This window comes from Grampus griseus (assembly GCF_964374135.1).
Source record: "Grampus griseus genome assembly, chromosome: 15".
Classification (NCBI taxonomy): domain Eukaryota; kingdom Metazoa; phylum Chordata; class Mammalia; order Artiodactyla; family Delphinidae; genus Grampus; species Grampus griseus.
The window spans coordinates 84,133,428-84,254,802 of NC_139009.1; the positions used below are offsets into that span (position 1 = coordinate 84,133,428).

General features: G+C 43.0%; 2 protein-coding genes across 2 annotated transcripts; both read left to right on the forward strand.

The window, feature by feature from the left end:
• The first annotated feature begins 4,279 nt into the window (after positions 1–4,279).
• On the forward strand, positions 4,280–28,406 carry IL18RAP (interleukin 18 receptor accessory protein). The gene is made up of 10 exons (XM_082672182.1): positions 4,280–4,383; positions 4,852–5,173; positions 5,270–5,453; positions 12,682–12,832; positions 17,377–17,442; positions 19,041–19,164; positions 21,883–22,034; positions 23,147–23,284; positions 26,349–26,522; positions 27,731–28,406. The coding sequence occupies exons 1-10, from the start codon at positions 4,314–4,316 to the stop codon at positions 28,102–28,104; spliced, it is 1,755 nt and encodes a 584-aa protein (XP_082528308.1). The 5' UTR covers positions 4,280–4,313; the 3' UTR covers positions 28,105–28,406.
• Positions 28,407–47,186: 18,780 nt separating this feature from the next.
• Positions 47,187–104,614, forward strand: SLC9A4 (solute carrier family 9 member A4; the record flags this gene model as incomplete). Its single annotated transcript, XM_082672467.1, has 12 exons — positions 47,187–47,442; positions 52,502–52,965; positions 76,511–76,770; positions 78,002–78,219; positions 81,017–81,219; positions 81,786–81,872; positions 85,782–85,852; positions 88,401–88,562; positions 93,879–93,975; positions 97,254–97,385; positions 98,138–98,225; positions 104,254–104,614. The coding sequence occupies 12 exons, from the start codon at positions 47,187–47,189 to the stop codon at positions 104,607–104,609; spliced, it is 2,394 nt and encodes a 797-aa protein (XP_082528593.1). The 3' UTR covers positions 104,610–104,614.
• Positions 104,615–121,375: the final 16,761 nt, after the last annotated feature.

Consider the following 121,375-nt stretch of genomic DNA (forward strand, 5'->3'; position numbering starts at 1 on the left):
AACTGTGGGATTCTCCTACCTGAGCCTCAGATTCCCTGTTGACACCTGCCTTCTCCACCTGCCTTTCCTCTTTTGCTCCTCCCACCAAAAGCTTTGGTCAGAAAAAATTTTAGTTCATCATCAACCAAAGATAGTTGAAGGTGTAGTCTGGACCAACTGATTGGGGGAATCTTCAACCACTAACAAAAAAAATATGGCTCTCAAAAAGCAGGTATGGATGCTGTTTTGGATAAGAGACCCTTCAGATACTTGAAGTCACCCTTTTGAGCTCTTATCTCTTTTTGTGAGGTGACGGCATGTGATGATAGGAAAATCAGAGTCTCTGAGACCCTCTTCACATGGACATGAATTCCTCTTCTAATACTTATAAAATGTGCAATTATCATTAATAGTGGGGACCACTCTCCAAGCAATGTGAGCCTTGGTGGTCCATCAGTGAAACAAGGACAACAACCATCTTCCCGAGTGCAACAGAAAGTATGTAAGAGAGCAGGACACCATTATGTTCAGTGCCACCTGCCCCTTGATTTACTGCCAAGAACAGACCTGCTGCCTGGTTTGGTTAAGTTTCCCAATGCTTGAAAAATGCTCAATAAATGCACCTTGTGTGATTCCTTATGATTCTTGGAAGTGTTTTGGTGATGGTGGAATGAAAGGCATCACACGGACATCAAAAGATCTTAAAAAGGTAGATGTTGACAAACAATATCAGTTGTGTTATCCCACATTGATGGGGTTTCCAGAGTGGGCTTGCTCTTGTGTTGCTCAGTTGCCAACAGTGTTGGTAATAACTGCTGTAACTTAGCACAGACCCAGCTCCCCAAGGTCTATTCTTGTCCCTGAGCAGGGCTTCCCAGAGATGATCCCTAAATCACAGTGATTTCCCTGACACTTGTTTATAATATAGAGTCCAATGTTCTTCTCCTTGAGAATATGATTTAATATGATTTGGAGAGCCCAGATATCTGAATTTATAAAAAGCATTCTGGGTGATTCTTGTTATGGAGATAATTTGAGAAACACAATCCCAGAGACAAAGCTGTAGCCTAGAAACAGCCCCAGGCAGCCTGAGGTCCTACGCCAGTAGGTGAGGGTATCATGGACAGAACATCTGACCACTCAAGGTTGGGACAGGAATTCCTGAGGGCTGGAGACTTCTGGGTGTCATGGTAAAAAATTTTCTATAGGCTTGGTAATTCAAACATGGAATCACAGAATGTTAGAGCTGAGATGATCTTAGAAATATTAAAGTCCCATGATTCTCAAGTCAAGGAGCTTTAAAATAAAATGCAGATTTTCCAGTTTAATCCCCAGAAGTTAGGACCCCCTAGCCCTAAGGTGGAGGAACAACTGATACAGTCCAGATAATTTATTTTGCAAATGAAAAAACTGAAGTGCAGAGAGGGGCTAACTAGAGTCACACAGCAAGTTAATGGTTAAACTTAGGTTGCTATGCATTTATTTTGACTTCTCCTGAATTCTTTTGCATTTATTTGGACAACAGAATTGATTACAATTTATGCATGAAGCCTTTTCCTAGGATTTGGAGATAAGATTTCTGAAACAGGATCCCTGCTCTTAAGGAGCTCCCAACCTAGTGAGAGGACATGGTATATGAAATAACAATTTCACTGTGGTGTGGATAAATTCTGAACAAGGACTTACCGAACTCCTGTGTGAGTCACGCCCTATTCCTTGAGAGAGTGTGCAGGCTGCAAGACAGGCTCAGTTCTGCCGGCAGGGAGCTTTGGTTCTAGTTAGGGGAGAAGTTTATAAAACAAGATATTTTCCAGACAGTAGTGTGTGCTAAGACAGAGTAATATAACATGAGTAATAAGAGAGATAGTTGCTGGCTGGTGCAGTGGTGAATAGAGAGGAGGAATGTCATTATGCGCATGGTCAGTGGTGGTCTCTCTGGGGACGAAACACAAGATAAATCATGAGAGAGCCATATCGAGTCATACGGGGCTTTGCATCTGATGCTTTGGAATGGACTTTTTATTTAGTGGGCAGTGGGGCTGGTGAGGTTATCAGCACAGAAATGACATCCTCAGGCTTGATTTTTAGGAAGATGCTTCCAGTGGCCGGAGATGGGGAGATTGTCCCTTCAGGGGCTTTGTGGGCAAAGAAAGGGTAAGCAGGGGGTGGGGGGAGGTAGACCACATCTGAAAGGCAGTTGCTTATCCTAGGTCCTTGTTCCTAGACCACAGTCTTGGAAAGAAGAGCTACCCATTGTCACCAATGGGGATAAGTGATGCAGTGACTCTGGTCCCCGTCCGTGGCACTCTAGGTCCTCCATCATCTCATGAAGCCCTTTCGTGGCTGAGCACACCCTCCTCTCAGCAGGTCAGCAGCCAAGTGGAAACGTCCTGTACTTCTGGCCCCACCTGGGTACCCCGGTCTGGAGAGACCTCGCAGAGTGTATGACTCTGTCCGCCTCCGTCCAAGACAATGACTCTGTGGTTTTGGGGGTTTGTCTTTTCCCGCCTCCTCAGAGAAGTTGGGCCACACACCCTCTTCTCACTCTCACTTGCATTTGGCCTGCTACCCTGCCAGCTCATTCCCCTTGATTCGCTTATGGAATCAAGGCAGCACAGGAGGAAACACCTCCCCGTCTTGTCTTCCATGTGCAGTGTAGCCTGGGGAGGGTGTGGCTCTTCCCCACTCCCCACCTTCCTTCCCGAATTGCTCGTCTCCATCACCTTAAACCCTCTGCACGTGCTGGTCTGATCTATCAGTGGCCAGACCTGATGGAAACTAAGTCCTTCTTGTGCCCGACTTCTCTGCTTAGTGTCAGGGTGGTCTCTCTGTTCCGTTTCTTCTCTTCCCTTTGGGTTTATCCTTTTGAATTTTCCCTTGGCCCTGACTCACCCTTGCGGGCTGGTGTTCCTCCGGGAAGTCTATCTGCTGCCTCCTCGCAGCCTCCTGACTTCTCTCGCTGGAACTCTCCCCTGTGGATCCCCAAAGGCACATCAAGCTCAATGTTTCTGTTAGAGAAACATACTTGTTGATCATTTATAAATATTAAAATTACTCCTTTCTGCATCTGAAGATGTTGGAGACATGGAGTGCTGTGTGTGTGTGTGTGTGTGTGTGTGTGTGTGTGTGTAAATGTTTGGAAATGAAGAATTTTATAAGTTGAGGACAGTATTTATTTATGGTAAAAGATGGAGGTTCCTGAAGAGAATGGTCCTGGGAAAGTCTGGGTGGAAGGAGTGGTTGCAGGAATGGCCAGTGAGCACAGGGGGCAGTGAAGAGAGGGATGTGCATGATGGTTAGATTGTGTGTGTGGGCGTTGAGAGAGAGAGAGACAGGCAGACAGAGACAGAGACAGAAGCAGAGGTTGAGAGAGAGAGAGGGAGAGATAGAGAGAGAGAGATTGATTTTTGTCAGCTGCCCAAGAAACAGAGATGTTCTGGGAAGAAGACTTTTAAGGAGAACGTTTAGAGGGACCATATGATAGTAAAATTTCTTTTTCTTTCTTTCTTTCTTTCTTTTGCTTTTTCTTTCTTTCTCTTTCTTTCTTTCTTTTTTCTTTCTTTCTTTCTTTTTTCTTTCTCTTTCTTCCCCTTCCTTTCTTTCCTTCTCCCTCCCTCCCTCCCTCTCTTTCTCTTTTTTCCTTGAACCACCATGAACACAGTCCAGGGTGACCTTCCCTCCCTTTTATACTTCAGAGAATTGGTAGAAACGCCATCCAGTGACAACTTTTCCTGTCTTATTTGGGGGCACAAAGAGTAAAGCATCCTCTATTCTCTAACAGTTACTACAAGTTAGCAACGTGCAGACATTCTCAAGTTTACACACCAGCTACCGCACTGGTTTCCCTAATTGGGGAGAACCTGACATTTTCCTTCAACTTGGATGATCTTTTCAGGAAAACTTTCACTTAACTCTTTCCAAATTACCCATGAAAATATACGTACTAGGTCAGAAACTTAGGAAAAGAAAAAGGATTCCATAAAGAAATGGCATCAAAAGACCACACCGTACGGAGTGTAGGTACAAGCAGTACCGTGAGTCTGAGATGTCCTTCCTCCTTTAGTTGTGTAAGAAGTGACATATGGAGAACCTGCCACACGCTGTTGAAAATACCACTCTAGTGTGGGAATGTGAAGGCTTGCTGGGTAGGACCTGCCCTTTCAAAACTTCCTGTGTGACTTGCGTTTTGATCACTGGTTACCGATTTCTTCATTTCCCATTTCTTGATTTACAGAAATGAAGATGATTCTCAGGGTGGAGCCCTGAATTACAATGTCCTCCACTCTGGCAACAGAACAGATGTCCTGAAGCAATGACAAGACCCAGAGAGAACAATGCTTTACTTGAGCTGGGTATTTCTTTGGCTTATCGCAGGAGGGAAAATTAAAGGATTTAACACTTCAGGTAGGGGTTTTTCACTTTTCATGCTAACCTTATGAGTTTTATGGTCCAAGTTTAAAGTGACAGGTATTCTGGGATACATCGGCAGCATGGCATAATAATATAGAACATTTCCTTTCTACTTTTAAGATGGGGGTAGGAGGAGAAATTATTGGGGTGAACAACTTTCAGTTGATACCAAGCACATCCATGTGGAACCCAGTTACTATATCTGGGTGTTCAGTGGAAGCAGCTGAAGAGGAATTAAAGGTGGGTTGGCAGCTCTAACAGGAAACCTCCGTTGCTACGGGTGATGCTGAAGACGAGTGGGAGGGAATTAGAACAGGAACTTCTTTTCCCCACAGAATGGGAACCGTGAAGGAGAAAGACACCCAAGGGAGCTTAATCCCTTGTGAAACCAAGTACTCTTTGTAAATATGTTAGAATTCCTCTAATGTGTTTCTGTGCTCCTTTGTTTATTGTGGTTTTCAGATTGCTCCACTGGAAAGCTTCTTAGGACATACTCTGCAAGGTGTGGGGAGGAGTTTGTCTTATTTTGTGATTTTCCAGAGCCACAGAAATCCCATTTCTACCACAGAAGTCAACTCTCACCAACGCAAAGCTCTGAACACCTGCCCTGCAGTGGTAGTAAGAACCTATCTGATGTCCAATGGTACCTACAACCTCCAAACAGAGATCCACTAGTAGAAATTACACAAAACTATCCTCACGTGATCCAGGACAAGAGCACCCTTCATTTCTTGACCACAGAGATGAATCATGCTGGGTCATATATTTGTAGACCTAGGATTAGGTAAGTCCCAAGTACATTTCTATCTGAAAACATTACCAAATCCTTTACTATCTGGATATAACATCTGTGTTCACAGGACCTTGTTAACTTTCCTAGGAGCCCCAAGGATGAGGCCTGTTGTGTCAAGATGATCTTAGAAGTTAAACCCAAGACAAATATGTCCTGTGGGAGCTCCATACCGCATGAAAAACTCCTTCTTCTTGGTAGCATGGACTCCATTTATTGCCCCAGTCTCAGCCACCAAAGTGATACACAAAGTCCAGAGGTGACCTGGTACCAGGTAAGAATGACTTCACTGAAACTGATGCCAGAGCTTAGTTGTTATGGTAGCATCTCCTTATGTAATTTATAGAAATGTGAGTCTGAACCTGAGCTCTAGAGCTTCCCAAAGACTGGCCTCACGCCTACAGAGAAGACCTGACTTTCTAAAGCAGTTTTCCCCTAGGTAGCCACAGAGTCCAATGTTCCAATTATTAGAACCATCCTTTTGATCAGTGTCAGTAAATTTTCTAAAATTCAAGTCCATTACATGTGAGGTTAAGATATAAACTTATGAACACCCACTCATTCAGAAGACCAGATTTGTTCAATTTTACTGCCTTTGGAAAGCAAAGGGCATTGCTAGGGTGAAAGGAACACCCAACAAGCATGTCTTGAAGGGTTTCTGAAAGAAGTAGGAGACTGGAATACTTTCCAAAGAGGACACCTCTGGGAAGACAGTTAAGGCAAGCACCTGGTAGCCTGGGTGACACGTGTATTGCACAGGTGAGTCAGTGGGGAGGGAGGGCAGTGCTAAGAGAAAAAGGGAACAGGAATCAGGAAAAGACAAGTTTCAGAATGATTCTGAGTTATGAACCACATGTGAGTAAACTTCATAACAAAAACATTTCCATTGTATTTTATAGTTTTTCTAAGTCCTAACAGATATATAAATGCCGCGTAAGCATCTCTTCCAAAGTCTGGGAATGTCAGTTGACCCAGGGTGGTGGAATCTGGGAACAGAATTTAAATCACCTCCTACATTTGTAATAATTGGCTTTTTAAATATTTATTTATTTATTTGGTAGTGTCGGGTCTTTGTTGCGGCAGGTGGGCTCCTTAGGCAGGCTCACGGGCTCCTCAGTTGTGGCTCACCCCCTCCTTAGTTGTGGCATGTGAACTGTTAGTTGCGACATGCATGTGGGATCTAGTTCCTGGACCAGGGATTGAACCCAGGCCCACTGTATTGGGAGCATGGAGTCTTAACCACTGCGCCACCAGGGAAGTCCTATGATAATTGTTTGAAGTTCAATACTTTGCTTTAAGAAATCATGCAAAATTTTAAATTTGACTTCCAAAGATATCGGTTTGTTAATATAAAAATATCATTTTAAATTGTCCCTGATCAAAGTCCAGAAAGTGGCCCATGTTTATCTGTCGGCTTTTTGTACCCCCAAACTTAGCAATCAGAGTCTCCTGGAGGTAAAATTACCATTGGGTGAGACAATATTTCCTCACTTGATTCTCTTGAGATTCAGTGACAACTGGTGTTATTATGTCCCTCCTAGAAAGAACTGTACAGGGAGGGTGAGTGTGTGCTTAAGGTCTCAATTTTATATTTTAAAATGACACAGAAAATGTGCTGCCCTCAATAAAATCCTAATTTAAGAAGCACCTCACTAATTATTAGAGAAGTGCAATCAAAACTACCATGAGGTCCCACCTCACACTGGTCAGAATGGCCGTCATCAAAACGTCTACAAATAGCAAATGCTGGAGAGGTGTGGAGAAAAGGGAACCCTCCACCCTGTGGATGGGAATGTAAATTGGTGCAGCCACTATGGAGAGCAGTATGGAGGTTCCTTAAAAAACTAAAAATAGAGTTGCCATGTGATCCAGCCATCCCACTCTTGGGAAAGTTGGAAAAACCTCTAATTTGAAAAGACACATGCGCCCCAATGTTCATTGCAGCACTATTTACAATAGCCAGGATATGGGAGCAACCTAAATGCCCATCAACAGATGAATGGATAAAGAAGGTGTGGTACATATACACACAATGGAATATTACTGAGCCATAAAAAGAATGAAATCATGCCATTTGCAGCAACATGGATGGACCTAGAGATTACCACACTAAGTGAAGTAAGTCAGACAAAGACAAATACCATAGGATATCACTTATATGTGGAAGCTAAAATATGACAAAAATGAACTTATTTACAAAAAAGAAACAGACTCGCAGACATAGAAAACAAACTTATGACTACCAAAGGGGAAAAGAGGGGAGGGATAAATTAGGAGTTTGGGATTAGCAGATACACACTACTATATATAAAATAGATGAACGGCAAGGTCCTACTGTATAGCATAGGGAACTCTATTCAATATCCTGTAATAAACTATGATGGAAAAGAATATGAAAAAGGACATATATATATGTAACGTGAATCATTGTGCTGTATAGTAGAAACGAACACAACATAGTAAGTCAACATACTTCAATTAAAAGAAAAGAAACACGTTAATTTCATAACCTCTAAAATGAGGTTGGTAAGAATAGCCGATGGTTCTGTTCATTATTTTCAGTTCACTCTTAAGAACAAAACTTCCCATGGTTCAAAAGTATTTGTAATCTGGGATGACAGATGACTTCCTACATCAAGGTAGGCTGTTCCCAAACCAGGCTTGCCCCGTTATTTAAAATGAAAATGCATTTGAATTTTCAACGATGGTATCCCTGAAATGAAAGCTATTTTCACTTTCTGGTAAAGCAGAAGCCACACGGTAGTTGCCAGCTTTCTGCATATGCTGCTCTTAGGAACGAAACCCCCATGTTCTATGACATTCACAAAAGGAAACTTTATTTCTCTTCTCTGGGGCCTCGACTGCAAGTGTCAGGATGTGTTTAATGGTGACTAGGCATCTGTCTTAAAAGTAGGCAAAGCATAGCTGTTGTTAAAATTGTATCTTCTGACGGAGATTTGGACAGGTCATTATTTAGGTTATGTTTCATGGATTGCATGAAATTCATGAGTTGCACGTGTGTGGACATGTGCTTACACACACACATGCACACACACACAGACAGTATCCTGGAAAGTCACAGACCTCATGGAAGTATCACTACAAGTGATGCCATAGGCAGGAAATAATACCCAATGTTCCTTTTCTTCATGCTAAACCACAGATACTCAGGTGAAGGGTGGCTCACACTTAAGAGTATCTCAAAACCGACAACACTAACACTGGCTGAGAGGATGAAAACACGGTGGCACTGAATTCACATGAAACTGCCGACCAGGGATGAACCTGCCGGTTGTATAGAACAACCACGCGAAATAAATCCATGTGCTGTAGTCTCTGGGGGGGTTCCAAAATATTTTTAATAGACACCTCAAAAAATTTAGACTTGGAGATTCGTAACTGAAATATTGAACGATGAAGAAGTCAGCATAAAGGGAATTATCTGTTTTTCATTCTAATACTATTTTCCTAATTCATAAAAATATAATGGGAATTCCCTGGTGGTCCGGTGGTTAGGACTCTGTGCTTCCACTGCAGGGGGCCCGGGTTCGATCCCTGGTCGGGGAACTAAGATCTCGCAGCGCAGCCAAAAATAAATAAATTAATTAATTAATTACAATAAAAATATAATGAAAAATAGCTTTAGCGTAAGCAGACTTCGTCTTAGATGATATTACATTAATGGGAGGGCGTTTTCGGTTCTTTAGCTAAATGAATCTTTGACACCAGGCAGAATTCTAACATAGGGCAGTGCGAGAGGCTCTTCTGCAAGGGTCTGGGGCACCGAGACATGGGTGCCTGTGACATGGCTGTGACATCCTGGCGGTAAGACTGTGCCTGAGTGACTTTTCCATTGGTGGTTTAAGTCAACCTCATTCACATGCCACTGTGCTGACATGGCTGCTGGGTCATCTCTGAACCCTGAGTTCTATGGAATTTTCGCACGTAGACCTGCCACTTCTCATTTCCTTTGGCCTCGTTCTCCTTGTCCCTGGCACCTGGTGGCATCCCGCGAGCCCAGGGACGTGGAGAGCTGGTAAGTATGGTGAGACTTGCCAGACCAAAGGTTGATGCAATTCCTGCTGGGAAGAGGTAAAAGTCATTTAGATTCGATGTTTGGAAGCTGTTTCCAAGGTCCATACATTGGCCCATTCGATTGTTCTCACTGCGAAATTTCAGAATCCTGGGCAACTTCCTACGGTGTGTACAATGCTACAATCCGCAGGCTGTCACATGTGTCAGTCCTCTCTGGGACTCACTGATGCTCTTTATACAGGATCACACTGACTGATGCTCCTGCTGCTGTATTTTGCTCTTGACCGTTTCCCATCTGAGCAAAACAAAGAATTTCCTGTGTGGCCTCATTAGCACGTCTCTCTCCTACTAGGATCATTTGTGATTATGTTATTAGATCAGCTTCCCATCATTCTTGACACAAATTTCTTGCCCCTTATCTCTTCGATGTTTTGTTTGAGTTCCATCCCATAAAGTCTTGATGATACACACTAAGCCATACTTATCTTTTTATTAAAAAAAGTCAGGCCCACTTTGTAATCACTCATCCTCCCTATGGCCCAGCTGCAGCCTGGTTCCAACTCTGCATCCCCTCCTCTGCATTCATTTCTCATGTGATTTACGACACACCTCCACGCCAGTTTCTGTTCTCTGTATGTTATTACCATGTTCTCTAGAAATTTCATCTCTGAATTTTACCCCGTGCCCTGAAGCTTCCTTTTAAACTGTTCTTGATAGATATCTAACCTTGTCAGTCCCACCTCTTGGCCTTGTTTTACTTCCTACCTGCAGCGGCCCGGCTCTGACCAGTTCTGACCCTCTTCTCAGCTCCTTGACAACCTACTGGAAATTCTTTCTTGGGCCACAGGAACCACACCAGAGACTTGGGGGAGGGGAATTTCTGCTTCTACGAGTCATCAAGCAAAGGGGAAGGGAAATTCCTCAATCAGAACATGAAACTCAGAATCAGAAGAACGTAGATACATTCTCAGGCCTCTCACGAGCTATATGGTATAGAACAAAACACAAACTTCAGAACCTCGGTTTTCTCATCTATAAAATGGAAGACATAGAATCTGTGCAAGTCAGAGAATCCTTCTTTTTTTTTTTTAATTTGTTTTAAAGGGCAGTTATTTCCTTCTGCCTCATTTATCTATTTATTTATTTTTATTTTTGCTGTGCTGGGTCTTTGTTTCTCTGCGAGGGCTTTCTCCAGTTGCGGCGAGCGGGGGCCACTCTTCATCGCGGTGCACGGGCCTCTCACTGTCCCGGCCTCTCTTGTTGCGGAGCACAGGCTCCAGACACGCAGGCTCAGTAGTTGTGGCTCACAGGCCCAGCTGCTCAGCGGCATGGGGGATCCTCCCAGACCAGGACTCGAACCCGCGTCCCCTGCATTAGCAGGCAGATTCTCAACCACTGCGCCACCAGGGAAGCCCCGCAGAGAATCCTTTGAATGTTCATACGAGATACACATGAGAAATAACTTTGTAGTCTACATAGGTAATGAGTTCTTACTATTGATATTTTGTTATTTTTGTTGTTTATCTCTTTTCTTTTGACTGCAGTGGTGAAAGATATATTGCTAGTACTCTTAGTAGGAAATTGGAAAGCCAGGTGCTGTACAGAGGTTAGAGGATTAATGATTATAAGATTAATGATACACTGATACCCCATCATACAATAAATACTACTGTGCCCCTACCACTTCCTAGCCCCTAAAGATACAATGGTGATTATGATAGTCTTTGCTTAAATTTACAAGAGTTTCCACAGTCAAAAAAGAGCTGCCAGTCATTTTTCTAAAAATGTCCGATCATCTGACTCTTATACTTCCAAACCTTTCTTCCAACTGACTTGCATTTATTCACCCCTTATTCACAAAGACCTTGTTCTTGCTGGCCTGCTTGCTGTATCCTGGAGACACAAAGATCAAACACATCTACTTGCATCAGCCCTTCCACCTTGGCCTTGTTTCCTACATGCAGGCTTTGCTTCAGGTGTTCCTAAAATGTCAATTGCGTTCTTCTTTCTTTTTCAAATTCTTTTCCCATGTAGTTGCCACATAATAGTCAGCAGAGGTCGCTGTGCTATGCAGTAGGTCCTTGTTGGCATTGACTGATTCCTGCATACCCTTCAAGTCTCGGATTACACTGGGGGGAGAGTCCCTACTTTTCCTATGAGGCAGAGCCACCTGAGTGTGCTATACTCTGGCTTACTGCTCAGACGCGCATCCTTAGGCTGAGAGCTCGCTCAGAGGAGGGATCTGTGTTTATTCCTCCCAGTGTGTCCAGGACCAGCTAAATGTCTTGGCACAAAGGCTGCCCTCGACAACTCACAGGAGGAGACACCCAAATGCATCATTACTATAAAAGGGCTATCGTGGGCTTCCCTGGTGGCGCAGTGGTTGAGAGTCCGCCTGCCGATGCAGGGGACATGGGTTCGTGCCCCGGTCCGGGAGGATCCCACGTGCCGTAAGCGGCTGGGTCCATGAGCCATGGCCGCTGAGCCTGCGCGTCCGGAGCCTGTGCTCCGCAACGGAAGAGGCCACAACAATGAGAGGCCCGCGTACCTCAAAAAAAAAAAAAAAAAAAAAGGCTACCGTGATGATGGAGCAGAGGTCACTGAGCCTGCTCGGGGAGACTTGATAACTTCTCTCCGTGAGAGCCACCCCTTCAGTTGGATTTGAAAAATGAGCAACAGCCTTCCCAGTGGGGAAAGGTGGTGGGAGACATGCTGATTAAGAAAGAACGTGGTTATGTAGGGAATGACAGATGGGTAGAGGGGCAGAAGCAGGAAATGAGTCGGGGAAGGAATGCCAAGATCAGGCTGTGAAGAATTTTAACCTTTACCCTCAAGGCAAAGGAGTGTCAATGAGAGATTCTAAGTAGGAGAGAGAAATGTTCATAATTGAATTTTAGTTCTCGCTCAACTTTGAGTCCACTAGGAGTTAAATAATTGTTCCTGAATCCCAGTCCTTCTTTGTCAAAGTTAGATACATCTGTTTAGTTACTTACTTAATGTTTTCAATTTAACATTTTTTCTTTTATTCGAGTGAAATTTATTTAAAGAAGAAACTTTATGTAAGCCCAATACACAGAAAATCTATATCAATTTCCAGAAATATAAATACACGTGTTTTTAAAAAATTCATTTAGGTATCGACCACTTAGACCACTATGACTTTTCTAGAGTCTAGGGGCCTGAATCTCGCTTTGGGCTTTACCAGGTGAAACAGCTCTTGCTGGGCTGTCTTCATCTCCACATGTAATTGTCTTTGAAAATGCTTCTCGTTTCAAGTAAGAATCTTACAGATATAGTTTTGAGCAGAATCTTTTATAGCTTGGGGGTGTTATGTTCTGCAATGTCCTTATATCAGACTGACCTTCCCCCTTCCTTGGTTCAAATTTGTGAAGTTTCGCTATAGGTGAGCTTAATATTAATAGTAATTCTCTGGTTACATTATTTAATTTTCTTGTCTCTTGGATTAGAATGGAAAACTACTCTCTGAAAAAAGGAGCAACCCAATTAAAGTGGATGACGTTTACGACCATCACCAGGGCACATACGTGTGTGATCACACTCAATCAGATAATTCAAGTTCATGGACAGTCAGAGCTGTTGTTCGAGTGAAAACCATCGGTAAGTGAGGTTTGTGGTTTCAGTATTTGAGATTTCAACCCCAATTACCCAGTTAAAGTTATCTTCTTTGGCTTAGTGATATTTTTCCTTTTTCTGTGGTGAGGAAGGAGACACTCATAGCCTACAGTCACGTAAAGCCTGGAATGTTGGTGAACATCAATTTCCCATTCACCTAGATTCCATCCTCCAAGGAAGGCCTAGTTCTGGGTCATATTCAAGTTGTCACAGGTTGGGTTTTCTACGCATGGATTCTGGTTTGTTTTGTGATAAATTAAAAAACAATATCAAAGGCTCATGTAAAGAAATAAACAAGATTAAAGATTTTACATATAAGAGATAATAAATTAAAAAACAATGTTAAATATTTCACACCCAGAAATAAGTAACACTCGTGTACCTATCACGAGCTTTAATAATGGTTTTTCCATCTCACGGTTTCTTTGTCGAAACAAAACAATACAGACACAACTTGAGGCCTTCCCACTTCCTCTCTTTGCAGATGTAGCCCACTCTTAGCTTATAATCCTTTCCATTTATGTTTTATGCTTTTTCTACATATGTAATGTATCCATTAATAAAACAGAATATTGTTTTATGTTATAAAATGTGTTTTGTGTTATAAACACATGGTATTGTTCATAGACATTGTTTTGCTAATTTATACCCGCATCAGCAATGAACAGATTCCCATTATTCCCAAGTCATATTTGGTGGTTTCAGACTTTGGTGTCAAGTGGACCCTCTTTTTTTCAGACCAATTTACGTTTCCCTGACTACGAATGAAGTTGAATGTCTTGCCATTTGCTTACTGGCCCGTTGAGCTTATTCTTCTGTGACTTGTCTGTTTTTGGCCCAGGCTTTCCCTTGGGTCATTCTTATTAGATTTACAAGTGTAAAGCATGGCTAAACTGTATGATGTAATCAATTTAAGCATGGCCTCTATCAAAACATAACGGTACAGAATGGTTGACTCTGCTCTTAGTAAATATAGTAATCAGTTTTACTTCCTCTTCTTTCATTGCAAGATACAAACCACATGGGGCATCTGAGACCAAGTCAAACTCCCCTGCTTACTTCCGGGCCCTGGCACTCTGCAATACGTTAGACCTCATCAATTTACATTTATATGAGATTGTTGCTTGGACGAGGGGTTAGAAGGCAAATACCCAACTTGGACCACTTGCCCCTCCAGGCCTGGTTGCTCTCTCCCTCGGGCATGATAACTTGCCCATCAAACTTTCAGGGGCAGAATCTGCTTTTCTCTCTCCCAGAGGATGCTTTGCAACCTCTGTCACATCTTTTTAAGTCTTCTCTGTCGTCATTCCTGTCTTCCTCATTTACTCATTCGTTCTTTCATGTATTCATTCTTACACCAGTATTTGTGGAACATGTGATATGTGTCAGGCACTGGGCTTGGTGCTAAGGTTGTAAGAATGAGCACCTGGACACTTTCTCTGGCCTCCCAGAACTTACCGTCTCGTGGGGCAGACAAAGAAGAAACAGGCTACTACAGTTCGGTGTGATGAGTGGAGAGAAAGGGAAGCAGCGGGGCATGTGGGGGACACACAAACCCAGACCTGGGTACCCCGAGGCTGGGTGAGAACTGAGGGGTGAAGACAAACTAGCCCAGTGAAGGTGGAAAAGATACCGTTCCAGGCAGAGGGAGCAGCGTAGTTAACATCCAGGAGCTGAGAGACAGCATGGTGCTTTCCAGGGAGAAAGAGAAGGTCAGTTGAGGGTATCTGGAAGCAGAACAGACATCACACTGTTCTAGTAAGTTTGGACTTTATCCAAGGAAAAATGGGGAGCCATTGAGGGTTCTACGTGGGAGAGTGTCATGAATAGATCTGGATTTGAGATAGATCACTCTTGTTATGTAGAACATGGGTTTGGGGGTGGGGCAACAAGGGAGACAGAGAGAAGAATTAGGAGGCTGCTGTGGGTCAAGCAGGCAACTGCTGATGGTGGCCTGAACTAGGAGTGGCAGTAGGAATGGAGAGAAGAGAGAAAACTCCAGAAATACTTAGGAAGTTACACATGAAACGCTTTGGGAATTGGGAGTGAAAAGAGGGAAAAGGAGGGGTCCAGTATGAGAGCCAGGTTTTACGCTGGGCAACGAGGTGGACTTTCTATAACATATTGAGAGAAGATGGGATGGGATGGGATGGGATGAGATGGGGTTGGATGGGATGGGATGGGTAGGGGTGGGATGGGATACATAAGGGTGGGAAGGGATTGGATGGGAAGTGGTGGAATAGGATGAGATGGGATGGAAGTGGAAGGGGTAGGATGGGATGGGATGGAAGTGGAAGGGGTAGGACGGGATACATAAGGGTGGGATGGGATTGGATGGGAAGTGGTGGAATAGGATGGGATGGGATGGAAGTGGAAGGGGTAGGACGGGATACATAAGGGCTGGTGTAAGGCACGGGTGGGGGGGCCGCAGATTTGAATCATGTTCTAAAAAGATGTCTCTGGTCACTCTTTGAGTAGACTTAGCAGAGGTGATTAGGAATGGCTTTACATGTGTGTCAACAGAACATGTTGATGGAGTTTATGTGCAAGATGAAAGAGGGAAATCAATGCCGGATTACTTTTCTGGCATGATGAGTTGGTAAACAGTGGCACCATGTAATGAGACAGAAAAAATACTGAAAGAGAAGCAGGTCTGAGGAAGAAATTCAGTGTTAAGCTTGAAAGGACTTTGATTCATCAAGTCACCATGACAAGTGGGTATTTGGATAAACCAGTCTGGGATACAGGCTACTACATTGGGAGATGTGAATGTGAGGGTGCCCGCCGGCACGATATCTAAAGCCGAGGGAGAATGGGGTCACGTGGGGATGGAGTATAGAGAGGAGAGAGCCTAGAACATCCAGCACTGGGAGGCACGGGGGCGGAGAAGCATCCCCACAGGAGATGGAGAAGCAGTGTAAGAACAGAGAGTAGCTATCCCAGGGCTCAGCGATAAAGTGTCCCAAGAAAGAGGGAGTGACGCATGGCCTCATATGGTGAAGCCTGGAAACTGCTCCTTGGATTTGGGAAGAGGGAGGTCATTATTTACATCAGCAAGTGGGTATCAGTGGCAAGGTGGGGAGGGAGCAGTAAAGGAAGTGAAATTGATGATGTAGGCGAGAGAGCATTTTGAGGGCCAAGAACTTTCATAGGGAAGAGAGGCCTGGAGCGTGAGCTGCCCCACAAGGAGAGTAGGTGGAATGAAGACCACAAGGAGAGACCGGGGAGACGTGATACTCACAAGAAGCGCGGAGGAGGAGAAGCCCATAGCGCTCAGGGGAGTGAGTGGAGAGGGGGGAGGCGAGCCTCAGAGCACAGAAACGTGCACCCCGAAGAGGAGAGGAGAGCATGCCCAGCAGCACCCAATGCTACTGAGAGGGAAAGCAGACTAAAAACTCAGCCGTGGGCTTCCCTGGTGGCGCAGTGGTTGAGGGTCCGCCTGCCGATGCAGGGGACGCGGATTCGTGCCCCGGTCCGGGAGGATCCCACATGCCGCGGAGCGGCTGGGCCTGTGAGCCATGGCCGCTGAGCCTGCGCGTCCGGAGCCTGTGCTCCGCAACGGGAGGGGCCACAGCGGTGAGAGGCCCGCGTACCAAAAAAAAAAAAAACTCAGCCGTGCCCAGTGGATTTAGGTGCAAGGAGGTGACTGGTGACTTTGGCCAAAGCGGTTTCAGTGGAGTGATGGGGGCAGAAATCAGACTTCACGGGAGGGGAAGGGAGGGAGGAAACGAGCACACAGCGCTCTTTCAACAACTTGGCTGGGAAGGGAGGAGAATGAGTGGGGCAGGGGTATAAGGTGAAGGGTTTTTTCCTCTTTTTTTTAAGATGGAGAGACTGAGAGTGGATAAATGCTGATGGGAAGGAGAGAGAGACAGAGTCAAAGATACAGGAGGAAGCTAATGTAATTGAGGGAAGGAGGTCCCTGAGAATTAAGAGAGAACAATTCCAGAAGAGAGGTGACGAAGTTTCCTTTCTTAGGAGATGGGACATCTTCAGGAGGGAGTTTGACAGTGGAGGCATATGTGAAAGTTTGTGGCAGGAAGCTGAGGGATAAAATGATTCATGAAGGGCTGAGCTCACCTTTATTTTCAAACAAACCATGAACTTGAGGATGGAGGGAGGGGTGGGCTCCAATCTGGCTAACCTGTGCATTCTCTCAGGTTCGTCCTCCTTCCTGTGGGATTACTCAGCCGGATGCACCAGAAAACAATCTTGGAGGAGAAGATGGGGTGGGGTTTCACATCTGCAATGGGCCCGCGGGGCTGGCCTGGAAGGAGGGTCCCCCTGGGTGGGTATGGATTTATCAAGGACTCAGGTTTCGCTAGCACCTGCAACCTGATGTCACAGTCATTTCTGGAGGCGTGATTTTCACATGGAGACTTGAGTCTCTAGCCTTGTACATTATGGCTGAAATTTGAAAAGGAAGTTCCAAAACATTTAGATCAGAGTGTGACCGTGCGTTCAAATCTTCAGGAAGCAGGCCTTCCGATTTCCCAGTGCAAATAATAATTTTTATTTTCATCTTTTAGTGAAGAACACGAATCTCAAACCAGATATTCTGGATCCCATCAAGGACACCCTGGAAGTAGAACTTGGTAAGGTGGGTGGTGTCATCACCCTTGAATGACACTTTGCTTCTGGGAGCAGGTCTAAGTGTGTTACAGTGAAGAGCGTCGGGATTTCAAATTAAACAGAATTGGGGGTGAATCTAGCCTCGGCCACTGACTCGGCCTGTGATCTTATACAGCTATTTAATCTTCTGAAGCCTCAGGTTATAAATCTGTAACTAGACAAAATAGAACTGACCTCACAAGGTGGCACTGAGAAATATGGGATGATGTATTGATATATTAGGTGACTTGTATGTGAGGCATGATCAATAGATTTTTTTTTTTTTTAAGAGTCTTCCTTACTCCACCCAGGAACAGTGGGTTACACAGATTGGTTAGGTTCATTGATTAAATCTATAAATTTAATCAGTTAACCACCTTAGGTAGCCTTAACCCTTACGAATACAGCGTTTGGTCTAGCCTTTAAGATAAATTGTAGGAGAATACTACAACCCTTGCTCAAATAAGCTGTATTCCAAATTAGTGTCTTCTTTGGGGTAGAGGGGGAAAGTGACTTCCTGTGGTCCCCTTTGATTTTGTCAGCTTCAGTAACATCTACATGTTCCCACATAGCCAAATAGGAACTGTTCTCTTCAAAACCAAGTGCTGGTTGTTTCAATAAAGTAAGTGTTCTTTTAAGTGCTAATAAGATATTTATCGTTGTAGAAAGAAAGGTAAAAGTAGATATTATGGTAAAAGGCCACTGGGTGGCGGTTTCCTTTAAATGCTAATAAGATGTTTATCATTATAGAAAGAAATGTAAAAATAGATATTATTAAATCACCACTAGGTGGCGGTAGCGGTGTACCCTGATTATGAAATAGAAATAACAGTACGGGCAAAATCACAAGAATGAAAGGAAGGAGGAAAGAAGCAGGGAAAACATTAATTAATTCAAAAATAGCCAAGTTACACAAGGTACCAATGAATTTTAAAGTATTACTGTGGGGAAAGCATTATTAAGGTGCAAAGGTGAGTTTTCAAATGGAGTCCCTAAACATTTCACGGTTAAAATATTGAGTTTGAGGCAGAGCATATCTGGATACCCCTTACAGAGAAAATGGGCAGAAAGAGGGTAGCGTAGTTACATGCATGTCAGTCCACAGTGTAACGTTCAAAATACTCAGCTGAATATCTAAATACTCTCTTCTTTAAACTACATGCCGCCCAAACCTCAGGATTTTCGTTTAATATGCAAATGCTAGTTAGTATTTCTGTACTGGCACCCTTGTACTACTTCAACAGCAGCGTCGGAAGACAGAGCTGGTCCCTGAAACTGCTCATTTTCCTGGCGTTTATCCTTAAACCACATCAGAACCCGTAGTGCTGTGACCATGCCCATCTTCGTTTGCAGAAATGTAGTCAGAGGTTTGAGATCTAAGAGCTGCCCAGTAGAGACAAACATCCCTGGTTTTACCTGTTTCCGAATGAGAGACAGGTGGACGTTTGGCTTTGTCTGGTACACCTGTTTTACCTGCAAACCTGACTGCCTCAGGGAACAGTTTCCAGATGGTGTCTTCCTCCCGCACGGGACAAAGTGTTCTCACGGGCTTCCTTCCTGTGTTCTGTGGCCCTTTTTTCAGGAAAGCCTTTAACTCTTAACTGCACGGCCCGATTTGGCTTCGAAATAAACTTTAAGCCTGTGATAAGATGGTACGTCAAAGATTCTGACCAGGAGTGGGAAGTCCCAACACCTGAGGGGAGAAGGTAAGAAGGAAATGAGCGAACTTATTCTTTGCGACTCACACTAAAAGCGTTCACCTTTAGAACCCCCTGAAATGTACACACAGAGCTGAACAAACAGATGGAGTTGGTGTGGCCACTAGCGCCAGCTAGTCGTGCAAATAAAAGTATAGAAATGCAAGGCGTGAGTTAATTTTAAGCTTGGGGGCCACATGCAGTTTCACAGAGGGCCATAGAATGCAATATTTCCGTTGTGTTTTTTTTTATTGTTATTTTTTATTTTATTTTTTATTTTTGGCCGCACAGCTTGTGGGATCTTACTTCCCCGAACAGGGATTGAGCCCAGGTCTTAGGTAGTGAAAGTGCTGAGTCTTAACCACTGGACCACCGGGAAATTCCCCCCACCTTTTTCTAAAATAATCTTTTTATTTTATTTTTTACATTTTTTATCAGCTGTTTTAAAGTTCAATTTGTAGTAACAATTTGATGTGGCTACTTTGCCCACCAAACCAACCAGCAGACGCAACAACCCATGCTGCTTGACTAGACTTAGCCTATGGAACAAACGGGAAAGGGTTCTGCACCCTAGCCAGCCATTCTCCATTGCCCCCTGTGCCGTCCATCCAGAGTGGGCCGAGTCAGGGCCCCAGTGTTGGCGTCCTTAACGGTCCGGAGCGTATGCAGAGAAAATGGCACAATAATAATCGATCTGACCGAAAATATGAGAAATGAGGAATAGTTGATGCAATCCAACCTGGAGAAGGAGACCCAGAGGAGAGATCGCTGTCTTGTTTTGGGTTTTTTTAGGCATATCTACAGCAGCTTCATTTACAATAGTCAAAAATTAAAACACGGTTACATTCATTCATACAGTGGATTATTATTCAACAATAAAAAGAACAAACTGACTAGAGAAGGAAAAACTAATCTAAGGTGAAAAAAATCAGCACTGTTATTCCTTCTGGTAGGCTAGGCATTGGCTGGAAAGGGATACAAGAGAACTTTCTGGGAAGTTGGAAATGTTCTATACCCTAATAACCATTTGTCAAAAGTATACAGCTAGGGACTTCCCTGGTGGCCCAGTGGTTAAGACTCCGCCTTCCACTGCAGGGGCACAGGCTCTATCCCTGGTCGGGGAACTAAGATCCCTCATGCCATGCATGAGGGAAAAAAAAAAGTATACACCTAGACTGTGCACTTCAAGGTAGGTAAATATTACCAAAAAGAACCATATAATGACAATGGAGTAGGTGTAGGGAATTAGTGAAGGCTTAAATAATACCAAAATGGCTGAGGTATAACTGAGGTATAACTGATAACTGAGGTATCATTTTATTGTTGTCTGCATATGTTAAACTATAACTTTTAAAGAAATTAAAGAAAGAAGAGATAGTCTTACATTTGCCCAGACATTTGCCAACTACAGTCACCCTAGTTCTTTCCCGTAGATCTGATGACTGTTGTAATGTGGGATCTCTGTCTTGAAGTACTTGGAAGCTATTAAGTTGTATGAGAAACTGGACTTAGTTTGCAACCCAGATTAGTGGGAAGAATTTACTGGGAAGACAGTTTGGCTCAATGGAAAGTAAAACTCTAGACAGTTGCAGCTAGAGTCCCTCATTCTCCCAACATCTGTTCCAAAGTAATAGCCTCTGTATTAAGCACTTCCTCCTGGGTTTTAAAACATTTCAACAGACTAATGTAATATCACTTTGAAGAGTATACATCATTTAAAAAATAAAGGATGGGTTTTGGTAACAGTAATCAAATTGAGAAAGAACTTCTAAGACAAGGGAACTCATTGGGTCCCATATTAAGGTGATACTGCATCAGACTTGAAGGTAGTCAAGCATGGTAAAGGGAGAATGCACTGACTATATGCTCTCGGGTTTGAATCTCTGTTTCCCACCTATTTAGCAATGTGAACCTTAACCTCTGCGAGCCTCCACCATGCCATCTGTCATCTATGGATACCAAACTTCACCCCTGTAAGGAGCAAATACGGTAGAGGTGATATGCTTAACACAGCCTCTGGCAGGCAGGAAGCGTCCAGTGAATAAGAGTGGGTATTGTAGGCCCCACACCAAACAGCCTAAAACATCATCCGCAGAGACTATGTTCTTTAATGTGAAGACAGACTGCAGACGGGCAACTTTAGAGAATCCAGACTGTGAATCAGTGCCGAGATTCACACTTCCTGGACAGGGCGGAATGACACAGGCCCAGGAATCACGCTGCCACTTCCCAGCGGTGTGACCTTGGATTGTCACCCAACTTCTTGCCTGTTCTGAGCGGCTCAAGTCAGGATGATCACACCATTACCCGGTGGGGATCCTGTGAGGACGGAGGAGATTTGATCCTCTCCTCCACGTTTACGCTTGGGGGACCAGAGGACCGTCTGATACACACAGCCCTCAGTAGAAGCTAGTCATCTCTAACATTATTCTTAAATTGTTATGTCTATTCTGAAGGGGAATTCTCAGAGTAAGGAAGATCAGATGAGCCTCGCAAGTAATTATAGTCTAGCGTAAATGCTTAGAATGATGCTTAGCTGATTCAATCACTTAATAAAAAACGAGCCACCTCTGAGCATCCTCTGTCTTTCTGGCATCTCCTTGTACTGTCTGATCCCACAGCTCTTCTGAAAGCCAAACGGTTATCTACTTACACGTGTTCCAAAAACTGCAAATGGGTGTCAATCTGTGTTACTAAAGGGGTGTGGTATTTTCCCTCCTTTCCTAGTGTTAAATCCACCTTAAAGAATGAAGTCATCGAGCGTGTTGTCTTCCTGAAAGAAGTTACTCAGAGCGATCTTCGCAGGAAGTTCATTTGCTTTGCCCAGAACTCCATTGGGAACACTACCCAGTCCATCCAACTGAAAGAAAAGAAGGGAGGTGAGCCTGAAGGTGGCTGCAGGATGCATGCCCCTGCTTTCACCCGGGAGGAGAGGAACTTTCCCAAGGAAGTAGCCACAGTGATGGTAGCCACTAACATGCTCTAGATGCCAGACAGCATTCTAAGTCAGCAATGTGCTTGTGCTGATTCATTCAGAACCTTGACCGAGGCCACACAACTAGTAAGTTTCACATTGGTGATCCAGAGCTGGTCCTCTTACGAATGTTCTGCATACGGGAGCTGTGTTTGTTCATTCATTCATTCACTCCTTAGTTCATTCACTTACTCATTCATTCATCCTACAAAGACCTACAGAGCATGCCCTGTGTGGCAGGTATCGTACTAGGACCTAGCTCCCTTTCCTATTTTCCTCCCCTGGCTTCCAAATCCAGAGAATGTGATGGTCTGGTGTCGGAGAGTAAAGGAGAAAAAGAGGGGAGAAAGAGTATTCTTGTTCAGTTTAGGAGTGATATGTGTACATCACAGATCATAGCCTCTTAAAGCTAGAGAGGAAATTCCTGGTAAGGAATAACTCTTAAATTTCTTTAAGAAGATGCTCAGAGATGGAGGTGATATCATTCATTCAGTTAGTAGAGATGAGAGAACAAGCAGGTTCTGAATGCTTGTGAGGCTTAAATAAGACACATTTGGTGGGTGCTCCGTAGAGGTGGGTCAAAGGTGCCACGTGTTAGGTACGGTGGAGGTGAGAAAGCCAGTCAGATGTGGCTCTGGGCTTCAGGGAGTTTAGACTGTAGTAGGGTCGATAACACGTGACAATAGTTTACAGTATGCAATAAGAGGGACAGAAATGGGTTGTGTGGAAGCTTATAGGAGAAAACGATTTTAAAAACGAGTTTTTATCAGTTTCCCAGCCACCCCAATCAGAAACGACCCATTACCCTGGGTTTTCTTGAGTTCATTTTATGGTAATTCCCTCAAGATGTGATTTAAGATGTGTCCAGATTCAAGAGAAATGTTTCCAGTAGATTTTGATAAAAAATAATAGGGCTGGAAAAGGCGCTGGGCTGGCCTGACTGTGGCCTCACAGGGGAGGCGGGTGTGGGAGGGGACGCGGCCCCTGTACCTGCTCACGGCCGCCGCGTCTCCGCAGTGGTGTCCCTCTACATCCTCCTTGGCACCATCATGGCCCTGGCAGGTGTGCTGACCACAGGTGCGCTCTTCTACATGTACTGGATTGAAATAGTGCTGCTGTACCGAACCTACCAAAACAAGGATGAGACCCTCGGGGGTAAGATGACCCAACTCGCCTCGGAACTGACTTAGAGGGAGGGGCTTGAGAAATGGATGTTCCACGATGGAGAAGGTCATGACCCTCGGGCTCTGAGACCCTCCTGCAGGTCTGGCGGCTTCACACCTGGGAAGGGCTGGGAGCCCAGGGGAGAAACAAATTCTCTTCATCCCAGTTACTAGGAATCTTGCCAACGATGTTATTGTAGGGCACATTGGACTTGAAAATAACTCTCCACTCACCAACCTGAAGCAAGATGGCAGATGACTTACCATCTCCATGCCTCACTTTTCTCTTCTGTAAAGTAGGGTTGTAATCACAATCACAATGAATGCAATGTGGGCTCTTTGAGTTAAGACATATTGAGCATTTAGAACAGCATGTAGCACATGGTAAGCACTCAGTGATGCCGGCTCCAGCTCTCATTACCTCTTGAGGACTGAGTGCACGCCAGGCTTATGTATCAGCTGCTGGAATCGTCACCGAAATCCTACACACCAGGCAGAGGCGTGAAGTCTGTGCCCCCAGTGGAACTGCTAGGGGATGTTAGAGGTTGGGATGGACCCCAGGCAGTTAGGTTTAGAGCCCCATTAGCTATTGCCTCAGTTAACTTCTTCTGTAAAGTGAGGGGCTTGGGGATGTGGAAACGTCCCTAAAAGAGGGACGTTCTGGAAAATACTAGCAGTGGCACTCTCCACGAAGTATGTCAGTTTTCCCATGAGACAGGTTAATAGTGTTTATTAACATTTGCTTCTTTCGACTAGAAGAGCTGCTGGTGTGTTTTTCTAGTCCCGGAAGGCTCAAAGGTTAGAACGTTGGCAGTTTTAGTGAATGAGTCTATTGCTTGGAAAGGGCAGAATCCCTTCTGCTGGATTCCAGGGACAATTAAATACTTACCTAATTGGGATGCCCCTTTACACGCACACCAGTGGTTTCCCCACACTAGGAACTCAGTGAAGAGCTGTCAGATCACTGGGAAAAGGGGCAGCACAGAAATGCATCGATCACACTTTTCTTTAGACCAATGATTGAGAATACACACTAGAAGTCCTCAAGCCAAGAGGATTTTGAGGTTATATTTTAAATAGCTTTTTAGAATTGAGCAAATTATCTAATCACTGTCTTCATTGTTCTCCTAGACAACTTCATACTTCTTTGACTCAAATGCTATTTTTCCTAAGATTCTAGACCTTGTACAGAAGACTCAATCTACTGTGAAACATCGTAATTTTTGGAGGAATGTTTTTTACCCTAATTTATTTTTTAATTGAAGTATAGTTGATTTACAATGTTGTGTTGGTTTCAGATGTACAGCAAAGTGATTCAGTTTTATATATAAAACTGGATTCTTTTCCGTTATAAATTATTACAGAATATTGAGTAGAGGTCCCTGTGCTATACAGTAGGCCCTTGTTGGTTGTCTGTTTTATATATAGCCGTGTGTATATGTTAATCCCAAACTGTGAAGTACTTTAAATGTGTCCGCTCTTGTTTGCACAGGCAACGTTTTAGCAATCTGACAGGGAGGCAGAACCCAGTTTTCAAGCACAGAGATTCATTACACTCTGTGGTCAATCTAATGTTTTTCAGCAAAAAGACTGTTTCCTGGGACTATCCCAAAATTTAGAGAGACATAGGATGTCAGAATTGTGGGGATCGTCTAATTCTCCCACTCGCTAATATTATTACAAAAGAAATTTAACGTTTTCCGGTTATAGAAAAATCCCAGTTTGCTGGAGTGTCACAGGGATGTGGAAAAAATCAGGGTGACTACGGTGTGTCACACAGGAACTGCACAGCGTGTACCTGCTGGCCGCGCCCCCTGAGCCGCCGCCTCCCCACCTGGGCAATGAGAAGTATCTTAGATGCACCTCCAGGACCTCGCTCTTTGGCATCCTCCTCTCTTGACGCCGGACCACCTCTGTTTCCCTCTTGCTTTTCTGTTTCTGACACTTCTGTTGGCTAACGCCTCTTAGGTCCGTGTCGAGCAAACTGCGAAACTGCATCAGTAACAGCGCTGCTGTTTGCTCCTTTGTAATAATACTATTTGTCGGGCACTGTGCAAAGTGCTGGAAGATGAGCCAGCTGTGCGCAACTCCAGAGCTCGCGGGTTAACTTTTGAGATTTTCTATGGCTTCCAGTTGGTTCTTTAGCACATCCCAGAGTCTATGTGCATTTATAATAGTTGAGTCAACAGAGGCATATGAGACCTTAAAAATACCCTAAAACAAGTTCCAAAATATAGTTTTCCATCTAAAAGGGAAAGGAATGCATATTATCTTGTGCCTGCCATAAGTCAGTCACCGAATCCTTCATATACATTATCCCAGGCAGCCCTGACAGAAGCAAGACGGGGAATTATGACTATCTCTCATATCTTTACATATGGGGATTCAAACAGATACGTGTGCTGTCAGCTCGCTAATGCACTGGGTCTCTGCAGGGCTTTGCTCACTGGGTATTATCACGCTTTGGTGGAGCAGACTCCACTCTGATGTGTGACTAATGAGACAGCAACGCTGCAGATGCAAAAAAAGCTCAGAGGAACTCCTGAGAACATGTGATTTAATCAGAGAAGGCCCCAGCTGTTTGATCTGACGTCAGTGAAGGTGCAGGAGGGCCTCATCGATTAGAATCTGATTCTGGGTGGATAATCAATACCCCTCAGCAGTGGGATTCTGAAATGAACACAGATGCTGCTTTTCATTTAATAAATCAACGCAGTAAGGATCCCAAATCTTAATTCTTATCCATGTACCATATGGTTCGAGTGTATGTAGGTATGCCACGAGAGTAAAAAATAGGTCAATGGCTTGCATTCTTTTTTTTTTTTTTGCGGTACGCGGGCCTCTCACTGTTGTGTCCTCTCTCGTTGCGGAGCACAGGCTCCGGACGCGCAGGCTCAGCGGCCATGGCTCACGGGCCCAGCCGCTCCGCGGCATGTGGGATCTTCCCGGACCGGGGCACGAACCCACGTCCCCTGCATCGGCAGGCGGACTCTCCACCACTGCGCCCCCAGGGAAGCCCCGTGTGGCTTGCATTCTTTATTGTGCTTCTTCCTCAGATAAAAAGGAGTTCGATGCTTTCATATCCTATGGGAAATGGAGCTCTCTTGAGAGTGAGGCCACTTCATCTCTGAGTGAGGAAAACTTGGCTCTGAGTCTATTCCCTGAAGTTTTGGAAAACAAATATGGATACACCTTGTGTTTGCTTGAAAGAGACGTGGCCCCAGGAGGAGGTAAGTCCTGCACGCCAACAGAAAACGTAGCACAAGAAGGAGAGTTACGTGCAAGCACTCTCTACGTTGTCTTGTCATTCTTTCTGCTGGGCTATTTATCTTCTGGAAGGTTTCATGAGCTTAGAACTTCTGGGGCAACAACACAGAAAAATGTGTGTTGCAGAGACACGCTCCATCATCAAAACAATCCGTCTTCAATGGGTATACGTATATGCACCACTTTGCTATACACCTGAAACGAACACAACACTGTAAATCAACTATACCCCAATATAAAATTAAAATTTAAAAATAAACAAAATTGCCACAGGAGGAAAATAATCCATCTTCAGGAAAAAAACATTTTTGGAGCGCAGGGAGCCTTCCAGAATGAAGATCTCTTTTCTGGCTCCTCAACAGGAAGTTATCTCTTGTCCTCCCAAACGGGTGGTCCCCCTGCTTTCTGGGACTGTGCCTGACACAGACTCAGGACTGGGTCCAGCAGACTCCCCAGGCCCGGGCCCAGTCCTGGGCACGATCAGATGTGCAGACCTCATCCTGTCCCGCTGACCTCCTCTGCCTGAGATGCGCAACCCAGGAGCCTGGGACATTCCATGCCCCTCTCTTATCCCAGCCAACCTTGTTCCAACGAGCTTTGCTCCTAGAGGAATTGGCAATTTGAGGAGACAGAACACAGGGAGGAATGTGAAACTGACAGTCACTAGACACTGGAACATATCTTCAACTGTCCACAGAGTTGATTTAGCAGAAGTGATAAAGAAAACCAGACTTCCTTTCCTCTTTGCCTCAGAGTGCCCATTGCAAGGAACCCGCTGGATGGATCTGGGAGATCCAGGGTTATTGTGACTCAGGGTTTAACAATAACAATGTCATGTATACACTGATGTGTATAAAATTGATGACTAATAAGAACCTGCTGTATAAAAAAACAAACAAAAAACAACTAATACTAAACTTTCTTTGGGTTATTTGTATGGAAATATGTTAATATAAATGTTTCAGACATTACATGAAATTTCTAAAAATCTTACATGTTCTGGTGTAATGTAATAGGTCATAATTCTAGTTATTACTTTAAAATGTATCACTCAAAAATAACTACATTTCCTTGTCAATTGCATTATTATGAACTTTTATCAAATCTTTAACCGTGGTCATTAAAAAAAAAGACAATAACAATGTCGAATAATTAAATCTTTTATTTCCAGTGTATGCAGAAGACATTGTGAGCATTATTAAGAAAAGTAGAAGAGGAATCTTTATCTTGAGCCCCAGCTACGTCAGCGGACCCAGTGTCTTTGAACTACAAGCAGCAGTGAACATTGCCTTGGAGGATCAAACACTGAAACTGATTTTAATTAAGTTCTCTTCCTTCCAAGAGCCGGAGTCTCTACCTCATCTAGTGAAAAAAGCTCTCAGGGTTTTGCCCACTGTCACCTGGAGAGGCTTCAAATCAGTTCCTCCCAATTCCAGATTCTGGACCCAAATACGCTACCACATGCCTGTGAAAAGCTCTAAAGGATTCACGTGGAATCATCTCAGAATTATCCCAAGGATTTTTTCTCTAGAAAAGACTCAGTAAAACAGAAACCGCTGGGAGGCGCTCCCAGCCTAAAGGACGGTGAAATGGGCCCTGAGCTGCCTCCTCCTACACCCCTCCCGTCCTGTCCCTGGTGAGTAGAGAGAGACCCTGATGGACAGAGCACACAGCGTGGATCAGGCTGATATAGAATGGGAAGCGTTCTGCCAGCCCTGAGCGAGTGTGGCGGGCACTGGAATGACATGAAAACTATTGTGGGAGCCTCAGATTTCCTGGGCTAGACAGAGGGAGAGCGAATTCAGCCCACACGGCCCCTAAGATTTTCCTAGTGGTCTCAGCGGAATCAGCAGATACAGCCACTTGGCTTCGTGGCTATGGACTTGTCATGTCTTCTGTGTATTGTTCACATCACTTTATAGATCTTTGCAGTCAAATAAATATTATTTTATTAGAAACAAGTGATTTAAACTTTGCCTAAACCGTCTCTGTGAAGAAGACAATTCTTATTCCGTGTTCACCCATTCACTGGAGCACAGAAAGCAAGTCGGAGAGGCAGAGACCAGGGGCCGAGGAGCAGCCAGGGCCATGGTTCCTCTCTACTGTGTCCTTGTGAGAGCTAGAAGGAAGAGCTCTTCCTCGGGGCCCGTGTAGCCCTGAGCCAGGACACAGGGCTTGGGGAGAAGAGTGGGGCTAAGTTCAGCTCATCCTTGTTGCCTTGGCCTTTGCGCAGGGCATGAAATACACAACCATACTCTGGGCCATAGGAAGGAGGAACCAATGAGGCCAAAATGATTTGGAGGAGACAAGGAACAGACCAGCAGTTATGTGCAAAGTAGAAAGGCAGAAGCCAGGACAAGAGTCTGGAAAATAAATGTCTACACTGGTTAAAAGACAGCAAGACTGGGGCTTGAACAGCGCTTAAGTCTGAGCCTTTGCCTCTCGAGGCTGGTGGCCCCCATGAGCTTCCTGACTATCTGGTCTCCTTGAGTTCCTCCTAAGTGATGGGCCTTAGGCCAGAGGACCAAGAAGCTGTTCCGCGTAGACGAGGCTCCTTTCGTTCTCACCAGTGTTTTCCTGATGAGAGTTCAATGTGCAGTTCACATGGCGTTCTAGTCTCACATGAAGGTACAACACTCATGCTTCATCTTCCCCGATAGAAGGGCGCGATTTATTTGAGCAATAAAGAAAAGCGATTTCTGGACGCGTTCACATTTAACGTGTCCCATCCGCTTGTCCGAACGTGATCCAGGTTTGGAGGGGCTCAGGGTCATTGCCATCTGGCCACTGCTGGGTGCCTGTGTGAAAGGCTTTTGAGGTCTTTTTGCACAGAGACACCCACATCACAGAAACCACTGTGGTTTTGGCACCAAGCAACATCTTTGTTGGGAATTTCAGTGATAAAGTTAAAGATGAGTTAAAGGGTATAAATTATTCCTGGAGGAATTTTCTTGCGGGAAAACTCATTGTAGGGTCTCAGAAGGGAAGGACCCACACTGTCATCGTGTCCTTGTGTTCTGGTGATGACTAGAAGCCCTGGTTTTCCTGCCAGCCACTCTCAGAGATCTAAGACTCAGAAACCCCTTTTGGCCAGTGTGTCCAGATTTATTTTATTCTAAAATAAGGATGGCTGTAACTGATCTATCCAGAGGTCCAGAGTGTTGTTCTTAGCTTAACCAAACTCAAAATGATCCCCAGATTTGTGCATACACACAAAAAAGAAACTATCTGGGTCTATCTTTTACAGAATACACTCTTCCGGGTGAGTGGGTATGCTAAGAATGACAAATTAACATTTAGGACAAGGGTTTATTTCCAGTTCTTACGTGTAAATCACTCAAAACAAAGTGGACAACCAAAACAAGTTTTCTATATACAGAAGACTGATGGTACGTAAACAATGGATCTCAGTAGAATACAATGAGAAGGGATAATGGATTCCCACCACACCTTCTAAACAAGGTGTCCGTATATTCTGGTTCCGGCTTTACACTTGCTGTCCAGGTATAATTTTCATAGACCAAGTATAATTTCTTACTCTGAAAATGTATCCTACTTTGGACGGTGGGCATCTTACCTCTAGTGCACGTTGTAGAATAGTCCTTACTGACCCTGGATGATGTCTCAGGCGATCTCACCAAGAGCTTTCCTGGTCTCTTTTGGGGTTTAGTACCCACATTTCCTATCTATATCATTTCCAGATTGAAGCTCCAGGTAAGATGGAGTAAGCACACAGCCCCCTACCTTTCCCACTCACTGTAGCTATGAAACCTGAATAAAGTGCATATAAAAATCAGTTTGAGGATTTTGAAAAGTACATCAAAGCAGGAAGATTGGAGAAGACAAGAATTCAAAGTTCCACGATTTTATTTTCCTCCAATATCTCTTAGTTTAGACTCAGCACAGTCCAAAACCCAGGAGTGGACCTTAGTGTTAACTCTAGTTCCAGAAGAAGCCCTCTAGTTCTGCCTTGAAGACTGGGAAAGGTGTTTCCTAACACTCCCGTACAGTTTCCTTTCTATATTCTCTTCCTTCCTAGCCCCTGTGCAATCCTGTGTTGGCATCAGTGACACCAACAAAAGCAGAGAAAAGAGGGGTCCTCAAGAGCCTATATCTCTCTAGGAGGGAGAATTGTCCATTTTGATACAAGGAGCTGTGGTCTCAAGGTGAGGCAAATCTCTATTGATTTTTTTTTTTTTTTTTTTTGTCTCTCTTACCACTTGGCTGGGGAGGTGGAAGCAGTGGGGGGAAGTGCACTGCAGGGTGGAGTACTTAACGCACCAGCACTCTTGCCAGAGAACTACAGAGAGGAAGACAAGAGACCTATAGAACCTGAAAGTACTGTGCAGAGTGCTGACAGCGAGGAGCTCGGGAAAGCAAACCTGTAAAGCTGCTTACAAACTCCAAGGCTCATCCCCAAGCTGCACATGCATGAGTCTGACCCCAAATAGAATCCCATAAACTCTGAGAATTAAACTATAGGATAGACTGCTTCCTGAGTTCCAGGGACAAGTCTAAATAGAACTGAAGGACAGTGAAATAGAACTGACATTGAAACCACAAGGCTGGTTAGAATTTTGGGCTTGAATCCAACTAGGTCAGTTGCCTGCTTAAACAAAAATAGCGTTGTACATAGGATTTCAACAAGGTCCAGAGTTGCATGACATAATATTTTAAATATTCGGGATACAATCCATCGAAAGCAAAATGTGATAACCTTTTCTGATGGAATTTTCGATGTAGGTAGGTGTGATATATAAGTCAAGTACAACATAAAAGGGACAGAGTAGGGGAACTTGTGTGGTGGTTAGGTAACTACATCCTACTTGAAATGGTAAAATATTGATTCTAAGAAAAAAGTGAAAGCATACTTTAATCCCTTGAGCAACCACTAAAACAAACAAACAAATGAAAAACAAGTATTGTTAAGACATAATAGATGAATTTAAATGGACTAATAAAAGTGTTTAAATAACCCAAAAGAAGAAAGGAAAAGGAAAATAGAGGAACAAATAACTGAGGAAATAAACAGAAATCAAACAATAAAATGGTAGACAGAAACCCAAATATATTAATAATTATATCAAATGTCAAATGTATAAACATAGTAAGTAGAAGACCAAGATTATTAGAACACACTTTTTTAAATGACTGTATTTAAACTATATCCCTCTGCAATAAACACATTTCAAATATAATGATATAAGCAGGTTGAAAGTAAAAGGTTAGATATAAACGTATTATAAACAATAATTAAAGGAATGTTAGAGTGCTTATATTAACATCAGCTTAAGGAGACTTCAGAGAAAAGGAAATTACCAGGGATAAAGATGATAAAAAATGAATTTGCCAAGAAGACATAACAGTCTTCAATGTGTATGCACCTAACATCAGAGTTTCAAAATACATGCAACAGAAACTGACAGAACTAAATGAAGAAATAGACAAATCCACAACAGATTCTCAAATAAATTCTCCCCAAATTGATTTAGAAGTTTAACATAATTTCCTTCAGTATCCAAGAAGAATTTTTTGTAGATCCAGGCAAACTGATTCTAAAATTTTAATGGAAAAGTAAATAACCTAAAATAATCAAAGCAGGGACTTCCCTAGTGGCGCAGTGGTTAAGAATCTGCCTGCCAGTGCAGGAGATACGGGTTCGAGCCCTGGTCCAGGAAGATCCCACATGCTGCGGAGCAAGGAAGCCTATGCACCACAACTACTGAGCCTGCATTCTAGAGCCCCTGCGAGCCACAAATACTGAGCCCGTGTGTCACAAAAACTGAAGCCCTCATGCCACAACTACTGAAGCCCACGCGCCTAGAGCCCGTGCTCCGCAACAAGAGAAGCCACCGCAGTGAGAAGTCCGTGCACTGCAACAAAGAGTAGCCCCCACTCGCCGCAACTAGAGAAAGCCCGCATGCAGCAACAAAGACCCAATGCAGCCAAAAATAAAAACAAATAAATAAATTTTAAAAAAATCAGAGCAATTTGCAAAAGAAAATAAAGTTGGAGGAACTACACTACTCAACTTTATAAATCAATATAAATTTACAGCAATCAAGACAATGCTATATTGGCTAAGTAATAGATCAATAAAACAAAATCAAGAGTGCAAAAATACACCCATACAGATATGGCCTGTTGAGTCTTGATAAAGTGTGAAAGGTAATTCAATGAAGAAAGGACAGAGTTTTAAACAAAGGGTGTTAAATAATTGGCCATCATATGCAATAAGATGAACTTGAAACCTTACACAAACATTAACTCAAAATGGACCATAGATCTAGATGTAAAATGAAACCTATAAAAATTTTAGAAGAAAATATGACCTGAGATTAGGCAGAGTTCTTAGATATGTCACCAAAAGCATGACCTATAAGAAAAAAGATTAGTAAATTGGATTTCAAAAAATTAAAAACATTTGTTATGAGAAAAATACTGTCAAAATAATGAAAAAAACAAGCCTTAAGCGTGTAGAAAATATTTGAAAATCACATATCCAATGAAGGATTTGTAACTAGAATATGTAAAGATCTCTCTAAATTCAATAATAAAAAGCAAACTACCCAATTTTAAAAAAGGAGCAAAAAATTTGAATAGACAATTTACTAAAAAGGATTCATAGATGGCAAATAAGCCCATAAAAAGATGTGCAACATCAATATCTATTAGGAAAACGTAAATTAAAATAGCCCCCCAAAAAAGAAAAAAAAAATTGACGATACCAGATGCAGATGATGACATGGATACCTGGAACTCTCATATACTTCTCATGGAAAGCAAATGGTCCAGCCATTCTACAAAACAGCTTAACACCTCCTTACAAAGTGAAACATCCACTTACTATATATTCCAGAAATCCCATTCCTAGATATCAGTCCCAGAGAAATGAAAATTATGTTCACATACATACACATACTCTGTACATGAATGTTTATAGCAGCTCTGGTCAAAATCATCACTATCTGGAAAGAACTCAACGACCTTCAACTAGTGTGTATCAGTTTGGCTCCAATCAGGAAACAGAAACCGCACAGTAATTTTTAAAGGGAATCTTTAATATAAACAATTATTTGGCTATAAGAGAGTGAGTATAGAGATGTCAGTAGAACTCCAGAGTATCTTGGGGCTGAAGGAGAGTAGGGAGACAAACTTGGAAGGAGTCCCCTCCCCAAGTCTGGGGTTCAGACATTGTTAGAGAAGGTGAGATATTGCCCACTGAATGGCAAAGTTCTCTTAGTTGCCTGGGCCAGAGCTAGTCCACAGTTGCTGGAAAGCAGCCAGCAGATCCCAGGGCAGAGCAAGCCATGGCTGGTGGACGGACTCATGGCATGAATGGGGGCACGGCTGTGGGCATGAGGTCTGGAGCACCCGGGTCCGCACTGTGGGAGCTTCAGGGACCAAAGTTTTGGTGTGCAGGTGAGCCAAAGCCGCGGCAGGGGTGCAGGGGGGAATGCGGAGGGCCATGTGGGCCGGAGGCTTGGACTGCAGGGTGTCCATGAGAGGCCAGGACTGCAAGATGCCTAAGAGGTAATTTCCTCTGTGTGCACAGCTTGGGCAGGGCACCAACAGATGTCACACACCCATGCTGCTGACTGATGGTGCAGCAACAGGAAGAATAACACAAAACACAGCAGCTGGAACCAGGAAGGCCCTCCTGCAAGGCCCCTCCGACTCCCTCCACTGATGGAGCTCAATGCTGTACTCACCGGAAGGGATAAATGCTTCAAAAATCCAGTCTATTCCGTGGAGCAGATACTGAATGGTGAATTTGGGGCTCAGAGGTAAGCAAGTGATACCTGGCATAGGGTGCATCGATCAGTCAATAGTTGTACCTGCAAAAATTAAACCCTTCGTAGAAATAAAAAAGAAGGTACTACTGAGACACACAGCAGCTAGGCTGAATCTCAAAGCATAAGGCTGAGTGTGAAACATCTAATTTCAAAAGGTTACATTTTTCCATTTATATGACATTTGCAGGGAGCCAAAACCGCGGCAGAGAAGAGATCTGTGGTTTCCAGGGGTTAGGGGTGGAGGAAGGTGTGAAAAGGGGACACACAAAAGGAGAGTGCAAGAAAGTCACCTGCCTTCCTTGGTGATGGTGTGAATCTATATGTGTTAAAATTCATACAGTTGTGCACCCCAAAGGCCGATTTTGTTCTATGTTAATTTTAAAATAAAAAATTTAGGGCTTCCCTGGTGGCGCAGTGGTTGAGAGTCCGCCTGCCGATGCAGGGGACGCGGGTCCGTGCCCCGGTCCGGGAAGATCTCACATGCCGCGGAGCGGCTGGGCCCGTGAGCCATGGCCACTGAGCCTGCGCGTCCGGAGCCTGTGCTCCGCAACGGGAGAGGCCAAAACAGTGAGAGGCCCGCGTAACGCAAAAAAAAAAAAAAAAAAAAAAATTTAAAAGACTACTTTAATCTAATATCAGAACTTTAATCTCCAGTCCAGTTCAGACTTCTCCTTTTACCCTAGCTTTGGTCCGACCGGCAATGGGACAGAGAGTGTGGTCTATTTCCCCTCCTGTTCTACTTCCTCCTGTCTGCTTCGGCCTTTTCCTTCGCTGTGTTTAGAGGGAGGAGAAAGGAGAAGGAGGAAAGAGTTTCTTTAACTCAGATGATGCTCTTTGAAATTCTGTCTTACTGGTGGAATGCCCTTTCTTCTACGTGATGCCAAACTTCTGGCTCCTTCTGTTTGAGGCATTCTTGTGGGTTCTTTGCACACCCTCCCCCAACCCCCAGATCCCACCAGGACCTCCACTGCTCCTGATGCACCTGACTCAGGTCACGCCTTCTCTGGATACCCCTCATCTCCTGCCCCACGCAGTGAAGCCCCTCATGGCCAGTTTTTCCACTGTGACTCACCCACCTCACGGGGAATCAGATGCCCACTTTCCCGCCGCTGCACCTACTGTTTCTCCTCTGCTCCAGCCGGTCTCCTTCTTTCAATGATATCGTGCTGAGGGTCAGGCACCAGTCTGATCTTTGAATTCCAAAGGAAAAATGAATTCTCAAGAATTTTGGGGGGGAGGTGGGATGAATTGGGAGATTAGGATTGATATACGTACACTACTATGTATAAAATAGAGTACTAATGAGAACCTGCTGTAGAGCACAAGGAGCTCTACTCAATGCTCTGTGGTGACCTAAACGGAAGGAAATCCAAAAAAGAGGGGTTCTATGTATACATATAGCTGATTCACTTTGCTGTACAGCAGAAACTAACACAACACTGTAAAGCAACTGTACTCCAATAAAAAATGTTTTTTTAATTTTTTAAATTAAATTTAATTTTTAAAATTTTTGGCTGCATTGGGTCTTTGTTGCTGCGCGTGGGCTTTCTCTAGTTGCGGTGAGCGGGGGCTACTCTTCATTGAGGTGTGCGGGCTTCTCATTGCGGTGGCTTCTCTTGTTGAGGAGCACGGGCTCTAGGTGCGTGGGCTTCAGTAGCTGTGGTTCACGGGCTCCGTAGTTGTGGCTCGAGGGCTTAATTGCTCCACAGCATGTGGGATCTTCCCAGACCAGGGCTCGAACCGGTGTCCCCTGCATTGGCAGGCGGATTCTTAACCACTGCACCACCAGGGAAGCCCCTAAACTCCAATAAAAATTAATTTAAAAAAAAGAATCTTTTTTTACTCCTCTACATCCCAGTCCCACAGATGCTGTTGAGATGACACATCTTCAGCTCTGGGAACCTTCAGTCTTCCCAGCCAGCAGACAAGCCCCATCTCTATGAGTTCTTCTCTTGGAGTTCTCACACTTGCATTGAGTCACAGAAAATGGGATTCGTCAGTGGTTTACTAGCATGCAAGTGGGTTCCTTGAAGATGAATTGTGAAAAAAGGTCACAGCTATGCTTTTTCCACATCCATCTGTGTCCTTGAAGCCCAATTAGAGGAGAAGGTTGGAAACCTCCTCTGGCCCGTGATATCGCCACATCTCACTAGCCTGTATCTGTCACTTCCACCTAACCAAAATGCCTGAATACCCACCAGCAATTCTCCTGGGCTAACAAAGGCAGCCTCTCCTTGGTGCCACCCACCATCAAGAGAATCAGTGCTCCTTGACATCCAATGTGAGAATCAGTGCTCCTTGACATCCAAAGTCAAAGCCACCCTAAGGGAATTGAGGAAAGAAAGAAAAGCAGGTGTAATTTCAGAGAGAAGAGAGGGAGAACCGACCTACTAGACATTCTTAGTACCAGTGATGGTGGCAGTGGATTGGGGAGGGAGGTGACACTCCTGAAACAGAGAAGAAAGAGGGGGGAAAGTACAGATGCTAGCTCACCACGTTATTCTGGGTTCAACTAACGTTATGACTCGTCTTCTGAGCAGCTGTGACTGGCGATAATGTGTGTAGGTAGAGTAAGATGAAGCATTTCATTTTTAATCACCTGCTGTCTTATTTCCGTCATCCGTTTCATTCATTTAGGGGATGTTGTGGAAAAGAAATTGCTTAGGAACTATGGTGAATACAAAGGGATAGAAGGCTTCTGCCTATATAGAGTTCATAATCTCTTTGAAATAAAATGAATCTAAAATTCATCTGGTATCTAATATGTACTAAGCATTTCCCTCTCTGTCATATGTTATGTCACTTGATTGTCACACCATCTTTAAGATAGTCATCATCATCACCATCACCACCACCACCATGATCACCACCACCACCACCAATATCACCATCACTACCACCACCATCATCACCACCACCACCATCACCACCACCACCACCATCACACCATTACCACCACCACCATCACCACCACCACCACCACCACCACCACCATCATCACCATCTCCATCATCACCATCACCACCACCACCATCACCATCACCACCACCACCACCACCACCACCATCACCATCACCACCACCACCACCACCATCACCATCATCACTATCATCACCATCACCACCAATATTATCATCAATAAGGCAGCTGAAGCTTGGAGGTGTTTAGGACACAACAGGATCGCACAACTTCAAGCTTCTCTCCTCTACACAATCCCTATTCCCTTAGGGAAGCAATCACATTAGAATTGTAAGACCATGACACTAGCCATACTCTGGAGTGAAGACCTGTTCCATTTCAAAGCCCACATTCATGCCCAGTCCCATCCACCTGCACCACCATGGTGCCTCTCCTCTCCTCCTCACAATGCGGAATCTCCCAGAGTTGATTACACCCTTCTGCAGCACCCTCTGAGTAGTAGTAGTTTGACTCTGGGAAGCAGAGACAGAGCTTGGCTTTTCTGTCCTGAAAACAGGGTCAAAGCTCTTGACTTCACTCCAGCTCAGGATGCTGGCTTTCAGTTTAGGGATATGATGTGCCAGGCCTTGATCTGAGGTCATCCAGCTTAATTGCTAGCTGTGGGCTTGGAAAGCAAGTCATGTTTCTGGACGGCGCTGACCAATTCTCTATCATTGCTTTCTTCTTCTTCTTTCTTCCTAAAAAAGGAATAAAATCCGAGCCCCCCAAAAGTAACAAGAGCTCAGAGGCAAGCAACAAATACTTCAGTTCCAGAAGTGCTGTGCAGATACCTTCCAGTAAGGTCAATTATACCGCATACTATGGGAAGGAAGAAAAGATGTGCTGATCATTTTGTTTAAAACTATTCTTGGAGGGAGATGATTTTCCACTTCACCATGGGAAGGCACAGAACAGTCAGTTTTGCTCTTGTTTGTTTTGGAACTTTTCTAAGACAGAAGTTGCTTTGGGAAACTGAGGGTAAAAAGGAAAGAAAATCAACCCCCCAAAACTCTGCTTCCAGCTGTGCACAGCTGAAACCCTGGGTAATAGGTGATTCCCTGCTGGGTGCATCACCCCTTAATTAGTCTCATGAGGGTAGACCGGATTTGGTCGCTTAACTTATAAGGGATCCACTGGGGAGAGGATGTCATTCTCTCCCCACCACTGGACTCTGAGTAGACCGGTTTAGAAGAGCAGATGACAAGGATCACAAGGGTTCTTGGGACCTGGCACCACAGATGGTCTGAGCAAGCAAGGTTTCTACTGCTAATACAGTTATCTGGATAATTGGACCAAAAGCTTCTGATAATTCAGTAGCTTGCTGTTGACCTGAAATTCCAGAATAATTCCTTTAATGCTCTGCTTTGCAAGTATAAGCTGAGCTTTTTCCTCCTTCATATTTCAAATCTCTTTTTCTGTGTGCAATTATAGTCAGGGAAGTGTCAGCAGTTCTGCGGTGCTCTGATGCCTCATGAATTGATCTTTCCCAAGGAATTAAGTTAACCAATAATTATCATTTGGATCTTATTACCATGTAGACACATCAGGAAGTGCTTGTTTCAATTAAACTATGAGGATTGAATTTAAAAGACACCTTCTTATCAATTGCCCTGACCACTCCCCCAAATGTCTGCACCCTCTTGGTTCTAATCAGGGAATCCTGCACCACGTAAAATGTGTTCGTTTTTTTTTTTTTCTTTTGCGGTACGCGGGCCTCTCACTGTTGTGGCCTCTCCCGTTGCGGAGCACAGGCTCCGGACGCGCAGGCTCAGCGGCCATGGCTCACGGGCTCAGCCGCTCCGCGGCATGTGGGATCTTCCCGGACCGGGGCACGAACCCACGTGCCCTGCATCGGCAGGCAGACTCTCAACCACTGAGCCACCAGGGAAGCTCTCTCCATGTGCTTTGAGATTATCTTTCATGACCAGTGATGAGCAGCATCATGTTGTTTCATGCAAGAACCTGCAGCTCATCCTCCAGTTCTGACCCCTTGGGCTGCAGTATTGTATGTATATGTGGGGTGGGTCGTATCAATGGCTCCTGCAGGATCAAGCCCTCCATGGTCTTAGCCTGGCTGGACCCAAGGAGGCTATGGCTCCTCCTCCTGCTTCCAGGCCAATGTGAAGCCCCCCATTGCAAGGTGTACTATCAGCTTCCACAGGTACTCCATAAACACATCTGGAATATATCAAGTTAATGCCCTGTGGGACAAAGGTGGACCATTAAGAGACGGGAGATAGTAAGGACCCTCCGGATAAATCCTTTCTCTTCTTCTGCATCTCCTGTGGAACTTTCTGAAGCATGGTGATTCCACAGGGCTTTCTGGAAGATGCCCCATGTGACCAAGGCACCAGTTGCGTTTCCTTGTGAAGCTATGGCTGCTGAGTAATAACAAATGAACCCCCTTCTCTGTCCCACTTCCTAGTTTTTTAAAGGAGATTTATTGAGATATAGTTCACGATCCATACCAGGCACCCATTTCAGGTATACAATTCAAATAGTTTTCAGTATACTCGTAGAGCTGTGGCAGCATCATCACAAGTTTAGAATATTTTATCAACCCAAAGAAAACTGCACAGCCATGAACAGTGGCTCTCCATCCCCCACCTCCACTTCCCTCACCTCAGCCCTAGGCAACAACTAATCTACTTTCTGTCTCTTCAGATTTGCCTGTCTTGGACATGTCATACTAAAAGAGTCTTATGGTCTTTTGTGACTGGCTTCTTTCATTTATCATAATTTTTTCAAAATCATCCACATTGTAGCCTATATCAGCACTTCATTCCATGGTATAGATATTCCACATTTTACTGATCCATTCAACATTTGATAGGCATTTGGGTTGTTTCCACTATTTGGCTGTTGTGAATGATGCTGCTAAAAATATTCATGTACGAGTTTTTGACTGGATATATGTTTTCATTTTTCTTGGGTATATATTTATGAGTGGAATTGATGGGTCATAGGTAACTCCGAGTTTAACGTTTAAGAAACAGCCAAATGGCACCATTTTAAACTTTTATTTATTTATTTATTTTGTGGTACACGGGCCTCTCACTGCTGTGGCCTCTCCCGTTGCGGAGCACAGGCTCCGGATGCGCAGGCTCAGCGGCCATGGCTCACGGGCCCAGCCTCTCCGCGGCATCGGCACCATTTTAGATTTCCAATAGCACTTATTTCCACCACATCCTTGATCCTTGCCAGCACTGACAACATTGGTTATTACTTGTTTTCTGTTTGTTTGTTTGGTTGGTTGGCTTTTTTTGCCCAGTGTTCTAGTGAACGTGAACGCTATCTCATTGCGGTTTTGATTTGTGTGTATTTCTGTGTGTATCTCCCTTAGGACTAATGACGTTGAGCTTTTTTTCATGTGCTTACTGCTCATTTGTGTATCTTTTTTTGAGAGATGTCTTTTCAGATCCTTTGTCCATTTTTAAATTGGATTATTTATCTTTTTATTATTGCATTGTAAGAGCTATGAATAGATTCAGAATACAAGTCTCTTATCAAATATGTGATTTGAAAGTATTTTTTTCCCATTCTGTGAGTTGTCTCTTTTCACTCCCTTGGTAGTATAGTGTTTTTTGTTTTTTGTTTTTAAATTTTGATGAAGTCCAATTTATCTACTTTTTTCTTTTGTTGGTTATGGGTTTTGATGTGTATATAAGAAAGTTTTGTCTAATCCAAGATCATCAAAATTTACTCCTGGTTTTTTCCTATGAATTTTAGGGTATAGCTCTTACATTTAGTCCATGATCCATTTTAAATTAATTTTTGTGTATGGTATTAAAAAGGAGTACATCTTTATTCTTTTATATGTGCATATTCAAGTTTTCCAGGGCCATTTGTTGAAAAAGTCATTTTTTTTACCTATCAAATTAATTGTCTTAGAACACTTGTCAGAAATCAATGGACCATAAATATGAGGGTTTATTTCTGCTTTCTCAATTCTGTTCTATTTATCTATATGTACTTTCTGATGAAAGTGCCACATTATTCTAATTCCTGTAGCTTTGTAGCAAGTTTTTGACATTGGGAAGTATGAATCTTCCAACTTTGTTTTCTTGTTTCAATATTTTTTTGGCTCTTATAGGCACATTCCATATGAATTTCAGGACCAGTTTGTCAATTTCTAAAATAGAAAAAAGACACCTAGGATTTTGATAGAGATTGTGTTGAATCTGTAGATCATTTGGGGGAGTATTGCCATGTTAACAATATTGTCTTTTGACCCATGAACAACGCGGTCTTTCCCTCCTTATCTGTGGTTTTCCTTTCTGTGGTTTTTGTTACCCTTGGTCAACCTTGGTCCAAAACTATTAAGTGGAAAATTCCAGAAATAAACAATTCATACGTTTTAAATTGAGCACCGTTGTAAGTAGCGTGAAGAAATCTTGAGTTGTGTCCTGCTCCATCCAGCTCAGGAAGTGAATCATCCTTTCTTCCAGTATATATATCCTGCTGTTGGTCACTAAGTAGCCTTGTCTAGGTTATCGGATTGATCGTCCTGGTATTGCATACAGTGATTGTGCTCAGGTAACCCTTATTTTGCTTAACAGTGACTCCAAAGCGCAAGAATAGTGATGCTGGCAATTCAGATATGCTAAAGAGAAGCCATAAAGTTCTTCCTTTAAGTGAAAAGGTGAAAGTTCTCAACTTAATAAGAAAGGAAAAAAAAAATCATATACTGAAGTGGCTAAGACCTACAGTAAAAATGAACCTTCTATCTGTGAAATTATGAAGAAGGAAAAAGAAATTTGTCCTACTTTTGCTGTCACACCTCAAACTGTAAAAGTGCTTAGTTAAGAGGGAAAAAGGCATTAAATTGTACAATAAGATATTTTGAGAGAGACCACATTCACATAACTTTTATTACATTATATTGTTATAATTGTTCTATTTTATTATTAGTTATTGTTGTTAATCTCTTACTGTGCCTAATTTATAAGTTAACTTTATCATAAGTAGGTGTGTAAGGATAAAAACGCAGTATATATAGGGTTAGGTACCATCGGCTGTTTCAGGATCCAGTGCAGGTCTTGGAATGTATCTTCCACAGATAAGAAGACTTCTACATTTAAATCTTCTCTGACTGCTTCCAACACTTTGTTTTTCAGAATACAAGTTTTACATCTCTTTTATTGAGAGTATTCTTAATACTTTTAGTTTTTGATGTTATTGTAAATGGCATTGCCTTTTCAATTTTAGTTCGTTGTGTTCATTTTACTGTAAAATACAATTTACTTTGGTATGTGTCATGTCTTGCAAATTTGCTAAACATCTATATTAGATCTAACAGTATTTTAGTCAATTATTTAGGATTTTCTATATAAGAGGTCATGTCATATGTAAATAAAGATAGTTTTACTTTTCCCCTTCCCACTTTGACATCCTTCATTTGTCCATTGCCCTGGCTAGAACCTCTACTAGAATGCTGAACAGAAGTGACAAGATTGGACATTCTTATCTGGTTTCTGATCTTATGAGGAATTCAGTTAGTCTTCATTATTAAGAATGATGTTGGCTGCAGATTTTTTATAGATGCCCTTTATCATATTGAGGAAGTTCCCTTTTATTCATAGTTTGTTGAATATTCTTAAAATCAGTGTTAGATTTTGTCAAATGCCTTTGCCTGGTCTATTGAGATGGCCATGTGGCTTTGTCCTTTATTGAGATGATGTATTATATTAAATGACATTTGTATGTTAAAACAGCTTGCATTCCTGGGATTAATCCCACTTGATACAGGTTAGGTTTATAATTGCTATATCCTCTTGATGAACTGACCTTTTTATTTTTATAAAATGTCCCTCTTTATCTCTAGTAACATTTTTTCAATCTTCACGCTTATTTTGTCTGGTATTTGTATAGCCACTCTGGCTCTCTTACCAACTGCTTGCATGGTGTACCATTTTTAACCCTTTTACAGTCAATCTACTTGTATCTTTGAATCTAAAACTCTATCTTCTGTAGACAGCATAGAGTATCATTTTTATTATTGTTGTTAACAACTGGACATTTTAAATAACTTTGTAGTAATTCTTGATACTGATTCTCCCCCTCCCCTACCTCCAGGTTTTGTTGTTGTTTGATTATCTGCTCATTTATTTGTTTAGCAACTTGGATGAACTATTTCAGTAAAGTCTATTTCTCTACGCAGACACTAATGCTGCCTTCAGTCGGTAGAGCCTTGGCCATTCTCATAATCCCCTTGACCTCTTCCTCTCTCACCCAGGATGACAGTGAAACCAGGGTTCTCTTTTGCTCTCACTGATCTCCCAGTGAAGCTTCTATCTGGTCTGCTGTGTCTGTTGATATCACTCCACACCCAGTAATTGCTAGCTGAATGATCTACTGTTCTCTACATGCCTTGGGTCAGAAATTGCTCCACAGTCTGTTTCAGTTAAAGTGCAGGGTAATTTTCACAGGAGTAAACTTTGAGGCCAGTCTTTGACACTTCTCTGACCCCACAATGGCTCTTCACCGGTCTACCCTTTCGTGTATAGATACCATGGAGCAACCAGCTCTTCCTACTTGCTCACTACCTAAACGTCCATTGTTTTTGACAGTGCCCTTAGGCTTGAACTTCCCTACACTCTGTTCCAAATAAAGCAAGTTCCCTTAGTGGTACTTATGGAGTTCTCTGTTCTAGGGGCTGCCTCCCACTTTAACAGAACCTCCATTCCACTGCTCCGAAAAGGGATACAGGAACAGCAACCTGCTTCTCTTAGAGAGACGCTCCTGCTTTATGAATCGGGTGCTGAACAGGGGCAGTAGCTCCAACTCTTCTCGGCTTGTCTCCCTTTGCACAGAAACTCAGCCCTATGAGCCAGACAGGGCGAGAGGGTTTGGGGCCCTTTATTCTTGGCCTGCCATGCCTGGGGTAGACTTGCAAGCCTGCGAGTAGGGGTTTCTAGAAGAGGCGATCTCTCAGCCATACTTGCCCGCAGTAGAGCTTGTGCAACACACTTCTTGGGACGAGGAAGGGGCGTTGATGACAAATACCGACAGCCTGATTTTCTGGGTAGAAACTGTAGCCCTGGACAGGGAGCTGGGGTTACAAGGGAGCCCCATCCTCTCGGCTGTGCCCACCCAGAGTAGAGTTTTCCTCACACTGAACTGGGAAGTAGGAGAGGGAAACAGTCCAGGACACAGACTCTTGCAGGTTTTACCAATATTTAGAAGATTGTCTTCAATTGCTGTACGCTCTCAGTACCATTTCCAGAGACTGAATGGTTGTTTTTTTTTTGTTTAATTTTTAACAGTTCTCACCAGTGATGGTTTTCCCACGAGGGAGAGCCTCCAGGGCTCTCATGCTATCATTCTGAAAGTGCCTTTCCCTTGCTTCCCTTTTTCTCTTACTCTTGCTGCCTTTGGTTTACAGAATTCATGTAATCTTTGTCGTACACTGTTTTGTAGGGAACCCGGATGAAGAAGGCACTTTAGAAGGAACATTCAGGCAGCTGTGTGAAAGTACTGCTGCATGGGTGGAAGTGATACCAAGAGTTGACCAGGTTGACGAGGAAACCTCACCCTGGAAGAAGATAGCAGGACGCCACAGAATTCTAGTTTTTCTTCTATTACCCTCCCTATAGTGGCATCACTTATCTGACACCATCAGCTATCAATTGATGAAAACATGTTGTCGTGTATTCACAAAGATTCAGAAATTTAGAGCAGGAAAAGGATACCTGGTATAGCATCTTCATTGTAGAGACGACAAAATTCAGGCTTAAACAGGTAAAGTGACTTTCTCAAAGTCAGTCAGATAATTAATGCCTGAGGACAGAGGCTTCCTAGTGCTTAGTTTTGGTCTTTCCACAGAGCACCATGGGAAACGCTCTCTCTCTCTCATTTCTTTTTAGAAGAAACATAAAATAAAATTCAAATAAAAAGATAAAATATCTATTTTAAAGAAGTTGTCCATCACAAGGCTATTCATGTAACTTTTTCTGAAAAAAAAAAATTGACCCAGTGTAGTCATCATCTGTGGTTCACCTGATAGTCTCGTTTTAGTGACTGGATCTGGTCAATTTTAGAGGCAAAGTGTGAAGGAAAGAGAAGAAAAAAAATCCAAATGTGAGCTTTTAATTCTATTGCCTTACTAAGAAGTTACGTCTAGAAGCTAGCTTTCCTCAACATTTTCCACCTCAATTTTCCATGATCTTCGATGAGTGTGGGGCTGAAGTGGGAACCATCTACATGCACTAATATGAATGAAGAAAAAAGATGCAAATCACCCTGCAGGTTGATATGGAATAGGTGTTGAGATAGTCTATGGATTATGAATAATAATTCTCATTCTCTGTTGAGCATTGTTCATCATTGCAACAGAATTCTTATCCTCAGATAGAATAACAGATGTGATTAATAACAGAAACTAACATTTATTAAGCATCAGTTACATGCCAGATACTTTACTTGCTTTATCTCATTTAATGATCCTAGCCACTCGGTGAGATAGATATTATTCCGTTCCCTCTTTTTAGACAAGGACGCTTTGAAAGGTAAGTGACTTGGCTACAGTCATCTGGCCAGATGTAGAGGAAATAGGAATAGATTCATGGCATGCATCTCAAAATTATTCCACAAACAGTCCGTTATTCTGCTTCTTTTGAACAAATAGGCCGTAATAACACGATTCTTTAAAATGAAAAGTTTGGATGTGCCACAGAATTTTTCAAAACTGGTTTTTAGAGATATTTCATGGAGCTTGTTCCTCTGCTTGTTCTTTTTTTTAATACTGTGTAAAGTTTATGGAGCGCTAGAGCTTCGTGTTTTGAATTACTGTCCAGACATATTCTATGCGGCCGCCTCCTCCTTCCTCTATTTTTTTTTTTTTTTTTTTTTTTTGCGGTACGCGGGCCTCTCACCGCTGTGGCCTCTCCCGTTGCGGAGCACAGGCTCCGGACACGCAGGCTCAGCGGCCATGGCTCACGGGCCTAGTCGCTCCGCGGCATGTGGGATCTTCCCAGACCGGGGCACGAACCCGTGTCCCCTGCATCGGCAGGCGGACTCTCAACCACTGCGCCACCAGAGAAGCCCCTCGTTCCTCTTTTACAGTGACCACATGACACAGTTTTCCAGCACTGTTCTGGTTTCCAGCTGTGGTCTGGTATGATTATTAATAGGTCTCCTGTACTTTCAGAAATGCCCTGGTTTGGATGAGAATTACGCGGTCATTCATCCTTGAACCGGTCAAGGTGTAGTATTGTGGCCGCCCACTAGGTGTCAGCAGTGTAACCCCCGCCAGAGAACTCAGGGAAAGCATTTCATTACAAAAGTCATATCTAAGCAAATAATTAAGTGTTTTTCAAGAGCTACCTGCAGCCTCGGCCATTCAAAACAAGTGAGGTAGCAGGGGGAGGAGATAAGGACGGGGTGCAGAACAGGTAGCTCCTTTTCTAGGATCTGGAAAAGAGGGAAGAATTCTCTTCCTGGTTAGAAGGGCTCTAGTGACATCTGGAATGAGCACCGTGGTGCCCTTTTTAATTTTCACTCACAAAGCGAAACCAGTGTGCAGTGAGGTGAGGAAACAGCTTTGAATGAAGAAGTATTTTTGCTTCATAGATTGCTCTTCAAATCACGATCGGATGAAGGTCGCACAGGTAGTTCCCTGGGCTTTCTCAAGTCTATTGAATGACTAGATGCATTTGGGCCAGAGGCTGAGTTGCCTGAACACAACTACTTTAAAGGCGATTTTGAAAATATCTATACTCAGAACTCAATGACGTGCTCGGACTCTTCCCGGAATGACCCACGGACTGTGCGTGTTTCACCTGTGACCCAGGTAGATGCTGCCGCTCTCTGGAAACCCTCCTCACTTCAGAAGCGCAGCGCACGAAGGCACACACAGTGAGAGAAGCCCACAGCATGGGTTTGCAGATGCTTGTGCCTTTCGGTCCTTGGAATTGGTTGTTCTTCCTGGTGGCCCTCAAGTGTGGTGGAGCATCTTCTGATTTGAATGAATCCACAAATGCCTCTCCCCAGCATGAGCCTGATGTTCGGTTTGCTGCTGCCGGCTCTGAGCCAGTTGAGACGGTATCTGTTTTCGCACTGGATTACGACTATGTGCAAATTCCTTACGAGGTCACCCTCTGGATCCTCCTAGCATCCCTTGCAAAAATAGGTAAGGCCCCAAACATCTACCTGGTTTTGGGAGTTGTTTTCCACGTGAGATAAGGTGTGTGAAAATGCCTTGTGGATGGTGAATTAAGTGGATTTTAACTCTTGCTGCTGTTACATAAAAAATTCTATTCCTGAGTCAAGGGAAAGTCATAACTGATTTTTGTCAAGCCATTTAATACCTCAGGTTGCGTTTTGAAATTTAAGAACCTACATTTGCGCTCTCGGTTCTTTTGATTTCCTCTCCTTTCAGGGTAACAACGATGTGACATTATTGGGCATCAAAAAATCTCGAGTTCTATGCTTTAAGAAATACAGAGTAAAACATGTCGCGCTTGGAATGACGCCCGTTGGAAATTTCTGGAACCATAGAATGATTCTTCTGTAAAATGTGCTTCTTTCATTCTTGGCCATGGAACCATGGGCTTCATCAACGACGCGCATTGTTTATTCTTTAAAAGTGGCATGTGCTCCTTGAAAGTTGACAGAAAGCAAGAAACAAGGCAACCAGAAGCAACTCGTATCACTCAGGGATGGGATGTGGTGGGATAGAGATGGTATCTGTCAGCAAAATCTTTGTTTACACCTGAGTCGAATGGAACCAGTGAAGCACCCCTGGTTTCCTCTGTGACATAAAGTGGATTCAAGTTAATAGATGAAATTCAAACCAGGGTTCTTTGTGCCCAAACCAAAGTGATGGTTTCCACTCTGTGACCATTTAATTTCCAAGTTCACCCCCTTGTCTCCTTAGAAACAGCTTATTTCAGAGTGGGAAACTAATACGAATATCTTAATTGTCAAGAATAATGTGTCCTTTGCTTTAGTTATTAACTTTGTTATTTGAGTAGATAAGATTGCCTCATTGAAATAGACCCTATGAATCATGTTAGAGCTTGTTTATATGTTTCCTCTGGAACAGCTGTGAAATATGGGGTGAGCCATGAAATCGGGCAGTTAGCTCCTTGGCATCAGGATACTGGGCTCTGTCTTCTCATCTAACTCCCTGCCCATGGATGTTGGGGGGTGCTGGCATATTCATTAGGTGCCCGTCATAACTGCTGTCCATTTTGAGCTCATAAGATGTGAAGATAGAATGAAATTCTTAGTTTGAAGAACTCTTGTGCAATTTATCAAATGACTAAATGACACAGAGGGTTGCACATTATTTCTGAGAAGGGCTCAAGTAAAAATGGGTTTCCAAAGAGATGGTATTCTCAGTTCAGAGCTAGGGGTCTAACACCTGTCATGCAACCACGTGGATACTGAGAACGTTCAAGTTGGTCTTATGTGATCTTGCGTTTTCCTTTGTCAAAAGGCCAGAGATTCTGACCCCACCCACTCCCTTCCTTTTCACAGTAATGGGTGAAGTTGGTCTGGAATCAGGTAACTAGCTGATTCCACTGACTAGCTCTGTCTTTCTTCGTCTCAGTTCGTTCATCTGTGAAATTATTGCTGAGATCTCTTTTTGGTACAAATAAGAATTTTCTAATGGAAAAGAGGCTTCTATTCTATATCAGTGAACATCTCAAGGCGCAAAGTATATGTTTTATGTTAGCATAAGACACAGGTTGTCCTTTAGAGGTGTTGTGTGTGCCCAGACTACATCTACAAGTTCAGAGTCCTGTAAGGACCCTATTGTTCATAGAATTGCTGTTTAAACGTTCTTGATGTTCATGTGGTTGCAACTCAACATACTTTAGAAAAAGAAAATAACTGAAGTAGGTTATCAGTTGGATCATGCTTATTCAAGCACAATTTCATTTTTACTGGCCTTTAAGAATTCAGATTATTTTTATATTGTACATGAAAAGAAGGTCAGATTTACTGAATATATACTGTGATGCAAGTACTGGTCTTGTAGCTTTCTATATGGTAGCTTGTTCACCTAGGGCAAAAAAAATAATAATAATGGCATAAAACTTGAACACTTAAGGAAACCGTATCGCTTTTTTAGATTCTATATTATAAATCTTGAATCAAAATATAATTAATAATCGCTAGTGTTCTTTTATTCCGTCATTCTATCAAGACACATTTATTGAGCACCCAGGCAAGGTGTAGGAATGATTGTGGTCCCCAGCCTCAAGGGGGAAGATGGGTGAATCTAGCGCTGCCTAACAGGTGCTCAGATAGGGCCATCTTTGACTTTCAGGCTGGACTTTGTCATTCGCGGCCTTTTAAGTTTCAGGCCAGGGAACTAAAACCTCAAAGTGACTGACTCTATTGTCCATTATGGAAGGGGAGAAGAATTTTGAAATGTGAAATTCACATAGCATTTCCCTTAAAGGGCCCTGCTTACAGGTTAAACCCTCTTCCTGCTATCACTGTGTAGATGCAACCCGGCTTCAGGCAGGTGACATTGGATCCATTTCAGGAAACTAGATCCCTGGAAGCAGGACCAGGCTCGGGAGACACAGGGCCTGAGAAAATTACACTATGGGCTCTTCCGCCTACTTTACATATTTAAAAAGTTAAGTGTGGTTAAAATGGGCACTAACTGAAGAAGGAGGAGGAGAGAGGAGAAGAAGGAAGCTGTTATTAGGAAATGGACAGAGCAGGACTTTAGAAGGAGGCCTTAAGCTGATCTTGAAGCCAGCGGGCTCTGTGGTTTGGAATAATGTCTCTTGATACTCCATTGTATTAACCTGCCTGCTGATGGTGGATAGAGCAGTTCAAAGCTGTGGTGAGGGAAACCCACGTGTTTTTGGATGGCTGAACCTAAAACTTCCTAAGGAGACATTCCATGGCCCCAACACCTATGGGAGGGAGCCTACGTCCTTAGCCTTGAATTTCAGGCCCTCCATTTTTTGGTCAAAATTAGTACACTTCCAATAGCCAGGATATGGAAACAACCTAAATGTCCATCAACAGAGGAATGGATAAAGAAGATGTGGTACATATATGCAATGGAATATTACTCAGCCATGAAAAGGAATGAAATCGAGTCATTTATAGAGACATGGATGGACCTAGAGTCTGTCATACAGAGTGAAGTAAGTCAGAAAGAGAAAAACAAATATCATATATTAATGCATATATGTGGAATCTGAAAAAAATGGTATAGATGATCTTATTTACAAAACAGAAATAGAGACACAGACATAGAGAAAATGTACGATACCAAGGAGGAAGGGGGGTTGGGAGGAATTGGGAGATTGGGATTGATATATATACACTATTGTTATTATGTATAAAATAGATAACTAATGAGAACCTACTGTATAGTGCAGGGAGCTCTACTCAATGCTCTGTGGTGACCTACATGGGAAGGAAATCCAAAAATGAGGGGATATATGTATACGTATAACTGATTCACTTTGCTGTACAGCAGAAACTAACACAGCATTGTAAAGCAACTATACTCCAATAAAATTTGTTTTTAAAAATCAGTACTCTTCCCAATTAAAATTTGCTCTGGCCAGATGAATCTCCTTGGTGAACGTCAAAACTATCTGGCTGGGCCATCCCTGTCTCTGCCCTCTTTTTCCTGGAGTTCTCCCCTCCTAAAATGCCTTCCCTCTGTTGTCCAACTATGTAAGTCCCACTCATTCTCCAAAACCTGTTCAACTTCTCCTTCCCATGCAAGAGCTTCTCTGATGAACAGCTGACCTGTTCATTCACTCATTTATACACTTAAGAAAGATTCTTTGAGCAATTAGACATGCTGTTATGGACAAGACATCTTGCTAAGCGCTTTGGGGAGATATAAGGATGTGTACCATCCTGCCTGAGTTGGAGGAGTTTAGAGATTAGTAGGGGAGAAAAGTCATGGACCAAAAATGGTAGAAAGGGATTGTTGTTGAACAGGTACAGACAAAATGTTACAATAATTCAAAGGAGGACATATTATTCCCTTGGGAAGAGATTGGGGAAAGCTTAGCCTCAAGGATTGAGCAGAGGACCAAAATAAGGTGGAGAGAAGGACAATGCAGGCAACGATAATAATACGTCAAGACAAGAAAGGAGGCCTCCAGGATGAAAAGGCGTGAGCTTGGCTATAAGGTAGGATGCATGAAGACAGTGCAGGGTGTGTGGGATACGGACTCGGGGAGAGCCCCAGGTGGCCTGCTGTGCCTGGATCTCTTGTCATATTTGTTGATATATTCAATATACACTTCTCTGTATACTTATACATTATGTTGGCTTTATCTTCTTATTAAGAACGTTTATAAAATTTCATCAGTAGCTGGAATTGTAGAAAACATGTTTGGTCCCTCCCCCTCCCAGGACTTACAGTGGGTTGTTCTTGTCACAGGGATGCTTAACAAATATTCTCAGTTTAAATTCCATGAGATGCTTTGCGTGGAGTCTTAGGTGGGGAATTGAACAATCAGATAACGTGGTGTAGAATAGTCCTCTGGCAGCAGGATGTGGAATAGACCGGGAGGGGGAGGGAGAGGGAGGAGATCAGGAAGACACCGCAGTAAGTAGGATGAGAAGTGGGGCGGTCCTCAGTGAAGGCAGTGGCTGCAGGAGTGGACAGAAGGAGACGGACTTCCGGGGCAGCTAGTGGGAGACATCACTGATGAAATAGGTTGCCAATTGCACGAAGGGGCAAAGGTGACGGGGTCCCCATAAGAATGGGACTTGATTTCCTCTCAAGTGGCTGACTGGGTGGCAATGTCATTGGTTAAATAAAGGAAACAAAATAAAGACTTTTCATGTGTATTCATTTGTTTGTGGTGGAGAAGGAAGTGAGGTGAGGTAAGTTTGGAAGAAGCTGGGGTTTACGTCACTGTGACAGACTCTTGCGGGAGCTTCAAAGGTGGGTTTTGCATGAGAGCAGAAGAGTTCCACTGCTCAGATCCCTCAGGATGGGGAAAACAGGAGGGCACGGCTGGCTGAGAAGATGCTGGCACCTGCCCTGAGCACGGAAAGCACTTCCTCACACCAAGCTGCAGCCACACGTGCAGCTCCTGCTGCAGATGGGTGCTGAGGCTGGGCCCGGAGAGGCCGCCACCTGTGTGGCTTTGAAAGGCCTCTCGCACACCCCTCCCCTGGCGTCCCGGGGGCCAGAGCCGGGTCATTTGCCGACATCTAAACGTGTTCTCCGCTCTCCGCAGGCTTCCACCTCTCCCACCGGCTGCCGGGCCTCATGCCTGAGAGCTGCCTGCTCATCCTGGTGGGGGCCCTGGTGGGCGCCATCATCTTCGGCACCGACCACAAGTCACCTCCGGTCATGGACTCGAGCATCTACTTCCTGTACCTCCTCCCGCCCATCGTCCTGGAGGGCGGGTACTTCATGCCCACCCGGCCCTTCTTCGAGAACATCGGATCCATCCTGTGGTGGGCGGGGCTGGGGGCCCTGATCAATGCCTTCGGCATTGGCCTCTCGCTCTACCTCGTCTGCCAGGTCCAGGCCTTTGGCCTGAGCGACGTCAACCTGCTTCATAACCTGCTGTTTGGGAGCCTGATCTCGGCTGTGGACCCCGTGGCCGTGCTGGCCGTGTTCGAAGAGGCGCGGGTGAATCAGCAGCTGTACATGATGATCTTTGGGGAGGCGCTCCTCAACGACGGCATCAGCGTGGTGAGATGCGGCCCCCCACCGTCCCCAGGGAGGCAAGGGGCCTGGCGGGTGGAGAAGGCCAGGCAGGCCTGGGCCTCAGCAGGACAGAGATGGGCCAGGGCAGCGTGGCCCCAGGTCTGGCCACTGCCCTTGGCATCTGCACAGTGGCCACGCTTACTCACTACACTGCTTGCCATCCACTGGCTTCTTTAAAGGAGAAGCAGGAGAGAGGAAGCATGATTCTTTAGCGAATTCGGTGTTTCATTGAGCAAGCAGAAACTGTGGCTAAAGGCTCTTCTGGGTCTAAGGCTCTTCTGGGTTTAAGGCCCTTCTGGGCTTTCGCACTAGGACAAGCAGTACCTGTGTCTTATTTTCTCTCAGTCACGGGACCTCACCCTCCTTCCCTTTATATGCTTTCTTTTTAAGCTCTGTTTTAGATGATGAAGTTAAATAAAAGGTAGGGGTAGGGAGAGAGATGACGGAGGATTTGCACAAATGCATTGGCTTGTATATCAGTCTCAATTCCGTGACTCCCACGGAGAATGTGACAGAGCAGCTTTGCTTAGGAGTCCTTCCAGAGAGAGGCCGAGAAGCGTTTACAGGCCAGATCAGCGCAGAGCATTAAGGCCCAGAGATGACTTTGGCTAGAGGCGCTGAACTCTTCCTGATTGGCTGCCGCATTGCCCAGTTTCCTTACATTACTGCAAACCGTCACCAGGAGTTAGTCTATGTGATTTTATATAAATTTTGATGTACTTTTCTTATTCTTACATTTATATCACGTCACATAAGGAATACTAGAATGCATTTTCAGTGTAAAAGACTTAAATAGTACAGAATCGTACAGCATAAAACACAAAAGCCTCCGCCTGACCCTCTTCCCTCCCCCTTGGATCCAGTTTGCCTTTCTCTCCCTATTTTTATCATGGACACATGCATGTACGTACGCAGATATAGATGTATTGATACATCATTCTACATAAAGTGGGTGGCATTAAGTCATAGGTACTGCTTAGAGGTAACAAATCTTGGACTTCTTTCTAGGTCTTTTCCACTGTTGCAGAGTATTTCATAGATTACGTTTATAAAGCTTTATTTAACCAGTTCCTGATGGGTGAATATTCAGGTGGTTGTCAAGTTTTCACTTTAAAAAACAGTGTTGCGATAAGTATTCTTGTGTCTGCATGCATCTCTTTTCGTACTTGTGAGTCTTTTTATAGGATATATTCTTGGAAGTGAAATTTTTGGGTTAAAAGTAGGTATACTTAAAAATTTGAGAGATGCTGCTATAATCCCCTCCTCTTCATTCAAATGATGAAGGAGGGATTCCCACCAGAAGGTTATAGAGTGACACCAATGCTAAACAGATAAGACTAATGACAAGTGTGTTCGTCACCTATACTCACAGCCCGGGGTAGGAGGCCACCGCACACCATGCCGGGCCACATGGGTGCTGCACTGGGGAACTGAGTGAGCTATCAGGGACTGCGGGAGGAACTAGTAGAAGGATGGGGTACCTCCTGGTTCCTAGGGGATGATGTGATTGACTTATTAGTTTTTATTTAACAAACTTTCATTTGGTACCTATTGTGTTCTGGGCACAGTGCTAACTGCTTGGGTGGCAATGATGATGAATGAGACGAGGTCCCCTGCTCTCTTTTTTTGTAAATGTTTATTTTATACTGGAACATAGTTGATTAACAATGTTGTATTAGTTTCAGATGTACAGCAAAATGATTCAGTTATGTATATATATGTATCTATTCTTTTTCAGAGTCTTTTTTTTTTTTTGCTGCATTGAGTCTTTGTTGCTGCGCGCGGGCTTTCTCTAGTTGCGGTGAGCGGGGGCTACTCTTCGTTGCAGTGCATGGGCTTCTCATTGCGGTGGCTTCTCTTGTTGCGGAGCACGGGCTCTAGGCACGTGGGCCTCAGTAGTTGTGGCGCGCGGGCCCAGTAGTTGTAGCCTGCGGGCTCTAGAGCGCAGGCTCAGTAGTTGTGGCACACGAGCTTAGTTGCTCCGCGGCATGTGGAATCTTCCCAGACCAGGGCTCAAACCCGTGTCCCCTGCATTGGCAGGCGGATTCTTAACCACTGCACCATCAGGGAAGCCCATCAAAGTCTTTTGAGTAATTCCACAGGCTGTCAGGGAAGTGGTCCCCAGTACACATGGATATACGAGTACCGTGCCTGGTCCCTTGATAAGGAGGGCAATTGGGCTGCGGGACCTTACCGTGGGGTCAGATTGCAGGGGGAACTTGCAGGAGAGCCATTCAGAACCCTTCTCACTTTACCAAATATATTAAACCTTAATTTTAGTTTGTATGTATACGGCTGCCAAGGTTTTCCAGAAATCTTTGTGGGCTTGCGTTTCCACACACGGTGTATTAAGTGCATATGTCCTTGTAGCATTGTCAACAAGGGGCATTGCTTTCTTAATGTTTTCCCATCTGATGAGCAAAAAAGGATGACACGTGTTTGCTATAATCTGCATGATGATACGAAGCATCTTTTCAAAGATTGTGGATCATTAGTGTTTCTTACGCTATGAATTGGAAGTTCACGTCCTTTCAAGGTTGCCAGACTTAAAAAAAAAATACAGGTTACCAGTTAAATTTGAATTTCCTATAAACAATGAGTAATTTTTTATCAGCATGTCCCAATTATTGTATGCAAATATCGCTTCTTGTCAAGTTTTCTTTGAGAACAGTTGCTGTTTTTTTTCTTTTTTAATTGATTTGTAGACTCATTAAATTATCTAAACTTTAAGCTTTAGATAAACTTTAAATTAGCTAAACTTGAATGTTACATAAAAAGCAAACATTTTCTCCCATTCTGTCACTTAAATTTTTTTAAGTCATGTATCTTCTATCTATAAAAGTTTTAAATATGTATGTAGTCAAACCGACTAATGTATTCTTTTATTGCCCTGGGTTTCACATTTTGTTTTCCGAGACTGTGCCTAACCAAAGAACATGCACACGTTTTGTTTTGTTTTTTAATTTTTCTCCCTTTTACAATTAATTATTTAATTCACCTGGCACACAATTTTTTTAGTGTTGTTATTCATAATTTTCTTTATTTTTTCTTTTTAAATTTTAATTTATTTATTTTATTGAAGTACAGTTGATTTACGTTGTGTTAATTTCTGCTGTACAGCAAAGTGACCTAGCAATACACATATATACATTGTTTTTAAAATTCTTTTCCATTATGGTTTATCCCAGGATATTGAATATCATTCCCTGTGCTATATATCAATAGTAGGACCTTGTTATTCATCGTGGCACACAATTTTTTTTTTTTTTTTTTGCGGTGCACGGGCCTCTCACTGTTGTGAGAGGCTCATGGGCCCAGCCGCTCCGCGGCATGTGGGATCTTCCCGGACCGGGGCACGAACCCATGTCCCCTGCATTGGCAGGTGGAACTCTCAACCACTGCGCCACCAGGGAAGCCCGGCACACAATATTTTATCATGAGGACTTTATGCCAAAATGGATAGTACTGGGGGAAAAAGCATTTGAAAATAATCTAAGATATCTGGGGTGGATTCACCAAGTGGAGGAGACCCACACTTGAAGTCAGAAGCCAGGTTATTTATTCATAATGAGAATCTCTAACTATTGAGCGAGATACTAGACTCATCAGACCTGCCTGTTCTTCCCTGCTGGGCGAGCATCTCAGAAAGCCAAGTTGTCTGCCGGTTGCCAGGGGAGCCTGGACTCCAGCCTGCCATCCCATTTACGTATCTCATTTCTCAGTGTGTGGCCCTCAAGCCACCTGCCTCAGAACCCCCCAGGTGGGCTTGGTGAGCACTCAGATGGCCAAAGAGCAATGACTCTCTGGGAACAGAGCCTGGGAATCTGTATTTTTAACCAGCACCTCAGAGGATGGCTGATGTTTGGGAACTACTTGTTCATGGCCTTTAGGTGGTGAGAGCTGATATATCTTGATCTAAAACGATGCTACGTCTGGGAAAGGTCTGGGCTAGATTTGTCTGCACCCATTCTTTCTTCAGGTGCTTTCGTCCTTTGGGTTTTGTTACAGTGGAATAAGTCCCCTTGGCTGGGAACCAATTCCACCTCCTAAGGCACCCCTCTGAGCCACGATGCCTCCGTTTCACAGTTTATCCAGAGAGCATCTCATTTTACTCATATCCAAGTTCTTTGGGGTCCCTTGCTGACTGTAACCCCACGAAAACAATGCCCTTGAGGGTGCTCATCTGTGTCAACATCAAGGCCACCTCCTGGCAGCCCATTCTGAGATAATTATCCAACTTTCCCTTCCTAAATGGTTAGAGAAAATTAGCAATGACGATATCACCTCACTTAATTTTCACAGACCAAAAAGCTCTTTCTTGATACAACCTACAAACCTTGTTGCCGAGACATAGTCTTTGTTAACGACGCATGAAAACATGGGGCTCTGTTCCCTCTGTCGTGCTGCCTCTGAACTGGAGACTCACTTCAGCCTGAGTTTTCTCTAGACTTTACATCTAGAACCAATCACGGCCTGGGGTTTCTTTGCTAACTGCATTTGTTTGACTTTCCCAAAGTTTAATTGTTTCCACTTGGACTTTCTTTTTGAAATGATCATTTCCCAATAAAATTGTGATTCTCAGCTGACCAGAGTATCTGCTTGAGGGCACTGCTGTGACCTCCACGTGGTGAAGCTGCTGCGGTGCTGGCTCCGGGGTGGGGATGGAGGTGCCCACACGTCACTCGGGGTCACCCTGGGGTCACCCTGGGGTCACCCACAGCACAGTGATATTAAGTGTGTGCTGGGGCACTTCTGCGTCCCTGCGTGAAACTGGAGACGCTCGGGGCCGGATTTAGAAAGCAGTTTGAGAGCAACTGGTATTTAATGCAGTGCAGTTGTCTTTTGAGCCAAGGGCCTTGGACTCACCCTTTCATTGAGGAGGGAGCCTTCCCGAGGGCAGCCGTCACAAGCGGGCTCTTTCAGCAGAAAGTCTGAGTCATCCAGAGAGAGACCTGTGATTAGTGGGTTACATGTGACAACTTTGCAGATCCTTATCCCACGAAAAGAGCTGCCTCTCACTAAAGAGGAGATGCTGCAGAGGAGATGCAACCATCGAAAGAGCAATGAACCTGACCCTCCAGGTCTCTTGTCCACTTAATTCTCCCTCTCGCTGAATGTTTTAGGTTATGACTCCCATCATGAGAACTTCCTTAATGGTGGGCAAAGGGAGAAGAGACAAAACCCCAGTAGCATTCAAATAATAACTAGTATCCCCAGTTGAAATCTCATGGCCAGCATCATAGCAGTAAGAGAGATGCAGCCACTATACCCAGGCCCTGTATGGGGTCACTTGTACATTTATTATTTTATTAAATCCTTAGATTTTCCTGTGAGGCTGAATTAATAGTCACATTTCACAGATGAAGAAAATAAGGCAAAGGGAGTACAATAGATTGCACAAGGGCATCCTGCCTGGCCATGACAGAGCAGACATGGGTGCCCAGGTCTGTCTCTTCCCAATCTCTTTTCTTTTATTCTTACCTTTTGAATTTTCAACTCATGGAGCTGAGAGGAACAGGAGAGAACCAATCTGTTACCCCTGAGGTGACTGGGCTCATGTCCAGTTGGTAGGGAATCCAGTGCTTTCTCCAAAACAGAACTGGCTTGTTTGGCCAAGTCCAGTATGTGGCTCCGGGCAAGACTCTGGTCATCTCTGTGCCTAATTTCTGTAAAATTGGGGTGATGGTATTACTTAGCTCGTAGGGTCACTGGAAAATTCCCATTAAGCTGTCAGTATAGCGAGTGTTCAGCATGCAGTGAGAACTCCAGGCATGTTGGCTATTATTTTTTATCACACCAACTCAGGGACATGCATGGTGGTTGGCTCCCTCTTAACAAGCATTTGATTTTTGGTTTTGGGGTTTTTTTTGCAGTACGCGGGCCTCTCACTGCTGCGGAGAGGAGCACAGGCTCTGGACGCGCAGGCTCAGCGGCCATGGCTCACGGGCCCAGCCGCTCCGCGGCATGTGGGATCTTCCCGGACCAGGGCACGAACCCGCGTCCCCCGCATCGGCAGGCGGACTCTCCACCACTGCGCCACCAGGGAAGCCCAAGCATTTGGTTTTAAACACGGCACTGCTTCGTGTATTGTAGGCAGATCGTTCTTATATTTGTATTCCTCCAGGGTTTTCCTGCATCAATTTGCTGAGTAAGCAGCAAGGTGATGCCACCACGGTTTCTATCATCTTTTTGCCCCATGTCCCCTCCTCCACCTCACCTGGTAGGTGTCGGCATCCCCCCCTGAGGTTGGAACCCAGGCAGCCTGGCTCCAGAGCATCTCTGCTCCTAACTCCTACTTCATGCTGGTTCTTCACCCCTCCCTCTCTCCCCACCACTTTCTTTCCCTCCTTCCTCTGGTGATGTCTTCATTTCTCATCTTGCTGCCACTGTAGTCCACTCTCTAGGCATAAGGTGGACGAGAGAGTGGTAGAGGGAGCTGCAATGCAATAAGGTTTCTGAGCAGGACCCTTGGGCTAGTCACACTGGCAGGCATTTTATCTGCATTTTCCTCTTAGAGCTTTATAACAACCTACTGTGGCAGGATTGCTGTCCCCATTTTGTGAAGGAGCAGTATACGGTGCTTAAGAGCAGAGTACCCCCGTGTCCCCAGATGTCTATCAACTGAAAAAAATTGCACAATGTGAAATTTGTGAGTTAAGTTGTCTGGGGCAAAATGTGGACCATAGCCTGGGAGATAGCCTCTCAGAGAGCTTGGACGCACTGCTCCAAAGAGGTCAGAGGGGAGGTCATATATATGTGATATTGGTGAAGGGGGTTCGTGGAGTCAAAGCACACACTTTGGCAGAAGGTTGCCGCTAGTCACGAAGAGCAGATGTCACCGTTAATGATTTTAGTGCTTTTCTAGATATGAGAAGATGCAAGAAATTGGGCTCATAAAATCTTCTCCTGAAACTATCTACCTGGGGCACAGAGAGCCTCATTCCTGATCTCTGCCCTGAACTCCTTTCAGGGGGTGTTTGAGGTCAGCGACTGCAGAGGCCGTTGGTTTCATCCTCGTAGAACCCGCCGGCGAGCAACAATTTTCAGTTGGCACGTCTGTGCCCGCATGTCTGTACTGGCCCTTCTTGGTCCTTTGAGCCTCTCAGGTGAATTACCAGATCTGCAGGTGCTTACGTTTCTTCATTGTTGTTTTTATTATAAACACACAGACTGTCAGGGAAGTCATTTATTGAATATAATTTATTCTATGCGGCTCAATATCCAAAAGATATAGTCCCACTGCTTTTCCCAGCCCACCATCAGTAACAACAGTTTCTTAGCATTGACCTTATACCTTTCATTCAATTTGCCCCTCTATTTATTATGCATTCTTATTGCTGGCATTAGAGCCTGAATTTCCTGACCCCTTATTCTAGAATTCCTTTGACCTCTTCTCATCTCCTCTTTGCATCCCTTTATCAGCCCAGCTTTGCTGACTAGTTCCTTGTCGACCCTCATAATTTTTCTCCTAAGGCCTCCCGCCATCATCGTAGGACCCAGCAGAGAGCTCTGAGCATCACGGATGCTGAGCCTGCCTAGGAAAGGCTGTGCCCAGGCTGTGCTGTGGCCACAGCCCTCCTCCTCTGATTCCCAAGAGTGACACTCCACTTGAATTGGGATTTGTCAGGGAAGCTGCCAGCAAACCAGGGGGCTCTCCCTCTGACCAGCTCCCATCATGGAACTTTGGAATTGCTCCCTGAGACTAAAGGGTAGAGGTGGGATGCAACCACGGGTAGGCACGCAGGGAGAGAAGAGTCTCAGTGGCTTTCCTTGCTCAGGTAAGCATTTAAAACAGTGCCTGGCACAGGGTTCAGTACAAAGTGTTTCTAATATTATGATTTATAAGAAGAAATATATATTTGGGCTTTGTGCCCATTCAGGGCACAGAGCTCATTAAAACCCTTGAAATTTCCTAAGTGAAGAGAGCTGCCTTTTGTTATGCTAATGAGGCGAATTTTGGAAAGGTCCTAAGTAACCTAAGGAGGGGGGCTGGTTGCCAGTGGAATGGACTTTGTGAGTAGGGGGTTGGAGCTTTCAGTCTCCCTCCCTAAACCACCCACAATCCCCACCTCCAGGAAAGGAGCTGGAGATTGAATTCAGTGACCCATGGCCAGTGATTTAATCAACCAACCACAAGTAATGAGGCCTCCATAAAAACTCTAGAGGATTGGGTTTGGAGAATTTCCAGGTTGGTGGAGATTCGGGGAGGGTGGAGCTCCTGGAGAGGGCATGGAAGCGCCTCACCCCTGCCCCAGAACTTGTCCTAAGCATCTCTCCCACCTGGCAGTTCCTTTTTTTTTCTTAATTAAAAAAAAATGTTTTATTGGAGTATAGTTGATTTACAATGTTGTGTTAGTTTCAGGTGTACAGCAAAGTGAATCAGTTATACATGTACAGATAGGTCATTACAGAGTATTGAGTAGAGTTCCCTGTGCTATACAGGAGGTCCTTGTTGTCTATTTTATATACAGGAGTGTGCATGTCAATCCCAATCTCCCAATTTATCCTTCCGCCCCTTAACTCCTGGTAACCATAAATTTGTTTTCTACATCTCTGTAACTCTACTTCTGTTTTGTAGATAAGTTCATTGGTACCCTTTTTTCTAGATTCCACATATAAGCGATATCATTTGATCCTTTTGTAGTAAACCGGTCATCTAGTGAGTAAAATGTTTCTCTGAGTTCTGTGAGCCATTCTAGCAAATTAATCGAACCCAAGGTGGGGTTGTTGGAACTTCTCAACTAAGGCTGGTGGATTAGAAGCCCAGGTGACAACCTGGACCTGCGATGGGCATCTGAAGCTGGGGGAGAGGTTGTCCTGTGGGGCTGAGCCCTCAACCTGTGGGATCCGACCCTGTCTCCAAGTAGATGGTGTCAAATTGAGTTAATTGCTTGATGGTGTGAGAAGGAAGCACACACGTTGGAACCTGTGTCAGGGTCGGTGTGTTATTTATAGAAGTCTACCTCCATGAGTGCCTGAGAGCCACAGAGCCTTCCTTACAGCCTAAGCGATGCCCCATCTGTCTGGACTTGGCGGTCTCAGCTTTTCCGCGAGAAGCGCTGCACGCAGACCTGAACAGACTCTCTCTGGGGAGGTGTCAGGCAATGTTTTTCTTGGCCTCTTTTTATCTCCTTATTTACCTTCAATTTTTGCAGGTTCCTAGGAAAGGAGGAGAGAGGCTGCAGATACCTTTACAAGTAGACAGTTTCCTCTGGCCAAGAATGTGGGTATATACAAGGGAGGCGGAACCCAACAAGTGTGGTCTTGAGCAAATGACTCCATCCTTTTGTGCCTCCGCTTCCTCATGTGTCAAATGGGAACGTTTAGTCTGACCCCAGAGGGTGTTTCTGTGGAGGCTGTGAAATCAGACACACAGACGCCGGCACCTGGTAGGTGAGGAATCAGAGTCCCGTTGCCCTTCCCGGGTTCGAGGGGAGGTTCCACGCAAGATGGACCATCTGGTTGGTGTCTGTCGGCCTGGAAATGGGGATCAGGCCTCAACCCCAGATGGACACTAGGCGCACCACCCTCCTAGCACCAACAGGGAAGCGCCCACCCGGCCCAGGGCCCAGGCATCTTCCTTCTGGCCTGACTCTCATCAAAGCCGCTGGAGGTCTGCCTGGTGAGCTTCCCCTCAGATCACAGCTGCCATTGGTCATCAGTTACGGTACTGGCCGTGGAGCCCGCGGGGGTGTGTGTGATGCAACACACACAATAGCTTGGGTTGGCACTTGGACCAGGTTGGGCAGTGGGAGGGGCTGGGAGAAATGAAGGGCAGAGGGCAGCCCAGGGTTGGCCCCAGCAAACAAGGATGTTCGGGGGGTCAGATGTTCACCAACAGAGAAGCCAAATTTGACTGCTAAGCTTTCCCAGCTGGGAGACACCTTTACATTCCTGTGCCTGGGGTTTCAGCTGTAGGCTCTTGTTAACCAGAAGCCTGAAAGATCTGCTCCTTGGGCCCGTGTAAATAGTTCAGAGATGCGCTCAGGCAGGGCAGGGTCGCGGAGGGACACTTCAACCGTAGGTCGTTGGAATTCCTCAAATCTGTTTCAGAAACACTGGTTTGGTTCGTTGTCTTCTGGTTGAAGAAACAGATTAATTGAAGTCTGAGGGGTACAAGTGGGTTTTCCAGCAGCCTGAGCTGTGAGCCCCTGGTGGGTGGTTAGAACTAACTCCAGTTCGCAAGGGCAACAAGAAGAACTGATCCTCGCTGGTTACCAAGGTGTCCTTCCTTTGTCAGGAGGTAGGGTTGAGCAGCTATGGAAATGGATTTGGAAAAGAAACACCTCTCGGTAGAAAAGCGAACTCTAAGCTGGGAACTCCAGACAGCCAAGAGTTTCCTAGTTTAGTGGTTTTCAAGAGACTCTCCCGCCCCAAAGAGCATGCCTGCATGCGTCCTCAAGGGTGTGTCAGGTGTGTCGGGCTTTGGTGTGGAAAAAATCTGGTTGGGGTCATGTGAGCAGTGCCACGAGCTGGCCGTTTGGAAGAGGTGGTGAGCAGCTAGTCCGTTCCCCCGTGGCTTCCTCAATGATTACGTAAAACGAACGGTCTCTGGCAGAACCTGTCCTGCAGCGGGCTCTGTCACATCACATCCAGGTGACGGGTCAGAGACGGAGCCGCTGGTTCTGTCCCCAGGCTGTGGTTTGCCCCAGTTCCCTCCTACTCACCTGGGATCACGTAAGCGAGCATTATACTAGCAGCACGGGAGAAAACGGAGAGCTCGTGAAATCCAACTACTTTATTTCAAAGTTCAGTCCTGTTTGATCGAGACAGAGTTCCCTTGAGTCTGAATCTTTCATTTATTCATTCGTCATTCATTCATTCATGAAAAAAAATGACTGAGCAGTACTTTTTCTCAGAAACTGCTCCTTCTGTAACAGAGAAGGGCCAAATCTGACTCCATGTTGGCTCTGTTTTTTTAACTTTAATCTTTGCTTTCGCTGCTTTTGTTCACTAAAAGGACACTGTCTATACACAATGGCCTGCCTCGGGGAACCCTGCCCCTCTGCCTGAAGGTTAAACCAAAGTGCCTTTGTTCAGGGAAGCATCCGGACCATGTCCACCTGCGAATGGCTGCAAGAAAGAAGAAATGAACACATCCCCTCCCCGAGGCTGGCCATTCCAGGGGGTGTTTGCAAATCTTATGGCCTTTTTACTTTACTTCCTCATCTCCTCCCCCTCTCTGTGCTATAAAAGAAACTGGCATCCAAACCCCGAAAAGATGGTTATTTTGAGACACTGGTCTACCATCTTCTCAGTCTGCCCAGCACCTTGTGTCCAGTTTATTAGCCTGTCGTGCGCCCAGCAGAGCAAATTTGGACTCGGTAACATTTCCAGTGTGCCAGACTGACCCTCTCAGAAGAAGCAAGTCACTGAGCTAGTCTTCAGTGAATTGACATCTACTGGTCACAACTGATGTTTGCTTTTATAGTTTAAAAAGTTTGGAGGTTAAACAGCCTTACAATGACTTTTCCTGTCCTGCAGGTGTACTAGCACCAGATGGTGAAAGTCAGTCCTCTGGGCGTTTGCTTCAAGTTGGCATGGAGGTGATGGGAGGGGAAGATTGCTCAGACTCAGAGGGGCCACGCTGGGCGGTTCCTTGAAGAGATCATGGCTGAGGAACAGGGGTGGGTGTGGGTGTGTGATTGCTATTAGCTCTGAACTGCTAAGTTTCATTTACCTACAGGCCACTGAAAAGAAATTTTACGTAGTTTTAGAGATAGAAGTCTGGAGCCTGGGGGAAAGATGGGAGGGAGATACGTATGTAGGAGCCATTGGCAGGTAGGTGGGAATAGCAGCTATGAAATACGGCCAGTCCTCTCCCCTGCTGTTCTTCAGACTGAGGAGAATGTTCAGACTTTTTCAATTGAAAAGAATTTCCATAAAGAAACATCTTTGCTGCGCCCTAAATCAATAAAATCCTACCACTTACTTTTCTTTGTTAAATTTTCTGACCTCCGCTTAGGTCATCTTCCTGGTCTTTCTGAGATTATAAGCAGCTAATGATCAAGGATGTCAGTCCTAAGAGAGTCGGGAGATCCCATGTTTAATCTCCTGTCCTGAGTTTCAGATCTTTTTTCCCTTCCTTTAAGGAGTGAAGTATAAAAGCTTCTTCCCTTCGTCCCTTTTTTTAGCTTTGTTTTTTAATTGAAGTATAGTTGATTAACAACGTTGTGTTAGTTTCAGGTGTACAGCAGTGATTCAGTTATATATATATTTTTCCAGATTCTTTTCCCATATACAAAATGTTGAGTATAGCTTCCCGCTATAAAGTAAGTCCCTGTCGGTTATCTATTTTATACACAGTAGTGTGTATATGTTAATCCCAAACTTCCCCTTTGGTAACCATAACTTTGTTTTCTATGTCTGTGGGTCTGTTTCTGTTTGGTAAATAAGTTCATTTGTATCATTTTTTTTTAGATTCCAAATATAAGCGATACCATATGCTATTTGTCTTTTTCTGGTTCCATCATTCTGGAGACTGCTACGTAACTGCTGGGTTTCTTATTTCTTAGTTAATTTCTTTTAATAGTCAAAGAAAGTGGTTGCCAAGGAACTGCTCTGTGACAACTGAACGTGCCAGTGCCCTTTCATACAAAATGGAAAATTAACGGGATTCATTATTTAATTTCCTGTGTCAGGTTGATGAATACAGTTTGTGTGTGTGTGTGTTATTCTCTGTACCTTTCCAGCATCTGATGTACGGTGAAGATCATTTCTGCTGTACTGTGCTGTGACTCTGAACTTACAATGTTTTTTTTTTAATAGATCGTTATTGGAGTGGAATTGCTTCACAATACTGTGTTAGTTTCTGTGGCAGAACAAAGCGAATCAGCCGTATGCATATACCAATGCTTTCTTACAGGTGTAGAGTCAGTACTTAGTTAGGCTTTTTTTTTAAGGAACTGGGTTTATGGCAAGCTCAAGCAATAAGGATTAATTAAAAAGATACACAAGACAATCAGGAAGACATAGATCTTCTATTAGTCCACTAAGGCTGCCATAACAAAATGCCACAAGCTGGGTGTCTTCAACAGCAGAAATGTATTTTCTCACAGTTCTGGAGGCTGGAGGCTTTCTTCCTGGCTTGTGGCCAATCACTTGCTTTGTCCTCGCAGTGGCCTTCGCTCTGTGTGCACTCCTGTGTCTCTTCCTTTTCCTTATAAAGACACCAGTCCTATTGGATTAACGGCCCCAGCCTTAAGACCTCATTTTAACTTAACCACCTCTTTACAGACCCTATTTCCAAATCCAGTAACATTCTGCAATTAAGACTTTATGAATTTTCTTTTATAATTTTTTAAAATTTATTTATTTATTTATTTTTGGCTGCGTTGGGTCTTTGTTGCTGCACGCGGGCTTTCTCTAGTTGCGGCGATCAGGGGCTACTCTTCATTGTGGTGCGCTGGCTTCTCACTGCAGTGGCTTCTCTTGTTGTGAAGCACGGGCTCTAGGGGCACAGGTTTCCATAGTTGTGGTGCGTGGGCTCAGTAGTTGTGGCTCACGGGCTCTAGAGCGCAGGGTCAGTAGTTGTGGCGCATGGGCTCAGTTGCTCCACTGCATGACCAGGGCTCGAACCCGTGTCCCCTGCATTGGCAGGCGGATTCTTAACCACTGAGCCACCAGGGAAGCCCAAGACTTCAACATATGAATTTTGAGGGACATAATTCATCCCATAGAAGACGCCGCAGTAACCCAGGGATAGGAAGTGCTTTATGAGGGATCTCACAGAGGCTGTAACTAGAACCTAGCTGGTTTTAGTGATTTCAGATCTTATCTTACAGTCAGCATGGACCAGGTTATGTTCTGGTAATAAACCTCCCTCCAAACCTCAGTAGCCTACAGCAACAAAGGTATATTTCTTACCTACACTTCTTGTCTTCTATTGGCCAACAGAGCCCTCTGTCTATTCTATTCTGTTCTATTCTATTCTATTCTATTCTATTCTATTCCATTCTATTCCATTCCATTCTATTCCATTCTATTCTTCAGGATCTGGGCTTATAGAGCAGCCATTGTATTGAGCACTGCTGGTCTCTGTGCCAGAGGGAAGGAGAGGAGATTCATGGAAAGCCTCACCTCTGAAACAAATGCCCAATCCCGTAAAGGACATATCGCTTCTGCTCAAAACTCATTTAAACACAAAATTTGGCCAGGCAGAATCACATGGTAGAGGCTGGACATGCAGTCCTATCAGCTGCCTTGAAGGAAAAGAAATACTGTGTGAACAGTGCTAATAACTATCATATTCTTACTCCAGAGCCCCTCCATAGATGCAACTTGGCCACTTGCTCAGACTCTGCTGCATTTTTGTAGATCTTTGCATTTCTCTTCCCTCTCCAAGTAGCTTCCACATAATCTCCTCCATCATCTGTCCCCTACTCCTTAGTTTTTATTATTCACAGTTTCTTTGTGCTCATAACCCATCCCTCCTTATGGCCTCTCATAATCTCTTCATCTGCCTCATTAGACTTCTCTGTTCATCCACACCTGGTCCATTATCTCCATACTTCTCAGAAGACATGGTTGCTACAGCCCATAACTGAACAGAGGGTTTCACCTCAAGCTACTTCGTGGTCCCTAGTCTATGAACGCATTTCTCAAGCGTCTGTCAACTCCTGTTCTTGAATGAGAGGTCTCTGGTTGAAAGTACTGTAGCCACACAAGGCTCCTCTCCCTCAGATGCTTTGTCATAGATGTTACTCTTACAAGGAGCCATGAGCACGGTGGCGACTGTGGTTATCAAGTCTAGGGGGATTGGTAGTCAAAAGTATGCAATCAGTTATCATTAAGCTATCAGCTCTCAGGGTCAAAGAAATCCAGGAGATTTAATATTGTGAAGAGCTTTTTCACTCCAGTTCTTAAGGATAGTTAAAAGTCAGTACGTTTAATGAACCTACATGGTTATAAGTTTTCTTAATTTATGTGAAGTGGTATAGTGTTAACCCAGAGTGTCCTGTAAAAAGTTAAGAATGTTATATTGTAGAGTGCCAGTGAACATAATGCAAAGAGGTATGGCCAATAATAAAATTATAAAAGAATTCTAAAAAGTATTAAAGGTCAGAGATTATCAGAATTGATTATAAAGCAAGACCCAAGTACATCCTATTTGCAGGAAACACAACTATAAAGATGCAGACAAGCTGAAAATAAATGGATGCAAAACTATACCAGACGTATGGTAGACCAGGCATTAGAATGCTGGTGTGGTTATATTAATGTCAATTAAAATAGACGCAAAAGTAGAACATTTTACAAAGATAAAGAGGGATGTTTCATAATGACAAAAAGATGTCAATTCATCAAGAACACCTAACAATGATGCACGGGTATGCACCCAGTAGTAGGGCATGAAGTAAAAATGGACAAATTTAAAGGAAGGAAATGACAATTCCACAATCACAGCAAGAATTTTACTACTTTTCATTTAGAAAATGATAGAACAGGTAGGCAAAATGGCAGCAACACACTGAGGAGCTGAGCGCTTTCAACCACCTTCTTCTAACTGATATTCATAGAGCACTGTCCCCAGCAACTACAACACATACTTTTTTTTTTTTTTTGCGGTACGCGGGCCTCTCACTGCTGTGGCCTCTCCCGCTGCGGAGCACAGGCTCCGGATGCGCAGGCTCAGCGGCCATGGCTCACGGGTCCAGCCGCTCCGCGGCATGTGGGATCTTCCCTGACCGGGGCACGAACCCGCGTCCCCTGCATCGGCAGGTGGCCTCCCAACCACTGCGCCACCAGGGAAGCCCCATACATTTTTTTCAAGTTCAAATACCATGTTCATCAAAAAAGACCACATATTTGACTGGAAAAAAAAGCCTCAATAGATTTACAAGCCGTGCAATCAGAGTGTGCACTCTGCCCCCAGCAGAAGTAAATTAAAAATAAATTACATTAAGGAATATCCCAATATTTGGAAATTAAACAATACACTTCTAATTAATCCATGATTCAAACAAGAAATTACAAGGGAAATTAAAAAATACATTTAACAAATGGTAACGATGTACCAGAGGAAAATGTATGGCTTTAAATGCTTATAGTAAAGATTTTAAAGTTCTAAAATCAATGACATATGTTCTACTTCTTCAGGTAATTTCTTCAAACTAAAGAAAAGAGAGCAAGGTAAATCTAAAGTGAGTAAAATAAAGGCAATCGTAAAAATAATAATAAATGATAATAATAGAATAAATAATAAATTAAAAGCTATAAGACATCTTGCCTGTATCCTAAGGAAAAACTTATTCTTCATAAACGCTTTCAAAAATAGGAGTGATCGGGGCTTCCCTGGTGGCGCAGTGGTTGAGAGTCCGCCTATCAGAGTGGCTAGAGCTGATGGGATAGGGAACTACTGGAAATCTCATACATTCCTGGCAGGAATGGAAAACGATCCAATGTCTTTGGCAAACAATTTGGTAGTTGCTACAGACTGAACGTCTGTGTCCCCCGGAAATTCATATGTTGAAATCTAATCCCCAATGTGATGGTATTTGGAGGTGGGGCCTGTGGGAGGCGGTTAGGTCATGAGAGCGGAGCCCTCATGAATGGGATTAGTGTCTTCATAAGAGAGACACCAGAGAGCTCCCTCGCCCCTTCTGCCATGTGAGAACACAGTGAGAAGACAGCTATCTAAGAACCAGGCTCTCACCGCTGAATCGCTTTCACCACTGAATCTGCTGGTGCTTTTATCTTGGCCTTGGCAGCCACCGGAATTGTGAGAAATAAATTTCTGTTGTTTATAAGCTACCCAGTCTATGGTATTCTAGCCGCCTGTATAGATGGAGACAGCAGTTTCTTACATTTTTAACTTGTATCTACAGCGCTGCCTACCCATTCTACTCCTGTATATCCAAGGGAAATGAAAACATAACTCTGTGCAAAAGAGTTGTACTTGAATGTTCATAGCAGCAATATTCCAAGAGCAAAAGCTGGGTGGTGGGCAGAGGCAGGAAACCAATGTCCTTCAACAACTGAATGGATGGACAAATTGTGCTTTAGCCATATAGTGGAATACTACTCAGTAATAAAAAGGAATGAACCACTGATCCCTGTAACAACAACTGCTGAGTTGAAGAAGCCAAACACAAAAGGGTCTGTACTTTATTATTCAGTTTATATAAATAAAAATTAATCTGTGGTGACAACAGTAGAACGGTGGTTTCCTGGTGTCAGGGTTGGAGGGAGGGATGGACTTTTAAAAAGGAATGAAGAACCTTTCTGGGTTTGTGGAATTGTTCTAGATCTTGACTGTGGTTATCTTACGGGTGTATACAGTGGCCAGAGTTCATTTGTTTTAGATGCAGCTTACCATATGTAACTCATTCCTCAATAAAATTGATCAAGAAAAATAGATCAGCACGTTTGAAATCGACTCTCCACCTCTGCTAAGGCTTGGGTGGTGGGCTGCTGTCCTTGGTCATCATTCTGTGTGTTGGAAGGGCTTTGCAAACTTGTACGGTGGTATCCATAAAGGGTTACCAGTACTATGATCTTGGGAGGTTGGTGAGCTTGTTAAAAGTAACAGGAAAGGACCATTTTCTGAGACTTCTCTGAACTGTTTTTTTTTTTTTTTTTTTACAGCATCACCTCTGACACCAAATGTGTGTGTGTGTTTTCCCATACCCGCTCTCCAGTTACCACCTTGGTGTCTTACAATTTAATTCAGTTCTGACACTAACCACGCAGAATTAGCGCAAACCCCAAAACCCCACAGGCTTAAGGGCTCAGTCCCATAAGACTCTCCAGCTTCAGACACCAGTTCCGAGACTGGACCTCTCATATGTCTGACTGACTGGTTGTAAAATTGGGGGTTCTCACAACCCCTCCTCAGGTTTGACAGTTTGCTAGAGCAGCTCACAGAACTCAGAAAACCCGTTTACTTTCTATGGCCCGTTTCTTAGGAAAGATGCAACTCAGGAAGAGCCGAATGAAAGGGATGCGTAGGGTGAGGTAGGTGGGAAGGGGTGCAGAGCTTCCGTGTCCTTGCCAGGGGCACCACCCTCCTAGCACCAACCTGGAAGCATTCTGAACCCCGTTGGTTAGGTTTTCATGGAGGTTCTATTACATAGACATGACTGATTAATTTATTAGCCACTGATTCTTTTTTTAACTTTTTATTTTATATTAGAATATAGCCGATTAACAATGTTGTGATAGTTTCAGGTGCACAGCAAAGGGACTCAGCCGTACCTGTGCATGTATCCATTGTCCCCCGTGGCCACTGTTTATTGAAATCAAGCTCCAGCCCTTCTCCCCTTCCTGGAGGTTAGGGGGTGGGGATGAAAGTTACAACCCTTTACTCACTTGGCTGGTCCCTATGGCAACCAGTGCCCCTCCTTGGGGCGGGGTGTGGGTGGGGTGAAACCCAGGCAAGAGTCACCTCATTAGCATAAACTCAGGAGTGGTTGGAAGGGGCTCATTACAAATAACAAAGATGCTCCTCTCCTCCGTACCACTTAGGGAATTACAAGATTTTTAGGAACTCTGTGCCGGCTACTGGGGACAAAGACAAAATATATATTTCTTACTATGTCCCAATATTGCTCCTCCCCACTGAGTGGAGAGGGTGAATCTAATCTTGTTTTCCCTTAGTGCCAAGGACGTGTTTGGGCTTTAGCATCGGCTGAGTTTTTCCTTTCAATATGTAAAAAATACACACACATGATTGCGATTTGAAAGAAGTCCAAAGAAAATCTTTCACAACCGTAATGACATCCAGAGCCGTATAATTTGAAAGATAAGAATTGTTTTTCGTGCAGTCATATAGATTGTGTCTGTAAGTGTAGTCTTCTTAATTATATGTACCACTTTAGCTTCTGAAACTGCCATGGCCTCTTCCTGGCAGAGTGCACTGGTGTCCGGGGACAGGGCTGGCCCCGTTGACTTTCCCAGGCCCTAGGAACAGAGGGGGTAGCTACTTATAATCTGGAGAGCTATGCAAAAGAGTTTTCGTTTGTGGCCTCAACATGCAAATCTTTGAGTCTCAATCATACTCCCTGAGTTTCCTCTGGGTCTGAGAGTCAGATAAACTCCCAGGTCCCAATTTAACTCATTCAAACTCGTCTTTTTTTTTTTTTTTTTTTTTTGTGGTACGCGGGCCTCTCACTGTTGCGGCCTCTCCCGTTGCGGAGCACAGGCTCCGGACGCGCAGGCTCAGCGGCCATGGCTCACGGGCCCAGCCGCTCTGCGGCATGTGGGATCTTCCCGGACCGGGGCACGAACCCGTGTCCCCTGCATCGGCAGGCGGACTCTCAACCACTGCGCCACCAGGGAAGCCCCAAACTCGTCTTTTTTGAGTCTTGTGCAAGCATCTGGCTCCTTGGAACGTGAGCACAGCTCCAAAGGTGCAACGCCCAGGGCTTCTAAGACCCATATGTGGGTTGCTCCGAGGTCAGGCAGAAGGTGAAATTGAACTAAACAAACTCACTGAGTTGGGATACAACCACTAAAGTTCTTTTGGATGTGTTTTGAAACCATAAATCACAATTTTCTTCCAAACACTCAGCCAGGATTTTTCTTAGAACGTGGCTTCACTTTTCTTAAATAAAATAGACCCATATTACAGCAGTTTTGTAAAATATGGTTGATACACAAGGAGACAGCTAGATATCGTTCAGGCCGTCCATGCGTCAGACACACAGAGGGTGTTAGATGTGCAAGAGGTTTATAGGGGACACTCTTGCCAGAGAAAATGGAGATAGAGTTCAGGGAGAAGGGAGAGCAGAGTGACCCCAGGGGAAAGAGAGGGATGGAGGGAAACTGGATGCATTTCTACAAGAGTTTATCAAGCCCATCCGGAGTCTTCAGGCCAAGGACACCCATCAGAGGAGTCCCGCACCTTCCAGAAATGGACCTGCCTTAGTAACCCTGCCACACTAGGTCTTTGGCTGCGATATTATATTATATATAATATTGTATATATATGTATATATACATATATGTGTGTATATATATATACACACACACAATGTTTATAGTGGTTTTCTCGGGAAATAGTAAGTAACATTTTTGTATGGGGGGAGGTTCCTTTGTACTTTTATATCTTCCAAAATTTCTGCACTTCGGTATGTGTATTCTTAAATCTGGTTTGAGATTTCGACAAGTCTCTCTCTCTCTTTTTTTAAAAGTAATCCCTTTCCTAATTTCAGAAATTGGCAATGCTCATGGCGCGTGTGTGTGTGTGTGTGTGTGTGTGTGTGTCCTTGCTTGGGCCAATTTGCACCAAGCTTCCTGATTCTTCTTTTTCACCTTCCCCAGATTCTCCTTCTTCCAGAAAATTCACTGGAAACATCTCTTTGGGATAAGAAACAAACCTGTTTATAACCTTCTGTCCACTTTCCCTTACCTAAGTGAGTTTGTAGGTTACTGGCTGATAATTATTGTACACTAAAAATTGGGAACTAATCCAGACACAGAAAAACATGTGTCCTGGGCTCTCCAAAGAAGCATAATGAATCCATCTGGAGGACCAGCCCCAGATTAGGGTCTTATGAAATTCGAAATGAAGTTGTGCCCTGAAAGGATATATAACTAAGATCTTCTAGCCTATTTTACAAGTTAATTGCATTGTAAGGTCATTTTGGCTACAAAAGCTACATTGGGTTCAATAGAGTCCCTTCCAAAATTCATGTCCACCCAGAACCTCAGGATATGATCTTATTTGGAAACAGTTCTTTGCAGATATAACTAGTTAAGATGAGCTCATTTTGGATTAAGGTGGGCTCTAAATCCAATGACTGTTGTCCTTATAAGAAGACAATGTGAAGATGCAGGGGTGACATATCCAAGGAAGACTATAGGAAGACAGGAGCAGAGACGGGATTGATGTGTCCACAAGCCAAGGCATGCTTTCCAGATTGTGTCCCTCCCAGCACCTTCAGAGGAGGCATGATCCCGTCCACCCCTTGCTTCTAGACTTCTATCCTCCAGAGCAGTGAGAAAATAAATGCTTGCTGAATTAAGCCACCCAGTTTGTAGTACTTTGTCACCGCAGCCCTAGGGAGCTAACATAGAAGGCAATGTGACAAAGCTGCTCTGGAGAGGGGCACGAGGACCGAGAACTCATGAGCAGAGGGGTCATTGCATGCCTTCCTCACATTCCCTCCCCTCCATCAACAAAGTTCACTAGATGAAGCATACTAGATGGGGATTGGTAATACCTGAGCTACGTTGAGGACTGGTCCTCTCCGCCTACTCACATTCCAAAGCCGAGTGCTGGGCTGGATACGATTCTTCATCTTCATGTGCAAACAGATAGCAAACAGTGTGTAAAGAGTTTCCTTCGTGGCTCCGGGTCACCCAAGAGCAGAGATGCTCATCCCCACAGACTAGCTGGTTCTTCTGCTTCTCTCTGTTGACTAGAGAGTGCAAATGAGAGGAAGCGGGGGGGCTTTGTTTTAAATGCACCCTGACAGTTTATGATCATGACCATGAACAAGGTAGCAGCCTAGGGACAATTTGCAGGTGATGGTTCATTGCCAGCCTCTCCGTGGGAAAACATCGATCTTCAGTCACAAAGGTGATGTCATGGGAAATCAGCAGAGGCCATGCACCAAGGGAACCTGGAGGGGCCAGGACTGGGAAGGGGACCTGGGAAGAAATGGCTGCAGCTGTGTGCAGGTAGCAGACCGTGGCTGAGGGGTCAGCATGAGCACAGGGCAGCTAGCAGTTTGGTAAGCCCTGGGGGTGAAGCCAAAGCAGAAGCCAGAGGCTATCAGGGCACCCTGAAGAACAGAGGGGCCGCTAGTGTCTTTGTCAGGAAAGATGAATTGGGGATGGAGAGGGAGTAAGCAGGAGGCAGAATGTGGGATGACGCCCAGAGGGGAGGGGAGAGCAGAGTGTGAGGGAGGAGAGGGAATGAGTGGGACATAGACCTGCCCGTGCTGGAGGGCCCGCAGCACTGCTGCAGTTTTTCAGCGCACAGAATACCATCACGGACATGGTTTCCTGGAGTTTAACTTCTCCCCCTGCTCTGATTTTGTCTCGGTGTAAGCAAAGTTGACAGGTGTGTGCTGTGGTTTAGCAGGACCCTTCAGGGTCTGGGGGCCTCAGAGGTCTTCATGTCCTGCACTGATCTTACTTTACTTGTTTATGTGTCTCACTGTGTGGCAGGCGGCCACTTTTCAAAAGTTCAGTCCAAGTTCTGGGTTGCCAAGTGGCATGAAATAGCGATAAACCGATCCCTGCAGCTTCATATGAATGTGGAAATAAGCAGAGAAATCGTAGGAAAATTGGGGAGTGTGTATCACACGGACTGGAGTCGTTTGGGGGACTCTAATGAGATACTGTATATGGAAAGCAGGTGGGGTCCAACCAAGAAAGAGAAAGCACACCGTAGGTTAAACAGAGAAATTTTAACATCAAAATTATCAACTATATGGGCTTCCCTGGTGGCGCAGTGGTTGAGAATCCGCCTGCCGATGCAGGAGATGCGGGTTCGTGCCCCGGTCCAGGAAGATACCACATGCCGCAGAGCGACTGGGCCTGTGAGCCATGGCCGCTGAGCCTGTGCATCTGGAGCCTGTGCTCCGCAACGGGAGGGGCCACAACAGTGAGAGGCCCGCGTAGCGCAAAAAAAAAAAAAAAAAAAAAAAAGACTATAATAAACGAGATGTAAGAAAACTTTTTAGGGTACCCTAGGGCTGAGGGATGACCCCCAAAGGAGGACAAACTTGGAAGGGGTTCTGATCTCCCTGGAGAAGGTGTGGATGGGCCACTGGACAGCAGAGAAGCTGGCTGATTTAGCCAAGCTAGAGCTGGTCTGGACTTGATGGGCGAGCAAGGAGGGCAGACAGGGAGCAGTCGTCTGCAGTCAGTGGCACTGGGCAGTGGGAGCCTGGGTTCAAGAGGGGCCAGGGGGCCTTCAGAGGAGCAGACTGCATGGCTGGGTTCACAGAGGGAAGCCTGCGGAGGTGGACCCCTGGCCACAGGCATGCTGCACCAGCGCCATGCTGGGGCTTTTTTGTCCTGTGTCAGGAGGTGTGTGGAGAGTTCATCAGTCAGCTGGAGGATGCAGGGTGGCAGAGGGACCACTTGCAGGCCCTGTGGCCCTGACAGGACCCCCTGGAAGCTCTCACGCACACATGGCTGACTCTCATCCCTCCCACGGAAGTTGCAGGAAGCCCCTACCTCCTGCAATGCCCCTCAGTTGAGCAAGCTTAACATGGTGCTCATTTTAAAGGAGAAATAATGGAATGTCATTGCATATTACCAAGCCTATGTTGGAGGGTGCATCTGGAGCCAGAGGAAATCATTGATAATGACACAGAGCTTAGTGAAGAGACTGGCACGTAGTAGGTGCTCAGTGATTGAAAGCTGTGAGTGTCATACTTCTTACTCGGAGAAACAATAAACTTAAATTATCTGGAAGGCATTTGAATGTTAGGCAGCCGTGTTAATATTTCTTGTTCTGTAATTTTTGTGGTGTATTATTTAACTAGACACAAAGTTAAGAATCTGTGTGTAAGCTGTTTCTCATTTCTAATTCATGTTTACTTTTTTGTTTTTTCATTTTCTTTTTGTCTAGGTCTTATATAACATCTTAATCGCCTTCACAAAGATGCATAAATTTGAAGACATAGAACCTGTGGACATCTTGGCCGGATGTGCCCGATTCATTATCGTGGGGTGCGGGGGAGTATTTTTCGGCGTCATTTTTGGATTCATTTCTGCGTTTATCACACGTTTCACTCAGAACATCTCAGCAATTGAACCCCTCATCGTCTTCATGTTCAGCTACTTGTCCTACTTAGTGGCTGAGACGCTCTATCTCTCTGGCATCCTGGCGTGAGTACAAACCAAGGACCACCTCTCATCCAATAAAAGAGAGTTTAGGACCACATCTGGTGGACCAGGCTTTGAGAAAGGCCTGACTCCTAATGCCAATCTTCAAAAGCGTTTCAGGATCCAGGTTTTTTGAACTTTTGTAAAATCCAATTCAGGTCCTTTGCCAAACAAATGTTCTCTCCAGCATTTGCTTTTGCTCTGTTCTGGTGATTTTCCTGCATAGCAATTATAAGGTCAATTTATAACTCTCAGAAAAGCTGGTGCAGAGAAGAGCTGGGGGAGGTTCAAGGTTAAAGTCTCACTTCAGTCGTTATTTGTTTTCCTTGAAAAATGCATTATTTTAAAGTTAAAGGGAAGCGTGCCGTGAGCTACTATCATTCCTGGGCTCTGCCTTCTGCTGTTTTCCTCAAATCACATCACAGCTCCAGGACTGGTCAGTGTGGAGTGAAACTGGGTAGATGGGATAAGACTAGAAATTCAGATTTTTTTTCCTAATGAAAATATCTTTGAAATGTTTATCCTTGTGTAGATCTTGGAATGAGGCTTCTCACCTTGGCTTATTGTATCTGATCATGTTGCCTTCTTTATGACATCATCCTCATACCCAGCCACTTGGGCACAATGTTATTGTATAGAAATATTTATCTTAATTAAATACAGTAGTGTAAAGTCTAGGCACTCATCATTTTCCCACCTTAGAAGTGAGCAAACTACTAAGACAAGGCAAAGTCCTTTCTTTCCCATCCAGACTTGCTAAGTGACTCTAGAACAAAACATTTTAAAGGAAAAATTTCTCATTAAAATTTTGTAGGAAACATTACAATGTGAGGGGGTCTCGCTGAAGTATTCTTTCTAGGTAACTGCACTGGGTTATTTTGGTTTAAGGCAGGTGAAGTAGAGTACGAGGTGGGGCTGACAGAGCTCATGATGGGGGTGGAGGGAGCAAAATAAAAGTCCTGCTTCTGGCTCGTGCATGAATTGTGAGCCATTTTGTTGCGGGAAAACCATGTCAAGCCCACCTTCCCTACCACACTCAACTTGTGCAAGACCCCTTAGGGAGGAAGAAGAAAGAAAATCTCAGGAAAAACCTGCAGCCAGAAAGAGGACTGGAGAAGACGTTCTCTCTGGATAGAAACAGGATTTGTGTCTCTGTACCATCACCAATAGGGAGGACTTTCCAATGAGGGGCAAGGTCTTGTGGCTTCTCCCTGAGACTCTTTTCCTTTTGCAGAATCACAGCCTGTGCAGTGACCATGAAAAAGTACGTCGAAGAAAACGTGTCCCAGACATCCTACACGACCATCAAGTATTTCATGAAGATGTTGAGCAGCGTCAGCGAGACCCTGATCTTCATGTTCATGGGCGTGTCCACCGTGGGGAAGAACCACGAGTGGAACTGGGCCTTCGTCTGCTTCACCCTGGCCTTCTGCCAGATCTGGAGAGCCATCAGTAAGACACAGCAGGGCCCGGAGAGTCCCACCTGCTTCTTTTTTTATTTTATTTATTTATTTATTTATTTTTTATTATTCCTTCCTGCAAGGTTAAAGCAAAAGCAATGGGGTGATGCCAACTGGTTTTACTGGTTAGGGGGGTTTGGGTACCTTGTAGTGACCAGGAATGTTCCCCGTTTGCTTCCTCAATCAGTTCAGAATAATCACTGGCCGATAAGGTTCTGCACTGAAGCAAGGCTGAAGCAGGAGCACTTGTTTTTAATTGAGAGAAAACTCTCACATTTACACATTTAAATATAACTCAGTACATTCATCCCTTGCTCTTCACTTCTCTGCCAGCTTATGAGTTCTTGCACCATAAATCAGACACAGATTATAAACTGCGGGCTTTCTTTTATGCTTTTGTTACAGGAAAAGTGAGCTCTCACAAACTGTAAGGCAAGTCCTGTTAGAAAACCGTCTCCTAAATATTACAAGTGCTTTTATTGAAGGGTTGAGTGTGATATATAGAAAACAAAGGAAGTGAATCTCTATTTTTGAAAAGTGCTTAGTAAAGGCAACTCTACAGTGTAACTGGTGTCACCCCTATAAAATATGCCTAACTTAAAAACACGAGGTGTCTTGACTAATGGCTTTTAATTTAACTTGTATATTTATGTTTCTGGAGCTAGAAAGAACACTCAGTACTGAACTACAAGATATGCTTTACCTTTTGAATAGAAGAGATTATAATTTTAAATGACTTCAACCAATATTTGAAGCATTTTTTTACGTGAATTTGACCAGTATTTTCAAGCCAATTGCTCAAAGAGAAATTAGGAGAAATGGCTCAGAATTCATCTTGAACATATCCATTCTAAATTTAGAATGGTTTTTAGGATTTAGGCAAGAATAACAAGAATGTAGAAATATTTAAAATATTCATAAAAATAGCTCTGAGTATATGTGCCTATTGGGTCTCCAGGGGAGAAAAGAATTAAGGATTCTGTGATATAAATTTATAATCTCACAAGTCCTACCAGTATTACTAACTAGCTATTTGACCTTGGACAGATAGTTAACTACTCAAAATCTTCTTCCCCAACCACAAAATGGTGGGTCTGGACAAATTTCGTAAGTCCCTTTCAGTTCTAATACTGTAGGGATCTACAGGGCAGTAGGGTTAATGTCAAGAGGAGTACCACCTCAGAGCTTCTGCCCAGCCAACAAGCATAGAAACCAGCTGGGAGATTAATGCTGGGGAGACCTCACGATGCTTCACCCTTGGTGACCAGCCACCCAGCTCCTTCATTTTCCATCTGAGAGAAATGATGTAACAGTTCCCAGGAGAATGACTTGGCCACGTCACAGTGAGGGACAGAGCCAGGTGTCGGAGTCCAGCTCTCCCACTCCTGCCTGACTCATCCTAGCTAAGAATAGTTCAACTCATGAAGGCTTACAACATAGAAGGTCGTGCTTTATGTTATTCATAGATATTAAATTATTAAACCTTACGTCCACCTTCTGGTGTAAGTACTCAATACCTCCAGAAAGCAGATGAGAAGATGCGTACATGAAAAGATTGACTTTTGCCCAAGGTCATAGGACTAGCCCGTGGAGGAGCCGGGACAAACAAAACAAAATGAGAAAAATTAAATTTTACTGTGTCCTGCACTGTCAGTGTCCCTACTATCAGAGGATGCTAGGAAAGAATAACAAGAATGTAGAAATATTAAAAATATTCATTAAAGTAACTCTGAATATATGTGCCTGTTGGGTCTTCAGGAGAGAAAAGAATTAAGGGTACTCTGGTATAAATTTATAACATCACATCAAGTCCTATCACTGTTACTAACTAGCTATTTGACCTTGGACAGAGAGTTAACTACTCAAAAGCTTCTTCCCCAACCACAGAACAGTGGGTGTGGACAAATTTGTTAGGTCCCTTTCAGTTCTAGTACTGTGGGGATCTACAGGGCAGTAGAGTTAACGTCAGTGATGCTTGCTGTGATGTCTGTGCGATTAGAAACCACATGAGGATACCGAGAGGTTTACTGTTCTCCAGGGAAACCTCTGCTTTGACGAGTCAGAGCATCAGTGAAGGGACCTTTCTCACTAGGAACCACTGCATGGGTGGCAGCTCAGCCACATGGGGATGAAAAACCAATGTGGTAGAAAATACCTGTGTGTTTTCAGCAAGCTCTCCTGCCCTCCACCTTCCACTTACTGACAGTAAGAGACCCCTCCTTGGACCCCTTGCCAACTTCCTTTCTTTTTTGCATCGAGCCTCAAGAAGAACCAAACCAACCACAAAAGATCTGCTCACCTGCACAGACCCCAGGCACTGCGAGGGCTAATGTCACCTTCAAAATCACACACCTCCTCTGCTGACCCAGGGAGAGTATGAGCTGATAAAAATGCTTCTACCCTCCAAGTGATACCCTTGCTTTTCTTAGTTTTGAAAGGCTGAGCAAAATTTATAAAATAGATTAGAAAATATATACCATTTCTTATATCTAAAGTATCAAGATTTATTACTTTAAATACACACACACACACACACACGTGCACACGCACGGAGGCAGTCATGCTGGGAAACTACCAGAGAACACTTCTGACTTGAAGCACTGCCGTCTCACAGCTACCCAAGAAGTTAAAAGTTTTGTACGCTGTTCTGTTTGGGACAGACTGCCATGGGTGTGATGGAATTAGGTTGCCTTGTTTTGTGGGCACATGCACACAACTTGGGTTCACTAATGCTGCTTTGTCTCCTCATTCGTGACCCTCTGCTCTAATACGTATTTCCCCCCTTCTAGGCGTGTTTGCTCTCTTCTATATCAGTAACCAGTTTCGGACTTTCCCCTTCTCCATCAAGGACCAGTGCATAATTTTCTACAGTGGTGTCCGAGGAGCTGGAAGTTTTTCACTTGCGTTTTTGCTTCCTCTATCTCTTTTTCCTAGGAAGAAAATGTTTGTCACAGCTACTCTAGTAGTTATATATTTTACTGTATTTATTCAGGTTGGTAGAATTTCTTTCATATTTGAAATAAGTCGATTCTTCTCAGGATTGTGTATTAAATTAGTAAAATACCAAGAAAGGGACACTTTATCTGATTTTCAGACAAGTGCCCAAACTAAATTCCCAAATATTTCTAGATCATGTTTTTGGTCATCCTGTAACCTCGACATTTTGTGACCTTTTAATTGATAAAATGTATCAATCAAAATATCCCTTTGTACAGGTGACTGAGAGCTCACCGGATGTCTATTGCTGAAAATGAGATAACAATGGGTATTAAATAGTTTTTATTATAGCTGGTATTAGCTCTCAGCAAACTAATGGGAGGTTATTTTAAGGAATGAAACTAAATCCCTGCTTTAAATTATAGACATCAGGCCTATTTTTATTGCAGAGTGTAAAGGTATTAAGTAAGAACTAAAGTAAACACTGGAGCATTTATCCAGGAGAAACTAGTACAAAACAAAGACATTAAAATTGGAAGTCCTAAATTTGCAATAGATTTGCTCTCTATCCTGACAGTCTTCACTACAACAAAATGCTTTATTTTGTGGTTTATGATCTAGGGAATCACAATTGGCCCTCTGGTCAGGTACCTGGATGTTAGAAAGACCAATAAAAAAGAATCCATCAACGAAGAGCTTCATACCCGTGTAAGTTATCTCTTGGTCATAATTAATAAGTTGATAAGACGTTCCCTCTTTGTCACCTGTGGGAGTGATTTAGAACTTTGATGAGGTGTGTATATGTCACTAGACATGGCCTCTTTCCTCTCCAGCTCCACCAACAGTGACTGTACTAGTTTCCTGGTGCTGCTGTAGGAAATTATCGTAGACTTAGTAGCTTACATCTTACAGTTGTTATCTTACAGTTCTGGAAGTCAGAAGTTCACAATGAGTTTCACAGGGATAAAATCAAGATGTAGCAGGGCTGCATTTCTTTCTAGGGGTTCTAGGAAAAGGTCTGTTTTCTTGCCTCTTCCAGCTTCTAGAGGTTCTTGGCATTCCTCGGCTTGTGGACCCGTCCTGTCTTCAAAGCCAACAATGACCAGTCAGGGCTTTCTCATGCTGCATCACTCTGATACTGACTCTTCTGCCTTCCTCTTCCACATTAAAGATCTTTATGGTTATACTGGGCCGATGGGGGTAATTTAGGGTATTCTCTCTATCATCAGGTCAGCTGAATAGCCAACCTAAATTCATCTGCTATCCTAATTCCTCTTTGAATAAAAACTAACATGCTTGCAGGCCCTGGGGATTAGGACCCTGGATGTCTTTGGGGAACATACATTCTGCCTATCGCATCTGTCCTTTGCTCTTCGAAGACTCGTGTCTGTTCCACATGCAAAATACATTAACCGATCCCAACATCTCAAAAGCCTCAATCCACTATAGAATGAACTCAGAGACCAAAAATCTCACCTACATCTTGTGAGTTCAAAAGACCCAACTCTCAGCATCTCAACCATCTAAATCAAGGATGGGTGAGGCTCTAGGTATAATCCGTCCTGAGACACAGTTCCTCTTCACTCTGAACCTGTGAAACTCAAGAAACAAGTCATCTTCTCCCAAAACGCACTGGTAGGACAGTCATCAGATAACAGCTATAGATACTCCTTTTCCAAAAGGGGGAAATATGGAAGGAAAAAAGGGGTCATCTACCCCAAGCAAATTTCCAAGTCTGCCTGGGTTTCCAGTCCTGGTTTCCAGTCCTGGGAACAATCTTCTATGATTCTCTGCTCCACCTTCTGTGTTCTCCCCTCCACCCACTGAGTCATAGTTCTTTTTTCATGAACAGTAGCAGGTGTTTGTGACTTACTAATTTTGTTTTGTTTTGTTTTGTAATTTTTATTGGAGTATAGTTGATTTACAATGTTGTGTTAGGTCCAGGTGTACAGCAAAGTGAATCAGTTATATGTATACATATACCTACTCTGTTTTAGATTCTTTTCCCATATAGGCCATTACAGAGTACCGAGTAGAGTTCCCTGTGCTCTACAGTAGGTCCTTACTAGCTATTTATTTTATGTATAGTAGTGTGTCTATGTCAGTCTCATTCTCCCAATATATCCCTGCCCCGCTTGCCCCCTGGTAACCATAAGTATGTTTTCTACATCTGTAACTCTAGCAGCTTATTAGTTTGTTCAGCCTGCTTCTTGCCTGTAGAATGTGGGGCCCAGTAGCTTTCTTTCATTTCATCTTCTCTCTCTCCCTTTTGGGTCCAAGCTAGCATTGTTTCTGTCAGGCTTCAACAAGGGGAGCAGAACTAGTAGCAGATATATATTAAGAGCTTTGTTGTAAGGAATTGGCTCACCTACTACGGGTGCTGGGTAGACAGATCCAAAATCTGTAGGACAGGCCATCAGGAAGGGTGGACTGGAACTCCCAGGCAAAAGCAAGTGGAATTTTCTTCTGCTTTATTCTTCAGGCCTTTCGAATGATCACATCAGACCCACCCAGATGATCTAGGATAATATCCCTTACTTAAAGGCAACTGATCAGTGACCTTTAATCCTATCTACCAAATACTTCCACAGCAACATCCCAATGGGTATTAATAATAACAGGGGAGTAGCCTAGCCAAGTTGACACCTCAGAAAACTATCATGATGAATAATGTTCAGGGTTGCCTGACTTGCTTCCAAAATTATTGTTCTAAAAAAGAAAGAAAGGAAGGAAGGAAGGAAGGAAGGAAGGAAGAAAGAAAGAAAGAAATCATTATTCTAATGGAACATGGGATTTTCTGCTCTTCCTGAACTTATAATAAAGAAGGGGTAACAGCTTCCAGTTCAGCAGACATGGCGTAGTGGCAGTTTTGGTGACAACTCTGATAAAAGTGAAAATGAAGTCGATCTTGGTCTCTGTTTGTTTTAAGTTTTAAGTCCGACACAGTATTGAAGGGATGGCGTTTCATGTGGCTACAGGAAATAGAAATGAGAACTAATGTATGGAAAACATAGGGTGAGAGGCTTCAGCTCTGTTAATGAAGAGTGTCTGGACAGTTGCTTGTATGGCTCACCCAAAGGTGAAGTGGATGTGTGCAAGCAATAACCAGAAACACTCGGCATAGTTGCTGTACAAGAGATTCAGGCTTGGAGGGGATGATTGACCCACATAATTTGGAGGTTTCTTTCATGCCTGCAAGTCCATAACTTTAATGCTGGAGAAACTGATGAGGTCTTCCAAATCAGACCTGAATTTCATGGCCAAAGTCACCTAAGGAAATAAAGTAATTTTAATTCCAGGAAATGCAAATGAAAAATTTTCAAGGCCATTTGAAACTATTCAACAGATGGGGATAGGGAGTGAGCATTTTATAATCAGTAGTGCTTTAACCCGATTGAAGATTTTTGTCTCTATCTTCATCCCCTCTGTTCATTATTTTAAGAAATTAGATATATACCTAAGACAATACAACTTGAATATTTCACCCCTTTCTTATTTTTCTTTTTCTCAAAAAAAGGTATAATTATTGGTAGAGAGTACATAATTATTTCAGAATTAACTTAGTATTTTAATTTATTTTGCAAAAAAATTTAGAAGCCATGTTAAACTTCAATGATTACAAATTTAAATTATTTGTAAAGTAATAAATTATGAAGAGACTGTGTTTTTTCCTAAATTCCTATAAACAATTTGGATAAGGCAAATGTAGTATAATTGGCTTGGATGGTGAGATGTAAATACTGAGACAAAATGATCAGATAAAAACTGAGGCGTTGGGGCTTCCCTGGTGGTGCAGTGGTTGGGAGTCTGCCTGCCGATGCAGGGGACACGGGTTCGTGCCCCGGTCTGGGAAGATCCCACATGCCGCGGAGAGGCTGGATCCGTGAGCCATGGCCGCTGAGCCTGCGGGTCCGGAGCCTGTGCTCTGCAGCGGGAGAGGCCACAGCAGTGAGAGGCCCGCGTACCGCAAAAAAAAAAAAAAAAAAAGTGAGGCGTGGGAATTCCCTGGTGATCCAGTGGTTAGGACTCTGTGCTTTCACTGCTGAAGGCGCAGGTTCAGTCCCTGGTGGGGGAACTAAGGTCCCACAAGCCATGTGGCACGGCCCAAAATAAGAAGAAAAAACAAACAAAACAAAAAAAGAACTGAGGCATATAGATAGATTTTGTTGTTATATGTTGCTATTATAATAGAATACCTGTAGAATTATATTTTCAGGAGTCGTATAAATTGGATACTGGCATATTCTTTTCTTTCTCAATGAAATTCAAAGAATTAAAAGTTAATTATTAGGCTTTATATCCATTTGATCTCAGTAATGAGAAATTTCCTAGATCATTCTAGAAAAATAGTATTCAAAGCAAAGCAGGTACCTTGTTTTCATTGCAAGTTATGTGCTTTATTAAAGAAATTCTCTGCAGAGGCTTTGTATCATGAAACTAAGTGGTGTTACTGGGAAAGGCATTATAAGCGTCCGTTACATGAACAGTGATAGAAAAGAGGGTGTGCTCCTGGAAAGTAAAGCCCCCTTTGTTTTCCAAGGTGGACTAACCCTCCTTGTGTGTCTTGTAGGGTTAACGTTTCATCAGCAAATCATTTCCCTGTGTTTGGTTTTGCAGCTGATGGATCACTTGAAGGCTGGAATTGAAGATGTGTGTGGGCAGTGGAGCCACTACCAAGTGAGAGACAAGTAAGGAGGCAGAGGTCTCACCACCAAGGAGGGATATATGTGACATGCGGAACCTCAGAAGGTTCCACTGGAAGCTAGGTAGATGGGATACGATAAAAGTAGAAGGAATCCTGAGGAAGGTGGCCAGGAAGATAAAGGGCCTGGGAGCCATGCCATACAAGAAGCAGGCAGAAGTCCTGGGAGATGGAGAGCTACCAGGTGGAGGAAGCAGTGAACTTGGGCTTGGTTGCTTTAGAGGAAACTAGTACAACTGACGAGTGGAAATTAGAGACACCAGATTTAAGTTTAAAACAAGGACAAGTTTCCCAGTGATACGAGAAGCACAACCAGGGAATAACAGGCTTCAAGAGGCTGCAAAGGAGGGTTGGTGAGTCATCAGGGATCCTGGGGAAGAGATTCCTCCATTGTGGGGGAGGTCCTTCCCGCATAACGATTCCGGGGGCCCTCTTCTCCACAACATCTCACATTTCAGAACTCATCCTCTTCTGGATTTAGTCTACAGCCATATGTCTCCCTGAGGAGAGTTTATTGAGGATGAGGAAGACGAGATTTTTGAAGTTTTACACTGCTGTTTGGAGGATGTAGGCGTTAGCAGTAGTTCAATTAACCAAATGGTAGACATTTCCAACATATTGATGTTGGTGATGCCAAGAGACACTAGATCTTTAAAATTCTGGCTCTTGCAGGGTGGTGGCACAGAAACTGAGAGCTTTTGAGTGGGATTTTTTTTTAAGATTTTTTGATGTGGACCATTTTTTAAAGTCTTCATTGAATTTGTTACAATATTGCTTCTGTTTTATGTTTTGGTTTTTGGCTAAGATCATGTGGGATCTTAGCTCCCTGATCAGGAATCAAACCTGCACCCCGTGCATTGGAAGGTGAAATCTTAACCACTGGACTGCCAGGGAAGTCTCCTGAGTGGGATTTTTTTTTTATGAGGTAGAAAGAAGCATCGTTTTAGCAGTCCTTACAGTGTTAAAATAGAAGTTAAATTCTGTGACTATCCACCGATCTAGAATTTAGGCCATGGATTTTTTTTTTTTAAGTTCAAATGCCATAGTTATTCCAATGAAGCATTATTAAATATTCTTCCATTTAGCCGAATCTATACATAACTTTCTAAACTGTGTCAAGAGCAGTAAGACACCCTCACTGTGTTCTAGGTCTTCACAATGTAGTACATGTGGTCCTGGGGGTGGGGTGGGGGAGAAGAGAAGGAGCCTGAACAAATGATTATGGTCAATATGGCGCATGTTATAACAGAGGCAAATGAGTAGAACTATAGCAATACAGAAATGGGAGTGGGTTTGGAAAATAAACGAGTTCTCTAGGCCAAGAAGAATGGAAAGCCTGCCAAGCAACCACAGTAGCAGCAGTGTATTTCCATCTGCAAAGGCAAGGGAGAACATGTCATGGTTTGGATATGGGAGAGTGACAAGGTGAGAAAAAGGTGAGAAAAAAGGAGGACATGACTGGAAAGACAGGGACACACTTTTATGGTACAGAGCTAAGGAGCTCTCTACAGCCATTAACACTATAAAGTTCTATTTGACCTTTAAAATTCATATCAAAAGGCTATTAAGGGCTTCCCTGGTGGCGCAGTGGTTGAGAGTCCGCCTGCCGATGCAGGGGACACGGGTTCATGCCCCGGTCCGGGAAGATCCCACATGCCGCAGAGCGGCTGGGCCAGTGAGCCATGGCCGCTAAGCCAGCGCGTCTGGAGCCTGTGCTCCGCAACGGGAGAGGCCACAACAGTGAGAGGCCCGCGTGCCGCAAAAAAAAAAAAAAAAAAAAAAAAGGCTATTAAATAGGAGAGTGGCATGGCCATACTTGACTTTTGGAAGGCAAACTACAACAGCCATAAGGAAGCTGGATTAGAAAGAGAGGAATTATCTTTCACATGATCTCCTTAACTCTCCTGTGTTATCACTATTCGTCTCATTTTATTTTATTTATTTATTTTAAACTTATTTATTTATTTACTTTTGGCTGCATCGGGTCTTAGTTGCAGCATGCGGTATCTTTCGCTGCAGCACGGGCTTCTCTCTAGTTGTGGTGTGCAGGTTTTCTCTCTCTAGTTGTGGCGTGCGGGTTCCAGAGCGCCTTGGCTCTGTAGTTTGCGGCACGCAGGCTCAGTAGTTGTGGCCCGCGGGCTTAGTTGACCCGCGGCAGGTGGGAAGTTAGTTCCCTGACCAGGGATCAGACCCATATCTCCTGCATTGGAAGGCGGATTCTTTACCACTGGACCACCAGGGAAGCCCCTAGTCTCATTTTAAAGATGAGCAACCCTGATTACAGCTTGTCCCTTCCTTTTGTTTGGTTGATTTTCAATGTATTCAGGTCCCTAGGCCATTCTTTCTTTATTTAAAAAATGTATAAATGCTATGATTATTTTTTTTAAAAATGTGTTCAAAGTCACATGTGTTCCAGGCACTGTCGTGGTGTTTTTCAGAATAAAGTTAAGTGTAGTTTGTTTCTAGAAAAAGTATATACTTACATAACACATACAGAGATTGAAGATTTCCAAACTGTTGGTTTCCGTTTTTAGGTTTAAGAAGTTTGATCATAAGTATTTACGGAAAATCCTAATCCGAGAGAACCTGCCAAAATCGAGCATCGTTTCTTTGTACAAGAAGCTGGAAATGAAACAAGCTATTGAGATGGCAGAGACCGGGATACTGAATTCTACAACCTTTTCCATGCCCCACCAGTAAGTGACATCTGCCCTCGATCTAGACTTTCAATGTCAGAATTACAAGGGGCACTAACTCATTGTTCCATTTAAAGGTACTATTAGGAGTGAAGAGGCAGAGATATGACAAAGGAAAAATGGAAGAAATAAGATCTAAGTCTTGGCATCTTATAGCTTGGTCCATGCTCGATCTGTTTCACCTAGTTTCTGAAAATTACTTTCTAGCAAAAAGATGAGAGTTTTTTGACATCTTTCTTTGGGAGGGCGGGGCAAATGAATTTATAGAAGATCTTTAGCATACGTTACAAGTTTTCCTGTTTAGACATGTCTACCCTTTCACCCGTGCTCATTTGCTTCTGCTAATCTTGCTGTTGTCTTTGTCCCATAAGTCATCTCTCTCCCTGTCTTCTATGAGGAGAGACCAGGTCAGCATCCTAGGATGCTAACTTGGATTTGGGCATGAGTGGTATAGGAGCAAGAGGTGTGGTGATTGGTGGGATATTTAAAGAGAAGGCCGTGTTTGTAATTGTGTCTCAGGCAAAGATCTGTGTGCAATTGGGAGAATGCCGCGTTTGTGTGAGACCAGCTGTGAACAGGAGCAAGGAGGGAACTGGCTACCAGTGGGACAGAGGGTGGGGTAAGACTGATACATACCCCATCATTACAAGATGATGCCCTTTGAAGCCTGGTGCTTCAGTTGGAGTATCTGGAAACCAATTGTCCCAAGAGCTGGTTAGACATTTTTTAAAGCTGCTTTAAGTCTCTGACATTTACCGAGAACTCCTTGAATGTCATAAGAATGAATTCACCCCCTCCCTAAAGATGCCCAGTTTTCTCCCAAGAAATGGTTTACGAATTGGGGAAATTAGTCAGAACGTATATTTAGCATAAGGAACACCAGCTCCTCCATCCTGACGTCCTCAGAAGATAATGAGTTTCAATTATCTCCCCACATCCTCACCTCTGAAAAGCAAGTTGAGAGAAGAGCTAAGAATAGATAGCAATGAAATTGTCATTAACACCTGAGTGTTACTTCTCATCCCTTGCTTGCTAATGAATCAGAAACACCATCACCTTTTTTACATGGGGAACATTTCCAGGAGCAGCCCTGAGGGCACCTTTGTATAAACAGAAAGCTTTCTGCCATATTTCTCAGCGAGACTGTTTTCGTGGTTGGTTGGTTGGTTTGCGTGCTGCCCACTACATGGCTTTAAGGAAATTTCTGGTCCTAAAACGGGAATGTGCTAACAAATATTTATTGGAAACACCGTGCTGAGCCATATGAGAGCCTGAGGCAGAAAAAATGATCGGGGATACTGATCTCGTCTTTATTTAAAATGTTGATATATCACTCATCATGGATAATTTTGCATTCTTTTATTTTCTACAATATTGCCTTCAAATCCTACTCCACTTGATTCCTGAACTTTGGGGCATCCCCTTAGCGAAGGGGAGTACTAGGGCACCTGTTATGTGCCACAGCCTGTGGAAGCAGACGGTCCCTGCCCTCAGGGAGTGCACCCCTGGAGCAGGGTCTTGATAGTAATAAAATAGGGCACACAAACATAGGATCATAAAGCCCAGGGAGCTGTGAGAGGGTGAGAGGGAACCTCATCTGGTCCCCAGGCATTTGACCTGCTCACTGAAGGATGGATGAGAATTAACTCAACGCTCAGCAGGAGGGCTGGACCTGGACGGATGCAGGCAGTTTAGACCATGAGGAACTTCCTCAACCTTCTGCTCACTAGTGATGTAAGCACTTGGTCTAGGAATGTAGGGGCACTTATCTCAAATGAGAATCAGTCTCTCATGTGCTAAAATATATTTTGAATCTCTGTACATTACGTTGCACTGGTCATAAGCAGGTTTCCCAGTTCCTAACCTCAAGGCAATTTTTAAGCCAGTTTCATTTAGAGGATGCCCTTGTGTTGAGTCAATTATTTTTCAGACATTGACTCAAGATTAGTAAGAGAGCCTTCTAGGTTGGAGACATTTTTTCCCCCTATAGCCCAAACCGGTTAGTTAACCGAGGTGGGAGAGGAGATTTTTTAAACCGATATTTACTACAAGTTTAGTATTTAAGTTGCATTCATTTGATCTCATCAGAAATCTGTAGGACGTCAAGCAAAAAGGAATTCCTCTCCTAAGATCAAAGCAGTAATTTCTTAAAAAACAAACCTTCATACAATAATAGGAAAAAGAAGTGTGTACTCAGCTCACTTTTTGTGACTCCGTATGAAAGGATAACAACAAAACGCACATATATTTTTTTTCTTTAGAAGTTTAAGCAATTGTTCTACAAGAGGTTTAGATTTCGAAACTCTGTGACCTTCAGGAGAACACTACCCCTAGAAGCTGTCTGTGGCACACGGCAGACACTGCTGATTCTAGGGAATTCCTTGACTTTTACGTACATTATTTTATTTGACTCTCAAAACAACCCTATGGAATAAATAGACTATGGACTTGGATTATTATTCGAACTCTGAGGCACCTTGCTTTACCCATGAGTAGGAAGTTCTTAGAAACATCAGTGGGTAGAGGCTCAAGCCGATTAAAAACTATTTGGTTACTATTAAAGAGAAGAGATATTAAAATATTTATAATAAAGATGTTAAAAAAGAAGAAAGTGAAAGATAAAAAATATTTATAGTAAATGTATAGGCATAACACACTAAGCTGTGTGACTTCAAGATATTGTCTTTAGAAATTCCCAAATAGTTACAATGTCATGTATTAAAAAGCACAAATTAATTTATTGCAGTTGAAGAATTTTTAAATTGATCACATAACGACAGGTATAAGTTCACAGTCATGCATTCTGACACCAAAGACACTAGTATGAAGATTCTGATGCCATGTTCACTTCCATGATGGAACGTTGCCTTGTAGGGAGCCGGGCCCACAGCTCTGCATTCTTCACTCGTTCTCAGTGTTGGTCACCTTGGTGACCTTTCTAAGAAGACACAAGGCAACCACATACACAGAAGAGCTGTTAGTACCATTGTTTACTTAGTGGGCACATCCTTCAGTCAACGTACATTTCCCTGGATTTCATGTATAAAGCTAGTAAAAGAGGATGGATTCCTCCAAATAAATCAGGAAATATTTGACCTTTTGGGACTTCATCTTATGGCATGAAGATAACATCTACTAGATTTCATATCTCTATTGCTGTGTTTAGAACTGAAACCTCTTTTTACAGCATTATAGCATCTGATTTTTTTAAAAAAGTTAAGGCAAATGTGAGCTTTTTATTCAAATACACTTAGAAGCAGATTTCCCCAGTTTGATTTCAATGGCCATGAAATTACCAGTGGTCTTTTATTTAAGGTAATAGAGGTTTCTTTTATATCTTGTTCCAGCGATGAGACTTTCACTTTATAATTTTACTTTTTTTGCCCTAGAGATTACTAACATTCAGTTTTTCTGAGGATTGTATCTTTCCTGTGCTCATGATATCATTTCAGGAGTGATTTTGCTAACGAAGTAGCAGGTAGGAAAGTCCATGCATCAGTGATTGCCCGAATCAATCATTCATCCTTCTGATTCTATAGCTGCAGCTTCTCAGTGTGAATAAATACGAGGCAGTGCTGCTGGGAACCCTGTGCTTCACATCCAGCCAGCAGCCTAAATGGGCTTGAACTGAGTCTGGTCCTTCCCAGGGTGGTTAATTATAAACTGGGGAGAATGCCAACTTAGATTTCCTATCTCAGGTTTAACTTTACCCATAGTTTTTTCCTATTTGGTCATTTTATTATGAACACACAGAGTGGAACTATTTGATTAGCTGTTGTTTCTGTTTAGCAATAGATTCCTTCCACCATAATAAAGGAATGTGTTCAGATTGTGGGAATGCGTGGGTATATCTAAATCAGAATAAATTTTATTTGAAGGACATTTAAACAGTTAGGTTGAAATGCCCTGATAGTAATGTTTAAATCACCGAGGGTGGTAACTGAATATCAATAGTGTTGACGTTTGCAGCTCCGCGATATGGAAACTGGTTTCAGTGATTTTGTAGGAAGGGCATTAGTCAGTCGATAGATGGCATTGTTAAGTAAATGCTGGCGTCCTGTGATATCCAGTATCCAAGCCCTTAAAAATCTTTTACCCATTGTGCATTACTTACAAAAATATCCTTGCTATGTATGACGATATCGCTACCAATGTTTGGGGAAAGGGACTTAAAAAGTGGCCTGTCTTGAAACCAATAACTTCTTGTCTCTATGGTCAATTATCCTAAGACCTGTGCAAGCAGGTACCAGCACATCAGCACACGTGTACTTTTCAAAAAGCTGCAGCCAGAAAAGAAAAAACATCACAGCTCCGTAAGGGTTTACACCAATATGTCAAGGGAGGTAATAGTACTGAAAGATGGGTTTAATTTTCTTTAGTTCTCCTATTTTTGTTGTTCCTATGTTCTACAGTGAGCGTATATTATTCATACAATAAGTTTTTAGAAATTACCACCACTAGACCGAAGTGATTGAAATCAAATATGTGTGTCACATGAGAATTCTGCACATAGCGATGTCATGACTGAAATCCTCGGAGGACAATTGTTCATTGACTGCTAACCTGGCCATGACTTGGCTTTTAAGCCCTTTTTTTGGGGGGGGGGAGGGAGGGGTGCTTATGGTGAAGAAAGCTGAAAGAAGTCAACTGCTTCTAGAATCTCAGAGGGTCCAGTGTCTCTGAGCTGGCCTGATTTTCATGGTGGCAATGGTCTAATTCTCCTCGTAAAATATCATTTTAGTTTCTTCCCATTATTCTTTAACCAGAGATAAAGTCCCTAAAGGGACAATTCCAAGATAAATGTACTTATAAAGGTACTCGTAAAAATTTAGTACCGCATAGATTAGTGCTATTCAAAATGTGGTTACTACATGGTGTTGTCCGTGAGTCTTGAAGGAATAATCTTATTTCTGTTGAATCTAACAGTGAAACATTTGGTTTGCCCTTTGTGGTATCCTTTCCAGAAATGTATTTCCTAATCATTGATTTTTATTGTTTTTTACAAACGTGTCTGTTCCTAATAGATACGGAGGAAAAAAGTAACTGGTTTGCCATGACTTTAAACTCCTTTTTAAAAATGGGTTAGAGAAATTCCCATATACAAGCTATAGGCAAAGAAGCCACATGCTCAAAATGTAAGTCAAGACACACATGCTGACGTTTCATATGAATTTACTAAAACAACAGGAAAAGTTATGTTAAAAACATAACCTTTACGTTTATCAATTAGAACTCCTGAAAGTAAATTCATGCTTTTGTGGTCCCCTTGCCAAGATGGAAGAATAATGCTTGGCTTCCCTCCAATGATGTTTCCAGGGCCCAGAGGATACAAGAAACCAAAAGACTCTCCCCTGAAGATGTGGAGTCCATGAGGGACATTCTGACACACAACATGTACCAAGTTCGACAAAGGGTGTGTATAAGACGTGTCCCTGTTGCCTGTCCTGGGATCCAGTCCTCCAGGAATCAGCTCTTGTTCATGTTATTCTCTCCAAAGCAGTCTTCTTGATGAACAATTTCTCTCTGCTTAGTTTGGAGAACAGAAAGTTAATTGTTATGTTTCTGCAGCAAAATCGGCACCCATGGTATAAAGAGAAATGCAAATCCAGTTGCAGGCCCTAGGGGTCAGGCTGCCCTAGCCCTGCAGCCCCAGAGTTTTCCAGAACCAGCAGGGCTCCCTCCCCCTCCAGAGACAGAAAAGCAGTGACACTCACCCACCATGGAAGAAAGATGGCCCCAGGGTGCCTGTGATGGTGGAGTTGTTTCAGCGTGGTTGACTGTAATAGAGCTTAGAAAACTGAGATGGTTTAGATTAGAATATCGAAACCACATTGCTGAAAGCCTAAGATAAAAAAGGAGACATTTCAGGGACTTCCCTGGCGGTCCAGTGGTTAAGATTCCAAGCTTCCACTTCAGGGGTCATGGGTTCGATCCCTGGTCCGGAACTAAGGTCCCACATGCCGCTAGGCCAAAAAAAAAAAAATATATATATATATACACACACACACACACACACACACACACACACACACACACACACACACACACACACACACACACATATATATACACAAAAAGGAGACATGTCAGGCATAGTATTTTTCAATTTTGGAAAAGGGTATGGAGGCTATACTAGTACTTGGGACCTGGCCCAAAGTTCACAGCAAGAACATTTCAGGGACAGTAAGTGAATCCTCCTGAAACTTTGATTTAATCAAATGGTATTTTCATTTGTGTCCTCTAATTAGGAGTTCTTTAAGTTTGAGGATTCAGTGGAACATCCCAATTGTTGACTAGGGTTAGAAGTGAGTTAACTGTGAGGGCCTCGGTTTTGGTGACCAGGTCATGGGACTCCAAAAACTCATCTGGTCAAAACTCATCTTCTCAAGTAGAAGATGCTGAGGTCAGAGGAGTTGTTTTTTGACTTGTTTAAGATCTCAGAACGAATCTGCATTGAGAGCCCAGGTCTGCCAACTACCCACCCACAGCTCTTTCCATGACTTCAGAATTACATGGTCCAGGGCAAGGGAATGTCTTCTGGCTGCCGTGCCGAGAAGGTCAGTGATGAAGGGGAATGTGTCAGCAAAAAGGCCCTGCACCTGCGGGAGGAACCCAGGTCAGCGACACTCATAGCACACTTCGAGTACATTCAGCCGCTTTCAAATCATTCCAGGTGAAACTGTTTCAGCAAGACTATCACATTCCGCCTTAGATAAGTCGTTAAGAGCTTCCTGGTTTGAAGAATGCTGGCCGGCTCAGTGAGGGCTGGAGTCCAGAGGGTGCCTGGTACTCAGACTTGCCCCATGGGGGTGGAGGTTGAGTTTAGGGAAAGTCCAGAAATAGAGAGAGAGATTCTGGAACTCCAAGCCGCCCCAAAAATGAGGCTAACCGTGCATTCTCTCTTTTTTATCAGGTTCCTAAGTAATCAGCTTTCTTCTTCTTTTATCAGTGCCTGCTCAGACTGACCTCCAGGTTTCTCCCTTCTAAGCTGTGCAGGATCTCCCTTCCTTGTTGACCACATAGAGCCAGTAGGTGATGGAAACTCCCACGGGGAGAACATACATAGTAAACAGAGGGGGACTCCACCCCCGAGATGGCTTTTGCTTCCTCTTTTATTACTTGGGAGAATGACTCACCAGTCCTACCCTTTCTGTCTTTCCTTTCTCATCCTAACCTTTAAAAAAATTTTTTTATAATATATTTTATTTAAACCACTATATCAAAAATATTATTTCAACACATCATAAATTTTAAAAACTACCAATGCGATACTTTATACTCTTTTCTTTTAAATTAATGTCTTCAAAATCAGTGTATAGCTTATTCTTACAGCACATTATGATTCGGATTAGCCACGTTTCTTTTCCTTAAAGCCTCCTTTATTTTTCTTATTTTTAAAAAATTTTTATTTTATATTGGAGTATAGTTGATCAGCAGTGTTGTTGATTGACAAAGGTGTACAGCAAAGTGATTCAGTTATACATACACAATATATCTATTCTTTCTCAAATTCTCTTCCCACTGAGGTTACCACAGAGTATTGAGCAGAGTTCCCTGTGCTACACAGCAGGTCCTGGTTGGTTATCATCCTGTCTTTTTTTTTTTTTTTTTTTTTTTTGCGTTACGCAGGCCTCTCACTGTTGTGGCCTCTCCCGTTGCGGAGCACAGGCTCCGGATGCACAGGCTCAGCGGCCATGGCTCATGGGCCCAGCCGCTCCGCGACATGTGAGATCTTCCTGGACCGGGGCACGAACCCGCGTCCCCTGCATCGGCAGGCAGACTCTCAACCACTGCGCCACCAGGGAAGCCCTATCATCCTGTCTTTACGTAGTTCATATGGCTCCTCTCCTCTGCCATGGTCCTCTTGCTCTCTTGAAGGAAAAACCAAAGGTGAAATCCAGGACAACTGTCTGTCTGCTTTGTTGCTCGTGGGAAGTCTACAGTTTTGAGGCTTGTCACAAAAGGTGACATCTGTAGTCCTCTAGTTTGGGTGAAAGAGATTCCCGTTAAGCACTTCGTAAACATCTGAGGACCATGCTGGTCTGTGGTTCAAGACAAATTTTCACTGGCCTCTGTGAAGATAAGGAAGACATTTTTCATAAAACTAAATTGATTCAATTTGAAAAACTGTTCTGTATCGAAGATCATGCCCGTCCTACTACTTTGGTTAAAAGACTTTTTCCTTTTTGAACTGATGGTGGTGATACTAATGGGCTGATTTTTTTGTGCATATCTTTGATTGGCAACATTTTAAAATAGCAACCATCTAGACATTGCCGAAGTCATTTTTAAATTCCCCTGATCCCTAAACACTCAGCAACCGCTGGCCTAGCATAACAAACGTGACCTGGGAAAGAGAGTGTGTGCTGGCTGGGGGGGCACCGAAGTCTGTGGGTACCTCGGGGGTGATCACTGTGGGAGATCACAGGGGGACAGCGCAGATGGGGGGCACTAGCCTGTGAGCCAGACGCAAGGCTCCCACCGCAGCTTGGTCCTGAGGGGCTGGCCCCGAGCACAGACCTTTCCTCCGGGGCCACAGCTTGTGCCTGTGTAATTGAGGCAAACGCTCAGAGGACCTGAGCACCACCTGCTCGCTCTACTAGTCTTTGTTCTTGGTTTTTCCATGGTCTCCTGAGGCTGGAAGTTGTGCTGAGATGTCTGTACATGTTTGACATCCCCTTCTTTCTACAGACCCTGTCCTACAACAAATACAACCTCAAACCCCAAACGAGCGAGAAGCAGGCGAAAGAAATCCTGATCCGCCGCCAGAACACCTTCAGGGAGAGCGCGAGGAAAGGTCACAGCCTGCCCTGGGGAAAGCCGGTAAGGCGGAGACACTGACTCACCTGAGCTGGGCCGGGCCGGAGCAGGGCCTTGTCAGGTGACTACCTCAGTATTTAAACAAACAAACAAAACCACTACCTCGTTGACAGAAAAAGACAAAACTAAGAGGGTACAGGACACCAGACACCCCCTTCTCTGGGCCTGGGCCCTTTGGAGCCCAAAGCATCCGTCCACGAGGTATGTGGCAGCAAACTGCCCTCCAGGATGGGTCAGTGACTGGAACACACTCCCTGGGCTGTGAGGCTAGACTAGCTCCCACGGTGGCCAGGGACTGGACATTCCAGGGGACCATCCGTGGACAGGGACCCTGGCTCTAGGAAGCTTACTCCTCCCCCAGGGAGATACAGGGAGGAATTTGTTCTCCCCACGTCTCTGGGACCCTATCTTCATGGCAACCACTGTGCATCTGAGCTACTCCATCTGAGGCCATATCCAAGCTATCTTACTGGGACTCTGAATGGAGGTTGGGTCTGGAGTAGACCCTAATCTCTACCCTAATGTCAGTAGGGCTGCAGGAGAAACTTTGAGAGGTTTATCATGGCCTATTTTATCATGAGAGGGAAAGGACATATACTGAAGGCGGAGGCATTTTGTTTCCCTTAAACTGAAGTAACTGAAAGGCAGTGATCCAAACACGATGCTGCAGAGTGGGTCTGTATCTCTCACTTTGTCGTGTGAAGCTGTCAGTTGCGTGGCTAACTCTGCTTTTTATTTCTCCTTGTTACCCACAGGCTGGTACCCAAAACATCCGCTACCTCTCCTTTCCTTATAGCCGTCCTCAGCCAGCAGGCAGAGGTGTGAGGGTGGCTGAATTCACAGGTAACCTGCATCCCTGGCTGCTTCTCTTTTCTGGAAAGGTTCAGATGGTAAACTGTTTCAGGCTTGTGGGCCAAAAGGCAAAATCAAGAATATTATGAAAGTACATATATGACAAGAAAAAGAGAACACAAGTATTTTATTAGTTGAATTCAGAACTATAGTGATGAACACTGAAATTTGAAATTCATATAATTTTTACTTAACAGGAAATATTCTTTAAAAATTTTTTTTTCAGCCATTTAAAAGTGTAACAACCATTCTTAGCTCAGGGGCCATACCAAAAGATGCATCAGAGAGATACACCTGGGGGTCATCAACTGCTGACCCCTGTCTTAGGGAAACATAAAATGGGCCCTTCTTTGAAGTGGTGGGATTCTCCTGTGTTTTATAAATTAGCAGAATTCTCCAAAGTTGGCTAAATTTTACTAAAATAACTTCACCAAATTTACTGATTGGATGTTTCCCATTTAATACCTATTACTTAAATAGAATTCTTAGAGTTATTGAAACTGGCTATTGTGCTCATAAAAGCTATTATTATTATTTTTATTTATTTATTTTTTTTGCGGTACGCGGGCCTCTCACTGTTGTGGCCTCTCCCGTTGCAGAGCACAGGCTCCAGACGCACAGGCTCAGCGGCTATGGCTCACGGGCCTAGCCGCTCTGCGGCACGTGGGATCTTCCCGGACCGGGGCACGAACCCGCGTCCCCTGCATCGGCAGGCGGACTCTCAACCACTGCGCCACCAGGGAAGCCCCAAAGCTATTATTTTTTAAACGTGTATATAAAATGATTTTCTATTAGCATAAAGTGGCATATAATATATATGATATGCCATGTTCTCTAGTTTAATATTCCTAAATTTTTAAGACTTGGAATCACATTGGAAATTTGAATAAACTAAACATATAGGATTTGAGAGTTAAATCTTTGAAGAGTGAATATAATTATTCCTTACAATGAAACTTTATTTTTTTCTGATATAAAAACATGCTTGATATAAAATCAAAGTCAGCCAGTGGAGAAAAGCATAAAAAAAAATTTAAAAGCACTCGAAACTCCAACACCCAAGATACTCACTATAGAACATTTTGGTAAGCATCCTTCTATAATTCTATCTATATCATCCTGATCTCTACCCTACCTGGACCTGATACAAACAAACAAACAAAAAATCACAAACACACAGCAAGGTATTATACATAAACTCATAATACAGTCATTGTTCTTCAATATTTATAAATTGTCTAGTTCACTCAACCATACGTTGTGGACATATTTTAGTATCAACAGATATGAACCTAGTAATCATTTCATGACTTAATAATAGTCAATTATATGAAAGCCCCCTAGCTTATTTAGCAAAATCCTTATTAACAAATATTTAATGCTTCCAATATTTAATGAATATAAGCAAAGATATCTAATAATTTCTTTGGATTACTTGTGATTGATTTTTGCTCAAATAACCAATTACTCCCTTAGTATATATTCCTGGAAGCAAAATTTTTAGATAAAAAATTACGTATATTTAAATTTACCTTCAGATCAACAGTTGTGAGAAAGGTGATTTCTGAACGTTTTCAGCATCACTGGGCTATTCTGAGTTAACGTTTGAGTAGTCTACTATATGACAGGATAAAATCTATATACCACAGTTAATTCTCATCTGAGTCTGTTTGATTTTCAGTGAGGTTGAACATCTTTTCATATTTTTAGAGGCAACCATATTTCTTTCGAGGAAGTTTTTGTTTCTGCCGTTGCCCATTTTTTTCTGCTTTTTTTTTCTTAAAACGAATTTGAAGAACACCGTATAACACGAATATCACCCATTGTTTCATATTTGCTGCCAATAATTTTTCCTAAAGTTTCACATTTATCATTTAGTTTTTAGATATACTTGTCTTCAAATTTTTGTATTCTGATTCATCAAACCAGCTCAATCTTCCACAGAAACATTAGAAAAATGATTCACCAAGTAATTTAAAATCTAGAACTTTCATAGTTTAATTTTTTCAATTTCAAGCCAAATGGCTAATAGTTATTTTGATAATAAAGATATTTATCTTTGTGTAGGTTAAGACAGAGACACATTTCAAATTGTTTTCAAATGGCCATGCTCCTGCGCCAGCACCTTCTTTTCCAATTTTGTTGTACTAGTCATTTACCCCTAAACTAGAGAGTCTGGACACTTAATTCTGTTTCATCGATCTAGTCATCTATTCCTACGTCACACTCTTCTAAGTAGTATTATTTTATGTTCAAAAGAACTATAATACAGACAAAAGCAAACAAAACAAAAGAACAGCAAGCATAGGGTGTATAATAGATTAATTTTTAAAACTCTTCCTGGTACAAGCAGCTGGTGCTATTTATGTTGCTTGAGTGATAGAGAACACGAAAGCCTCACAGTCACTTCTTGAGATGAATGTCAGTATCACAAGCTACGGTAGCAAAAAATAACCACACAGCAGCCTCAGCTGAACACTAATGTACAAACACGTTATAAATAACATACAGCGGGATAGTAAAAGAATACTACACCTTACAAAGTAGGACTTATCCCAGAGGTGGGGTTGTTTAACACTTGGAAAACGCATTTACATTATTCGCCAGATTAATAGGTCAAAGCATCCTTTCAATAGATGCCCTAAAACACATCTCACTCACGCTTTCAATAAAAATCATAAGATCCTAGGAAAACACATATAGGACTTATATGAAGACAACATAAAACTCTCCTTTTCCATGCTTCATTTCCTCTCTGTAAAGAGGAGAATGTTGGTACCTCCCACCTACAAGTGTTGCCCTGAGTGAAGCCATTTGGTGCAGGTAAGACTCTTAGAACAGTGCCTGCAACCAAGTAAGTGGGCAAGAAATATTAGCCGTTATTGATTTTATTACTAGTGAGGGGTATCGGAGAAGACTTGACTTGGGCAGATAGGGGTGTTCTTGAAAAGAAGACGGTACTTTAGAAATGTCAGTTCTGTGCTTCCCTGGTGGCGCAGTGGTTGAGAGTCCGCCTGCCGACGCAGGGGACGCGGGTTCGTGTCCCGGTGCGGGAGGATCCCACATGCCGCGGAGCGGCTGGGCCCGTGAGCCATGGCCGCTGAGCCTGCGCGTCGGGAGGCTGTGCTCCGCAGCAGGAGAAGCCACAACAGTGAGAGGCCCGCGTACCGGAAAAAAAAAAAAAAAAGAAAGAAAGAAATGTCATTTCTACATGAGTTAATCTAGACGTGGAATGAAATCTTAGTCCCAATGAATTTTTTTTTCTTTCAAATGTGCTCAACTGGTTCTAAATTTCATTCGGTGAGGAGAAACAGTGGGTAACCTAGAAATCTGTGAAGGAAAAGTGAGACTTGTTTTATCAGTTATTCTTAAGTTTTAAAGAATTATAATAATAATCAGGATTAGACTGAGATAGTCCTCCGTGGGTATCTGGGCACAGTTATTTGCATCCACCTTCTCTCCAAATCTGAAGCCTTTACGCACCAGGACAAGGTCAGGGAATGGCTGGAGGGGCTCTAGGGGAGGACGTAGAGGGAGGTGTAGCATCCTTCAGGCAGCCCCCTGATGTCCCCCGCAGCTAACCAGGCTGTGACGTGCAGAGCACTGTCCCTCTTCGCTCTCCCCTTGTCCGCCCGTGTTAGGACACCCCTTCTCTAGATGTCTGGGTGCTCCCTGCTGGATTGCAGGCTCCACACACTCCTCCAAGCTCCTTTGCCTTTGGGGCTCCCTTGGTGTTGTAAGTAGAGAGGTCCTGCCTGGACAACCCTCCTAGAACCCAGGAGCACTGGGGAAGGTGAGCGACTTCTGTGGGTGGAGTGTGGTGATGGTTGCCCTACTATGTGAATGTATCTAATGCCACAGAACTGTACACTTCAAATTCATTAAATGGTAAATGTTATGTTTTATGTATTTTACCACAGTTAAAACGAAACAAAACAAGACCATGGGGAGGGCAAGGTCCGGGTCTCTAAACAGCCTTTGTTGTATCAGGAGTGGGTTAGGTTCAGCCCTGCCCTGAGCAGAAACCCTTTCCCTGTCTCTCCTTCACCCACCCCCCGGTGCCCGTGTCCAGAGGTTAGAGCTCTCAGCCAGGTGGAAGGTAGAGGAACAGACACTCAGATTTTGCTGCAAAGGTTTCCATTGATCTCTCCCTGGAACTGCACTGCCTGGCGCCAACCTGGAGGAGGACTGTGCAGATAGGAGAGTCCCCACCCTTCCTCCTTCCGCCTTCCACTTTCCAAGCAACTCCTTCTTCCCGTTTTGGATGGATCTAGTGACTTAAGTTGAGTGGAAGCTTGCAAGTCACCTGCCCAAGCCTCTCCCAAGTTCTAGGACCCCACTTTTCAGTAACCAGAAGGTGGGCAGGAGATGCAGCTGGAATCTGTCCTCTGAGGGGGACCTTAGCTCAGAAGGATGGTTGGAAACCAGGAGGGGGGCTGAGGGGAGACAGAGGAAGGAACGGCTCTCGGGGACAGAAGGACCAGCTGTTGTTTTCTTAGTTAGCGTTTCAGGCACCAAAGCATCAAGAGGATCTCTGGTTCCAGACCAGATCGTAAGCACAAATTAAAGGGAAGTCCTGAAAAAACGGCCAAATATTTTAACTCACTTTTTTTAAAATTCAAAGCAGCTGATTCCCCTCCTCCCATCTCCCACCCCCTCCTGAACTTCCAGACAACCTTCTCAGGACAATTTGGTCACATTTTTGGAAAAATAGTATTGAACAGGATATTTGAAGTTTTTCTGATGTCCCACATTCCAAACACATTTCGTCAAGTATAAACCTGTGTACATATTAGTTCTAGCTGTGAAGTTTTTGTTTTGTTTTTTAGAAGGAAGTAGAGAGTGGGAGAAAGAACCCTATTTCAGATTTAAATATAGATGTCTTAAAGTACCTAAGTTTTCAGGAGAATATTTAAAGGGAAAATACATGTATAAGGTGAGAACTTGAAGAAATGAGAAGAAATGAGATTTCTGAAAAATGCTCCCTAGAAGGCATGTGCACAGTGAAGGAGGGAAAGGCAACGTCTCGGACGTGGTTTAGGTATCTGGAGGGGACATGACATAGGTACCCAATGGCTGCCCTGCACTCTTGACGGAGCTGTCCTGACCCACACACAGCTTTTATAAAGGAGACAGGGACAGCCTGGGGAGGAGCAGATGCCAGCTTCTCAGACAGGCTCTGCTCAAACTGCAGCCCCATCCTCACTGTGTGATACTGAAAGTCACTTAACCTCTTAAAAACCTAAGAGATGAGGCTCACAATTTTCCTCCTCTCAGAGTGCTGTTGTGAGGATTAAATGGCATAACATGCAAAGAGATCAGCACCGTGACAGCACAGAGTAAGTTCTCAGTAAGTGGACGTTCCCATCCTTCTTGTTGCCGTCGTGGGCCAGACGCACGCTGTGCACGCCTCACATCCTCTGAAAGGAAGGCATCACGGCTGTTTTGCTACTCGTGACTCTGCTGTGGTCCTCTCCCATCCCTGTTTCTCTAAGATTAGCTATTTCAAGGTCAAAAGGATGAAACTCAGATTTAATGATTTCTGGTAGCCACCGATTAAAAATCAAACCTAGAGTTAAAAAATGAAAAAAAAATCAAAACAAACCAAAAAAACACAAACAAACCTAGATAAAATCCACCCTTTTCATATCATAGTACCTTGGAACCTTCAGTTTACCATTGGTCTTTGACAACACAAAGCATCTTTTTGTGCTTTATGGCTAATGGATCTGATTTTGTGAGAAACACTCCTTCATTTCCCTGGGAGAGACCAGCCGGACGCGCAGGTTTCCATGCATTTCTGTTTATTTCTCACACCGCGTCTATAGCTTCTACTCCACCCCACCTTGGGGTAGCAACCTCGGAAAGGGAAAACCATGCTGATGAGAAAGGTGAGTGAGTGTAGGAGCTGGAACAGCAGGAGGACTCTTCTTCCCTCTGAGTTCTCTCGCCTGGATATGAAGTCTCCACTCTCTGATCTAAAGTCCTCTTCTTTCCTCCTTCGATTATCCTTTCCCAGATCATGACGGCAGTGACGCAGAAGTCCCCACCATCATGTTCAACACACACTCTCCAACGGGGTCACTTCAGGAAGGACAACGGACACAAGAAATAATCCCGATGAAGAACTTACACAGAGGAGGGAAGCCAGCCCACTTGGGCTATCAAAGAAATAGGACCCAAGAAGAACAACTGGGCGGGGGCAGAAGGGTGGTTTTGAGGCCCAAACCGCTCTTTCACGCAGTAGATGAGGACTTCGAATCTGGGGAGGAGAGTGAGGAAGAGGCCTCAGCCATTGGGTCCCGATGGTCAGCTGAGCACAGACCCGGCAGGGACCTCCAGGGATCCCATAGCCCTTTGCTCCAAAGCAAGTAATGTTACGGTCCACAGGATTGTGTTGGGTTTTTCCAGAGTCCATGTTCCGATTACTGTGAAAGAAGGATGTTCAGAGTTCTGAAGAGAGCAGTTGAGTTTTGTTCTTGTTTATTTTTATTTTTTTGATGTGGACCATTTTTAAAGTCTTTATTGAATTTGTTACAATATTGCTTCTGTTTTTTGTTTGTTTGTTTGTTTTTTATAGTTTGGTTTTTTGGCCACATGTGGGATCTTAGCTCCCCGACCAGGGATCAAACCCGCACCCCCTACATTGGAAGGCAAAGTCTTAACCACTGGACTGCCAGGGAAGTCCCTTGAGTTTTGTGTTTGTTCCTGGTTTGGGGAAGCTATTGTGACTCTCTAAGAGGCAAGGAGATTCTTCAGAGGACTGGGAACCGACTCGCAGTCTCTTCCACATTCTTAGCTGTGCTTAGCTGTGCTTTGTAGACAAATTCCCTGTGAGAGACAGACGTCAGTCACCCCAGGGGTTATTCGCTAAATGTGTCATTCATGTAATTTATTGAGATACAAACATGATTGGTCAATAATTCCCCTTGAGGGCTTCCCTGGTGGCGCAGTGGTTGAGAGTCCGCCTGCCGATGCAGGGGACACGGGTTCGTGCCCCGGTCCGGGAAGATCCCACATGCCGCGGAGCGGCTGGGCCCGTGAGCCATGGCCGCTGAGCCTGCGCGTCCGGAGCCTGTGCTCCGCAACGGGAGAGACCACGACAGTGAGAGGCCCAAGTACCGCAAAAAAAAAAAAAAAATCGGACACACATAACAAACTTATGGTTGCCAAAGAGGAATGTGGTGGGAGGGGATAAATTAGGAGTTTGGGATTAACATATACACACTACTATATATAAAATAGATAACCAGCAAGGACCTACAGTATAGCACAGGGAACTCTACTCAATACTCTGTAATAACCTATATGGAAAAGAATCTGAAAAAGAATAGATACACGTATATGAATAACTGAATCACTTAGCTGTACACCTGAAACTAACACAACATTGGAAATCAAATATACTCTAACGTAAAATTAAATTAAATTTCAAAAAGAGGAAAATGTTAAAAAAAAATCCTACAGCTCAAAAAAAAAAAATCGGACAAACCTATTTCTATTGCTTGCCTGAATGGTCTTGGATTTCAGTGAATTCTGAAGTTGGGTAAAGAGGCATTTCCTTGTATTCATCCTATGCAGAGGCTTTCCACCTTAAAAGGGATTCCACATGTTTTCTGGTGTTTGGGATGTGGTAAATATCCTTATTTATCCTCCCCAAACCTGATGTGATGCCATGGGAGCGCTTCTGTCTTTATTCAACCTGGTAAACGAGAAACGTAGGCTGTAGAAGGGAGTCCGCCATGACAAAGTGCAGATGAGATTCTAGGTACTTTACTGTTCTCCCTTCATGCTTTTCTCTCTCTCATATCAGCCATATACTTCTGTGCTTCTCTTCTTGGAAGAAAATACAGGGTCACAGGCGTTAGAGCTGTAACGACCACCTGAGTTCAGTGATTAGAATGACCCTTCCTACATAGGGGGTGAGTGCTGTGACAGGTGTGTGGCAAAGCTCAGGTCTTCAGCCTGCAGGGAGGCTTGCAGAATACTCTTCACCTACTCGGGTGCCTGCCACTCAAATGATTTGGCTTTTTAAATCAATATAGTTAGTTCAGAGCTCTGGCTCTGAAGCCAGACCACTTTTAGCTGTGGGACCCTGGGCAACTTAATTATCTTCCCTAAGCTGAAATTTGCCAATTGATAAAATAAGGTAATAATTTTATCTACCTCCCAGAATGATCATGAGGATTAAATAAGATAATATCTGTAAAATGCTTAGCTCAGTGCTTGATCATAACAGCTATAATTATTTAGGCTAAAATATATGTGTTCATGAGAGAGGACATACATTGGTTTAATCACATGAAGAGTGATGACAGACATCTGAGACCTTTCTGAGAGGCAGTTTGATGGACATAACAAAGGATACTTCGGGGCACTGGGAAGAAGATGTGACAGAATTAGCATTGAAAACCATCATCACAACTCGACCCGGTCGAGTCTCCAGCCATCCGTCAACCAACAGCACAACCAGAAATAAGGTCTGGGTATGGATTCATGTTTTTCAAGCAAAGCTCATTTATGTTTGTGTCATTACCTCAAAATTACTGCATTTCCTTGCTTTGGAGTTACCTTGGTGTCCAATTCTAATCATCGTTGATTCTCAGAAGTCAGTGAGTTGAGAAGCCCTGTCTCCGCATATTACGATAGGCACCCAGTGAGTAAGGGAAAACTCCTCTTTTTTGGGGAAACATCAATGGGCTTTCATTCTTCAACTTGGAATCTTTCCTATACGGGAATCTGTCCTCCAGAAAAGTGATTCCCTTAACTTATAAATATTAACTAGAGAGATAGGTGTTTAAGAATTTTAAGCACGGGGAAAAAAATACCTTCTAGTCATAACTTTCTAAAATTAGGAAAAGTTCGTTTTTAATAAATAAAATCAGTGAACGTATTGATGTTGTCTAAAGTTTTTGCAAGTATATTTTATCCAAGAATAATGCGGGTGGTTTCTTGTAGTTTTTAATTGTTCTTTCCTGACTAAACTCTGTCAAGTATCTTATTTCTAACTCTTCCTGAGAAAACCCAGCCATGCAGACAGAAAGCTCCCCTGTTAGAACATCAGTCACTGTTAATTGTTAATTGGGCCATAAGCCAAGGGGAATAAAAGAGATGCCTGCCTCAGTACTAGCTACTCCTCTAATTAGCAAGGGATATGTTGTTTCATCTGGCCACAGTATTTGATTTAATAAATTCTTTTTCTTTCTGAGACTCTAACCAGCTTCCAAGCCAGGGATGCTCAAGAAGTATGACAGGTGAGAGGTCACAATTTCCACCCCCCAGGCTTCTTACTCAACAAGGTAACTGGAACCATGTTGTAAAATGAACCAAGGGGGTCACTACTCTGTTTCCAGGCAGAGTAATACAGATCGCGAATCAAAATGGTTGGTCCTAAAATCAAGGTACATACTTCGTGTGCTAAGAAATCAGGCTTGACTACAACAGTCATAATAGGCAGCATTTACAGAGTGCTTACTACACGTCGGGCACTATTCCAAATGCTTTTTATATGTAAGTGCAGCATCACCCCATCTTTGTTGTGTTGCTGTTGTTTGTTTTTTGGGCACACCGCGTGGCTGGCGGGATCTGAACCTGTGCCCCCTGCAGTGGAAGCTTGGAATCCTAACCACTGGACCCCCAGGGAATTCCCAGCATCAGCCCATCTTAAGTGAAAGGATACAGGTTTAGAGAGATGCAGTAATTTGTCCAAGGTTTCCCTGCTTCCAAGGAAGACCTTGGAAACCAGGTCCGTCTGGTTTATAGTCATTGACGTAAACTTTTTCCCTGAGAAGAATTGATAAGTGTCTCAAATCCACACATCATGATATTTCTCACTTGGGAAGGATCCAATGGGAAGAAACAAACTCCACCCTGCCAGAAAAGAACTTTGCTTTAAAATGGAAATAAATACAGTGGAAGATGATGTGATTTTGAAAATCTGTTTTTACAAACTTAATAGATGATCTAAAAATCAGATGACAAGCAAGATTGATCATTTGTGTCGTTAAGGTTATTTTCTGAAGACAAATAAAATGTTTTTGAGTGATTTTAAATGGAGTCTCTTTTGAATATCAATTGTATGTTGTTTCCAAAGACCTTTGTTCTTGGTTCCCAAATGAGGTCCCCAACCAGACAATCTCCACAGCCCTGGGCGGCTCTGAACCACTGCACTATGCTATTCACTTACGATGGAAATATAATCCGACGACCCACTGAAAGGATGGAAGACGGCAGGGAGAATGACTTTGACTGTATAATATTTAAAGAGGAACATATTCTTGGTAACTGTACCATTTATGGAAAGCGTACTTTGTGCCCTGCTTTTCACTAAGAACAGTACATACACATTGTTAAACACTGAATTCTTAAAACAATCTTTAGAAGTAGTTATTATGATTGTTATCCCCACTTTGCAGAGAAGACACTCAGTCTCAGCTTTCACCGAGACGCAGAGCTGGTCCAAGTTTTCATGGAAGACACACAAATGGCGGTATATCTACGTTGAGAGCTGTCTGCCTCCAGAGCCCCTCCCTCCATCCACTAAGCTGTAGTAACAGCCTCCTAGCTGTTGCAAAGGATACATTGAGTAACCTGAAAAGATGAATATGCCTTCCGCCACCACCATATGAATTCTTAAGATCACTTCATGAAATCAAGTAATAGTTTTGGTCTTGTTTATGGACTGGACTACTGCCACTTCCCCAAGGTTCCTTTCTGTCTTACATGACGCTGAGGTTCTAACTGAAACTGACAGTGGCTATAGCCAAATTATTGATTCGGGAGTCTGCATCTTGGATTCAGCACAGTGAAGTGGAAACGTGAAATATCCTTTAAGCAATTTTTTATTTCAATATTTTTATTCCTATTGGTATATTATCTTTGAACTAATGGAAACACTAGAAATAGAGCCAGTTAGAAACTTTAAAAATAAGGGGTCACCTAGCACCATGGCCCTGGACCAGTTTAAAAGGAAGGAAGGCCTCACAGGGTTTCATTTATTTTGTTTCCTCACAGGAATTTTTCTGCGTAACTAAGAGCAAGTGAAACTCGGATTCTGGGTTTCGCTGGTATACTGTTTCACGGGTGAAGGCTGCCCTTGTTCTGAGTTTGTGCTTGTCCTGGACCTGGTTCAGGAAGCAGCCCTGTTATCTTACTATGCTATCTTCAAAAGGGGCTGTGTGTATGGGGAGGGGGGCGTCGCCAGAGTTATAAATGCAGAAGTTAAAAAAACCCACAACGAATCAGAAAGAGGAAAGGAGGGGAAAATTCTGTCCTCCAAAAAGGGGATATTCTTAAAACAAGAGGACAAAAGGACAGGTCCTCAGCCAGGGACCCACCCACGGGAAAGTCACACAGAGCAGGGCAGTACAAGCCAGCAGTCTTAAGAGCATGGGGTTTAGCAAACAATGCTTGCTGTTCTCCACCCACACCCCCGGAGCTGAATTTCAAGTTCTGAATGTAGACAATACCGCTGGAATTCCTGCAGTCTCACTGCACCACACACACGGGGCTTCAGGCAGCTCTCTGTTAGAAATATCTGGAAAGATTAGGGAGTTTGGGATTGACATGTACACACTGCTATATTTAAAATGGATAACCAACAAGGACCTACCATATAGCACAGGAAACTCTGCTCAATATTATGTAACAACCTAAGGGGAAAAGAATTTTAAAAAAAGATTGATTAGGTTGGTGAATAACAACATGTCAAACTTGAAAACACTGGAAATAAAGTCTAGAAAGAATATTCATTACATTTCATTCATTACAAGAATGAAAATGAATATTTTCAAAGTAAAATACATCTATGGTGAATTGAGGTAATTCTTCCAGGTAGAGTGAGAGAAAATAAGCGCTTTGAAGAGGACCTCACAGACAAGGGTTAGGCATCTCATAATGACTTGAGGAAGGAGGATGAATTTGTTGGAGGAGAAAATGTGTAATTGGGATTACATCTCATTAGAGTCTTCCTAGTGCTTAGGGTAGACTCAGGAAAACTTCATACCCAGAAAGAGAGTTTTACATTTGATAAATTATTTTCAAGGCCAGGGATGCTGCCCATTGTCTGCTTTTAGGTTATAAACTCTTTGAATGCCAGATATAAAGAAAGCCCTGGGGAAATGTTCCTGCATTAATGTCCTAATAAGTCCTAAGATCTTTATCCATTCCTCTGTTGATGGACACTTAGGTTGCTTCCATGTCCTGACTATTGTAAATAGTGCTGCAATGAACATTGTGGTACATGACTCTTTTTGAATTATGGTTTTCTCAGGGTATATATATGCCCAGGAGTGGGATTGTAGGATGATATGGTAGTTCTAGTTTTAGTTTTTTAAGGAATCTCCATACTGTTCTCCATAGTGACTGCACCAATTTACATTCCCACCAACAGTGTACGAAGGTCCCTTTTTCTCCACACCCTCTCCAGCATTTATTATTTTGTAGACTTTTTGATGATGGCCATTCTGATCCATGTGAGGTGGTACCTCATTGTAGTTTTGATTTGCATTTCTCTGATAATTAATGATATTGAGCATCTTTTCATGGCCAAGACATGGAAGCCATCTAAATGTCCATCAACAGAGGAATGGATAAAGATGTGGTATATACATACAACGGGCTATTACTCTGTCATAAAAAAGACTGAAATAATGCAATTTGCAGCAACATGGATGGACCTAGAGATTATCATATTAAATGAAGTAAGTCAGACAGAGAAAGACAAATACCATATGATATCACTTATATGTGGAATCTAAAAAATGATACAAATGAACTTATTTATAGAATAGGAATAGACTCACAGACATTGAAAACAAACTTCTGGTTACCAAAGGAGATAAGGGGGGAGATAAATTAGGAGTTTGGGATTAACATATACACACTACTCTATATAAAATAGATAACCAACAAGGACCTACTGTATAGCACAGGGAACTCTACTCAATATCTTATAATAACCTATAATGGAAAATAACCTGAATATATATATATGTGTGTGTATACATACATATCTGAATCATTTTGCTGTACACTTGAAACTAATACAACATTGTAAATCAGTTATACTTTAAAATTATACTTTAATTTAAAAAAAGGAAAAAAAATAGTCCTAAGATCTAAGTGTCTTAGAGAAGTGGTCCAAGCTTGGCATAGCACTCCATGGTCAGTTTTTGCAGAGCTTCGGAACTCTCTCCAGGATGTCATTGAGTGTGGGCACCTGGCGGTAAACCCCTCCTCCCTGGCCTGTCTGGGGGTGACCCCACAGCCTTCTTTTCCAATGGAGCAGCATGGAAGAGTTCGGAATCAGAAGGTCCGGGTTGGAGAAGTAGCTTCATCACTTGGAGTTTGTGAGATGTTGACCGAGTGCTTGAACCTCACAAGTTACTCCATGTAAGTAAATTGAGGGTGATGACATCTACTCTCCCTACGCTCCGAAGGGCTTGTGACTTTGGAATGAGGCCAAGAGATTAGCAAACTCTGAAGTATAGAGCCTGCATCAGTCTCGAGCTAGCAGAAAATTTCTGTGGTTATGAAAGTACTTCAGGAATAAATATAACACAGCGGTTAACAGCTGGGGCCCAGGAGTAAAGCAAACCTGAATTTGAATCCTTTTTTGTGGCTTCGTAAAACTTTACTTGGGCAACTTGTTTTAACGTCTTCAAGCTTTTAGCAGAGCTATTGTGATCTACTCAGTGCACAGTAGACTTTGCCTATTACCACAGTGAAGGTGTTAGTATATTTTTGCAATTAGGGGTGGGCAAATGGAGTCAAACTGCTAGACTCTGTGAAAGGGTAAGGTTTTTTTTTTTAAGGTAAAATCATGACTCTCAGAAAAAAAGAAGAATTTGTTAAAGATTATATCTAATTTGTTAATTAATGAGGGAACCAATACGGTGTATCAAAAGAAAATTCAAAACCCTCCTCATTTATAGGCAATCAGAAATGCTGAAAAGAAATGACTGATAGATGCAAAATAAGCTTTCAGCACAGAGGAAGAGAAACCAATTGTCTCTCCCCCTGACGGAATCCACTTGCCTGTCTATGGGCAAAGAATACTTGCAATGCTATTAGTTTTCTACAATTTAGCGTTGTAATTAGCCGAAAGACTAAAACAACAGCGCTTATTAGCTGATTAAAGTTAATCTAGAAATAAGAGAAAGTGACCTTTTTGTACTCTAATGTTGTGAATTTAAATTCCCATTTGCTAAAAACCGATGGGAAATACTATAACCCAGAAAGTTCCTGTTTCTCTGGCAAAGGGGATAAACATCATTCAGATTACAACTATCTCTTGCTTTTAGAAAGTTTAAGCCATTTTGCTTTTATGAAAGACCTGTTTTATTAGGTCCTGTTTTAAACAGTCCTGTTTTATTAGGACCTGTTTTCGCTAACCGGAAGAAATCTGAAGAGGATTTTTGCTTTTATGAAAAAGCCATTAAGTGAAAACAGCTTTCAGCGTTGGTTTTGCAGCGATCCCATTACAGAGGCAGCGTGCACCCAGAGCCCCTCGGAAACACCAAGTTCCTTCCCCAAGAACCACATTCGGCGTCTCAGCATCAAGCCCCCATGGCTTTGAACTGTATCTGATCATCTGTGCTTTATCTCACTTTATTTTAAGCATCCATTAGCAAGAAGTGTCCTAAGGTAATTGCTTCTTTGCTTTACACCATTTCGGCTTAGGAAAATTTCGTACTGAAGGCTCTATTTTCAGATACCAGGGGAAACCGGTATTGCCTACTCTTCAAATTTGCAACTAATTCAAATTTGACTCCTTTGTCTTTTCAGCAGACTTGACACTGTGATTTCAATAGATTTGATACTTAAAGAATCGATGTAGGACTTCCCTGCTGACGCAGTGGTTAAGAATCCTCCTGCCAATGCAGGGGACACAGATTCAATCCCTGGTCGGGGAAGATCCCACATGCTGCGGAGCAGCTAAGCCCGTGCACCACAGCTACTGAGCCCTCGCGCCACAACTACTGAAGCCCGTGCGCCTAGAGCCTGTGCTCCGCAACAAGAGAAGCCACTGCAATGAAAAGCCCGCGCACTGCAAAGAAGAGTAGCCCCCACTTGACACAACTAGAGAAAGCTCGCACGCAGCAACGAAGACCCAATGCAGCCAAAAATAAATAAGTAAATAAATAAATAAATTTATAAAATAAAAAAAAAGAATCCATGTAGTGCACTGATCCAGCTGACCCTCAGATTAGCAGTGCCTTCATTTGATTGTTGCTGACTTTGTCAGCAAACACCCTAGGATGCACTTCATTTTAGTTGTCTGTTTAAAACTCTTCCTTATCCCAGGAATTGTGTTTACGTTTGTTTTTAAGCTACTCCCAACTTTCACAAAGCTGTCCTAAAAATGCAAAGTTTTCTCTTATTCCATTATTCAGATCGTTCATTTCATTTGATGTATTGGGTGCAGCAGTGGTTTGGGGTGTAATTGACGTGGTATCAAATTATAGCTGTGTAACCTTCAAACTGTGGGAACTTAGACCAGTTACCATAACACTTTGAACCTTGTTTATTGATATATAAAATGAGAACAATACTATTACCACTAATGTGAGAAATAAATGAATTCATGCATGTAAAACCCCAGGTAAGGTATCTATCAGGCCCTAATTGAAAACAAACAAACAAACAAAAGTTACACTTATCCTCTATCCAGGAAGAATATGTGTGTGTGTTTGTGTGTTTGAGAGAGAAAGGGAGAGAGACAGAGAAGAAGAGAGAGAAACTAAGGTACTAACGATATTTTCTTTGTGTAACTGGTTTTGGGCACTCTGAGCTCTTCCTTGGACAAGATTTCTATGCACGCCCATTTGCCCTATATGGACAATTTTCCCCACACTTCCTAAAGAGAGAGAGCTATTTAATTATTGACAGCACTGATAAAACCGAATCAGTATTTTTCAATTTGTTTTTGTTAACTTTCAAAAATAAAAAAAAAATAAAATATTTTGGTATAAGGCACCATATGACAACACTTAAATGGAGCCACTGGCCTGGTGATGTTTGCCTGTGTATACTTTTCTTCTTGTGGTCACACGAGCTCCCAGCTCTGCATCATTTACTTAGATGATTTTTTTTTCTTTATGATTGGTTATAATTTCTTGTGTGGGTGCTGGGATTAAAAGAAAAAAGTCAAATATCATAAATTGTAATGTATATAAGAGTAGCTAGAAGATTCTGATTATCCCTCATGTGCCCATCACCAGCTTCAACAAATACTAATTCATGGCCAAGCTTATTTCACTCTACCCATACATTGACACCACATCCACATCCATCTGATGGAAATTCTCACACATCAACTTATCTGTAAATATTTCAATATTTATCGCTAAAAAATAGTAACGGCAGTATTGTGAAAACAAAACTCTGTTAGCATTTTCTACAAAGATTAACTAGGATTTTATCAGAGTTAAGAAAATGTTAAAGATTAAAATAATAATTCTTATTTTTACTGTATAATAATGGATATATTAAAAATATCTGTAGCTCAATGTAAATTATTAAGCAAAACAGTAAAATAAATATAGATGAACCAACAACTCACTTGAAGAGCTAGAACAATCCTGATGTCATTGCATGTGTTCTTTCTTTATCCCAATCCCTGCCTCTCCACTCTGTCCTGTGGTGACCAATGTTCTAAATTTTACGTTTATTTTTCTGTTTGTGGTTTTACCCCAGACGTTTGCCCTGCTGACACCTTGGTTTTAGCCTCGTAAGACGTATTTCAGACATATCACCTCAAGTGTTATAAGAGAATAAATTTGTGTTGCTTGAAGTCACTACTTGTGAGATACTTTGTTGCAGCAGCAATAGTAATGTAATTGTTCATTTTTAAACTATAAAGTTGTGGCATAGCATATTATACTCTTTTGAAACTGACATTTGTTAACTATTAGATTTCTGAGTCCTCTAAATTATTGTAGCCAGCCACATTCATTGTTACTGATGCATAATTTTCCATTGTGAAAATATACTATGGTACGCCCACTATATATAAAACCTATCAAACATTCTCTAGGAAAAGCTCCTAAAAATACAATTGTTAAATCACAGAGTACGTTAACAGTAAAATTTAAAGATGTTGCCAAATAGTGTACCAATTTACACCACCACCAAAAGTGTTTTAAATGTTCTTGTTATTTTGTATTTATACCATTCTTTGGTATTATTGAACATTTTTTTCCTCTAAAAAAATAGTGTACAGACTATTTTGGAGAAAACTGTAAAATTTTTTGAGGTGATATTAATGAGGACCCAGTTCAAGTGAGAGAATGGATTGGAAGACTCAACATAATAAATATATTAATTCTCCCTGAATGTGTCTGTATATTTAATGAAATCTAAATAGAAATATGAACATGTTTAATACAGGATTTGTCAATATTTAAAAATTTTAAGAGTAAAAGGAGACTTTAAAATTTATATGAAAGTGCAAAGTCTCAAGAATAGGCAAGGTGCAGAAGAAGAAGGAGGAAGCGGGGGAGGGAGAAGAGGGGGAAGGGAGGAGGGAAAACAGGGGAAAGGGAAGAGGAAGAAGATTTGGAGGACTAGTTAAATTAGATCTCAAGTCTTTTTATAAATCTACAGTAATTAAGACAGCACAGTCTTGGTGAAGGGGTAAATACATTGACAAATAGAACAATGCTGAAGACTCTAGAAATGGACTCACCCATCTATGTAAACATATTATCAATTAATGTTCCTGAGAAAACTGGCTTCCATCAGAAAAAAAAATTGAATTGCCATCTTTCATCCTACATAAAAATCAATTCCTAATTATTTAATACTTAAATATGGTAATATGGCAGACTTTTCATTATAAATAAGACCTTTAGGTCTTGTAAAGCCCAATATTAATGTGGTAGGTAGCATTCTAAGGTGGCTCCTGTGCTAGGCTGGCTGGATTGTGACCCCTAAAAGATGTTTATATGCTAATTCTAGGAACCTGTAAATGTGTTACCTTATAGGAAAAATGGGATTTTGCAGGTACATTAGCTTAAGGATTTGGAGATGTAGAGGTGATCCTGGGTGACCTGGGTGGGTCCAATGTAATCGCAAGAGTCATTATAAAAGGAGGCAGCAGGGTGGAAGGGAGAGGAGAAGATGCTGTGATGAACGATGTAGAGATTAGAGTGATATGGTCCTGAGCTAAGGAATGCCAGAGACCTCTAGAAGGCAGAAAAGACAAGGAACAGAGTCTCCCCTGGAGCCTCCGGAAGGAGCCAGCCTTGCTGACACCTTGACTTTAGCCTCATAAGACATATTTCAGATTTATCACCTCACGTATTGATACTATAAGAGAATAAATTCGTGTTGTTTTAAGTCACTACATGTGAGATACTTTGTCACAGCAGCAATAGTAAAGCAATTCAATCCCTAAGATTTCCTACTAGTGTAATACCCTGAATAATCCATGGGACTGTGAATAGGCTAGATTTTACTTCTGGGATTTGGTTATGTTATATGACACAATTGACTTTAGGAGATTATCTGGGTGGGGCTTATCTAATCATCTTTGAAAGCAGAGTTTTCTCAGGCTGGTCACAGAAAGGATGCAAGAGAGAGGCATTCAACTAGGGTGAAATTCTCCATTGCTGCCTTGATGATGAAGGGGCCGTGGGATGAAGAAAACGTTGAGGTCCAGAAGCTGAGAGTGGCCCCTGGCTGACAGTTAGCAGGGGAACATGAACCTCTATCTTACAATGGCAAGGAGCTGGATTCTGAAAAATAATAATAATAAAAAATGATAATAGTGGGCTTGAATGCAAATTTTTCGCCAGAGTCTCTAGATGAGAATTCAACTTAGCATGTATATATATATATATATATATTTTTTTTTTTTTTTCCATCCGCAAACTGGACACCCAGGAAAGCCAATGGTACAGTTCCAGTCTGAGTCCAAAGGCCTAAGAACCAGGAATGCTGATGATGTAAGTCTCAGTCCAAGGGCAAAAGAAAATCAATATCTCAGCTCAAGCTGTCAGACAAAGAGAGAGAATTCAACTTTTCTCTGCCTTTCAGTTCTGTTCAAGCCATCAATGGATTGGATGATGTCCATCCACAGTGGAGAGGGCCATCTGGTTTACTCAGTCCATCAATTCAAATGCGAATGTCTTTCAGAAACAACACCACAAACACACCCAGAAATAATGTTTAGCCAGATATCTGGATATCCTATGGTCCAGTCAAGATGATACATAAAATTAACTATCATACTTCTGACCTCAAAAACTGTGACATAATAAACTTGTGTTGTTTTAAGTTGCTATAATTGTGGTAATTTATTATACAGAAGTTGAAAACTGATACACTCTATGTTCCAGTTCTATTTGATGGTTGAGTGCTGTTTGGCTTGGTGGTTCAGGTAAAACCCCATTTATGATGGGCAACTCAGACAGCATGGCCACCTGGTGTCCCATAAACAGGCACTCTCAAAAGAAATGCAGTTACTTGCTTAAAAGTTATTTGCATGGCTTAACTCCAAACTCTTAGGGGGTTCTCCTATGATTTTTCTACTAGGACTTGCCACAGGCTCTAAAGGGCTCTGATCTTTCATAATATTTTAAGCATCATTGAATCTGTGATAGCATAAGAGTCAAGAAGAAGAGCTGCTTGTTTTATAACCTTAATTATCTGAAGAGCCTTCTGTTTCTCTGTGCCTCACTCAAATTTGGCAGTTTTGTGACTCACCAGGTAAATATATCAGAGAAGCACTTAAAAATGCAGCATATGTTACCTCCACCTCCCAGGGTAAATATTATGATGAAGTCCTGGGCCAGCCTGATTATAGTGTTGCAGAGTTGAAAATCCAGTTAAATGCTCAACCCTATAAGGTCACTTATGCTAAGAACAGAACAAGTGTAGAAACCTGAGGCCTGAGATGGCAAACTCTGGGTAGGCAAAAATGAATCTGAGAACTTGAAGCTGCAGAGCATCTTCTGCATCCATTAATAACAGAAGCAGTCTCTGTATTCTCACTACAAAGAGCCAGCTTTCCCCTGTATAAAAATATGTCAATAACTTTACCAATGTTTATGGTAAACAGAAAAGTGAGGCAGCCACAGCCTTAGAAGGGCATGGTGAGTAGTAACTCAAAGCCATCAGGGATGTGGTATGAGCCATCCCACCTGAAAAGCCACCTAGATGAGCAGAAATGATAGATGACAGTGAGGGGAATCCAGAATGAATAAGGCAGGAGGAAGGTGAGGGTATTAATTACAGCCCCAAGACCAGCTAGAGGGTTGGGGGCCACAGTTCATCCTACTAACCTTCTTCTTTTAAGATTCCCTTGGAATCCTGAATTCGCTGTCCCCAGATAGGGGCAACTTATTTTACAAGGCAAGTGGATTCAAGTGGTGTTAAGGGTGGACTATACTGGATCCTGTATTAAACTGCCCAGATCCCCCTTCAAAATTTTGTACTCATACTGCCAGCTTTCAGGGGTGTTGCTCATTGATGGCTGAGTCATTCCCCAGAAACTATCCTCAGGTGAAGAGAGCTGCCTTGTGAAAATTTTCTCCCCCTCCATAGGGGCTGACTGCATCCAATGACTCATCTGTATGGAGATAAAAATGCCATCCCTCCTACATAATTCAGGACATTTCTGAATTTTTCAGCATCTGAACACCCTGTGACATCAGCTGAAACTTTGTTGCAACTACATTGAATTTAACTTCTCTCTGTGCCCCAAATGGCCTCCACCTGTTTCTCCAGACACCGCTCTCCAAAAAATTTTCTGCACACAAAGCTCCGTCTCAGAGATTGTTTCCTGAGGAACCTGACATAAGAAAATGGATCTGGGAAAGTAACAGTGGATTATTTCAGGCTTAATCGTGGTGTGTCCTAAATTGCAGCTGCTGTTCCGGATCTGGTAGATTTACCGGAAGAAATTAACAGAAGCCCTGATATTTAGTATGCAGTTATGTAATTCAAAAATGCCTTTCTTCTCTATTCCAATAAATAGGGAACACCAGTGGCAGCTTTCTTTTACTTGGAAGGGGTAGTAGTATACTTTCACCATTTTGTTTTAGGTTATAACAACTTCAGTTCTATTCCATAAATTAGACTGTAAGGACTTTGGTTATTTTACCATCCCAGAGGACATTCTTGTCCACCACATTGATGACATTCTGATAAGGTTTGGTGACCAGGAAATAGCAAGGAGTAGTAATGTCTTGCTAAGACATATATGTAAGAAAATGGGTACTTCACTCAGTAAAAAAGCTAAAGGTCATCCAAGTAAGTCACAAGACAGTGATAGTTATAAAAAAGCAGGGTAGGTACACCAAAATAAATAGGCTTAATTTATTTGCTTATTTATGTAATTATTGTTTGTTTCTTCTGTCTATAGTGTAAGTTTCATGAGTCCTAGGAGTATCATGTTCATGAATGTATCTTCTAGCCCTGGCTAGGACAGAGTCTAAACCATAATAAATACTCAGGAAATAGTTATTAAATGATTTAAGAAATAAATGAATAAATACCATCTAGCTGGGCTTCTTGATATATGGCCTGCTATGATGCACACCAATGAGTTCAAGGTTTACTATTGTTTTTTCTAGAGTCTAAAATTAGTGTTTGAAATATAGCAGGTACTCAATTAATGGTAATTATTCTTTTGAAGTAGAACAAATACTATCATTTTACTTTTAGGAAAATAACTTATCTGAGACTACCCAGTTAGTGAAAACATGTGATATTGGTGATAAAAATACAGATTCTGTAGTCAGAATATTTTTAATTGAAAATATGTTTTCATCTCCTCCAGCAGGTGACCCTGAGCAAGTTACTCTACTTTTCTGTGGCTCATTTTCCTTATCTATAAAATAGGGGTAATAATAGTTAATACCTACTTTCTAAGATTGTGGAGAGTTTTTCAAATTCCACTTAAAGATCCTAAAACAATGTCTGCCACATGGTAGGCATTCAACTGCTTTCTTTTTTTTTTTTTTTTTTACAAATGACCAATTCATTTGATCATATATGGAGATGTGGTTCCTGCAGTCATAGGGTCTCAGTCTGGAAGTCAGACTGGGTTTTCTTCTTTAGCCTTTCTCTCACCCCACACAGGAGTCTACTAACCAGTCTGCCACTGAATCATTCATTAGCTGCTTGAGGGCAATTACCAGGTTTTCTTTATCTTTATTTCTTCAAAGCCTAGTATGGTACCTAACACATTTAGCAAAATGATTTTCACCTCTACATTACACAAACTCAGATAAAGGAGTCACACATACCAAGTTCTTACTTCAGCAGTGTTGTTTAAATATAACACTTTTGTAAGTTTTCTGAAAGAGTGTTTGGTTTGGTATGAGATAAGGAAATGAGCATGAGTTTCCCTGAAACCCTGAAATCTCATACAAAGGACAATATGGAAACCAAGAAATAAAAATGGTAAATATGACTCAGAAAGAGAGGTAAGGAATCATACTCAGAAAATGTAGCAATTCATCCCTGCACATACTGGTAACAAGGAAAACAGGTTGAGCACAGGGTGGGGAAATGTTTGTCAAAGGAGGTTGGGAAAAAACGAGACTGGTGCTTTTGATATGAAAGTGATATTTAGAGCACTTGTGTCTCGGTATTTTGCCAATAATCCAATCACACACAACCTTTGTAGAATACAAATGGAGAGGACATTTGGTAGAATTTTATGAAAGCTTCCTCAAATACATATACCTCATGGCTGCTAAGGCTTATTTTAAAGTAGTATGCCGAGTGGGGAATGAAACAAGAATTGCAAAGATCAAATGTGGGGGAAAATGCCAAGAAAAGGAGGCGTCAAAATGTTCATTTTGGGGGAGTTGATACCAGTGGTTAATTAAGAGTGTAGCTCTGGAGCTTGAATACCTGGTTTTTTATATAAGCTTTTATATTGATTGGTTTTATGATGTTGGGCAAGTAATCTTTGTTTTTCTCATCTCAAAAATGATGATAGTGGTCATGTGAGTTGGGAAATGAATACACTTCTTGGAAAGCATTCAAGATATTCATCAATAGTAACTGCTCAATCCATGTTAATTGCTATGATTATTTTCAAAAAAATATGAACCTCTTTCAAACTTCCTTTGGCCTGTCAATAATACTGATAAACTAGCACATTGTCATTTTTTAAAGTATAC

What these genes read in the sequence shown, in the direction of transcription:
- IL18RAP (XM_082672182.1), top strand. Translation starts at nt 4,314, where the DNA reads ATGCTTTACTTGAGCTGGGTATTTCTTTGGCTTATCGCAGGAGGGAAA. An exon ending in TAAAGGATTTAACACTTCAG is followed by an intron (nt 4,384 to 4,851) that starts GTAGGGGTTTTT and finishes TGTGGTTTTCAG; the next exon opens with ATTGCTCCACTGGAAAGCTT. An exon ending in ACTGAAAGAAAAGAAGGGAG is followed by an intron (nt 22,035 to 23,146) that starts GTGAGCCTGAAG and finishes GCGTCTCCGCAG; the next exon opens with TGGTGTCCCTCTACATCCTC.